Source organism: Nelumbo nucifera, chromosome 1, assembly GCF_055504915.1.
Source record: "Nelumbo nucifera cultivar China Antique chromosome 1, China Antique-T2T, whole genome shotgun sequence".
Taxonomy (NCBI): Eukaryota; Viridiplantae; Streptophyta; class Magnoliopsida; order Proteales; family Nelumbonaceae; genus Nelumbo; species Nelumbo nucifera.
The window spans coordinates 50,216,784-50,360,962 of record NC_142649.1 but is presented as its reverse complement, the minus strand read 5'-3'; the positions used below and the strand labels follow the sequence as shown (position 1 = coordinate 50,360,962).

The 144,179-nt window shown below is 40.1% G+C and overlaps 1 protein-coding gene and 1 pseudogene across 5 annotated transcripts; one reads left to right on the top strand and one right to left on the bottom strand.

Annotated features, from left to right (window-relative positions):
- Positions 1–68,855: 68,855 nt before the first annotated feature.
- Positions 68,856–124,299, bottom strand: LOC104587523 (disease resistance protein RPV1). Of its 4 annotated transcripts, none has more exons than XM_088896704.1 (5): positions 123,596–124,295; positions 111,259–112,357; positions 103,129–103,407; positions 102,086–103,033; positions 68,856–69,378 (listed from the first exon to the last, which is right to left on the bottom strand). In XM_088896704.1, exons 1-5 carry the CDS (start codon positions 124,132–124,134, stop codon positions 69,358–69,360), a joined length of 2,886 nt encoding a protein of 961 aa, XP_088752830.1. In that variant the 5' UTR covers positions 124,135–124,295; the 3' UTR covers positions 68,856–69,357. The 4 variants fall into 4 exon arrangements, with proteins under 4 accessions (XP_088752830.1, XP_010243470.1, XP_010243473.1 ...); XM_010245168.3 differs by having other exon boundaries at positions 68,856–69,677; positions 123,596–124,235; XM_010245171.3 differs by lacking the exon at positions 68,856–69,378 and adding an exon at positions 79,044–79,412 and having other exon boundaries at positions 123,596–124,296.
- Positions 124,300–127,334: 3,035 nt separating this feature from the next.
- LOC148803242 (granule-bound starch synthase 2, chloroplastic/amyloplastic pseudogene) lies at positions 127,335–136,481 on the top strand (annotated as a pseudogene). Its single transcript, XR_016081402.1, has one exon. The product of XR_016081402.1 is annotated as a granule-bound starch synthase 2, chloroplastic/amyloplastic pseudogene (transcript).
- The last annotated feature ends 7,698 nt before the right edge of the window (positions 136,482–144,179 follow it).

Below are 144,179 nucleotides of genomic sequence, written 5' to 3'. Positions count from 1 at the left end.
CAACTAATATGAGTGCATGTGATAGGGAGATTCGTATGATGAACTCTCTAAAGGCCTTCCATCATTAGCATGAGGATGGATCTTTCAGTAATGAGGAAACGCACCAAAAAATGGGCTATTCATTTGCTGTTGGGCTTGTCTGAATGTTTCATAAGATGATAGGGGCGTCATAGACCGATGTGGGAGGGGCTTCACCAGAAAATGGGAACTCTCTCACGGTACCTTGGCGTTCACGAACATGATGGGTAAGCACTCATTGGACAAAAATGTTTACCTGAAAATGGCTCTGAACCTTGTCTGACAGAGGCCAAAGGGAAAACTCATATGATGAGTGGATATGATCTTTCATAGAAAGGTGGTGGGGTTTTGCAGCTGAAACAGTTGGCTCCATGCACCCTATGTGATTTCCCACATTTCCAGAGACAACCCGTGGTCTCCGTCACTGAGAAAGGAGGGAAATCTCAGAGATGAATAAATGGAAATGGAACGTAGATTAACATCCATATCTATGTGATGAACATGAATCAAATTAGGTTGTGGACTGATGTTTTCTCTTTTATCACAAAATGGTAAACGGACAATTTGCAAAGCTACTTGATGACAACAAGCTAAAGGGCCCAAACTATGTCGACTGGTACAGGAGCCTTATGTTGGTCTTAACTGAAGGGATGAGAGATCCATCCTATGGACACCCAAAGATTGCGGAATAAGGGGCGAATTTCAAAAATTTTATCTCTCCCTTCAACTGGGAATCGTATTCCCTATTTAGAAAATCATATTTTCAATGATCAATCTTGAACCATAAACTGAACCAGATCTGAACCAAAAGGAGTGGGAGAGGATTATACCTGATACAGAGAAATACTATCTCCCAATGGAGGTGTTCACGCCCAAGGAAGGATCCAAAATCTGCTCCCACTGAAGATGGCGCAGTGCAGGGTGGAGCAGAATCAGCAACGTTCTTCAAAAGAACTTGATCCTTCGTAAGGATCAACTGGACGACTTGAGTACAGCTCCAACCAATCTTTTCACAAAAGATTGAAATCAAGATCCAATCTTGATTGCTCCCAAGAACTGGAGATTGAACTGAAGGAATGACAATGGTAGGAAGGTGGCGGCAGGACAGAATTCGCAATATGCAGGAAATCTCTCAATCTCTCTTTCTTTAAGAGAAGAATGCTGTTGATGTTGTTGTTGTAGTAGGCTGCCACCCCCTTCCCCTTTTATAATCTCAAAGGGATCAGCTCCTAATCAGATTAGGAGCTGCTAATCCAAATCATATTTGGGTTAGAAGTCCCTAAGTGATAAGGGATAATCCTTATGTTATCTGCAAATCAGATCAGCTGTCTCCTAATCTAATTAGGAGGTTTCCAGATCTAAATCTTATTTAGATCTTGGACTCTCTGAGTGGATAGGGTCTAAGCCCAATCCTTTTAGCTGACCCACTTCAGAATTCGCCCCTTTTAAATGACTGATCAAATCAGCCCAGTTCGAAATGGGCTTAAGGCCCATTTAAGGTTATGTACTCAAAAGGCTTCCAAATTGCTGCCCAGTTGGGCTTCCTTGTATGGCGTGGGACCCAAGCATTGATCTACACATCAGCCACATGGGTTCAGCCCAGCCTTGGTTACAAGGCCTGGCCGAATACACTGTTAATGACAGTGCACCCCCTGAAACCCATCAAATGGGCTCTATGGGCCCAACACTTACACTAAGTGGTCCCTGGGCCAAGCCACCTTGTAACACCCAGGGACTGTGGGCAGATGCAAGATTAGCCCATCAGGTATTATCCTCAATGGTCTTACACTTAACCTCTCAGCCCATAATGATCATACACTGCCCGACAAGAGAGGACCTCTCCCTCGGCTGCAAGGAACAGTGTTGCACTCTCCACTTATATGGATCCCGGGAATTAAAACCTTCTTGCAAACAATTTAGAAACCATACATATATACTTTTATATCTTATATAAAATATATTTTGCAAAACAAATCTCAACGGTTGAAATCGGCTACCGGTAGTCTTGGTTTCCATCAGTGAGAGTGCATCCCCGATCATTACCTTTGTCCGACAAAGGGGCTGATCCTATCACTATGATCACCCACTCAGATGAATTCTCGGACTGTCCCAACATACCCAGGTTTTGACCCCCGCTAAGGATCTCACTGATTGGTACATCAAAGATAGCCCAATCCGACACCTAATGTAGTATCATAATCGAGTCTAGGGGTCGGGTGTAACTTTCCAGTTTTGCCCATCAATCTCCAAGGTCCAGGGCAATACTGGAAATCTGGTCCAGTTCAAAGATTCAATTAATCCTACACTGTATGTGCCTAGGGTCTCACCCTGGCAGCTGAGACAAGCCACCCCAACCGACTTGGTGGCACTACAATGTCAGCCTTGTTAGGATAGGTCTCCCCAGACCGACCCACCGGCTGTGAACATTCTAAACTAACACGAGTCTCATTATGTGTCCAGTTTAAGGGTATTACACAGAAACATACCAAGGGAACATGAATCAAATATGCATCTTTATTCATTTACAATAAACTCATAAAGTACATCATTCTGATTGAAGCTAAGGGCATACAAAACTGTCTAACAGCTCCCACTTGCACTTAGGTCCAATCAGGTTCTAGCCGGAGTCCCATGCTTTCCACGTGTTTCTCAAATCAGGACGTCCCCTCTACCAACAATCTCCCGCAGTACGTGTTACTTCCTCTCGATGTGCTTCGACTTCGAGTGGGCTCGTGGCTCCTTAGCCTGAGCAATGGCTCCATTGTTGTCACACAACAATGGGATGGGTGATGTGCTGGACGGAACAACTCCCAACACGTGAACGAACTTCTTCATCCACACAGCTTCTTTGGCAGCCTCACTTGCGGCACTGTATTCGTCCTCGGTCGTGGAGTCTGTAGTGGACCCCTGTTTGCTGCTTTTCCAGCAAACAGCACACGATCCTATCGTGAAAACATATCCAGATGTAGACTTTCTATCATCTGGGTCTGACTGGAAATCGGCATCTGTAAACCCCTGGATCTGTAGTGAGCTACCGTCGAACTCCAGACAAAAATCTTTTGTCCTTCGAAGGTACTTAAGTATGTTTTTCACAGCAGTCCAATGCTCCTGCCCTGGGTTGGCCTGAAATCTGCTTACTACACTCACTGCTTGAGCTATGTCAGGACGAGTGCACAGCATGGCATACATGATGCTCCCTACGGCTGAGGCATAAGGAATGTCTTTCATGCCATCAATCTCCTCAGAAGTTTTGGGAGACAACTTCTTGGAGAGAGTGACTCCGTGCCTGAAAGAAACATTTCCTTTCTTGGAGTTTTCCATGCTGTATCTTTTGACTATTTTGTCAATGTAAGCAGATTGGGATAATCCTATTATCTGCTTCGATCTATCTCTATAGAGTCGAAGACCCAGTATATAGGAAGCTTCTCCAAGATCTTTCATGGAGAATTGCTGCGAAAGCCATACTTTCACCGTAGTTAACATTCCCACATCATTCCCAATGAGTAGAATGTCATCTACATACAGAACCAAAAAGGTAACCTTATCCCCACTGTACTTCCTGTAGACACAGGGTTCATCCGGATTCTGCTCGAAGTCAAACATTTTGACAGCAGAGTTAAAACGGATGTTCCAACTTCTAGAAGCTTGCTTAAGTCCATATATGGATCTGTTAAGTTTACATACCATGGTTTCCTGACCTGCAGCAACGAAGCCTTGCGGCTGCTGCATATAGATATCTTCAGCAAGATCTCCATTCAGGAATGCAGTTTTGACATCCATCTGCCAAATCTCATAATCATGGTATGCTGCTACAGCTAGCAGGATCCTAATGGATTTAAGCATGGCCACAGGCGAAAAGGTTTCGTCATAATCGTTGCCCCCTTTCTGAGTGTACCCTTTCGCCACCAAACGAGCCTTGAAGGTCTCAACTTTACCATCGGGGCCCTTCTTCCTCTTGTAAATCCATTTGCAACCGATTGCCTTTACCCCGGAGGGCGGATCTGCTAGAGTCCAGACTCCATTGGTCTCCATTGAGTCCATCTCTGCACTCATGGCCTCCACCCACTTCTGGGAATCTATGTCCAACATAGCTTCCGCGTAAGTCACGGGATCCTCCTCACTAGTCAAGGTTTCCACCAGGTAACTATCCTGGTCATAACCATAATGGACTGGTGGCCTGGATGCCCGAGTGGATCTTCTAAGTTGGTCACTACCTGGAACTTGTGGGACATCTCCCACTGCTCCTGAGCTCTCCTCATCAAGAACAACTTCCCGACGATGGGTGTCCAGGATATAGTCGGTTTCCAAGAATTGCGCATTTCGACTGCAGAACACTTTCTGCTCACTTGGGTCATAGAAAAGGTAACCTACAGGGCCTTTTGGGTAGCCTACAAATAGGCAACGGCTGGTCTTAGATTCCAACTTGTCTGCACTCGTTCTTTTAACGTGTGCTGGACAACCCCAAATCTTCAAGTGTCTGACACTTGGTTTCTTTCCGGTCCAAAGTTCATATGGAGTATTCGGAACCGATTTGGTTGGAACCCGATTCAACACGTAAATCGCAGTCTCTAATGCGTAACCCCAAAAGGATGTGGGTAACTCTGAGTGTATGAGAAGCGACCGGACCATATCTAATAAGGACCTATTCCTCCTCTCTGAAACACCGTTAAGTTGTGGTGTAGCAGGAGGAGCTAATTGTGATACTATCCCATTGTCCTTTAAGTAGTCCCTGAATTCGTCAGAGAGATATTCGCCACCTCGATCGGATCGAAGGGCTTTAATTTCTCTCCCTAACTGTTTCTCGACCTCTTGTCTAAACTCTTTGAACTTTTCAAAGGATTTAGACTTGTGTCTCATTAGGTACACGTAACCATATCGTGAAAAATCATCTGTGAAGGTGATGAAATACACGTGTTGATTTCGTGTCCTAAACTCAGGGGACCACATACATCAGTATGTATTAGGTCAAGTGTGCCTGTACATCTTTCAGGCTTACCACTAAATGGCCGTCTCGTCATCTTGCCTTGTAGGCAAGGCTCACAGGTGGGAAGATCTTCTACAGCTAGAAAATCCAAAGGACCATCCTTTACCAACCTTGTGATTCGGTCAACACCGATGTGGCCAAGTCGGTAATGCCACGGACACGTGGGATTAACTGTATCACGGGCTCTCTTCTTGGGGTTTTCAACCGACGTAGTTTCGGTTATATTAGTTTCTAGAGAAGGACGTAGAACATAGAGACCGTTCTCCAATTCCCCGTATGCGATGAATCTGTTATTTCTTTTAATAGTAATCGTATTACTAAAGAAGATAGAATAACCATCTGCACACAGTTTTGAGACAGAAATCAAATTTCTTCTTAAATTTTGTACGTAAAGACAATCTTTCAGTACAATTATTCCTTCTCTTAAAAATAGTTCCACGGTTCCTATGGCCGCGGCTGCAACAGTTGTAGTAGTCCCCAAGTAGAGTGTGACTTCTCCTTCACTCAGCCTTCTGCTTACCTTGAACCCCTGCAGTGAGTTACACGCATGAGTTGAAGCCCCGGAGTCAATACACCAGGACGCAGAAGCTACCAACAAATTGGTTTCTATAACACAAGTTTCGAAGTTACCTTTCATGGATTCCAGGTAGGCAGGACAATTCCTTTTCCAGTGGCCGGTCTTCTTACAAAAATGACAGGCATCTGATGCCTTGTCCTTCCTCTGTTTCTTGGGTTTGGCAGCCTTTTTCTAGGGCTTTCTCTTCGCCTTCCTTTTCTTGCCCGATTTGCCAGTTTCAACAAGCATGGCAATGGGCTCATCCTTTTTAATCAATTCTTTGGCCCTCTGCAACATATTGCTGAGTTCCTGCAAGCTGACGTTCAGCTTGTTCATGTTGTAGTTCATGATGAATGGATTAAAGGATGGAGGCAGAGAGTTGAGAATAGCATCGATCTGAGTCACCAGATCCAGCCCGGATCCAAGCGCCTCTAGTTCGTTGATATACCCCATCATCCGGAGACAATGGTCGTGAACTTGTTGGCCCTTGGTCATCTGCGCGGTCATGAACTGTTTCAAGACCTTCTGCCGAGTAGAATGATTCTGCTCTTCGTACATTGTCCTAAGACTGTCCAATACGTCTTTAGCAAGTTCGATCTGATCGAACTGCCTCTGAATGGGATTGTCCAAGGAGGCAATGATATAGCAACGGGCAAGGGAGTTTTTCTCCTCCCATTCTTGGTATTCTCTTCTTCGGGCCTCAGAAGCCCTATCTCCCGGACGGTCCGGGGCAGGATTCTTGGCTACCTTGTCCAATCTCTCAGAGGTCAAGACCAACATAAGGTTCCTGTACCAGTCAGCATAGTTTGGGCCTTTCAACTTGTTATCATCAAGTAGCTTTGCAAATGATCTGTTTGCCATTTTCTGATTAAAGATCAAACATCAGTCCACGACCTAATTTGATTCATGTTCATTTCATAGATATGGATTTTAATCTACGATCCATTTCCATTTATTCGTCTCTGAGATTTCCCTCCTTTCTCAGTGACGGAGACTACGGGTTGTCTCTGGAAATGTGGGAAATCACATAGGGTGCATGAGGCCAACTGTTTCAGCTGCATAACCCCACCACCTTTCTGTGAAGGATCATATCCACTCATCATATGAGTTTTCCCTTTGGCCTCTGTCAGACAAGGTTCAGAGCCGTTTTCAGGTAAACCTTTCTGTCCAGTGAGTGCTTACCCATCATATTCGTGAACGCCAAGGTACCGTGAGAGAGTTCCCATTTTCTGGTGAAGCCCCTCCCACATCGGTCTATGACGCCCCTATCATCTTATGAAACACTTAGACAAGCCCAACAGCAAATGGATAGCCCATTTTCTGGTGCGTTTCCTCATTACTGAAGGACCCATCCTCGTGCTAATGATGGAAGGCCTTTAGAGAGTTCATCATATGAATCTCCCTATCACATGCACTCATATTATCTGGGGGGAACAGATAATTACGCCCTAGTTTTATCTTTAGGTCAAATCAAAGTGGCTCCCACTGACTTTCATAAAGCCAGATTTTGGTGGGTCTAAATCGGCTAGGGTTCCGCACGAGACCTCATGATGAGGTGTGGGACGCACCACTGAGGGAGGTCATCCAATGACCAAAAGGGACACCATGGCAATGATGTGCATTCAGCCATGGTGTGCGAAAGAGCCACTATCGATTGAGCATGGGCCAAGTACTTATGGCCCATGTACGTAGCACATCACACATCCATACATCACATGCAGGGATAAATTGATCCAATCAATTAATTATCTATAAAGCCCATTTAAATCCATAATATTAATCATTAACATTATCTAGGTATATGGGCCGAACGGTTCAACCCATATAGCTTTAAGGGTTAAGTGGGCTTTTAGCAGTTTTAACTATTTAAAACTGGGCCTTTACAGGTTGGGCCGAATTAACCATTTAATTAAACATCAATCCTCAGGCCCATTAGTGGGAAAATTAGCGCTGACTTTCAGCCTTGATTAAACCCTAGATTTGGTCCAAACAGTTTGAACCAATCTTGGTTCGAATGGGTCTAGGGTTTGATTTTTAATTAAATCTTTAATTCAAGAAAATAATCTGAAATTAATTACTGATAAAAGAAAAACCACAATCAGTCAATCAGGGCTGTTCGTACAATCCATCCTGCAAAACAGAGGTTAGATCACAGAATGCAGTTTCACAAACTGCAAATCGCAGATAGCGATTCTCCCATCTGCGAAATCTTCTTCTCTGCGAAATCTCCCTTTCTGCGCCGCCATCTTCGATCCATAATTAAAATAAATAGAAATTCTATTTCTATTAATAATTACAACAGATCGAATACCTATACATTGAGTCTAGAAAATAAAAAATTATTTACAGACCAAATGTAATAAATAAATCAAGAAACTGCAAATCTTGCAGGTTCCCTGCGCAAACCAAGATTTCGATCTCCTCTTGTACGAACAGCCCATAAATCAAGAAAATCATAAAGAACAATTCTAAATAATAATCAGATTTATATAAAATTAATTTCAGATTATTCGCCCATTAATTTTGGGAACAAAATTTCCCAAAACCCATATCTGCGCAAATCGGGTAGAACACCTTCTGCCCATTTGCGCAGGTTCAGATCTGAAACAAACTGGTTCAAGATTTGAACCTGGCTCTGATACCACTGAAGGGATGAGAGATCCATCCTATGGACACCCAAAGATTGCGGAATAAGGGGCGAATTTCAAAAATTTTATCTCTCCCTTCAACTGGGAATCGTATTCCCTATTTAGAAAATCATATTTTCAAGGATCAATCTTGAACCATAAACTGAACCAGATCTGAACCAAAAGGAGTGGGAGAGGATTATACCTGATACGGAGAAATACTATCTCCCAATGGAGGTGTTCACGCCCAAGGAAGGATCCAAAATCTGCTCCCACTGAAGATGGCGCAGTGCAGGGTGGAGCAGAATCAGCAACGTTCTTCAAAAGAACTTGATCCTTCGTAAGGATCAACTGGACGACTTGAGTACGGCTCCAACCAATCTTTTCACAAAAGATTGAAATCAAGATCCAATCTTGATTGCTCCCAAGAACTGGAGATCGAACTGAAGGAATGGCAATGGTAGGAAGGTGGCGGCAGGAGAGAATTCGCAGTATGCAGGAAATCTCTCAATCTCTCTTTCTTTAAGAGAAGAATGCTGTTGATGTTGTTGTTGTAGTAGGCTGCCACCCCCTTCCCCTTTTATAATCTCAAAGGGATCAGCTCCTAATCAGATTAGGAGCTGCTAATCCAAATCATATTTGGGTTAGAAGTCCCTAAGTGATAAGGGATAATCCTTATCTTATCTGCAAATCAGATCAGCTGTCTCCTAATCTAATTAGGAGGTTTCCAGATCTAAATCTTATTTAGATCTTGGACTCTCTGAGTGGATAGGGTCTAAGCCCAATCCTTTTAGCTGACCCACTTCAGAATTCGCCCCTTTTAAATGACTGATCCAATCAGCCCAGTTCGAAATGGGCTTAAGGCCCATTTAAGGTTATGTACTCAAAAGGCTTCCAAATTGCTGCCCAGTTGGGCTTCCTTGTATGGCGTGGGACCTAAGCATTGATCTACACATCAGCCACATGGGTTCGGCCCAGCCTTTGTTACAAGGCCTGGCCGAATACACTGTTAATGACAGTGCACCCCCTGAAACCCATCAAATGGGCTCTATGGGCCCAACACTTACACTAAGTGGTCCTTGGGCCAAGCCACCTTGTAACACCCAGGGACTGTGGGCAGATGCAAGATTAGCCCATCAGGTATTATCCTCAATGGTCTTACACTTAACCTCTCAGCCCATAATGATCATACACTGCCCGACAAGAGAGGACCTCTCCCTCGGCTGCAAGGAACAGTGTTGCACTCTCCACTTATATGGATCTCGGGAATTAAAACCTTCTTGCAAACAATTTAGAAACCATACATATATACTTTTATATCTTATATAAAATATATTTTGCAAAACAAATCTCAACGGTTGAAATCGGCTGCCGGCAGTCTTGGTTTCCATCAGTGAGAGTGCATCCCCAATCATTACCTTTGTCCGACAAAGGGGCTGATCCTGTCACTATGATCACCCACTCAGATGAATTCTCGGACTGTCCCAACATACCCAAGTTTTGACCCCCGCTAAGGATCTCACTGATTGGTACATCAAAGACAGCCCAATCCGACACCTAGTGTAGTATCATAATCGAGTCTAGGGGTCGGGTGTAACTTTCCAGTTTTGCCCATCAATCTCCAAGGTCCAGGGCAATACTGGAAATCTGGTCCAGTTCAAAGATTCAATTAATCCTACACTGTATGTGCCTAGGGTCTCACCCTGGCAGCTGAGACAAGCCACCCCAACCGACTTGGTGGCACTATAGTGTCAGCCTTGTCAGGATAGGTCTCCCCAGACCGACCCACCGGCTGTGAACATTCTAAACTAACACGAGTCTCATTAAGTGTCCAGTTTAAGGGTATTACACAGAAACATACCAAGGGAACATGAATCAAATATGCATCTTTATTCATTTACAATAAACTCATAAAGTACATCATTCTGATTGAAGCTAAGGGCATACAAAACTGTCTAACATTAACCTCTGAAAAGTTGGATAAGGTAGCCAAGATCCTGCCCCAGATCGTCCGGGAGATAGGGCTTCTGAGGGCCGGAGAAGAGAATACCAAGAATGGGAGGAGAAAAACTCCCTTGCCCGCTGCTATATCATTGCCTCCTTGGACAACCCAATACAGAGGCAGTTCGATCAGATCGAACTTGCCGAGGACGTATTGGACAGTCTCAAGACAATGTACGAAGAGCAGAATCATTCTACTCGGTAGAAGGTCTTGAAACAGTTCATGATCGCGCAGATGTCCAAGGGCCAACAAGTTCACGACCATTGTCTTCGGATGATGGGTTATATCAACGAACTGGAGGCTCTTGGATCCGGGCTGGATCTGGTAACACAGATCGATGCTATTCTCAACTCTCTGCCTCCATCCTTTAATCCATTCATCATGAACTACAACATGAACAAGCTGAACGTCAGCTTGCAGGAACTCAGCAATATGTTGTAGAGGGCCGAAGAATTGATTAAAAAGGATGAGCCCATTGCCATGATTGTTGAAACTGGCAAATCGGGCAAGAAAAGGAAGGCAAAGAGAAAGCCTCAGAAGAAGGCTGCCAAACCCAAGAAACAGAGGAAGGACAAGGCATCAGATGCCTGTCAATTTTGCAAGAAAACCGGCCACTAGAAAAGGAACTGTCCTGCCTACCTGGAATCCAAGAAAGGTAATCTCGAAACTTGTGTTATAGAAACCAATTATTGATAGCTTCTGTGTCCTGGTGTACTGACTCCGAGGCTTCAACTCATGCGTGTAACTCACTACAAGGGTTCAAGGTAAGCAGAAGGCTGAGTGAAGGAGAAGTCATGCTCTACTTGGGGACTACTGCAATTGTTGCAGTCGCGGCCACTGGAACCGTGGAGTTACTCTTTAGAGAAGGAACAATTGTATTGAAAGATTGTCTTAATGTACAAAATTTAAGGAGAAATTTGATTTCTGTCTCAAAACTGTGTGCAGATGGTTATTCTATCTTCTTTAGTAATACAATTACTATTAAAAGAAATAACAGATTCATCACTACGTCGGCTGAAATCCCCAAGAAGAGAGCCCGAGATACAGTTAATCCCACGTGTCTGTGGCATTACTGACTTGGCCACATCGGTGTTGACCGAATCACAAGGTTGGTAAAGGATGGTCTTTTGGATTTTCTAACTGTAGAAGATCTTCCCACCTATGAGCCTTGCCTACAAGGCAAGATGATGAAACGACCATTTAACGGTATGCCTGAAAGATGTACAGGCACACTTGACCTTATACATACTGATGTATGTGGTCCCCTGAGTGGTAAGACGCAGAATCAACATGTGTACTTCATCACCTTCACCGATGATTTTTCATGATATGGTTACGTGTACCTAATGAGACACAAGTCTGAATCCTTTGAAAATTTCAAAGAGTTCAGACAAGAGGTTGAGAAACAGTTAGGGAGAGAAATTAAAGCCCTTCGATCAGATCGATATGGCGAGTATCTCTCTGACGAATTCAGGGACTACTTAAAGGACAATGGGATCGTATCACAGTTAGCTCCTCCTGCTACACCACAACATAACGGTGTTTCAGAGAGGAGGAATAGGACCTTATTGGATATGGTCTGGTCAATTCTCATACACTCAGAGTTACGCACATCCTTTTGGGCTTACGCATTAGAGACTACGATTTACGTGCTGAATCAGGTTCCAACCAAATCGGTTCCGAACACTCCATATGAACTTTGGACCGGAAAGAAACCAAGTGTCAGACACTTGAGGATTTGGGGTTGTCCAACACATGTTAAAAGAACAAGTGCTGACAAGTTGGAATCCAAGACCAGCCGTTGTCTATTTGTAGACTACCCGAAAGGCTCTGTGGGTTATCAATTTTATGACCCAAGGGAGCAGAAGGTGTTCTACTGCCGAAATGCACAGTTCTTGGAAACCGATTATATCCTGGACACCCATCGTCAGGAAATAGTCCTTGATGAGGAGAGTTCAGGAGCAGTGGGAGATGTCCCACCAGTTCCACGTAGTGACCAACCTAGAAGATCCACTCGGGTATCCAGGCCACCAGTCTATTATGGTTATGACCAGGATAGTTACCTGGTGGACTCCTTGACTAGTGAAGAGGATCCCGTGACTTACATGGAAGCTATGTTGGACATAGATTCCCAGAAGTGGGTGGAGGCCATGAGAGCAGAGATGGACTCAATGGAGACCAATGGAGTCTGAACTCTAGTAGATCCGCCCTCCGGGGTAAAACCAATCGGTTGCAAATGGATTTACAAGAGGAAGAAGGGCCCCGATGGAAGGGTTGAGACCTTTAAAGCTCGTCTAGTGGCGAAAGGGTACACTCAGAAAGAGGGCATCGATTATGAGGAAACCTTTTCGCCTGTGGCCATGCTTAAATCCATTAGAATCCTGCTAGCTATAGCAGTATACCATGATTATGAGATTTGGCAGCTGGATGTCAAAACTGCATTCCTGAATGGAGATCTTACTGAAGATATCTACATGTAGCAGCCGCAAGGCTTCATTGCTGTAGGTCAGGAAAACATAGTATGTAAACTTAATAGATCCATTTATGGATTTAAGCAAGATTCTAGAAGTTGGAATATCCATTTTGACTCTGCTGTCAAATCATTTGACTTCAAGTAGAATCCGGATGAACCCTGTGTCTATAGGAAGTACAGTGGAGATAAGGTTACCTTTTTGGTTCTGTATGTAGATGACATTCTACTCATTGGGAATGATGTAGGAATGTTAACTACGGTGAAAGTATGGCTTTCACAGCAATTCTCCATGAAAGATCTTAGAGAAGCCTCCTATATACTAGGTCTTCGACTCTATAGAGATAGATCGAAGCGGATAATAGGACTATCCCAATCTGCTTACATTGACAAATTAGTCAAAAGATACAACAAGGAGAACTCCAAGAAAGAAATGTTCCTTTCAGGCATGGAGTCACTCTCTCCAAGAAGATGTCTCCCAAGACTTCTGAGGAGATTGATGGCATGAAAGATGTTCCCTATGCCTCTGCCGTAGGGAGCATCATGTATGCCATGCTGTGCACTTGTCTTGACATTACTTAGGCAGTGAGTGTAGTAAGCAAATTTCAAGCCAACCCAGGGCAGGAACATTGGACTGTTGTGAAAAACATACTTAAATACCTTCAAAGGACAAAAGAGTTTTGTCTAGTATTCGACGGTAGCTCACTACAGATCCAAGGGTATACAGATGTCGATTTCCAGTCGGATCCAGATGATAGAAAGTCTACATCTACATATGTTTTCATGATAGGATCGTGTGTTGTTTGCTGGAAAAGCAGCAAACAGGAGTCCACTGCAGACACCACGACCGACCGAGTACATTGCCACAAGTGAGGCTGCCAAAGAAGCCGTGTGGATAAAGAACTTCGTTCACGAGTTGGGGGTAATTCCATCCAGCACATCACCCATCCCGTTGTTGTGTGTCAACAATGGAGCCATTGCTCAGGCTAAGGAGCCACGAGCCCACTTGAAGTCGAAGCACATCGAGAGGAAGTTCCACGTACTGCGGGAGATTGTTGGTAGAGGGGATGTCCTGATTCAGAAGGTAGCGTCAGTGGAAAATGTAGCAGACCCATTGACGAAGCCACTATCACAAAAAGTGTTTGAGAAACACGTGGAAAGCATGAAACTTGGGCTTGTACCTAATTGGACCTAAGTGCAAGTGGGAGCTGTTGAACAGTTTTGTATGCCCTTGGCATCAATCAGAATGATGTACTTTATGAGTTTATTGTAAATGAATAAAAGTGCATATTTGATTCATGTTCCCTTGGTATGTTTCTGCGTAATACCCTTAAACTGGACACTTAATGAGACTCGTGTTAGTTTAGAATGTTCACAGCCAGTGGGTCGGTCTGGGGAGACCTATCCTGATAAGGTTGACACTATTGTGCCACTAAGTCGGTTGGGGTGGCCTGTCTCAGCTGCTAGGGTGAGACCCTAGGCACATACAGTGTAGGATTAATTGAATCTTTGAACTGGACCGGATTTCCAATATTGCCCTGGACCTTAGAGATTAATGGGCAAAACTGGAAAGTTACACCCGACCCCTAGACTTGAATATGATACTGCACTAGGTGTCGGATTGGGCTGTCTTTGATGTATCAATCAGTGAGATCCTTAACGGGGGCCAAAACCTGGGTATGTTGGTACAGTCTGAGAATTCATCTGAGTGGGTGATCATAGTGACAGTGTCCATAACAGTGTATTCAGCCAGGCCTTGTAACAAAGGCTGGGCCGAACCCTTGTGGCTGATGTGTAGATCAATGCTTGGGTCCCACGCCATACAAGGAATCCAACTGGGCAGCAGTTAGGGAGGTTAAGTGAGCACATAAGCTTAATGGGCGTAAAGCGCATTTCAAACTGGACTTATTTAATAAGTTAAATATGGGTGAGTTTTGAGATGGATCAGCAGATAGGATAGGGTCTTAACCCTATCCACTCAAAGAGTCTAGATCTGAATATGATTCAGATCTAGAAACCTCCTGATGAGATTAGGAGAAGCCTGATCTAATCTACAGATAAGATAAGGGTTTATCCTTATCACCTAAAGAGAGGTCTGATCCAAATATGATTTGGATCAGCAGCTCCTAATTGGATTAGGAGCTGATCCTTTGGGTTTACAAAAGAAGGAGGGGGCGGCAGGCTTTAGAAACATCACATAATCAGATCCTCTTCAGAGCTGAAATCAGAGAAGAAAGATTTCTGCTATCCCTGCAAAGATCTTTCTTGCCGCCTCCTTCCTACAGCCGCCAGACATCCAGTTCGATCTCCAGTTATGGGAGAAGTCAAGATTCGATCTTGACATCAGTTCTTTGAGAAAGAATTGATAGGAAGCTGTGCTCACATGCCATCCTGCTGTTTCTTGCGAAGGACATAATTCTTGGAGAAGAATACTGCTGATTCTGCTCCATCCTGCATTGTGCCATCTTCAGTGGGAGCAGTCTTTGGATCCTTCCTTGGGTGTGAACACCTTAGTTGGGAGATACTTTTTCTCCGTATCTAGTATAATCCTCTCCTACTCCTTTTGGTTCAGATCTAGTTCAGTTTATGGTTCAAGATTGATCATTGAAAATATGATTTTCTAAATAGGGAATGTGATTCCCAGTTGAAAGGGAGAGAAAAAATTTTGAAATTCGCCCCTTTATTCCTCAAGATTTGGGCGTCCATATGATGGATCTCTCATCCCTTCACAAGCATAACAATCATTCAGTGCAAATAGATCAATCATAGATTCATCTCCATATTTGTCAGTTGATCATCTATATACCACCATCACTAATATTAGAGGCTTCATCTGATGGTAGGTCCTCTCTTCCCCATCCCCATCTATTAATGTGTGCATCTATGTGCTCCCTTTTTAATGAAATTGTATGTTATGAAACATGCCATGATTATAAACTATTGAAAATCTAAGTCATAACACGACATGCTCTTTAAAATTGGGGATTTGCCTTTGAGGATACCAAAACAATGTTTCATCACATTATTTAGGGAAGAGTGTGTGTAATTAAAATATTCCTCATGTGATTAAAACCTAACAACATGTCCCTTAAAATCATGTGTGATACTACTCTCCAGGGGGTAAGGAGCAAGAAATTTGGATGCATTCGCAAAATCAAAAGAAACAAGGTAACTTCCCTACATTGAATATTAATTATAAGGATATTATGGAATGAAGAATAATTTGTTTAAAAAGTTGTTATTTATATTTGTGTTGTACTTAGTAGAGGTATATGAAATCATACTTTTGCTATATCAATTACTTCTGCAAGGATTTTAGAGTCATTTGCCAAACCTTCCCATCCAATGTACACAAACGTAAAAAGCATATGACTAAAACATTAGATGTACACAACTTCATCCTAACTATAAGGAATTTGTTCACTAATTGTCAGCACCTAATTTTCATTCAATCCCTTCTCTAATCCACTTCTCACATTCTAGATTCCCAATTAGATCGCATCATTATTTCTAGAATATGTCAAAACCCTAAGAAACTAAATCTCAACTTAGATACTCTTAAATTCACCTATAAAACTACAAAATTCCCTTCCGATTATTATAATTGTGTCACATCACCACACATGTCATACAATTAGGCAACATCACATGTAACAAAACCTTTAAACAAAACAGTCACACCAAATTACAACCTTAAATTCCTTCAAATCCCTTTAAAACAAGCAAGATTCCATATTTAAGCATTTTCAAAACCTTGATCTAAACCAAATCATTTAATCCATACCTTTGATCAAAGATCCATTACTTCCATTCATTCCATAATGTTTACAAATACCTATCTACCAAATTTCATCTAAAAATTTTCATGTTTGACCCAGATTCTATTTCAATAAATCTTGTTAATTAGAGCTTATCATCCATAGATTTTCATCATCCAAGCCTTGTTCGACTAATCAAACATTACCACTGATATCAAAGACTGAGAAAAACCCAATTTGCCAATTTTTCCAACCTAAGTCACCCATTTGATCATTAAACAAAAAGACTATTTTGATGCACCAAATAAAATTACCCCTTTATGTGTCCTAACATAAGACCACAGTAGAATGTGTGCTAAAACCTTGGACACATGGTTAGATTAAGGTTTTAGGTTTTCTTGCATGGTTAAGCATGTCTGAAACCTTAAACATGTGGTAAGTTGCCTCAGACCTGTTCCAACCTTCCCTCTCTATAAAAAGTATGGGTTTAGAGCTCTAAAGGCAGATTTTTGAAGAGGACAAACTAGAGGAATAACACCCCCACTCGAATCCCTAACCATTTCAGCATGGAACTTAAGAAAGAATTTCAATATCAGCTTAAAACCCACCAAAAATGCCCTCATTTGTCCTAGTATTTACATCCTTGCATTTAGGGAAGACAAAGTCCTTCTCAAATATCCATTCTTTCACATCAAGTAGTAGTTGCAAGACCTTTCTTCATCTAAAAATCTCAAGAGATAACATTTCCAAGCTTTAGGATCGTTGCTTTAAATGTTTTGTCAAGGCTACATCAAATAAGTAAGCTTCTTAACCAGCATTGTTAGTTCTTCATTCTTCTTAACTAATTTTTGCATTAGTCTCTTTATAAAATCAATGAGGATTGATTAAGACTAGAGCTCTAGACCTGTGAAAGCTTTCCTTCTAGCTTCATATAATCTTAGAATTAGAGGAAGAGAGTTGAGGAATTTAGGGAAAATTAATACCTAATTCCTGATAACGTTTGCTTAAAACTAAGATTAAAAGATGCTAAAAGGGATTTCTGAAGGGATGAGAGATCCATCATATGGATGCTGAACCATGCATGAAGGTTGGGCGAAATTTAAAAAATTTCTCTTTCTCCCATCTGGGAATCACGTTCCTTGTTTTAGAAAACTACATTTTCTAGGATCAATCTTGAAACAAACCGGACCAGATCTAAAACAAAAAGGGAGGAGAGGGATATACCTGATACGGAATAACAATAACTCTCAACGAAGGTGTTCATGCCCAAGGAGAGAACCAAAGACTGCTTCCACTAAAAATGACATGGAATGAGGTGAAGCAGAATCAGTAGGATGATTCTTCAACAAGAACCAAATTCTTTAGCAAGAATATGATGGAGGGCAGGTGAGCACGACTTTAGATTGCCTTTTCTACCAAAAGGCAATATCAAGAACTCTTCTTGATCACTCCCACTGGTGGAGATCGAACTGCTAGGGTAGCAAGAGCAGGAGAGAAGAAGACAGTGCAATCAAACTGTGTTGTCTCTCTCTGTAATTCAGCAGACTATGAGATAATTTGGAGGTTTGCCCTGCTCTTCTATTTATAGCCTTAAAGAGATGATCTCATAATCCCATTAGGAGTTTTCTAATCCAAATCTTTTATTTGGATCTAAACTCTCTTTAGGAGAAAGGATAATCCCTTATCTTATCTACAGATAAAGGTTATCCTTCCTAATCTAATTAGGAGTTTCTTGATCCAAATCTTTATCTGGACTCTTTGAGTGGATAGGGATAATCCCTTATCCTTTCTACTGATCTAAATCCCAGAACCACCCTCTTTTAATTAATCTTAATATGCCAGATCGAATTAGGCTTTAGGCCCATTAAGTCTATGTGCTCACTAGCCCCTCAATCTTCTGCCCAGTTGGTTATCATTGTATGGAGTGGCACCCAAACATTGGTCTACACATCAGCCACATGGGTTCAGCCAAGCCTTTGTTACAAGGCCTGACCGAATTCACTATACGGGATAGTGAACCCTTGAGTCCATCATCATGGGCTCTTAATGGGCCTGACATTTACACTAAATGGTCTTTAGGTCAAGCCACCTTATAAAAACCCAAGGACTATGGATAGATGCAAGATTAGCCCATCAGGTATTACCCTCAATGGTCTTACACTTAACCTTTTAGCCCATAATGATCAAACACTGCCCGACAAGATAGAACCTCTCCCTCAGCTGCAAGTAGACTTGTTCATGGGCGGGTTGGGCCGGGCTTTCACTTGTCATTAAGGGAAAAATTCTAGGCCCGAGGCCGAGCCCGGCCCAACCAACGAGCCTATAACTTGGGCCCGAGCCTGGCCCTGATAAAAAGTCCCAAATCCCGAGCCCGAAGCCCAACCTAATATTAAAAAAAACAATTTTCCCTATTCAAATTAGAATTAAAAATTCAGATAGTTTTTTTTTCCTATTTAAATGAACAATGGGCCTACAAGATGGTTTTTTTCCCCTTTCTTTTATATTTTAAAACATAATTTTACATTCTTAAATCAAAAAATTATTCAAATAGACATAATCACATTACTCACTTTAAGTCTAATATTAAGTCGGGCCGGGCCGGGCTCGGGTCGGGCTATTTTGACAAAACCCGAGCCCAGCTCGAATTTATTGCGGGCCGAGCTTTTTGGCCCGAATTTAAGCCTGCGGGCCTATAACCACATTCAAGCGCATCCGGGGGCCGGACCGGCCCGTCGGGCCACTCGACCCATGAACAGGTCTAGCTGCAATGTATAGTGTTGCACTCTCTACTCACATGGATCCTGGGAATTAAAACCTTTTGCAAACATTTTGAAACAATAATATATATATATATATATATATATATATATATATGTATGTATATCTCTATATAAATATATTTTGCAAAGCAAATTTCAATGGTTAAAATCAACTACCGACACTTTAGGCTTCCATTAGAGAGTGCATCACCGATCATTCACATTGTCCGACAAAGGGGTTGATCCTATTATCATTATGATCACCCACTCAGATGAATTCTCGGACTGTCCCAACATATTGAGGTTTTGACCCCCTCTATGGATCTCACTGATTGGCATATCAAAGACAGTCCAATCCGACACCTAGTACAATATCATAATTAAGTCTAGGCGTCAAGTGTAACATTCCAGTTTTGTCCATCTATCTCCAAGGTCCAGGGCAATACTGGAATTCGGGTATTCTGGTCTGGTTCAGGGTTTCAAGAAAACCCACACTGCATGTACCTCAGGTCTCACCCTGGCAGCTGAGATAAGCCACTCCAACCAACTTTGTGGCACATCAGTGTCAGCCTTGGCAGGATAAATCTCCCCAGATCTATCTAACGGCTGTGAAGATTCTAAACTAACACGAGTCTCATAAGTGTCTAGTTTAAGGGTATTACACAGAAACACACCATAATAACATGAATCAAATTTGTACTTTATTCATTTACATTAAATGTCATAATGTGCATCATTCTGATTGGAGCTAAGGGCATATAGTATCTAACAGCTCCCACTTGCACTTTGGTCCAATCGGGTATAAACCAGAGTCCCATGCTTTTCATGTGTTTCTCAAACACATTATGTGTTAGTGGCTTAGTCAATGGGTTGGCTACATTCTCCACTGATGCTACCTTTTGAATTAGGATGTCCCCTCTTCCAACTATCTCCTACAATACATGGTACTTCCTCTTGATGTGCTTCGACTTCGAGTGGGCTCATGGCTCCTTAGCCTAAGCAATGGCTCCATTGTTGTCACACAACAATGTAATGGGTGATGTGCTGGATGGAACTACTCCTAATTCCTAAATGAACTTCTTCATCCATATGGTTTCTTTGGCAGCTCCACTTGTGGCAATGTATTCAGCTTTGGTTATGGAATCTGCCATAGACTCCTGTTTGCTGTTTTTCCAATAAATAGCACACGATCTTATCGTGGAGATACAACCAGATGTAGACTTTCTATCATCTGGATCTGATTGGAAATCGGCATCAGTATACCTCTAGATCTGTAGTGAAATACAATCGAATACTAGACAAAACTCTTTTGTCCTTCAAAGGTATTCACAGTGGTCCAATGCTCCTGCCCTAGGTTAGATTAGTATCTACTTACCATACTCACTTCTTGAGAAATGTTAGGACGAGTGCACAGCATGGCATACATGATGCTCCATATGGCTGAGGCATAGGGAATCTCTTTCATGCCTTCAATCTCTTCGGGAGTCTTGGGAGACATACCCCTGGAGAGAGTGACTCCATGCCTGAAAGGAACATTTTCTTTCTTGGAGTTCTCCATGTTGTATCTCTTGACTATTTTGTTACTGTAAGTATTCTGGGATTATTCTATTATCCTCTTCAATCTATCTCTATAGAGTCGAAAACCCAGTATGTAGGAGGCTTCTCCAAGATCTTTCATGGAGAATTGCTGTGAAAGCCACACTTTCACCATAGTCAACATTCCTACATCATTACCAATGAGTAGAATGTCATCTACATATAGAACCAAGAACATAACCTTATCCGTATTGATTTTCCTACAAAAATAGGGCACATCCAGATTTTGCTTAAAGTCAAACTATTTGATGGTAGAGTCAAACCGGATGTTCCAATTCCTAGAAGCTTGCTTAAGTCCATATATGGATCAATTGAGTTTACATACCATGTGTTCCGGACCTACAACTATGAAACCTTGCAATTGCTGCATATAGATATCTTCAGTAAGATCTCCATTCAGGAATGCGGTTTTGATATGCATTTGCCAAATCTCATAGTCATGGTATGCCGCTATAGCTAGCAGGATCCTAATGGATTTAAGCATGGGCACAAGAGAAAAAATTTCCTCATAATCGATTCCCTCTTTTTTAGTGTACCCTTTTGCCACAAGATGAGCCTTGTAGGTCTCAACTTTACCATCGGGGCCCTTCTACCTCTTATAGATCCATTTACAACCAATTTCTTTTACCCCAAGGGTGGATCTACTAGAGTCCAAACTCCATTGGTCTCCATCAAGTCCATCTTTGCTTCCGTATAAGTCATGGGGTCCTCACTAGTCGTGGCTTCCACAAAGTAACTTTCTTGGTCATTGTCGTAATGAACTGGAGGCTTGGAATCCCGGGTAGATTTCCTAGGTTGGTTATTAACTGGAGCTTGTGGGACATCTCCCACTACCCCTGAGCTCTCCTCGTCAAGAACAACTTCTTGATGATGATTGTTCAGGATGTAATCATCTTCCAAGAAATGGGCATTTCAACTACAGAACACCTTCTGTTCTCTTGGGTCATAGAATAAATACCCTATAGAGACATTTGGGTAAACCTTTAAATAGGCAATGATTGGTCTTGGAATCCAATTTGTCTGCACTCGTTCTTTTAACGTGTGCTGGACAACCCCAAATCTCCAAGTGTCTGACACTTGGTTTCTTTCCGGTCCAAAGTTCATATGGAGTATTCGGTACCGGTTTGGGTAACTCTGAGTGTATGAGAAGTGACCGAACCATATCCAATAAGGTCCTATTCCTCCTCTGTGAAACACCGTTAAGTTGTGGTGTAGCAGGAGGAGCTAACTGTGATACTATCCCATTGTCCTTTAAGTAGTTCCTGAATTCGTCAGAGAGATACTCGCCACCTCGATCTGATCAAAGGGCTTTAATTTCTCTCCCTAACTGTTTCTCGACCTCTTGTCTAAACTCTTTGAACTTTTCAAAGGATTTAGACTTGTGTCTCATTAGGTACACGTAACCATATCGTGAAAAATCATCTGTGAAGGTGATGAAATACACGTGTTGATTTCGTGTCCTAAACTCAGGGGACCACATACATCAGTATGTATTAGGTCAAGTGTGCCTGTACATCTTTCAGGCTTACCACTAAATGGCCGTCTCGTCATCTTGCCTTGTAGGCAAGGCTCACAGGTGGGAAGATCTTCTACAGCTAGAAAATCCAAAGGACCATCCTTTACCAACCTTGTGATTCGGTCAACACCGATGTGGCCAAGTCGGTAATGCCACGGACACGTGGGATTAACTGTATCACGGGCTCTCTTCTTGGGGATTTCAGCCGACGTAGTTTCGGTTATGTTAGTTTCTAGAGAAGGATGTAGAACATAGAGACCGTTCTCTAGTTCCCCGTATGCGATGAATCTATTATTTCTTTTAATAGTAATCGTATTACTAAAGAAGACAGAATAACCATCTGCACACAGTTTTGAAACAGAAATCAAATTTCTCCTTAAATTTTGTACATAAGGACAATCTTTCAGTACAATTGTTCCTTCTATAAAAAATAACTCCACGGTTCCTATGGCCGCGGCTGCAACAGTTGCATTAGTCCCCAAGTAGAGTGTGACTTCTCCTTCACTCAGCCTTCTGCTTACTTTGAACCTCTTTCTTGGATTCCAGGTAGGCAGGACAATTCCTTTTCCAGAGGCCGGTCTTCTTGCAGAAGTGACAGGCATCCGATGCTTTGTCTTTCTATTGCTTCTTGCCCTTAGTGGCTTTCTTCTGAGGCTTCTTTGCCTTCCTCTTTCTCTTGCCTGTCTTGCCAGCTTCAACAAGCATGGCTACAGGCTCATCCTTTCTAATCAGTTCTTCAGCTCTTTTTAACATATTGCTGAGCTCTTGCAAGTTGACAATCAGCTTGTTCATGTTATAGTTCATGATGAACGGATTAAAGGAAGGAAGCAAGGAATTAAGGATAGCATCTATCTATGTTGCAAGGTCCAGCCCGGATCCAAGAGCGTCCAGTTCGTTGATGTATCCCGTCATCCGAAGACAATGGTCGTGAACTTGTTGACCTTGGACATTTGTGCGGTCATGAACTGTTTCAAGACATTTTGTCGAGTAGAACGATTATGCTCTTCATACATTGTCCTGAGACTGTCCAATATGTCTTTGGCAAGTTCGATCTGATCGAACTGCCTCTGTATCGGATTGTCCAAGGAGGCAATGATGTAACATCGTGCAAGGGAGTTTTTCTCCTCCCATTCTTGATAGTCTCTCCTTCGGGCCTCAGAAGCCTTATCACCCGGACACTCCGGGGCAGGATTCTTTGCCACTTTGTCCAGCTTTTCAGAAGCTAGGACCAGCATAAGGTTCCTGTACCAGTCAGCATAGTTTGGGCCCTTCAACTTGTTGTCATCAAGCAGTTTTGCAAATGATCCGTTTGCCATTTTCTGATAAAAGATCAAACATCAGTCCACAACCTAATTTGATTCATGTTCATTTCATAGATATGGATTTTAATCTATGTACCATTTCCATTTATTCGTCTCTGAGATTTCCCTCCTTTCTCAGTGACGGAGACTACGGGTTGTCTCTGGAAATGTGGGAAATCACATAGGGTGCATGGAGCCAACTGTTTCAGCTGCATAACCCCACCACCTTTTTGTGAAGGATCATATCCACTCATCACATGAGCTTTCCCTTTGGCCTCTGTCAGACAAAGTTCAGAGCCATTTTCAGGTAAACCTTTCTGTCCAGTGAGTGCTTACCCATCATGTTCGTGAACACCAAGGTACCGTGAGAGAGTTCCCTATTTCTGGTGAAGCCCCTCCCACATCGGTCTATGATGCCCCTATCATCTTATGAAACACTCGGACAAGCCCAACAGCAAATGGATAGCCCATTTTCTGGTGCGTTTCCTCATTACTGAAGGACCCATCCTCATGCTAATGATGGAAGGCCTTTAGAGAGTTCATCATATGAATCTCCCTATCACATGCACTCATATTAGCCGGAGGGAACAGTTAATTACGCCCTAGTTCTTATTTTTGGTCAAACCAAAGTGGCTCCCACTGACTTTCATAAAGCCAGATTTCAGTGGGCCTAAATCGGCTGGGGTTCTGCACATAACCTCTTGATGAGGTGTGGGGCCCACCACTGAGGGAGGTCATCCAATGACCAAAAGGGACACAATGGCAATGATGTGCATTCAGCCATGGTGTGCGCAAGAGCCACTATCGATTGAGCATGGGCCAAGCCCTTATGGCTCATGTACATAGCACATCACACATCCAAACATCACATGCAGGGATAAATTGATCCATTCAATTAATCATTTGTAAGGCCCATTTGAAGCCCGTTTTAAATCCATGATATTAACCCTTAATATTATCTAGGTATATGGGTCAAAAGGTTCAGCCTATATAGCTTTATGTGTTAAGTGGGCTTTAAGCAGTTTTAACTATTTAAAACTAGGCCTTTATAGGTTGGGCCGAATTAACCATTTAATTAAATATCAATCCTCAGGCCCATTAGTGGGAAAATTAGGGCTGACTTTCAGCTTTGATTAAACCCTAGATTTGGTCCAAACAGTTTGAACCAATCTTGGATCGGATGGGTCTAGGGTTTGATCTTTAATTAAATCTTTAATTCAAGAAAATAATCTGAAAGTAAATACTGACAAAAGAAAATCAAGAATCAGTCAAACAGGGCTGTTCGCACAATCCACCCTGCAAAACAGAGGTTAGATCACAGTTTGCAGTTTCATAAACTACAAATCGCAGATTGTAATTCTCCCATCTGCGAAAACTCATTCTCTGCGAAATCTCCTTTTCTGCGTCGCCATCTTCGATCCAGGAATAAAATAAATAGAAATCCTATTTCTATTAATAATTACATCAGATCGAATACCTATACATTCAGTCTAAAAAATAAAAAAAATATTTTAGAGACCAAATGTAATAAAGCAATCGAAAAACTGCAAAATCGCAGGTTCCCTGTGCAAATCAAGATTTCGATCTTCTCTTGTACGAACAACCCATAAATCAAGAAAATCATAAAGAATAGTTCTAAATAATAATCAGATTTATATAAAATTAATTTCAGATTATTCGCCCCTTAATTTTGGGAACAGATTTCCCAAAACCCATATCTGCGCAAATCGAGTAAAACACCTTCTGCCCATTTGCGTAGGTTCAGATCTGAAACCTAATGGTTCAAGATTTGAACCTGGCTCTGATACCACTGAAAGGATGAGAGATCCATTCCATGGATACCCAAAGATTGCGGAATTAGGGGGCGAATTTCAAAAATTTTTCTCTCCCTTCAATTGGGAATCGCATTCCCTATTTACAAAATCATATTTTCAATGATCATTCTTGAACCTAAAACTGAACCAGATCAGAACCAAAAGGAGTAGGGGAGGATTATACCTGATACGGAGAAATAATATCCCCCAACGAAGGTGTTCTCACCCAAGGAAGGATCCAAAGACTGCTCCCACTGAAGATGGCCCAGTGTAGGATGGAGCAGAATCAGCAATGTTCTTCTCCAAGAACTCTATCCTTTGCAAGAAACAGCAAGATGGCACGTGAGCACAGCTTCCTATCAACTCTTCCTCCAAGAATTGATGTCAAGATCCAATCTTGACTTCTCCCACAACTGGAGATCGAAATGGCAAATAGGGCGGCAAGAACAGGGAGGCGGCAAGAGAGTATTCGCAGGGTGCAGAATTCTCTCTTCTTGTGATTTCAGCACAGAAGGAAAAACAGATTGGATCTGTCTGTAGGCTGCCACCCCTTTGTTCCTTTTGTTAACCTAAAAGATCAGCTACTAATCCAATTAGGAGCTGCTTATCCAAATTATATTTGGATAAGACTTCTCCTTAGATGATAGGGATAAACCCTTATCTTATTTGCATATTAGATTAGCTTTCTCCTAATCTCATTAGGAGGTTTCTAGATCTGAATCACATTCAGATCTGGACTCTCTGAGTGGATAGGATTAAGAACCTATCCTATCTGCTAATCTATCTCAGAATTTGCCACACAATTAACTAAATAAATAGCCCAGTTTGAAATGGGCTTTAGGCCCATTAGGCTTATGTGCTCACTTAACCTTCCTAACTGCTGTCCAGTTGGGCTTCCTTGTATGGTGTGGGACCCAAGCATTGATCTACACATCAGCCACATAGGTTCGGCCCAGCCTTTATTACAGGGCCTGGCCGAACACACTGTTAATGACAGTGCACCCCCTGAATCCCATCGAATGGGCTCTATGGGCCCAACACTTACCCTAAGTGGTCCCTGGGCCAACCCACCTTGTAACACCCAGGGACTGGGCAGATGCAAGATTAGCCCATCAGGTATTATCCTCAATGGTGTTACACTTAACCTCTCAGCCCATAATGATCACACACTGCCCGACAAGAGAGGATCTCTCCCTCGGCTGCAAGGAATAGTGTTGCACTCTCTGCTTATATGGATCCCGGGAATTAAAATTTTCTTGCAAACATTTTAGAAACCATAGTATATATACTTTTATATCTCATATAAAATATATTTTGCAAAAACAAATCTCAACGATTGAAATCGGCTGCCGGCAGTGTCAGCCTTGTCAGGATAGATCTCCCCAGACCGACCCACTGGCTGTGAACATTCTAAACTAACATGAGTATCATTAAGTGTCCAGTTTAAGGGTATTACACAGAAACATACCAAGGGAACATGAATAAAATATGCACTTTTATTCATTTACAATGAACTCATAAAGTACATCATTCTGATTGAAGCTAAGGGCATACAAAACTATCTAACATTGACAGCAGAGTTAAAATGGATGTTCCAACTTCTACAAACTTGCTTAAGTCCATAAATGGATTTGTTAAGTTTACATACCATGTTTTCCTGTCCTGCAGCAATGAAGCCTTGCGGCTGCTGCATATAGATATCTTCAGTAAGATCTCCATTCAGGAATGCAGTTTTGACATCCATTTGCCAAATCTCCTAATCATGGTATGCTGCTACAGCTAGCAGGATCCTAATGGATTTAAGCATGGCCACAGGCGAAAAGGTTTCCTCATAATCGATGCCCTCTTTCTGAGTGTACCCTTATGCCACCAGACGAGCTTTGAAGGTCTCAACCCTACCATCGGGGCCCTTCTTCCTCTTGTAAATCCATTTGCAACCGATTGATTTTACCACGGAGGGCGGATCTACTAGAGTCCAGACTCCATTGGTCTCCATTGAGTCCATCTCTGCTCTCATTGCCTCCACCCACTTCTGGGAATCTATGTTCCGCGTAAGTCACGCGATCCTCCTCACTAGTCAAGGTTTCCACCAGGTAACTATCCTGGTCATAACCATAACAGACTGGTGGCCTGGATACCCGAGTGGATCTTCTAGGTTGGTCACTACCTGGAACTTGTGGGACATCTCCCACTGCTCCTGAGCTCTCCTCATCAAGAACAATTTCCTGACGATGGGTGTCCAGGATGAAAACGGTTTCCAAGAATTACGCATTTCGACTGCATAACACTTTCTGCTCACTTGGGTCAGAGATTAGGTAACCTACAGAGCCTTTTGGGTAGCCTACAAATAGGCAACGACTGGTCTTGGATTCCAACTTGTCTGCACTCATTCTTTTAACGTGTGTTGGACAACCCCAAATCTTCAAGTGTTTGACACTTGGTTTCTTTCCGGTCCAAAGTTCATATGGAGTATTCGGAACCGATTTGGTTGGAACCCGATTTAGCACATAAATCGCAGTCTCTAATGCGTAACCCCAAAAGGATGTGGGTAACTCTGAGTGTATGAGAAGCGACCGGACCATATCCAATAAGGTCCTATTCCTCCTCTCTGAAACACCATTAAGTTATGGTGTAGCAGGAGGACCTAACTGTGATACTATCCCATTGTCCTTTAAGAAGTCCCTGAATTCGTCAGAGAGATACTCGCCACCTCGATCTGATCGAAGGGCTTTAATTTCTTTCCCTAACTATTTCTCGACGTTTTGTCTAAACTCTTTGATCTTTTCAAAGGATTCGGACTTGTGTCTCATCAGGTACACGTAACCATATCGTGAAAATTCATCTGTGAAGGTGATGAAATACACGTGTTGATTCCGTGTCCTAACACTTAGGGGACCACATACATCAGTATGTATTAGGTCAAGTGTGCCTATACATGTTTCAGGCTTACCGTTAAATGGCCATTTCGTCATCTTACCTTGTAGGCAAGGCTCACAGGTGGGAAGATCTTCTACAGTTAGAAAATCCAAAGGACCATCCTTTACAAACCTTGTGATTCGGTCAACACCGATGTGGCCAAGTCGGTAATGTCACAGACACGTGGGATTAACTGTATCACGGGCTCTCTTCTTGGGGATTTCAGCCGACGTAGTTTTGGTTATGTTAGTTTCTAGAGAAGGATGTAAAACATAGAGACCGTTCTCTAGTTCCCCGTATGCGATGAATCTGTTGTTTCTTTTAATAGTAATCGTATTTCTAAAGAAGACAAAATAACCATCTGCACACAGTTTTGAAACAGAAATCAAATTTCTCGTTAGATTTTGTACATAAAGACAATCTTTCAGTACAATTGCTCTTTTTCTAAAAAATAACTCCACAGTTCCTATGGCCACGGCTGCAATAGTTCCATTAGTCCCCAAGTAGAGTGTGACTTCTCCTTCACACAGCCTTCTGCTTACTTTGAACCCTGCAGTGAGTTACACGCATGAGTTGAAGCCCCGGAGTCAATACACCAGATCACAGAAGCTACCAATAAATTGGTTTCTATAATAGAATTTTCGAAGATACCTTTCTTGGATTCCAGGTAGGCAGGACAATTCCTTTTCCAATGGCCGGTCTTCTTGCAGAAGTGACAGGCATCCGATGCTTTGTCTTTCTTCTGCATATTGCCCTTAGTGGCTTTTTTTTGAGGTTTCTTTGCCTTCCTCTTTCTCTTGTCTGTCTTGCCAGCTTCAACAAGCATGGCTGCAGGCTCATCCTTTCTAATCAGTTCTTCAGCTCTTTGCAACATATTGCTGAGCTCTTGCAAGTTGACATTCAGATTGTTTATGTTATAGTTCATGATGAACGGATTAAAGGAAGGAGGCAAAGAATTAAGGATAGCATCTATCTATGTTGCAAGGTCCAGCCCGGATCCAAGAGCCTCCAGTTCGTTGATGTACCCCATCATCCGAAGACAATGGTCGTGAACTTGTTGACCCTTGGACATTTGTGTGGTCATGAACTGTTTGAAGACATTTTGTCGAGTAGAACAATTCTGCTCTTCATACATTGTCCTGAGACTGTCCAATATGTCTTTGGCAAGTTCGATCTGATCGAACTGCCTCTGTATCGGGTTGTCCAAAGAGGCAATGATGTAACACCGTGCAAGGGAGTTTTTCTCCTCCCATTCTTGATAGTCTCTCTTTCAGGCCTCAGAAGCCCTATCACCCGGACGCTCCGGGGCAGGATTTTTTGCCACTTTATCCAGCTTTTCAGAAGCTAGGACCAGCATAAGGTTCCTGTACCAGTCAGCATAGTTTGGGCCCTTCAACTTGTTGTCACCAAGCAGTTTTGCAAATGATCCGCTTGCCATTTTCTGATAAAAGAGCAAACATCAGTCCACAACCTAATTTAATTCATGTTCATTTCATAGATATGGATTTTAATCTATGTACCATTTCCATTTATTCGTCTCTGAGATTTCCCACCTTTCTCAGTGACGGAGACTACGGGTTGTCTCTGGAAATGTGGGAAATCACATAGGGTGCATGGAGCCAACTGTTTCAGCTGCATAACCCCACCACCTTTCTGTGAAGGATCATATCCACTCATCACATGAGCTTTCCCTTTGGCCTCTGTCAGACAAGGTTCATAACCATTTTCAGGTAAACCATTCTGTCCAGTGAGTGCTTATCCATCATGTTCGCGAACGCCAAGGTACCGTGAGAGAGTTCCCATTTTCTAGTGAAGCCCCTCCCACATCGGTCTATGACGTCCCTATCATCTTATGAAACACTCAGACAAGCCCAACAGCAAATGGATAACGCATTTTCTGGTGCGTTTCCTTATTACTGAAGGACCCATCCTCATGCTAACGATGGAAGGCCTTTAGAGATTTCATCATATGAATCTCCCTATCGCATGCACTCATATTAGCCGGAGGGAACAATTAATTACGCCCTAGTTCTTATTTTAGGTCAAACCAAAGTGACTCCCACTGACTTTCATAAAGCAGATTTCGGTGGGCCTAAATCGGCTAGGGTTCCGCACGTAACCTCTCGATGAGGTGTGGGGCCCACCACTGAGGGAGTTCATCCAATGACCAAAAGGGACACCATGGCAATGATGTGCATTCAACCATGGTGTGCGCAAGAGCCACTGTCGATGGAGCATGGGCCAAGCACTTATGGCTCATGTACGTAGCACATCACACATCCATACATCACATGCAGGTATAAATTGATCCAATCAATTAATCATCTGTAAGGCCCATTTGAAGCCCATTTTAAATCCATAATATTAACCATTAATATTATCTAGGTACATGGGCCGAATGGTTCAGCCCATATAGCTTTAAATGTTAAGTGGGCTTTTAGTAGTTTTAACCTTTTAAAACTAGGCCTTTACAAGTTGGGCCAAATTAACCATTTAATTAAATATCAATCCTTAGGCCCATTAGTGGGAAAATTAGGGCTGACTTTCAGCCTTGATTAAACCCTATATTCGGTCCAAACAATTTGAACCAATCTTGGTTCGAATGGGTCTAGGTTTGATCTTTAATTAAATCTTTAATTCAAGAAAATAATCTGAAATTAAATACTGATAAAATAAAATCAAGAATCAATCAAACAGGGCTGTTCGCATAATCCACCCTGCAAAACAGAGGTTAGATCACAGTTTGCAGTTTCACAAACTGCAAATCGCAGATTGCAGTTCTCCCATTTGCGAAATCTCCTTCTCTGCGAAATCTCCTTTTCTGCCCCACCATCTTTGATCCAAAATAAAATAAATAGAAATTCTATTTCTATTAACAATTACATCAGATCGAATACCTAATACATTGTGTCTAAAAATAAAAAAAAATTATTTACATACCAAATGTAACGAATAAATCAAGAAACTGCAAATCTTGCAGGTTCCCTACGCAAACCAAGAATTCGATCTCCTTTTGTACAAACAGCCCATAAATCAAGAAAATCATAAAGAACAGTTGTAAATAATAATCAGATTTATGTAAAATTAATTTCATATTATTCACCCATTAATTTTGGGAATAGATTTCCCAAAACCCATATCTGCGCAAATCGGGTAAAACACCTTCTGCCCATTTGCGCAGGTTCAGATCTGAAACAAAATGGTTCAAGATTTGAACCATGGCTCTGATACCACTAAAAGGATGAGAGATCCATCCCATGGACGCCCAAAGATTGTGGAATTAGGGGGCGAATTTCAAAAATTTTTCTCTCCCTTCAACTGGGAATTCATTCCCTATTTAGAAAATCATATTTTCAAGGATCAATCTTGAACCTTAAACTGAACCAGATCTGAACCAAAAGGAGTAGGGGAGGATTATACCTGATACGGAGAAATAATTTCCTTCAACGAATGTGTTCACGCCCAAGGAAGGATCCAAAGATTGCTCCCACTGAAGATGGCGCCGTGCAGGATGGAGCAGAATCAGTAGTGTTCTTCTCCAAGAACTCTGTCATTCGCAAGAAACAACAGAATGGCACGTGAGCACAACTTCCTATCCTTTCTTCCTCTAAGAACTGATGTCAAGATCCAATCTTGACTTCTCCCACAACTGGAGATCGAACTGGCAAACAGGGCAGCAAGAACAGGGAGGCGGCAAGAGATTATTCGCAAGGTGCAGAATTCTCTCTCCTTGTGATTTCAGCACTCAAGAAAATCTGAATGGTGTATGGGTGCTGCCGCCCCTTTTCTTCCTTTTGTTAACCTAAAAGATCAGCTCCTAATCTAATTAGGAGCTGCTTATCCAAATCATATTTGGATAAGACTTCTCCTTAGGTGATAGGGATAAACCCTTATCTTATTTGCAGATTAGATTAGCTTTCTCCTAATCTCATTAGGAGGTTTCTAGATCTGAATCACATTCAGATCTGGACTCTCTGAGTGGATAGGATTAAGACCCTATCCTATCTGCTAATCTATCTCAGAATTTGCCCCACAATTAACTAAATAAATAGCCCAGTTCGAAATGGGCTTTAGGCCCATTAAGCTTATGTGCTCACTTAACCTTTCTAACTGCTGCCCAATTAGGCTTCCTTGTATGGTGTGGGACCCAAGCATTGATCTACACATCAGCCACATGCGTTCGGCCCAGCCTTTGTTACAGGGCCTGGCCGAATACACTGTTAATGACAGTGCACCCCCTAAATCCCATCGAATGGGCTCTATGGGCCCAACACTTACCCTAAGTGGTCCCTGGGCCAACCCACCTTGTAACACCCAGGGACTGTGGGCAGATGCAAGATTAGCCCATCAGGTATTATCCTCAATGGTGTTACACTTAACCTCTCAGCCCATAATGATCATACACTGCCCGACAAGAGAGGACCTCTCCCTCAACTGCAAGGAACAGTGTTGCACTCTCTACTTATATGGATCCTGGGAATTAAAACTTTCTTGCAAACATTTTAGAAACCATAGTATATATACTTTTATATCTCATATAAAATATATTTTGCGAAAACAAATCTCAACGATTGAAATCGGCTGCCAGCAATCTTGGTTTCCATCAGTGAGAGTGCATCCCCGATCATTACCATTGTCCGACAAAGGGGCTGATCCTGTCTCTATGATCATCCACTCAGATGAATTCACAGACAGTCCCAACATACCCAGGTTTTGACCCCTGCTAAGGATCTCACTGAATGGTTTATCAAAGACAGCCCAATTCGACACCTAGTGCAGTATCATAATCGAGTCTAGGGGTCGGGTGCAACTTTTTAGTTTTGCCCATCAAATTCCAAGGTCCAGGGCAATACTGAAAATCTGGTCCAGTTCAAAGATTCAATTAATCCTACACTATATGTGCCTAGGGTCTCACCCTGGTATCTGAGACAGGCCACCCCAACCGACTTGGTGGCACCACAGTGTCAGCCTTGTCAGGATAGATCTCCCCAGACCGAGCCACTGGCTGTGAACATTATAAATTAACACGAGTCTCATTAAGTGTCTAGTTTAAGGGTATTACACAGAAACATACCAAGGGAACATGAATCAAATATGCACTTTTATTCATTTACAATAAACTCATAAAGTACATCATTCTGATTGAAGCTAAGGGCATACAAAACTGTCTAACAGCAAGAGCCACTATCGAATCAGCATGGGCCAAGTACTTATGACCCATGAATGCTGCACATCACACATCCATACATCACATGCATGTAAATTGATCCAATCAATTAAATAGCTATAAAACCCATAATTGAAGCCCGTATAATTTTATAATAGTTGTAAAACCCATAATTCTGCCCATATAGCTTTTATGCTGAAATGGGCTGAAGCAATTTTAACATATTAAAACTGGATTTTACAGATGTGGGATGAATTGCATCTTTCAATTAACCATCAACTCCTTGACCCATGATCGAAAAATTAGGGCTGAGAACAACCCCCATAAAACCATAGATTCAGTCCAATCAGTTTGGTCCAATCTGATTCAAATGGGTCTAGGGTTTGATTTTTAATTTAAAATTTAATTCAAGAAAGATGTTATGAAATTAAATAACTGATACAAGAAAATCAAGAATTAGTAGGAGGGCTATTCGTATGACTGATACCCTACAAAACAAAAATTAGATCGCAGCATGCAGTTTCCAAAACTACAAATCTTAGATGGCTGAACCCATATCTATGAAAATCTCTCATCTGCGCAATCTGCTTCATCATTGAATGGAATAAAATAGAAAAACCTATTTTCTATTAATATTACATTAGAATTGAATTCGTATACATTTCGTCTAAAAAATAAAAAAATTAATTTCAAACCAAGAATGAATAGAATAACAATTTTCTTGTGCCATTAAAGAATTCGATCTCCACTGTATGAACAACCCTAAAATCAAGAAAAATATGTAGAACAATTCTAAATACAAATCAGATTCATAAATATTTAATTTTAGATCAATCGCCCAAAAACTGGGAATAAATTTCCCAGAAAATGTTAACTGCGCAAATCGGGTAGAATGCCTTCTACCCATTTGGGCAGATCCAGATCTGGTTTAATTTGGTTCAAGATTTGAATCTGTCTCTGATACCATTGAAGGGATGAGAGAAACATCATAAAGATGGCTGACCCTATAGGAAGGTTCGGCAAATTTTCAAAAATTTCTCTCTCCCATTTGGGGATCACATTCCCTGTTTTAGAAAACTGCATTTTCAAGGATCAATCTTGAAACAAACTGGACCAGATCTAAAACAAAAAGGGAGGAGAGGGATATACCTGATATGGAGTAACAGTAATTCCAAACGAAAGTATTCACACCCAAGGAGAGAACCAAAGACTGCTTCCACTGAAGATGACACGGTGTGAGGTGAAGCAGAATCAGTAGAACGATTCTTCAGCATGAACCAAATTCTTCAGCAAGAATATGATTAAAGGCAGGTGGGCACGACTTCAGATTGCCTTTTCTACTGAAAGGCAATATCAAGAACTATTCTTGATCACTCTCACTAGTGGAGATTGAACTGGTAGGGTGGAAAGAGCAGGAGAAAAGAAGACAATACTGTCAAACTGTGTTGTCTCTCTCTATAATTCAATAGACAGTGAGATAATTTGGAGGTTTGCCCTACTCTTCTATTTATAGCCTTAAAGAAAGGATTTCCTAATCTCATTATGAGTTTCCTAATCCAAATCTTTTATTTGGATCTGGATTCCCTTTAGGAGATAAGAACAATCCCTTATCTTATTTGCAGATAAATATCAACCTTCTTAATCTAATTAGGAGTATCCTGATCCAAATCTTTATTTGGATCTGGACTCTTTGATTGGATAGGGATAATCTCTTATCCTATCTACTGACCTAAATCCCAGAACTATCATCTTTTAATTAATCTTAATAAACCAGTTCGAATTGGGCTTTAGGCCCATTAAGTCTATGTGCTCACCATCCCCTCAATCTTCTGCCCAGTTGGTTATCCTTGTATGGCGTGGGACCCAAATATTGATCTGCACATCAGCCACATGGGTTCAGCCCAACCTTTGTTACAAGGCCTAGCCAAATTCACTCTAGGAGACAATAAAACACTAAGTCCATCACCATGGGCTCTTAATGGGCCCAACATTTACACTAAATGGTCCTTGGGTCAAGGTACCTTATAAAAACCCAAGGACTGTGGGTATGAAAGATTAGCCCATCAGGTATTACCCTCAATGGTCTTACACTTAACCTCTCAGCCCATAATGATCAAACACTGCCCGACAAGAGAGGACCTCTCCCTCGACTACAAGGTATATGCATATCTCTATATAAATATATTTTGCAAAACAAATTTCAACGATTGAAATCAACTGCCAATAGTTTAGGTTTCCATCAGAGGGAGTGCATCCCCGATCATTCACTTTGTCTGACAAAGGGGCTGATCCCGTCACTATGATCACCTACTCAGATGAATTCTTGGACTGTCCCAACATACCTAGGTTTTGAACCCCTCTAAGGATCTCATTGATTGAAATATCAAAGACAACCCAATCCGACACCTAGTGCATTATCATAATAGAGTCTAGGGGTCAGGTGTAACATTCCAGTTCTACCCATCTATATCCAAGGTCTAGGGCAATACTAGAATTTTGGTCCAGTTCAGAGTTTCAAGAAAAGCCACACTGCATATACCTCAGGTCTCACCCTGGCAGCTGAGATAGGCCACCCCAACCAACGTGGCGACACATCAGTGTCAACCTTGGCAGGATAAATCTCCCCAAATCTATCCAATGGCTGTGAAGATTCTAAACTAGCATGAGTCTCATGTGTCCAGTTTAAGGGTATTACACAGAAACACACCATAATAACATGAATCAAATATGTACTTTATTCATTTACATTAAATGACATAATTTACATCATTTTGATTGGAGCTAAGGACATACATTGTCTAATAATTTCGTTCACAAGTTTTAGGATTCTGTCTTTATTAATTTGAATTTTTATGAAGTTGAGCCTAAACAACTCCCATAATGGGCTATCATTTGTAAGTACCTTCTAGGTAGAGAACAGAATCACTGTTCTAAAGAAAAATATCAAATTTTGTGTTTATAAAGGACACATTTCCTCTTAAGTTAAATGGGTGGTGACTCTTTTGTTTGAGCTGACCATGAGCTTCCTAGAGTTCACATTACTCAGAATACTAGTTGAGACATATGTGCCATCTATTGCCCCCGAATAATCATATTAAAATATACAAACAAAAAATATTCACATTTTGTTGGGTGTAAAAAATGTAAATGCGTACTAACAACTAGTATAGATGCCCCCACACAATCCTAATAAAGGGGTGGGTCTTTGTGAACACTAGTAGAGTATTAACTCATTCCCTAGCATGCCAATAGCCCACACATCTTAAAATGTGTATTAATAGTCCACAAAGAATGTTGGAATCATTCAACCATTTATCAATTCCTTTCATTTTGTCCTACAGTGTGAAAGAAAAATGCAAGAGATTCTTCAAAAGTAGTGTTTCGTGTATTCTTCAACAACCCTCTTCGTCTAATGAGATTTGCTAGGTTTTTGAATACATGATGTTCCTTCCTAAATGTGTCGTAACACCTATCTGCATGTTCAAGATCATCCAACACCTCTAACCAAACATAATCATGACCTTTGAGTTTATATGTCATGCATGGTTATATGCTTATCGAGGGTTTATATAATCCTAGAATAAATGGGAATATGGACACTAGTAGGGTTTATATAATCCTTCCTAATATGCTTATCGAGGGTTTATATTAAATCTATGTCAATCCTAAATCATGTACATCATGTTGAAGCCATTTGGTGTTGTAAATAGGAAAAAAAGATTTATAATTTCACACAATATGAATATGGACACTAGTTGTGGTAAACAATGGTAATTATGGTGATAATAATTATGCCACCAACACTATTAAACTAATATAAGAAAAATATCAACTAGTTAAATTTCATTAAAGTTGTCATTGAATTGGTATTAAGTCATCTACTAATGTCAAGAAAATACTAGAATCACTAACACATAGACAATGAAAACAAGAAAATATAGCCAATAACGTTCTAACAAGCAACCATGTTAAGCAGCATGATGCAACACCAACAACATTGCCAAAAACATCCAAAAAGCCAATAAGAAATGGTAAATATATTTTTCAAAACCATATTTTGAACACATTTGAAATCCATTGCCAGCACTTTAGGTTTCCATCAAAGAGAGTGCATTTCCCCAATCATTCACTTTGTCCGACAAAGGGGCTGATCCTATCACTATGATCACCCACTCAGGTGAATTATCGGACTATCCCAACATACACAAGTTTTGACCCTGTAAAGGATCTCACTGATTGGCATATCAAAGACATTCCAATTAAATACCTAGTGCAGTACCATAATCAAGTTTAAGGGTCAGGTGTAACATTTCAGTTTTGCCCATCTTTCTCCATGGTCCAAGGTAATACTGGAATTTGGTCCAGTTTAGGGTTTTAAGAAAACCCACACTACATGTACCTCAGGTCTCACCCTAGCAGCTGAGACAAGCCACCCTAACCAACTTGGCGGCACATCATTGTCAGACTTAGTAGGATAAATCTCTCCAGATCTATCCAACAGCTGTGAAGATTCTAAACTAACACAGGTTTCATAAGTGTCCAGTTTAAGGGTATTATACAAAAACATACTATAATAACATGAATTAATTATGCACTTTATTCATTTACAATAAATGACTATAAGTACATCAATCTGATTAGAGCTAAGGGCATACAATGTATAACAAAAGACTCTCCTATCATTGGAGTGCCATCATCAACAAAATTGACAACTGATGGAGTTTGTGCTTCAATAATATCATAATCTTGACAACTAGAAACACCACTACCTTTGTTAGCTTGTGTCCCATCAAAAATAAAGTCTAAGTCATCCCAATGGTCGTAGGCCCTCAGCCTATACTTATGTGCCCATCCATTATGTTTAGGCAATTTTTTTTTGTGTCAGGTGATTAATAAATAGTCATTAAAAATAGGTAAGAGAAATGTATTTAATGGAACACGTAATTTATAGATATTGTTTCATACTTCTTCATTGGCATGTGGTTTTCTTGTTAGAGGATCCACCGCCACTCCTATATGATTTGATAGTCTAAGGTACTCGATAAAGTGTTTCCTAAGTGCATATATTGTACTTGTTCTTAAACTATGCATGGGCATGGGTTTTGCTATGAATCCAATTGAAATTCTTTCTTATATATGTCCATCCTGCATTATTAAATGAACATGCGGGCATATTGTGAGCCTTTACTTGTTTAACTATTAGATTTATAAATGTTGCATCTTCTGACTCTATCCATCAAGCATTGTCATCAACCCTTAGTCTCATGATATCATTGGTATTCAGCTCAGATTCCATCTTGTCACATTTTTCACCATCAAATCAACAATAGTATATTGATCTCAAATCCTTTAATTAAAAGGAGTGACATAATCTCCACCATTAGCCATGCTTCCTCCAATTTGAAAATGTGGCTACCTATTTGCAAATGGTTTCAATTAGGTAGAGATAGAGAGGGGAAGAGATCATTTCTATTTGGTTGTGATTCGTATTTAGCATTATAGTTTCGCATAGATCAAAAAAATATTAATTATATTGTTTTTAATAATGGAGCTGCAATCATAAATTACATGGGAGTTTCTGTATATGTATAGTCATCTGATATAGTAAAGGTTAATATCAATGCATAACATACAAAAAAAAATCATCTGACTAAACACTGCTTTTTTAACACTATTTCCAAACATGCAAAAATCATTGATAACACTTTTTCCGTTTTGTCGCCATATCTATTGTCAAATTATGGTGCCATTTCATCCTGTGTGGCTTTTTTCCCTCTCTTATAGCTCAAAACTATGTTTGTGGCTAAAAATTAAATATGTTGATTTCATTTGCAATCAATCTCCTTGCCATGCATCCAAGGCTTCTAACTCATTTGTAGGATCATTTTAAATAAAAAATCATCCAAATATCATATATTATAATTAAAATGAACTAGCAATGGCTTCGAACCAAAGGTAGGTAATATAGTAAAAGAACTACATACACGAAACTTGAACCAAAGGTAGGTAATATAGTAAAAGAACAACATTCAACCCAGATTTCTAATAGATACAAGGGTCATTCACTTATTAAATATTGCTTATTATTATTATTATTATTATTATTATTATTATTATTATTATTATTATTATTATTATTATTTTGTTGAAAGTGTTCAAGTTTCAATTTTGTTGTCCTACTTTCATCTAAGGCTTCTATATATGAGTATTCTAGGTGTGGTGCATGGAGTTGTTAGGTGGGTTCTAGACTTTAAGGTTCCAAAAAGGTTACTAGCTTTCAAACCTCCACCCATGGACAAATGGGTTTCTCTGATTGGTGGCAAATTTGAAGGTTTTGGTAGAGCCTTTGAGGACTAAAATCCAGAGGCACACACCTACTATCCTCCACCTAATAGGCAAAATGAGATTCTAATTCTATTTACATGAGAGTGTGTGTGCCTGTGGAAGTTCAAGCATGCAAGCGATATGTGGCTAAACAAAAAATCAAGCATTTCCAGAGGCACACATTTCATCCTATGTGGCTTTTTCTCCCCTCTCTTATAGCTCAAAACTATGTTTGTGGCTAAAAATTAAATATGTTGATTTCATTTTCAATCAATCTCCTTGCCATGCATCCAAGGCTTCTAACTCATTTGTATGATCATTTTAAACAAAAAATCATCAAAATATTATATATTATTATTAAAATGAAGTAGCAATGGCTTTGATATTGTATTTCATGAGCAAAATGAATTGAAAACTACTTACATGAAATTTGAACCAAAGGCAATATAGTAAAAGAACAACATTCAAGCCAGATTTCTAATAGATACAAGGGTCATTTATTAAATATTGCTTATTATTGTTATTATTATTACTACTATTATTATTAGTAGTAGTAGTAGTAGTAGTAGTAGTAGTAATATTTTGTTTGTTCCTTTTTTCAATGGGTTGAAAGAGTTCAAGCTTCATTTTTTTTATCCTACTTTCATCTATGGCTTCTATATATGAGTATTCTAGGTGTGGTGCATGGAGTTGTTAGGTGGGTTCTAGAATTTAAGGTTCCAATAAGGTTACTAGCTTTCAAACCTCCACCCATGGACAAATGGGTTTCTCTGATTGGTGGCAAGTTTGAAGGTTTTGGTGGAGCCTTTGAGGACTAAAGTCTAGAGGTACACACCTACTATCCTCCCCCTAATAGGTAAAATGAGATTCTAATTCTATTTACATGAGAGTGTGTGTGACCGTGGGAGTTCAAGCATGCAAGAGATATGAATATAAAAGAAACGAAGAAGGGGAGAATGCAATTACATGTTCAAATTTAAAACAAATCCTACAAGTTTCTAAGTGGCCACATTTGGGGATCTATCCATGAAGCATTGTCATCAAGCCCTAGTCTCACGATATCATTGGTATTTAGCTCATTTTCCATCTTGTCACATTTTTCACTATCAAATCAATGATAGTATAATGATCTCAAATCCTTCAATTAAAAGGAGTGACATAATCTCCGCCATTAATCATGCTTCCTCCAATTTGCAAATGTGGCTACCTATTTGCAAATGGTTTCAATTAGGTAGAGATAGAGAGGGGAAGAGATCATGTCTATTTGGTTATGATTCGTATTTAGCATTATAGTTTCACATAGATAAAAAAATATTAATTATATTGTTTTTAATAATGGAGCTTCAATCTTACATTGCATGGGAGTTTCTATATATGTATAGTCATCCGATATGGTAAATGTTAATATCAATGACATAACATACAATAAAAAATCATCTAACTCAATACTACTTTTTTAACACTATTTCCAACACATGCAAAAATCATTTATAAAACATTTTCCGTTTTGTTGCCATATCCATTGTCAAATTATGGGTGCCATTTCCTCCTGTGTGGCTTTTTCTCCCTCTTTTATAGCTCAAAACTATGTTTGTGGCTAAAAATTAAATATGTTGATTTCATTTGCAATCAATCTCCTTGTCATGCATCTAAGGCTTCTAACTAATTTGTAGGATCATTTTAAACAAAAAATCATCAAAATATCACATATTATTATTAAAATGAACTAGCAATGGTTTTGATATCGTATTTCATGAACAAAATGAATTGAAAACTACTTACATGAAACTTGAACCAAAGGCAATATAGTAAAAGAACAACATTCAAACCAGATTTCTAATAGATACAAGGGTCATTTATTAAATATTACTTATTATTATTATTATTATTATTATTTTGTTTGTTCTTTTTTCTAATGGATTGAAAGAGTTCAAGCTTCATTTTTTTTATCCTATTTCTAAGGATGACAACCACATAATGCAACACTCATAGTGTCATAATCCTAATTACAGTATAGTTCCTTCATCCATTTTCATCTAAGGCTTCTATATATGGGTATTCTAGGTGCGATGCATGGAGTTGTTAGGTGGGTTTTAGACTCTAAGGTTCCAATAAGGTTACTAGCCTTCAAACCTCCACCCATGGACAAATGGGTTTCTCTAGTTGGTGGCTAGTTTGAAGGTTTTGGTGGAGCCTTTGAGGACTAAAGTCCAGAGGCACACACCTACTATCCTCGCCCTAATAGTTAAAATGGGATTCTAATTCTACTTACATGAGAGTGTGTGTGACTGTGAGAGTTCAAGCATGCAAGAGAAATGAATATAAAAGAAACAAGGAAGAAGGGGAGAATGCAATCACATGTTAAAATTTACAAGAAATCCTACGAGTCTCTATGTGGCCAAATTTGGGTATCTAATATAAGCTAAGTTCTCTTGATGTTTTTTAATTAAAACAAAGGAGAGGAAAAAGAAAAACAAGAAACAAATGCAATTTACTTCTACCTAGAAACTAGGCTAAACATACTCAATTATAAAGAAAGCAAAAACTACAAATTTTGAGAGATTACCAAATGAAAAGAAGGGGAGGGAGTGAAAAAAACCGGAAAAAGAACAAAAAAAGGAAAAAAAGCCCAAAAAGTAAAAAATGAAAAAACACTTAGGGGTTGTGATAAGATTGGGTTGAGTTGTGATGAGATTGGGCTGAGTTGCGATGTGCTTCTAGGTTGCGATGAGCTTCTGGGTTGCAATGAGCTTTTGAGTTGCATTGAACTTCTAGGTTTTGATGAGCTTTTGGGTTGCGATGAACTTTTGGGTTGCGATGAACTTTTGGGTTGCGATGAACTTCCTGGTTGCAATGAGCTTTCGGGTTGTGATGAGCTTCTAGGTTGCAATGAGATTGAAAGGATTTGTGATTTTAGGCTTCTAGGTTGCGATAAGCATGAATGATGGTGCGATTTTAGACTTTAAGGCTGCGATGATGCTCTAAGGAAGTGTGATTTTGGACTTCTAGGTTTCGATAAGGTTCTAAGGAAATGCTATTTTGGACTTCTGGGTTGCAATAAGGCTCTATGGAAGTGCAATTTCGGATTTTTGGGTTGCGATGAGGTTGAAAGAAATTGCAATTTTAGGCTTCTGGGTTGTGTGAGCATGAATGAGGGTGCGATTTTAGAATTTAAGGCTGCGATGGAGATGAAATTGGGCGTGATTTTGAAGAAGTGTTTTGGGTGAGACTCTAGTTGCGATTTTGACAAAGGTATAGTTCAAGGTGAAGCTTCAGGTGCAATTTGGCCCAATAATGGTTTTGGGCGTACAAGGAGGAGGTCACTTGCGCCAAAGAATGTTAAAACGTGGCTTTGAATTATGCTAGGAAGGTCTATCATGCCCAGCCTTCTTGAGGTACGATTTTTAATTGCAATCCAACAACTTTTAAACTTACCAACACAAAAGAAAAAGAATGAAACTAAGTCTAAACAACACCTAGTAAAGGTTCTAGTTTTCCCTAGTGGAGTCACCAACTGTGAGATTCGGGAAGCTCATGGCTGGGTTAAAGAGATGGAGTCGCCACCCATTTTTTAGAGGAAATAGGCCCTCATTTTCAGATTTGATAATGACTCCGTCATCCATGGGTAAGGCATTGAACCAAAAGGTCTTTGGGTCTAAAATATTGGGAGAGGAAAGGTGTTAGGCACCCTTCTATCCAAGCTGCTATAGCAGCCCACTATGGGATTAATTCAAGCTCAAATTCTAGCAAAACACAAACTAACAAGATTGCTCAAAGCTTCTAAAATCTGGTGAAAAGGTTCCCAACTTCGCCCAAAATTGATTTAAGGTGATGTTATCTGGTCTTAGGGGTCTTGCGTACTATTTTACCTAAGACCCTCACCTCTCTACCTCTTTTTCTCAATTTGGAGGAAGTTGGGAATGCAAGTTTCCCAGGATTTCAAGGCTTTAAGCAACCTAAAACTGAACTAAAAGAAAAGGGATGGTGGAATGAGAAGCTTACCTCTCGTGTATGACCTTGGAACAAATTTTCTAGCAATTAAAAGGACTTCAAATGAAACTTGAGCAAGGAAGGAGCTAGGCTGAGCATTTCTGGTGTTAAGTTTGGGAAACAAGGGGTGAGGTTTGAGCTTGGCTTCAGGGATTTCAAAATTTCAAGCAAAATTGGTGTGTTATAAAAGTTAAAAATCTACTCTCCCCTCCTCAAGCTCAAGTTGAGCCTCTATTTATAGAGAAGATGGGTCTGAAACTCATCTAGCTATAGTGTCTGGGTTTCAATAGAGGTTTTTCATCAAAATAGGTAAAGATTCTACAAAGAAATAGATGCCTAGTCAAGCTTACCTATTTGGTGAAATACTTTCTTCGATTTAGGAGTGGCTTACATGGGTTTTGTGCGTCTAATGGGAGCTTGGGGTGTACTAGACATTGCAGTCTCGTATTTGGGGTTGTTAGTGGTAGAAAATGTAAATTTGATGAACCTTTAAATGTTATTTTGTCTTTTCTTGGTCTCAAGTGGGGTCTATTTAGTATTTTGAGTTTTTTAAGCTAATTAGGCTATGTTTCATTGGTCCAAGTGTTCTAATGGGTCTGACATCAGCCATCACCCTTTTAAGGCTTTGCATTGCACCAAATGATGTGGCAATTAATCAGGTGTGTTGAAATGACATCTTTCTAGTTTAACGGTCAAACGAATGAATCTGGTCATGAAATTTGGCATGCTAGATTTTTTAGGTCTTTAAACACAGTGGTGAGGTCTGATAAAAAAAATAGGGTCGAGATGATTGAGATCTATGACTAACAAGTTTGGGTTAATGAGATTTATTGAAATAGAATCTTTGTTTAATGAAGGTTTAGACGGGAGAATTTTGGGATGAAATTTCATAGGTTGGCACTTTTGAATGACCTGCTTCTAATGGAAGTGATGGATATTTGGTCAAAGTTGTAGATTGATTGTTTTAGTTTAGATTATGGTCTTAGCTTATGGTTTTCCAATTTACGAGAGGGCCTAAAATGGAATCTTACTTTTCAATAGTCAAATGGAGGTGTTTTGGTTATAAAATTTGACATGTTGGAGTTTTTTTGGTCTTTGAATATAGTGGTAGGGTCTGATTGGTCATATGAGATTGGGATGATAGATGGTAAGCTCCAATTAATGAGATTTGCCAAAATAGGATCTAGGCTTGATAATGTGTCAAATGGAGGAATTTTGAGCTACAATTTAGTAACCGAGCATGGATTAGGGTGAGGAGTCTAGTGGCTGGTTTTGATCTGAGAAAGATATGGTGAATGTTTGTAATCATTCAGGGCCATCAGAATAGGAATGTTTTTATGGTTGATCATTGTAGATTTGTGTTGGGGTTCACTAGTTGATTGTTTCCTAATGATCTTGAGGTAATGGATATGTTAGATGAATATCGCATGGATCAAAGCCATTATAAAAGAAGTTAGCATGATGAATGGTGGATCTTTGTAGTTTAGTTATGAAAAGTGATGTATAATTAAGTTGTAGTTTTCTAGGTTTGGGGATGAATTTTTATCAACGCTGTTGTTTGTCCTATGGATTGCATCAAAAGGGGGATATTTTGGGTTTTATAGAGTGTCAAGTCAATCTGGTTGTGTTTCTAAGTTTTTGGCATTTAAGAGGGGGTAAAAAGAGGTAGGGTGAAGGGACCGAGCAAAAGTTGGGTGCTAACAAAGGTCATATGCTCAATATTTAAATTTAAGTAATTATTTAAATAAACAAATATAGATTTTAGCATAACCAGGTTGGGCTTTGCCTCTACACTAATAGAATATGCTCAGGCCCAAGCCCGAGCCCGACCCAACCACCAGGCCTAGGTCTTGAGCCCAAGTTCGGCCCTCATATAAAGCCCAAAGCCTAGGCTCGAACTCGAGCCTAACAAAAAATTTGAAAAGAAAAAGATTTTTCCTTTTTAATTTGATTAAAAGCTATTTTATTTATATTAAAAGTCCTCAAAACCTAAAAAAATGAAAAATCTCATTATTACTTAAAAAAGAGAAGAAAAATATTATATATATATGCTTTTTTTTATATAAAATATATTTTTATTAATATAATACATTATCAAGTTAGGCTCAAGCTTGAGCTAGGATTTTCTGAGAAAGCCCAAGCCCGACCCGAAAAAAGTCAGGCCTGGAATTTTAGGTCTGAGCTCAAGCCCGTGGGCCTAAAATCTTGTCCAAGCCCGACTTAGATCGAGTCGGCCCATCGGGCTACCCAGCCCATGAACAAGTCTAGATGGAGCAAACTATTAACTAGGATGGTTTTGGGTCTATGATTTTATTTCAATTAATAATCAGTTCAGTGTTAATTGCATGTATAGTATTAATTGTTGTATATATGTTATATTATATACTATATAGTATTAATTGCATGAATAAAATTTAAAGGTTATAAAAATTAAAATTTTTATACAATAAAAATACTTCTATAATTAATAATTAATAATAAAATAGAAAATATAAAGTAACAAAATATATCCACTTCCTCTATTTGGTGTTTGTGTAAAATTCCCAAACATGAATTTTGACCAAAAACCATTAACATGGTCAAAACCCATTCGACCTAGGCAATGGTTAAATTGTTGACCCACTTGATCCAGTCATCAATTCGTGTGTTGCAAATTACATGTATATGAAAGCTTCTAGATGGCATAACTAGTGGTGAGCATGGTTTATTTGGTTAAAAATCAAAATTCTAAGAAAGAAAATTAAACTAAACCAAATTTTTATACTATTATTTTGGTTAAAATTGAATTTCATTTTAGATTCCAAGTTTTAATAGGATACCAATGATGATACCCGATCAGTTTTATGAAATCGAGACTGGTTAAATGATTCTTTAGTTGGATTACCTAGAGGCCATAATTGGGTTTATTTGGTTACAAATTCAACAAAATTAATCAAGTTTCTAAGAGGGAAAGCTGAATTGGAATCAAAGTAATAAAATACCAAAATAACTGATCGAGTTTCTTATTTAATTATTTCGGTTAAAACTAATTTTCGTTATATATATATATATATATATATATTATCCCAGGCCAAATTCTAGCAAGGAATCAACAATGATACCTGGTTAGTTTGATGAAACTGGTACCAATTCAGCAATTCTTCTATTGGATTGGCCAGTCTGCTAGTTTTGGCCGATTTTTATCTTCTTTGGTTTTTGTGGTATGACCAAATTAACAAGTAAACCAGTTTGTGGTTTTTCGTTCAATTAACCATTTTGTATTATTAAATATGGAGTAGAGGAGGCACGCAACAAGGTGTCAAGACCTATTACATGCACAAGACACAAGTCTAATGAGTTATCATGCTTTTTATATTTGAAGAGCCTAGGATCATCCCGAGTTAGGACTTACTATTTGAAGAACATATTTGAAGAACACATGAACTTTTTCATGTTCAATCGTTAAACCCCCCAACAATTTTTACCTAGTTACAACCAGCTGATGAAATATAAGAGATATAAACAAATATAAAAATAAAGCTCAAGATAATTCCTTTACTAAGAAGATATGCAATTAAAATACAAACTACTCAAATGCAAGAATGAGCACAAACAATTATGGGCTTATGCACTTGAAAAGACTTATGATGCTTGGAAATAATCAATATAGCACAAATAGTTTTTTCAAGCTTTTCTCCAAGTATAAGGCTCTTTGAACCGGACCAGATTCTAGTATTGCCCTGGACCTTGGAGATTGATGAGCAAAACTGGAAAGTTATACCTGACCCCTAGACTCGATTATGACACTGCACTAGGTGTTGGATTGGGTTGTCTTTGATATGCCAATCACTGAGATCCTTAGCGGGGGTCAAAACCTAGGTATGATGGGACAGTCCGAGAATTCATCTGAGTGGATGATCATAGTGACAGGATGAACCCCTTTGTCGGACAAAGGTAATGATCGGGGATGCACTCTCTCTGATCGAAACCAAGACTGCTAGTAGCCGATTTCAATCGTTGAAATTTTGTTTTGCAAAATATATTTATATATTGATATATTTTATGGTTTCTAAACGTTTGCAAAATGTTTTAATTCCCAGGATCCATGTGAGCAGAGAGTGCAACACTGTTCCTTGCAGCCGAGGGAGAGGTCCTCTCTTGTCAGGCAGTGTTTGATCATTATGGGTTGAGAGGTTAAGTGTAAGACCTTTGAGGGTAATATCTGATGGGCTAATCTTGCATCTGCCCACAGTCCCTGGGTGTTACAAGGTGGCTTGGCCCAGGGACCACTTAGGGTAAGTGTTGGGCCCATAGAGTGTATTTGGTCAGGCCTTGTAACAAAGGCTGGGCTGAACCCATGTGGCTTATGTGTAGATCAATGTTTGGGTCCCACACCAAACAAGGAAGCCCAACTGGGTAGCAGTTTGGGAGGCTAAGTGAGCACATATCCTTTTTGGGCCTAAAGCCCATTTCAAACTGGGTTGATTTCATTAGTTAAATGAGGGGCGAATTCTGAGATTAGATTAGCATATTTAGAAACCTCCTAATGGGATTAGGAAAGGGCTGATCTAATCTGCAGATAAGATAAGGGTTTACCCTTATCACTTAAAGGGAATTCTAATCCAAATATGATTTGGATCAGCAACTCCTAATGGGATTAGGAGTTGATCCCTTTAAGCTTATGAAAGGAGGAGGGGGCAGCAGCCTTTTAGAGATTCATATTCACATTCTCTTCAGAGCTGAAATCATAGAAGAAAGAATTCAGCACCTTTGCGAAAATTCTTTTCTGCCGCATCCTTCCTGCTGCCGCCATATCTGCCAGTTCGATTTCCTATTCTCAGGGGGAGTGATCAAGATTGGATCTTGATATCAGTCCTTTGTAAAAAGGCTGATTGGAAGTACTGCTCACGTGTCGTCTAGCTAATTCTTGCGAAGGATCAAGTTCTTTTGAAGAACGTTGTTGATTCTACTCCATCCTGCACTGCGCCATCTTTAATGCGAGCAGTCTTTGGTTCCTTTCTTGGGTGTGAACACCTCCATTGGGAGATACTATTTCTCCGTATCAGGTATATCCCTCTCCTACTACTTTTTTTTAGATCTGGTTCGGTTCTTGGTTCAAGATTGATCCTTGAAAAATATGATTTTTCTAAAATAGGGAATACAATTCCTAGTAGGATGGAGAGAAATTTTTGAAATTCGTTCATTCTATTCCACAAGATTCGGGCATCCATACGATGGATCTCTCATCCCTTCGGTGGTATCAGAGCCATGGTTCAAGTCTTGAACCAAATTGAATCAAATCTGAACCTGCGCAAATCGGGTAGAATGCCTTCTAGAAAATTTGTTTCCAATTGATGGGCGATTGATCTGAAATTAAATTTTATGAATAAGATTATTATTTAGAATTGTTCTTTATAATTTTCTTGATTTATGGGTTGTTCGTACACATGGAGATCGAAATCTTGATTATTTTATTACATTTGGTCTATAAATTTTTTTTATTTTATTTTTTAGACTAAATGTATAGGCATTCGATTTGATGTAATATTAATAGAAATTAGGTTTTCTATTTATTTTATTTTTTTGGATCGAAGATGGCAGCATAAGGAAGGAGATTTCGCAGATGGGAACTCTCTCACAGTACCTTGGCGTTCACGAATATGATGGGTAAGCACTCACTAGACAAAAATGTTTACCCTAAAATCGTTGTGAACCTTGTCTGACAGAGGCCAAAGGGAAAGCTCATATGATGAGTGGATATGATCCTTCACTGAAAGGTGGTGGGGTTTTGCAGCTGAAACAGTTGGCTTCATGCACCCTATGTGGTTTCCCACATTTCTAGAGACAAGTCATTGCAGCTGAAACAGTTGGCTTCATGCACCCTTGTGATTGCTGCATATAGATATCTTCAGTAAGATCTCCATTCAGGAATGCAGTTTTGACATCCATTTTCCAAATCTCATAGTCATGGTATGCTACTACAGCTAGCAGAATCCTAATGGATTTAAGCATGGCCACGGGCGAAAAGGTTTCCTCATAATCGATGCCCTCTTTCTGAGTATACCCTTTCGCCACCAAATGAGCTTTGTAGGTCTCAACCTTACCATCGGGGCCCTTCTTATTCTTATAGATCCATTTGCAACCAATTGCTTTTACCCCAGGGGGCGGATCTACTAGAGTCCAGACTCCATTGGTCTCCATTCAGTCCATCTCAGCTCTCATGGCATCTACCTACTTCAAGGAATTTATGTCAAACATAGCTTCCATATAAGTCACGGGATCCTCCTCACAAGTCATAGCTTCCACCAGGTAACTATCCTGGTCATAGCCAAAATGGACTGGTGGCCTAGATACCCGGGTAGATCTTCTAGGTTGGTCACTACCTGGAACTTGTGGGACACCTCCCACTACATCCGAGCTCTCCTCATCAAGAACAATTTCTTGACGATGATTGTTTAGGATGAATTCATTTTCCAAGAATTGTGCATTTCGACTATAGAACACCTTGTGCTCATTTGGGTCATAGAATAGGTAACCCACAAAGCCTTTTGGGTACCCTACAAATAGGCAACGGCTGGTCTTGGATTCCAATTTGTCCGGACTCGTCCTTTTAATGTGTGTCGGACAACCCCAAATCTTCAAGTGTCATACACTTGGTTTCTTTCCTGTCCAAAGCTCATAAGGAGTCTTCAGAACTGATTTGGTTGGAACCCGGTTCAACACATATATTGCCGTCTCCAATGCGTATCCCCAAAAGAATGTGGGTAACTCTGAATGAACGAGAAGTGACCGGACCATATCCAATAAGGTCCTATTCCTCCTCTCTAAAACATCGTTAAGTTGTGGTGTAACAGGAGGAGCCAACTGTGATACTATCCCGTTGACCTTCAAGTAGTCCCTGAATTCGTCGGAGAGATACTCGCTACCTCGATCCGATTGAAGGGTCTTAATTTCTCTCCCTAACTGTTTCTCGACCTCTTGTTTGAACTCTTTGAATTTTTCAAAAAATTTAGACTTATGTCTCATTAGGTACACGTAACCATACCGAGAATAATCATTGGTAAATGTAATAAAGTACACGTAGTTTCGGCTATGTTAGTTTCTAGAGAAGGATGTAGAACATAGAGACCGTTCTCCAATTCCCCGTATGGGATGAATCTGTTGTTTCTTTTAATAGAAATCGTATTACTGAGAAAGACAGAATATCCATTCGCACACAGTTTTGAGACAAAAATCAAATTTCTTCTTAAATTTTGCACAAAAAGACAATCTTTAAGTACAATGGATCCTTCTCTAAAAATTAACTCTTCGGTTCCTATTGTCGTAGCTGCAACACTTGCAGAAGTCCCCAAGTAGAGTGTCACTTCACCTTCATTCAGCCTTCTACTTAACTTGAACCCCTGCAGTGAATTCACACAAGAGTTGAAGCCCCAGTGTCATTACACCATGACGCAGAAGCCACCAATAAATTGGTTTCTATGACACAAGATTCGAAATTACCTTTCTTGGATTTTAGGTATTGAGGACAATTCCTCTTCCAGTGGCTGGTCTGTTTGCAGAAGTGACACACATCTGATGCCCTGTCTTTCTTCTGCTTCTTGGGTTTGGCAGCTTTCTTTTGGGGCTTCTTTGTCTTCCTTCCGCTTTTTCTTGCCCGATTTGCTAGCTTCAGCAAGCATATCCACATGCTCATCCTTTTTAATCAAATCCTCGGCCCTCTGCAACATATTGTTGAGTTTCTGGATGCTGATATTCAGCTGGTTCATATTGTAGTTCATTATGAATGGATTAAAGGAAGGAGGCAAAGAATTAAGGATGGCATCCACTTGCATGCCAAGATATAGCCCAGATCCAAGGGCTTCAAGCTCGTTGATATAACCCATCATCCAAAGACAATGGTTGTGAACTTGTTGCCCCTTGAACATCTACGCGGTCATGAACTATTTCAAGATCTTCTGCTGAGTAGAATGATTCTGCTCTTCGTACATCATCTTTAAACTATCCAATATGTCCTTGGCTAGTTCGATCCGATCGAACTGCCTCTGTATTGGATTGTCCAGGGAGGCAATGACATAGCAGCTGGGTAGGGAGTTTTTATCCTCACAATCTTGGAATTCCTTCCTTCTAGCATCAGAAGCCCTGCCACCCGGACGCTCCGGGGCAGGATTTTTGACTACCTTATCCAACTTCTCGGAAGTTTGGACCAGCATGAGGTTATGGTACCAGTCGGCATAGTTCGGAACCTTAAGCTTGTTATGGTCAAGAAGCTTTGCAAATTGTCCGTTTGCCATTTTCGGATAAAACAACAAACATTAGTCCACAACCTAATTTAATTCATGTTCATTACATAGATATGGCTTTTAATCTATGTTCCATTCATATTTGTTCATCTCTGAGATTTCCCTCCTATCTCAGTGACGGAGACTATGGCTTGTCTCTAGAAATGTGGGAAACCACATAGTGCATGGAGCCAACTATTTCAGCTGCAAAACCCCACCACCTTTCAGTGAAGGATCAAATCCACTCATCATATGAGCTTTCCCTTTGGCCTCTGTCAGACAAGGTTCATAGCCATTTTAGGGTAAACACTTGTATAGTCCCCAAGTAGACCGTCACTTCACCTTCATTCAGCCTTCTGCTTACCTTGAACCCCTACAGTGAGTTACACGCATGAGTTGAAGCCCCGGAGTCAATACACCAGGGCGCAGAAGCTACCAATAAATTGGTTTCTATGACAAAATATTTGAAATTACCTTTCTTGGATTCCAGGTATTGAGAACAATTCCTCTTCCAGTGGTTGGTCTGTTTGCAGAAGTGACACGCATCTGATGCCCTATCTTTTCTTTTGTTTCTTGGGTTTGGCAACTTTCTTCTGAGGCTTCTTTGCCTTCCACTTTTTCTTGCCCGATTTGCTAGCTTCAGCAAGCATAGCCATAGGCTCATCCTTCTTTATCAAATCCTCGGCCCTCTGCAACATGTTGCTGAGTTCCTGGACGCTGACATTCAGCTTGTTCATATAGTAATTTATTATGAATGGGTTGAAGGAAGGAGGCAAAGAGTTAAGGATAGCCTGGATCCAAGGGCTTCAAGCTTGTTGATATAACCCATCATCCGAAGATAATGGTCGTGAACCTATTGCCCCTTGGACATTTGAGCGGTCATGAACTGTTTCAAGACCTTCTGCCGAGTAGAACAATTCTCCTCCTCGTACATTATCTTTAAACTATCCAATATGTCCTTGGCTAGTTTGATCTGATCGAACTGCCTCTATATCGGATTGTCTAGGGAGGCAATGACATAGCAACGGGCTAGGGAGTTTTTATCCTCCCAATCTTGGAATTCCCTCCTTCTGGCCTCAGAAGCCTGTCACTCGGACGCTCCGAGGCAGGATTTTTTACTACCTTATCCAAATTTTCAGATGTTAAGACCAGCATGAGGTTACGGTACAAATCGGCATAGTTCAGGCCCTAAGCTTGTTGTCATCAAGAAGCTTTGCAAATTCTCCGTTTTCCATTTTCTGGTAAAACAACAAACATTAGTCCAGAACCTAATTTGATTCATGTTCATTACATAGATATGGCTTTTAATCTATGTTCCATTCCCATTTGTTCATCTCTGAGATTTTCCACCCATCTCAGTGACAGAGATAGCGACTTGTCTCTGGAAATGTGGGAAACCACATAGGGTGCATGGAGCCAATTGTTTCAGCTGCAAAACCCCACCACCTTTCTGTGAAGGATCATATCCACTCATCATATGAGTTTTCCCTTTGGCCTCTGCCAGACAAGGTTCAGACCCGTTTTCAGGTAAACCTTTCTGTCCAATGAGTGCTTACCCATCATATTCGTGAACGCCAAGGTATCGTGAGAGAGTTCCCATTTTCTGGTGAAGCCCCTCCCACATTGGTCTATGACACCCCTATCTTCTTATGAAACACTCAGACAAGCCCAACAGCAAATGGATAACCCATTTTCTTGTGTGTTTCCTCATTATTGAAGGACCCATCCTCATGCTAATGATGGAAGGCCTTTAGAGAGTTCATCATATGAATCTCTCTATCACATGCACCCATATTTGCTGGAGGGAACGGAAGAATTACGCCCTAGCTTGATTTGGGTCAAACCAAAGTGGCTCCCTCTAACTTTCATAAAGCCAGATTTCGGTGGGCCCAAATCGGCTATGGTTCCACATGTATCCTCTTCAAGAGGTGTGGGGCCCACCACTGAGGGAGGTCATCCAATGACCAGCAGGGACACCATGGCAATGATGTGCATTCAGCCATGGTGTGCGCAAGAGCCACTATCGAATCAGCATGGGCCAAGCACTTATGGCCCATGAACATAGCACATCACACATCCATACATCACATGTAGGGAAGAATTGATCTAATCAATTAATATCTATAAAGCCCATTTTAAAGCCCATAATATTAACCATTAATATTATCTAGGTATATGGGCTGAATTAGGGTTGAACAGTTCGGCCCATACAACTTTTTCTGTGAAGTGGGCTTTTAGGAGTTTTAACAACTTAAAACTGGGCCTTTACAGGTTGGGCCGAATTAAACATTCAATTAATTATCAATCCTTAGGCCCATTAGTGGGAGAATTAGGGCTGACATTCAGCCTTGATCGAACCCTAGATTCGGTCCAACCAGTTTGGACCAATTTAGTTCGAATGGGTCTAGGGTTTGATCTTTAATTAAAGATTTAATTCAAGAAATTAATCTGAAAATAATACTGATAAAAGAAAATCAAGAATCAATCAGATAGGATTGTTCGCACAATCCATCCTGCAAAACAGAGGTTAAATCACAGTTTGCAGTTTCATAAACTACAAATCACAGATAGCGATTTTCCCATCTATGAAATCTCCTTCCTTGCACCGCCATCTTCGATCCAAAATAAAAATAAATAGAAAACCTAATTTCTATTATAATAACATCAGATCGAATGCCTAAACATTCAATCTAAAAATAAAAAAAAAATTATTTTACAAACCAAATGTAATAAAATAATCAAGAAACTGCAAATTTGCAGGTTCCCTACGCCAATCAAGATTTCAATCTCCATGTGTACGAACAGCCCATAAATCAAGAAAATTATAAAGAACAGTTCTAAATAATATTCAGATTTATAAAATTTAATTTCAGATTAATCGCCCATCAACTGGAAACAAATTTTTTAGAAAAACCTTATATCTGTGCAAATCGGGTAGAACGCCTTCTGCCCATTTGCGTAGGTTTAGATTTGATCCAATTCGGTTCAAGATTGGAACCTAGCTCTGATACCACTGAAGGGATGAGTTATCCATCATATGGATGCCCGAATCTTGCGGAATTGAATGGGCGAATTTCAAAATTTTCTCTCAATCCTACTGGGAATTGTATTCCTTATTTTAGAAAAATCATATTTTTTAAGGATCAATCTTGAACCAAGAACCGAACCAGATCTGAACAAAAGCAGTAGGAGAGGGATATACCTGATATGAAGAAATAGTATCTCCCAATGGAGGTGTTCACGCCCAAGGAAGGAACCAAAACCTGCTCCCACTAAAGATGGTGCAGTGTAGGATCGAACAGAATCAGCAGTGTTCTTCACACGAACCAGATCCTTCGAAGGAATCAGGTGGACAACACGTGAGCACTACTTCCAATCATTCCTTTCACAAAGGACTAATATCAAGATCCAATCTTGATCTCTTCCATTGGCAATAGGAGATCAAACTTGCAGATGTGGCGGCGGCAAGAAGGAGGCGGCAAGAGAGATTTAGCGCAATGATGCTAAATTCTCTCTTCTATGATTTCAGCTCTGAAAAGAATGTGAATATGAATCATCTAAAGGCTGCCACCCCCTCCTCCTTTTAAAAGCTCAAAGGGATCAGCTCCTAATCCCATTAGGAGTTGCTGATCCAAATCATATTTGGATCAGAATTCCCTTTAAGTGATAAGGGTAAACCCTTATCTTATCTGTAGATTAGATCAGCCCCTTCCTAATCCTATTAGGAGGTTTCCAGATCTGAATCACATTCAGATCTGGAGTCTCTAAGTGGATAGTGTTAAGACCTAATCCTATATGCTAATCTAATTTCAAAATTTGCCCCTTATTTAACTGATCAAATTAGCCCAGTTCGAAATGGGCATTAGGCCCAATAAGGTTATGTGCACACATAGCCTTCCAAACTGTTGCCCAGTTGGGCTTCCTTGTATGCCATGGAACTCAAACATTGATTGATATACACATCAGCCACATGGATTCAGCCCAGCCTTTGTTACAAGGCCTGGCCGAATATACTATTATGGACAGTGCACCCCTTGAAACCCATCACATGGACTCTATGGGCCAACACTTACCCTAAGTGGTCCCTGGGCCAAGCAACCTTGTAACACCCAGGGACTATGGGCAAATGCAAGATTAGCCCATCAGGTATTACCCTCAATGGTCTTACACTTAACCTCTCAGCCCATAATGATCAAACACTACCCATCAAGAGAGGATCTCTCCCTCGGCTGCAAGGAACAATGTTGCACTCTCTGCTCACATGGATCCCGGGAATTAAAACCTTTTGCAAACGTTTGCAAACCATAATATATATACTTTTATATCTCATATAAAATATGTTTTGCAAAACAAATCTCAACGATTGAAATTGGCTGCCGGCAATCTTGGTTTCCATCAGAGAGAGTGCATCCCCGATCATTACCGTTGTCCGACAAAGGGGCTGATCCTGTCACTATGATCACCCACTCAGATGAATTGTCAGACTGTCCCAATATACCCAGGTTTTGACCCCCGCTAAGGATCTCATTGATTGGCATATCAAAAGACAACCCAATCCGACATATAGTGCAGTATCATAATTGAGTCTAGGGGTCTGGTGTAACTTTACAGTTTTGCCCATCAATCTCCAAGGTCCAGGGCAATACTGGAAATCTGGTCTGGTTCAAAGATTCAATTAATCCTACACTGCTTGTGCCTTGGGTCTCACCTTGGCGGCTGAGACAGGCTACCCTAACATTTGGCAGCACACCAGTGTCAGCCTTGGTAGGATAAATCTCCCCAAACTTATCCAACGGTTGTGAACATTCTAAACTAACACGAGTCTCATAAGTGTCCAATTTAAGGGTATTACACAGAAACACACCACAGGAACATGAATCAAAAAAGTACATTATTCATTTACAATAAATTCATAATGTACATCATTCTGATTGGAGCTAAGGGCATACAACTGTCTAACAGTTCACCCTCCTCCTATATTTATAGCCTTAAAGAGAGGTTCTCCTAATCTCATTAGGAGTTTCTAATTAAAATCTTATTTGGATCTGGACTCTCTTTAAGAGATAAGGATAGACCCTTATCTTATCTATAGATAAAGACCAACCCTCCTAATTCAATTAGGAGTTTCCTAATCCAAATCTCAATTTGGATCTGGACTCTCTGAATGGATAGGGACAATCCCTTATCCTATTTGCTGATCTAAATCCTAGATCCTCCCTTGTTTAATTAGTCAAATTAAACTAGTTCGATTTGGGCTTTAGGCCCATTAAGTCCATGTGCTCACTTATCTTCCAAACTGCTGCCTAGTTAGGTATCCTTGTATGGCGTGAAACCCAAACATTGATCTACACATCAGCCACATGGGTTCAGCCTAGCCTCTGTTAAAAGGCCTAGCCGAATTCACTGTGGAAAACAGTGAACCCCTGAGTCCATCACCATGGGCTCTTATTGGGCCCAACATTTACACTAAATGGTCCCTGTGTCAAACCACCTTATAAAAAGCCAAGGACTGTGGGCATATGCAAGATTAGCCCATCAGGTATTACCATCAATGGTCTTACACTTAACCATAGTATATATATATATATATATATATATATATATCTTTATATAAATATATTTTGCAAAACAAATTTCAACGTTTGAAATTGACTACCGGCAACTTTGGTTTCCATCAAAGAGAGTGCATCCCTGATCATTCACTTTGTCCATCAAAGGGGCTGATCCTGTCACTATGATCACCCACTCAGATGAATTCTCGAACTGTCCCAACATACCCAGGTTTTGACCCCTCTAAGGATCTCATTGATTGGCATATCAAAGACAGCCCAATCCGACACCTAGTGCAGTATCATAATCGAGTCTAGGGGTCAGGTGTAACATTCCAGTTTTGCCCATTAATCTCTAAAGTACAGGGCATTACTGGTATTCTGGTTCGGTTCAAGGTTTCAAGACAACCCACACTGCTTGTACCTAAGGTATCACCCTGGCAACCGAGACAGGCCTCCCCAACTGACTTGGTGGCACATCAGTGTCAGCCTTGGCAGGATAAATCTCTCCAGATTTATCCAACGGCTATGAAGATTCTAAACTAACATGAGTCTCATAAGTGTCTAGTTTAAGGGTATTATACAGAAACACACCACAATAACATGAATCAAATAAGTACTTTATTTATTTACAATAAATGTCATAATGTACATCAATCTGATTGGAGCTATAGGCATACACTGTCTAACAACTCTCACATGCACTTAGGTCCAATTTGGTATAAGCCAAGTCCCATACTTTCCACGTGTTTCCAAACACTTTCTGTGTCAGTGGCTTAGTCAATGGGTTTGCTACATTTTCCGCTGATGCTACCTTCTGAATTAGGACGTCCCCCCTTCCAATTATCTCCCGCAATACATGGTACTTTCTCTCGATGTGCTGCCACACAACAATGGAATGGGTAATGTGCTAGATGAAACTACTCCCAATTCGTGGATGAACTTCTTCATCCAAACGGCTTCTTTGGCAGTTTCACTTACGGTAATGTATTCGGCTTCAGTTGTGGAATCCGCCGTGGACCCCTGTTTGTTGCTTTTCCAACAAATAGCCCACGATCCCATCGTGAAAACATACCCAGATGTAGACTTTTTATCATCTGGATCTGATTGGAAGTCAGCATCAGTATACCCCTGGATCTATAGTGAACTACAATCGAATACTAAACAAAACTCTTTTGTTCTTTAAAGGTACTTAAGTATATTTTTCACAGCAGTCCAATGCTCCTATCTTGGGTTGGCCTGGAATCTGCTTACTACACTCAATGCCTGGGCAATGTCAGGACAAGTGCACAGCATGGCATACATGATGCTTAAAGCTGAGGCATAGGGAACGTCATTCATGCCCTCAATCTCCTCGGGAGTCTTGGGACACATGCCCTTGGAGAGAGTGACTCCATGCCTGAAAGGAACATTTCCTTTCTTGGAGTTCTCCATACTGTATCTTTTGACTATCTTGTCAATATAAGCAGATTGGGATCCTCTTCGATCTATCTCTATAAAGTCGAAGACCTTGTATATAGGAGGCTTCTCCAAGATCTTTCATGGAGAATTGATGTGAAAGCCATACTTTCACCGTAGTCAACATTCCTACATCATTCCCAATGAGTAGAATGTCGTCTACATACAGAACCAGAAACGTAATCTTATCACCACTAGATTTCCTGTAAACCCAGGGCTCATCCGGGTTTTGCTCAAAGTCAAACCTTTTGACGGTAGAGTTAAACTAGATGTTCTAACTCCTAGAAGCTTTCTTAAGTCCATATATGGATCTATTCAACTTACATACCATGTGTTCTTGACCTACAACTATAAAAGATTGCGGTTGCTGCATGTAGATATCTTCAGTAAGATCTCCATTCAGGAACACAGTTTTGTCATCCATTTGCCAAATCTCGTAGTCATGGTATGCTGCTACAGCTAGCAGGATCCTAATGGATTTAAGCATGGCCATGGGCGAAAAGGTTTCCTCATAATCGATACCTTCTTTCTATGTATACCCTTTCGCCACCAGACGAGCCTTGTAGGTCTCAACCTTTCCATTGGGGCCTTTCTTCCTCTTATAGATCCATTTGCAACTAATTGCTTTTACCCTAGGGGGCGGATCTACCAGAGTCTAGACTCCATTGGTCTCCATTGAGTCCATCTCAGCTCTCATGGTATCTAGCTACATCAAGGAATTTATGTCCAACATAGCTTCCATATAAGTCACGGGGTCCTCCTCACTAGTCGTGGCTTCCACCTGGTAACTATCCTAGTCATAGCCAAAACGAACTAGAGGCCTAGAAACTTGGGTAGATGTTAGTCATTAGTTAGAACTTGTCGGACACCTCATCAAGAACAACTTTCTGACGATGATTATTCAGGATGTAATCATCCTCCAAGAAGTTGGCATTTCGACTACATAACACGTTCTGTTCTCCTATGTCATAGAATAAATAACCCACAGAGCCTTTGGGGTAGCCTACGAATAGGCAACGACTAGTCTTGGATTCCAATTTGTCTGCACTTGTTCTCTTAACATGTGCTGGACAACCCCAAATCTTCAAGTGTCTCACACTTGATTTCTTATCGGTCCAAAGCTCATATGGAGTCTTTGGAACTGATTTGGTTGGGACCCGGTTAAGCACGTATATCACAGTCTCTAATGCGTAACCCCAAAAGGATGTGGGTAACTCTGAGTGTACGAGAAGTGATCAGACCATATCTAATAAGGTTTAATTCCTCCTATTTGAAACACCGTTTAGTTGTGGCATAGCAGGAGGAGCCAGCTGTGATATTATCCCATTGACCTTCAAGTAGTCCATGAATTCGTCAGAGAGATACTCGCCACCTCGGTCTGATCGAAGGGTCTTAATTTCTCTCCCTAACTGCTTCTCAACCTCTTTTCTAAACTCTTTGAATTTTTTGAATTTTTCAAAGAATTCAAACTTATGTCTCATTAGGTACACGTAACCATACCGAGAGTATTCATCGGTGAATGTTATGAAATACACGTGCTGGTTATGTGTCCTAACATTCATGGGACCACATACATCAATATGTATAAGGTCAAGCGTGCTTGTACATCTTTCAGACTTACCGTTAAATGGCCGTTTCATCATCTTACCCTGAAGGCAAGGCTCACAGGTTGGAAGATCTTCTACAGTTAGAAAATCCAAAGGACCATCCTTTACCAATCTTGTGATACGATCTATGTTGATATGGCCAAGTCGGTAATGCCACAAGCACGTGAGATTAACTGTATCATGGGTTCTTTTCTTGGGGATATCATCCAACGTAGTTTCGATTATGTTAGTTTACAGAGAAGGATGGAGAACATAGAAACCATTCTCAAGTTCCCCGTATGCGATGAATTTGTTATTTTCTTTTGATAGTAATCACATTACTAAAGAGAACAGAATATCCATCCGCACACAATTTTGAAATAGAAATTAAATTTTTCTCAAATTCTGTACATAAAGACAATCTTTTAGTGCAATAATTCCTTTTCTGAAAATTAATTCTACGGTTCCTATAGTCATAGCTGCAACACTTGCAGAAGTCCCCAAGTAAAGAGTTACTTCTTCGTCACTTAATTTTCTGCTTATCCTGAACCCCTGCACTGAGTTACACGCATGAGTCGAAGCCCTAGAGTCAATACACCAGGAAGCAGAAGTTACCAACAAATTGGTTTCTATCACATAGGATTCAAAATTACCTTATCTCTTGGATTCCAAGTATTGAGGACAGTTCCTCTTCCAGTGGTCGGCCTGTTTGCAATAGTGGCAAGCATCCGATGCTTTGTCCTTCTTCTGCCTCTTGGACTTAGTATCTTTCTTCAGAGGCTTTCTCTTTGCCTTCCTCTTCTTCTTACCCGATTTGCCTGCTTCAACAAGCATGGCGATGGGTTAATCCTTCTTTATCAGTTCTTCGTCCCTCTTCAGCATATTGCTGAGTTCCTGGATGCTAACATTTAGCTTGTTCATGTTATAGTTCAATATGAACTGATTGAAGGAAGGAGGCAAAGAATTTAGGATGGCATCTACCTTCGGGACATGGTCAAGCCCAGATTCAAGAGCCTCAAGTTCATTAATATAACCCATCATCCGAAGACAATGATCATGAACCTGTTGGTTCTTGGACACTGCGCGGTCATGAACTGTTTCAAGACCTTCTGATGAGTAGAACGATTCTGCTCCTCATACATTGTCCTCAACTATCTAAGATATCCTTGGACAATTCGATCTGATCGAACTGTCGCTGTATCGGATTGTCCAGGGAGGCAATAATGTAGCAGCGGGCTAGGGAATTTTTCTCTTCCATTCCTGGTAGTCCCTCCAATGGGCCTCAAAAGCATTAGAGTACGGTACTAGTCGGCATAGTTTGGGCCCTTAAGTTTGTTGTCGCCCAACAATTTAGTGAATTGATCGTTTGCCATTTCTAATAAAGGGCAAAACAAAATATTAGTCCACAACCTAATTTGATTCATGTTATCTACATAGATATGGCTTTTAATCTATGTTTCATTTCCATTTATTCATCTTCGAGATTTTCCTCCTATCTGACTGACGGAGACTACGAATTATGTCTCTAGGAATGTGGGAAATCACATAGGGTGCAAGGAGCCAACTGTTTCAGTTGCATAACCCCACCACCTTTTAGTGAATGATCATATCCACTCATCTTATGAGCTTTCCCTTTGGCCTCTGTCAGACAAGGCTCATTGCCATTTTCAGTTAAACCTTTCTGTCCAGTGAGTGCTCACCCATCATATTCATGAATGCCAAGGTACCATAAGAGAGTCTTCCATTTTAGGATAGGCCCCTCCCACATTAGTCTATGACGCTCCTATCATCTTATGAAATAGTCCAACAGATCCAACAACAAATGGATAGCCCAATTTTATGGTGCATTTCCTCATTACTGAATGACCCATCTTAATGCTAATGATGGAAGGCCTTTACAAAGTTCATCATATGAATCTCCCTATCACATGCACTCATATTTTAGGAAGGAACAAAGTATTACGCCCTAGTTTACTTTAGGTCAAACCAAAGTGGCTCCCATTGACTTTCATAAAGTCAGATTTCGGTGGGCCCTAAACGGCTAGGGTTCCGCACGGTCTTTCTCAGGGAGGTGTGGAGCCCACCACGAAGGGAGATCATCCAATGATCTTTTGGGACATCATGGCAATGATGTGCATTCAGCCATAGTGTGCGCAAGAGCCACTGTCGAATTTACATGGGCCAAAAACTTATTAGCCATGAATGTTGCACATCACACATCCATACATCACATGCAGGGATAAAATTGATCCAATCAATTAATATCTGTAAAACCCATTATTAAAGCCCACAATCATCCATAATATTACTGATTAATATTATCTAGGTATATGGGCTGAATAGTAGTGAGCAGTTCGGCCCATATAGCTTTTGTGCAGTTAATGGGCTGAAGCAGTTTTAACACATTAAAACTGGGTTATATAGGTGTGGGCAGAATTAGGTCTTGCAATTAAATATCAACTCCTGGACCCAAGAGTGAAAAATTGGGGTTAAGAATAGCCCCCACCAAACCACAAATTCGGTCCAGCCAGTTTGGTCCAATCTGGTTCGAATGGGTTTAGGGTTTGATTTTTAATTCAAGAATTAATTCAAAATTATGATATGAAATTAAATTACTGATAATGGACAATCAAGAATTAGTGTAAGGGTTGTTCATAGATCTGCAACCCTACAAAACAAAGGTTAGTTAGCAGCCTACAATTTCTTAAACTACAAATCGTAGATGGGCGAACCCTAATTTGTGAAAATCCTTCCTTTTGTGCAATCAACTTCGATCTTGATTGAAATAAAATAGAAAAATCCTAATTTTCTATTAATATTACATCAAATCGAATTCCTATACATTCAATCTAGAAAATTAAAAAAAAATAATTATAGACCAAGAATGTAAAGAACTGGAAAGCGTAGATTTCTTGCGCCAATCAAAGATTTCGATCTCCACCATACGAACAACCCATAAATCAAGAAAAATATAAAGAACCATTCTAAATATAATTCAGATTTATAAAGATTTAATTTCAGATCAACAACCCCTAAACAAGGAACCGATTTCCCAAAAAATCAACAATCTGTACAAATTGGGTAGAATGCCTTCTACTCATTTGTGTAGTTTCAGATCTGGCTAATTTTGGTCCAAGATTTGAACCTGCTCCAATACCACTGAAGGGAAATGAGAGATCCATCACATGGATAGCCGAACCTTGCAGGAAGGTCGGGCAAAATTTCAAAAAAATCTCCCTCTCCCATGTGGGAATCACATTCTCTGTTTTAGAAAACTGCATTTTTAAGGATCGATCTTGAACCCTAAACCATACCAAATCTGGAACCAAAAGGTAGGAGAGGGATATACCTGATATGGAGTAACAACAATTCCCAACGAAGGTGTTCATGCCCAAGGAAAACGCCAAAAACTGCTCCCACTGAAGATGACACAGCGTAGGGTGGAACAGAATCAGTAGGTTCTTCAGCAAGAACCGAACTCTTCAGCAAGAATTTGATGGAGAGGGAGTGAGCACGACTTCAAATAAGTTTTTCACCAAAAACTGATATCAAGAACACTTCTTGATCGCTCCTACTAGTGAAGATCGAACTATTAGTGGCAGCAGCAAGAGGAGGAGACAAGAGCAGAAGATGGCGTCAGTCTCACTGTAGCTGTCTTCTCTATTATGTTCTTCTGTTGTCTCTAGAAGGGTTCACCCTCCTCCTCTATTTATAACCTTAAAAAGAGGTTCTCCTAACCTCATTAGGAGTTTCCTAATCCAAATCTTATTTGGATCTGGACTCTCTTTAAGAGATAAGGATAGACCCTTATCTTATCTGCAGATAAAGACCAGCCTCCTAATCCAATTAGGAGTTTCTTGATCCAAATCTCAATTTGGATCTGGACTCTCTGAGTGGATAGGGACAATCCCTTATCAAATCTACTGATCTAAATCCCAGATCCGCCCTTGTTTAATTGATCAAATTAAACCAGTTCAATTCGGGCTTTAGGCCCATTAAGTCCATGTGCTCACTTATCTTCCAAACTACTGTCCAGTTGGGTATCGTTGTACGGCATTGGACCAAAATATTGATCTACACATCAACTACATGGGTTTAGCTTAACCTCTGTTACAAGGCTTGGCCGAATTCACTGTAGAAATTAGTAAACCCCTGAGTCCATCACCATGGGCTCTTATTGGGCCCAACATTTACACTAAATGGTCCCTGGGTCAAGCCACCTTATAAAAACTCAATGACTGTAGGTAGATGTAAGATTAGTCCATCAGGTATTACCCTCAATGGTCTTACACTTAACCTCTCAATCCATAATGATCAAACACTGTCTGACAAGAGAGGACCTCTCCCTCGACTGCAAGGTACAGTGCTGCACTCTCTACTCACATGGATCCCGGGAATTAAAACCTTTTGCAAACATTTTGAAACCATAGTATATATATATATATATTATATAAATACATTTTGCAAAACAAATTTTGACGGTTGAAATTGACTGTCGGCAGTTTTGGTTTCCATCAGAGAGAGTGCATCCCTGATCATTCACTTGGTCCGACAAAGGGGCTGATCCTGTCACTATGATCACCCACTCAGATGAATTCTTGAACTGTCCCAACATACCCAGGTTTTGGCCCCCTCTAAGGATTTCACTGATTGGCATATCAAAGACAACCCAATCCGATACCTAGTGCAGTATCATAATCGAGTCTAGGGGTCAGGTGTAATATTCTAGTTTTGCCCATTAATCTCCAAGGTCCAGGGCAATACTAGAATTCTGGTCCGGTTCAGAGTTTCAAGGAAACCCACACTGCATGTACCTCAGGTCTCACCCTGGCAGCTGAGACAAGCCACCCCAACCAACTTGGCGGTACATTAGTGTCAGCCTTGCCAGGATAAATCTCCCCAGATCTATCCAACGACTGTGAAGATTCTAAACTAACACGAGTCTCATAAGTGTCCAGTTTAAGGGTATTACACAGAAATACACCACATTAACATGAATCAAATATGTACTTTATTCATTTACATTAAATGCCATAATGTACATCATTCTGATTGGAGCTAAGGACATACACTGTTTAACATTCCCAACATTACCAAAGGCTTAACAAAAGAGAATAGATCCATTAAGGCTTCAAATGGTTAAGAGAGAACATTATCTCTTTGGTAGTTGACTGCAACCTCTTGGTAGTTAACTACTTGGGTCTACATACTCTTCGCTGATAGACATGGGGCTTATTCGTTTTCTCTAATAGCTAAAAGTGCAATAATTAAGAGGTGTATTGGTGTTAGTAACTTTTCTTTCCTCTTAACTATGAATGCAAAGAAAATTGTTTGAATTTTAAATTCTAAATTTTGAATTCTGAAAATTATCAAATGCCCATTTTAACCCCATATATGAAAATTTTTGTTTGTCTATAATTTAATAAAACATAATATTAAAAGTTATTATAATGATTATTAATTAATTAATAACAATTAATAACAGACACATAGTCGAAAACCTTGATTTTATTATTCGATTACTGATCAAAGTCAATGTGACTTAGTCTCAACTGTCATAGGTAATCAACTACTACCTCAAGGGTAGTGAACTATTCGGTGACACCAGTCTCAACTTTCACATGTAGTTGACTATTACCTCATGGTCAAATAATGACCATGTCCAACCTTAGAATCTTTATGTAGCCGACTCCCAAGGTTTGGGAATTAACTTTCCATGGTTTCATGCTTAAAATTTTTACAATTAAAGCTTAGTTAAAATCTAGGGAAAGCCTAACCATTTAACTATTGGTCTCTAAGGTTTTGGTTATACAAAGGTAGGTCAATTAAGCTAATTGTTGTGCACTTGTGCATCTTGCAAATGATTACATCAAGTCATTGATATTCTTCAAATGAGTTTATCAAAATTTAAGTTCATTTGATAAAGTCATTTGGTATAGTTGCATACTTATCTTTTAACAAATGATAATACGCTCATTGAATTTGTTATCATTAAAACACATAGCATCAACAATCTCATATTTTTGTTTATAACAAACCATTAATGAAAAAAATGGTAATATTTATAAGCTCATATAAAAGGAAGGGCATTTTAGTCAAGAAAAAAACCATAAAGCTCATTTATTTAATGTAACTTAAATATAAGATTTAATAAAGAGTTGGAGTTGATACCTTAAATATAAGACTTAGTGAGTGAATATGTTGAATTTAAAAATAATAGTTCAAATTACATTTTTTGTTCTCACAATGAAAAGAGACAAAAAATTCAAAGGGTATTTTAGTCAAGAAAATCTACAACCTAAGACCTAATTTCCACTTTTAATAGTAGCATGGATATAAATACATTATTTTCAACCCATAGTTAAATTAGATAGTCAGACCAAATGACCCATCACCCAATAAGACTTGTAGGCAAAGGTTCAAAGTATCGACACATATCGGCCCGTATCGACCGATACGTATCATTCTGGGACCCCTCCGATACGCCCCTATAGTGGATGTATCGGGGGTCTGACTAGTTCAGGGGCTAGAGCCCTAAACCGGTTTCAGAAAAAAAAAATAGTATCAATCACCCAATACGCCCCTACTGGCATATCGATCGTATCGATATTTTGAACCTTGCTTGTAGGTCTATTTCACCTCAAACCACTTTTTGGTATAACCATACAAATTTGAGTGCAGGAAATCTACATTCGAAGGAATTCAAAGTTTTAACCTTATATGCTACCTTCATATATTACTTTCTTCTTTTAATAAATTGAAAGACTACCTTATCAAAATTAAGACAAACTAACTGAATAGAATCCAAAAGATGGTAACAACCCCAAAGGAGAGATACAATATCTCCTATAAAACCATAACCATCATGTTCAAATCAAGACTACAACCAATTGGTTTCAATCAGCAGGCATGCAAATTGGGCAGCAACCAAAATAGGCTTGAGTTCAATTTAAACACCAATAATTTAACAATGAATATGACTTTAAACATGACTGAATAGCAAAACAGGTTTAATGTAGCCAATCCTATATAGTTGAATAAGGCTTGGATGATGATGATTTAGAATTCTACCATCTTTGCATGGGGGGTGGGGGGTATCTCTCATCCCCTTAACCTTCCCCCCAACCACCATCAGTTGGTTGACCATTATCTGTTCTTATAACTATATAAATCCAAAGATGGATTGATCAAACCTCCATTTAAACTCAGTTTAACTAATTTGGTGGAGGCAAGGACCAACTACTACCATTCCTACCTCTGATTAACCTTAAAAAAGCTATAAACATTATTATTTGTTCTATCACTTAACCTACCCTGAAAAAACACCTGTCTAGACAATTAAGATTATTCCTTGAATTCCAATTAAAGCTGTAAAATTCCAAGAGAGAAAATTCAACTGCTCATCCTTTCTGGTGAATGGATTTACTTTTCATTGGTAATATCTAACAAGGAATTAGAAGTTCTATTCTGAGTTTGAATTGTCCAAGACTTGAAACCCAATCTAAAGTGAGTCGACATAGACTGCTTAGGCATCCAAATGGAAAAATACCAAACTATATAGTCTCAAGGGTCAAAAGCCATTTTTTACTGTCTTATATTGTTTGAGAAAATTTAGGAGGGGCAAAATTTGAGTACTGATAAATAAATAAATAAATAAAATCCTTTGACGCTAAATAATCCATACACTAAAGCCGAAGACCCAAAATCCAAATTGTATAGAATACCAAAATCCGTAATTGAGAACCCCAAATTCTCCAACATCATGGAAAAACTTAAATATCCACAAATATATTTATTAGCATCTTAAACTTGTTCTTTATCTTTGAAGAACAAGCCTAAAAACCAAAATAGTTCTTACACCCTTTTCTTTCTGAATGACTAAAAATGATTGATTTTCCTGTTGGGAATAAGTAAACATGGTTGTCAAAACCGTAACACAACATGTTGCTGGTGTTGGTTCCCAAAATCTAAACTACTCACAAACTTCCATGTGGTTTGGCTAGGAATTCAACCCACGTTCCAAGAGAAAGTTGACGTTTAATAACTATACAGAATTTAAGCTGTATTGTTGAGTATACAGGTGTTTAGGTAGCTATATCTAATCAGGTATACACAGGTATATACCCAGTCATCACGACACAATTTGGGTTTAAATTTTTACCATAGACAAGGTTTTCAATTAACACCTTGTACAGAAAGACCGTCCTTAACAAAGAAATTAGTCCAATAACTATTATAGTTGATAATATACCCTATGAAGAGGAGTTATCATGGAGATATAAAATCAGTAAACAGTAATATTTCATGAGGTTCAAAAGCGCATCAAACTAAAAATACAACATACAAATAACAACCCCAAAATAATTATCAACTTTTTACAATGAATCAATTGATTTGCATTAGGATTCATAGTTGTCAATCTTTCATCACATTGAATATCAGGATTCAGTGCAGGATTTGGCTGGAGTCTCAATCTTTCAGTATCTTGCAGGCCCACATTTGAATGATCATTGGGAAGTCTATCATCTAGCATATAAACCAGGTGGACGCCACATTTATTAACTTGGATTTCTTCTCCACTCGCCACTCTTCCTCTAATTTCACATACAATTGAAACCTGCACTTGGTCTCCGCCTTCCAACCAATTTCTAATCTCGCTTGTAGAATGAGGATAACCAGTAATCATAACATCACCATTTATCAGAATATCACCAATCATAATAAAAGTCCTGTAGATCACCCAAACATTCTTTCCACGTTTTAGTAAAGAATGGTTTGCATATGGCTGTACCGTCCACTCAACACCTTTTGTTTTATTAATGATTTCTGCTTTAAATAAAGTAAAATGATGCGAACTGTAATTTTTGTTTGCAACATAAGCAGCACATATGATCAGCCCTTGGATCTTGCGATTTACAAGTGGAGGCACCTCAAAAGATATAAGAGAACCATTGTTTTGATAGCTAAACCAGTCAGGGATATCACTTCCCAGGAGATGGATGTCAGATCGATCAGCTTTTCTTGCTCCCTGTTGTTTCATGATGATGAGTATGATCAGTTTGGTGATAACGTATTTAAATTACATAAATATCATTTTTATCTGAAACCTCCCTCGACTTTGTTCACATCTATTTTCTTAATGTGACACATGCTAATCATATTTCTATCTCCAAGATATGCTCTACAAATAATATGATAGGCACTCTATCTGTAGGGTCATTAACTAATACTGCTAATCTATTTTTTTTTTTATGGTTAGTTTGTTCAAACAAATTACAAAAAATGGCGGTCCCACATCAAAAAACTTCTGTTAGGGGTAGGCAAGTGTGGCTAACAATAATAACTGCCAAGGAAATCATTGCAAAATTGAGAAGGCAAAGGAAAGGAAATGATTGGTTTGCAATAAAAGTAGATATGTCAAACGTATATGACAGATTGAAACAAAAAACGGGGTTTCCAATGGATTGATGAAACCTTATAAAACAATGTAATGATACCCCAGCATTTTCAATAATAGTAAATGGTACTCAGAATTATTCAACTTAAATGAAGAAATTAGGCAAGCCAACCCACTGTTAGTTTACCCATTTATCCAGGGGATGCAAATTCTTTCAGGTCTGCTGGAAGGTAGGCTGAAGGGAATAATGTTGACTAAAAGTGACCTGTCAATGTCTTATTTACTATTTGGTGTTGATTGTATGCTGTTATGTAAGGCAAAACCAAAATATTTAGATTTAAAGGAGCTGCTCGTCTTTTATCAAAAAAATAAAGGAGCTGCTGGTGAGAGGAAAATGTAGGATCCCTATCTCCCTTGTTGATGACTCTCTTGTTTCTATCTCAGGTAATCATAAGATCCCATCGATGATTGACTTTGGTACCTCTAACATATGACTAATGTGTCTCTTTTATTTTTTATTTACCAGCTTTTATCTGGTAGAGACAAGATTTCTCTTGTTGATGGCTCTCTTGCTCCTATCTTTGGAAGGGAAATATCAGAGCTTTAGATACTAACTTGCTTTAAGTTAGTAATTTGACAAAATTCATGAACTATAGTTTAACCTTTTACTCTTCTTAATATGTTTTTCAGGGCATGAAATCTCGGAAGGCGATTAAGAGTGACCATGAGACGAATGGGATACAATTGTTGGATATGCTTGAACAAAGTCAACTATCACCTCCAAGAGCAACCTTTGGTTCTAATGTGCTCAAGTCTGTCAATCGCATTATGTTATGTCATTAACGTTTGAGTCATCTTTCTTTTTCTTCATTGAGTCTTTTGTTTCCAGCTTTGTTTAAAGATTAAGTCTACATTGTGAGTCATGCGAGTTGCCGAAGCATTGTATAAATTCTTATCCTACAAGTAATAAAAGATCTATAGTTCATTTTCATATCATTCACTTTGATGTGTGGGGGCCATATCATACCATTTTCCTTGCATGGATAGTTATAAATACTTTATTTTGTTTATTGATGATTTTTCTCATTATACATAATTTTGCCTTGTGCATTCTCGTGCTAAAGCACCTAAGCTTGTGAAGCAATTTCATGAATCTTTTCTTACCCAATTTGACATCCACATCATTTTATTTTTCTGATAAGTAACTTAAATTATATTAACAAACTTAATGTAACATCTTTATAAGCATCCCTTAGAAAGGCATGAGCTGCTACCTCTCAGACAATAAAGCAAATTACAATTGTGCCCAAAATAAAAATAACTTATTCACCCCTTGCTTAGCCAAAGGATCCACCACCCGGTTTGTTACTTTCCTCACCCATTGTATCCTCAAATTCATATTTCCTAGTTAGCCATTTAAATTTGTTTTTCATTTCACTCTTGTAGCACCAAATTATCGACTCTGGATTCTTTAACCACATCACCACCACTTTTTTAAATTTCCTCCAATCACCACATTTGCCAAATTTAGCTCACTAGCGGTTTGCACCTCTTTTTTTGCAGCAGGTAATTCCACTTTGAGAGATTTACACATACCTGCAAGGCCATAAAAGAATGCTACATGTTTACCTTCTGCATCTCTCAAAATCCCTCCTACTCCAGAAGGACTTGGATTACCTTGGCTACCCCCATCAAAGTTCAGTTTAACATAACTTTCAATTGGTAGTACCCAAACAACCTCCACACTATCCTTTCTATTAGAGCTTTTAGCAACTTCTTCCCAATTCCTCCAAATATCATCAAAAGAAAACTGGGAAAACAACTCCAAGGTCTTGATCCAATGGATCACCCTAACCATCAAACAAATCCTGATTTCTTCCTTCTCTCCTTCTCTGAGAAAATTCTTGCATTCCTCTCTAACTAAATAGTCCAAATCATGACTACTGACAAATCTCCACATTATCCTTCCTCTCCTCTTTGGCCAAGTAAACAAAGAAGGATCAAATAAAATATTAATCTCCGTTGGTAAAGTCCACATGCACCCAAATAAAGAAAAAAAACCAAAGCCAAATTTTGCGACAAAGGTAGGAAATCAGTAAATGAAGGCAACTCTCGTTATTGGATGCATAAGGCACAATAGTTAAGGAAGAGACAAGAATTAGGTCTTCTCTTTTGTAGCATGTTCATAGTATTTATCTTCTTGTGAACTACTTCCCAATAAAAAGCTCTTACTTTGGGTGGTACGGGTCTACACCAAAATTCTTTGAAGGGAAATGAAGAAGTTGAGGATTCAAAAAATGTCGTCAGAAAAGAAGCACAACAAAAAAACCCTTAGGGTGGGGGTCCCAAATACAGTTAGCAGGTTTATTGGGGTCCAAGCAAACATTTTGAAGGAGTTTTAGGAGCTATGTAGTACAAGCCAAAAGTTCATTATACCTGAAACCTTTGCAGAAACCAAAGTTCCAATTAAGACTCACAGGATGTAATGGAGGAACAATAAATTTGACACAAACTCACTTTTGTACAAGGAAACCAAGTATAATGAAGGGAAGAGATCCTTTACCGGACAAGATCCAACCCAAGTATCCTCCTAGTATTTAACAGAAACCCCAACACAAGCATCATGCCTAACAAAATAAAGAAAGTGAGGCAGAACAATGTGAATAGCTTTCCAAGGTGAGGCCAGAGTAGCTCTGGTAGATATACATCCCAACCATTTCCTGAACTTCTTCCATGTATGTTGGCTAATCTTCATGCCACAATCTATCCCTACCCATTGGCCACCACCAAAGCCATTTCCCTAGTAAAGCCCAGTTTTTTTTTTTTTTTTATCCATACCCAAACCTCCCTCTTGAAGATTCCTACACACAACCTCCCATTTAACCAAGTGATCGTTCCTTCCATTACCCAACTCCCACAAAAAATCCCACATAACCTCATATTTCTTGGCTTCCTTTTGAGTGATTCTAAAAATTCATAGGAAATAAATTATCAAATTAGCAAGCGTGGATTTAATCAAAGGAATTCTTCATCCAGAAGATACATAATTTCTCTTCACTATTGGGTTCCAGAATCTTTTCTCCTTAGGATTTGCTCCTAAAGGAAATTCTAGGTAGGCCAAAGGCCAGCTAGAAATAGGACACTCTAAAATATTTGCAGCAAAGTTCAGTTCCTCTTCCTCTAAGTTGATTCCTGCTATGCAGCTCTTGCCTAATTGATTTTCAGATTAGAGATGAGCTCAAACTTCTTCACCAACTCCCTCAAATTCCTTTTCAATTCTTGCTCTTTATCCTCACAGAAAATTAAAACATCACCAGCAAACTATAGATGAGTTATTGGGACCCTACTCCTAAATTTCAATCTTCCACTCTTTTATTAGATTCTCCCTATCAGCCTTTAAGATCATTCTACAAAATACATCCACTACTAGGGAGAAAGGGTGAGAGAGGACCACCTTGCCTCAATCCTCGACGAGCTGGAAAGAAATCTCTAACAATCCCATTAACGAAAATGAAATAGTGGCAAGACTTAACCAAAGATCCATTTGTAGCTTCTCTCCCTAAACCCACAATTTTTCATCACCTCAATAAGGAAGGTCTAGTTCACCAGATCATAAGCTTTCTATAGGTCCAACTTGCACATAAAGCCTTTCCTCTTCAATCTTTTCAAATCCTCTACACATTCTTGAACTAGAATTTGATTAACTATTTGCCTCCCCTGAATGAAAGCTCCTTGATTTTGACTGATTAAGTTGGGAAAACTAATTTGAAGCATAATGAGAGAACCTTGGCTAAGAACTTGTAAATGATAGTTACCAAATTGATTGGTCTAAAGTTCTTTGGATGACTGGCATCATTTTTTTTCAGAATAAGAGTTAGAAAGGTTGTGTTCACCCTTGGGTAACTCTATGCTTCTCTACAAATTCATTGAAGACCTTGAACAAATCATCTTCCACAATTTCCCAGCAACCCTAGTAGAAAGCCATTGTAAATCCATCTGGTCCGAGGGCTTTGGATCCATTTTCCTTCTAGAAGAGAGAGAAACGAGAGAGGAGAGGAGAGAAGAGAGAAGAGAAGAGAAGAAGAGAGAGGGAGAAAGGTTTGAGAGTCAAAAAGTATTGTTGGTGGCATACAGTTTCTTATTTATAACAACTTAACATAAAATAAGTAGAAGATTACATTTATACCCCTAGTAGCACACCCTAATAATAAACTAACTTAAAAGAAGAAAAGAACAAGCTGACAGCACACTAACAACAAATATAAAAAATAAGTGAATAACACTAACAACACTCCCCCTCAAGTTGGGCTGAATATGTCTATCATGCCCAACTTGTCATACAACTCATTGTATCACGAGTATGGAAAACCTTTTGTGAGGACTACAGCTAATTTCTCCTTGGAGTTGACATAAGTAGTACAAACTTCCCCCCTCCCCAATTTTTCCCTTATGAAGTGTTTGTTCACTTCAATGTGCTTGGTCCACTTGTGCAGAATAGGATTGCTGGCAATGTTTATAGCCACCTTATTGTCACAGTAAAGAGACATAGGATTGTGAACAGTAACTCCAAACTCCCCTAGAAGGTGTTCATGGAGTAGCAATAACTCCCAATAAAGGTGTTCACACCCAAGGAGAAATCAAAAAACTGTTTCCACTGAAGATGACACAGTGTGAGGTGAAGTAGGATTAGCAGGACGGCTCTTCAGTAAGAACCGAATTCTTTAGCAAGAATGGGGTAGAGAGCTGGTTAGTACAACTTCAAACTGCCCCTTCTGCCAGGAAGCAATATCAAGAACAATTCTTGATCATTCCTACAAGTCGAGATCGAACTGGGTAGGGGCGGCAAGAACAAGGGAGAACTTTGCAGACTACTGTAATGTTTGTTGTGTGTTTTGCATGTCCGCCTTGCTCTCTTATTTATAGTCTTAAAGAGACAACCTCCTAATCTGATTACGAGTTTCCTGATCCAAACCTTTATTTAGATCTGGACTCTTTAAGTGATAAGGATAATCCCTTATCTTATCTGCAGTTTAAGATCAGCTTAATCCTAATCAAATTAGGAGTTTCCTGATCCAAATCTTTATTTGGATCTGGACTATTTTAGTGGATAGGACTTATCCTTATCTACTGATCCAAACCCAGATTTACCCGTATGAAATTAATCTAATTAACCCAGTTCGAATTGGGCTTTAGGCCCATTAAGTTTATGTGCTCACTTAGCCTCCTAACCTGCTGCCCAGTTGGCTCTCTTTGTATGGCGTGGGACCCAAACATTGATCTACACATCAGCCAAATGGGTTCAGCCCAGCCTTTATTACAAAGCTTGGCCGAATTCACTATAGGAGACAGTGAACCCTTGAGTCCATAATGAGCCCAACATTTACACTAAATGGTCCTTGGGTCAAGCCATCTTATAAAAACCCAAAGACTATGGGCAGATGCAAGATTAGCCCATTAGGTATTAACCTCAATGGTCTTAACTTAACCTCTCATCCCATAATGATCAAACACTACCTGACTAGAGAGAACCTCTGCCTCGACTGCAAGGAACAGTATTGCACTCTCTACTCACATGGATCCCAAGAATTAAAACCTTTTGCAAACATTTTGAAACCATAATATATATGTATATCTCTATATAAATATATTTTGCAAAACAAATTTCAACGGTTGAAATCAGTTGCCGGTAGTTTAGGTTTCCATCAGAGAGAGTGCATTCCCCGATCATTGACTTTGTCCGACAAAGGGGCTGATCCTATCACTATGATCACCCACTCAGGTGAATTCTCAAACTGTCCCAACATACCCAGGTTTTGACCCCCTCTAAGGATCTCACTAAAAGATAACCCAATCCAACACCCAATGCAGTACCATAATCAAGTCTAGGGGTCAGGTGTAATATTCCAGTTTTTCCCATCTATCTCCAAGGTCCAGGGCAATACTGGAATTTTGGTCTGATTCAGGGTTTCAAGAAACCCACACTGCATGTACCTCAGGTCTCACCCTAGGAGTTGAGACAAGCCACCCCAACTAACTTGGCGGCACATCAGTGTTAGCCTTGGCAAGATAAATCTCCCTAGATCTATCCAACGGATGTGAAGATTCTAAACTAACACAAGTTTCATAAGTGTCCAGTTTAGGGGTATTACACAGAAACACACCATAATGACATGAATTAATTATGTACTCTATTCATTTACAATAAATGTCAAAAGGTACATCAATTTGATTGGAGCTAAGGGCATAACTGTCTAACAACAAGTATGCCCTTAAGTGGGCGGCCAACTAGGCAGTAACATAAAGAGATCAAACAAAAAGGAATAACAAGCCCATCAAGAGAGGCCCATTAGCTAACAAGAAAATAGAAAAAATATTACAAGAGAAGATACTAGGACCCATTCGACCCAGTCTCTTTACACTCCCCCTCAAGCTGAGCATAGATGTCAATCATGCCCAACTTGCTTATATAGTGTGTCGTTTTCTCTCTAGGAACTCCCTTGGTCAAGATATTAGCCAATTGTTTGTCTGATGTGATGAATGGCAAACAAACTTCCCTTGAGGAAACTCTTTCCCTTATAAAATGTCTATCAACCTCAATGTGCTTAGTTCTGTCATGTTGAACAGGATTATGTGCAATATTGATAGCTGCTTGGTTGTCACAGTAATTCTTCTAAAAGGGATCGTAACCACAGTAATTCTGACACACCATGTGCCATTGCCTTGTACTCTACTTCAACCGAGGATCTAGCAACTACAGACTATTTCTTATTCCTCCATGATACAATGTTCCCAGCGACCAGAGCACAATAACCTGAGGTGGATCTCCTAGAGATCCAGCTTCATACCCAATCAGCACCAGTGAAAACTTCCAGCTTCATGTGTCCATGTTTGGCAAATAGAATACCTTTCCCTAGAGTACCTTTCAAGTAACATAGAACCCTTTCTGTAGCAACTAAATGAGTATCTCTAGGAGGATGCATAAATTGACTAATAACACTTACTGCATAGGAAATGTCCGGCCGAGTCATGCAAAGATATAACAACTTCCCAAACAGTCTTTGAAACACCCCCTTATCAGATAAAAGGTCACCATCTGTAGCAGAAAGCTTATGATTGGGATCAATAGGAGTGGAGATTGGTTTAGCTCTAAGTTTATCAGTCTCAACAAGGAGGTCAATGACATATTTATGTTGAGAAATGAAAATACCATCCTTAGATCTAGCAACTTCAATGCCCAAAAAATACTGAAGATCTCCCAAATCCTTGATGTCAAATTCAAAGTTAAGAAATCTTTTAAGTTTACTACTGACCTCTTGAGTGTCATTAACTGTGACCACAATATCATCAACATAAACTATAAAAAGGTCACCAAAGAGTCATTTCTCTTCAAGAATAGGGTATGATCAGATTGAGTTTGTAACCAAAGGAGACAAGAGCAGACCTAAACCTCTCAAACCAAGCCCGGGGAGACTATTTGAGACCATAAATAGATTTCTGCAGTTTACACACCTTGCCTTGCATTTCCTTCCCATACACCCCTGAAGGCAAAGACATATAGACCATTTCATGTAGGTCTCCATTCAATATGGCAATTTTAATATCAAACTGGTGTAGGGGCCAATCAAAAGTAGCGTCTAGAGATAACAAAACCCAGATTGAGGTCATCTTAGCTACAGGAGCAAACGTCTCAAGATAGTCAATACCATACATTTGAGTGTAGCCTTTAGCAACCAAAGTAGCCTTAAACCTCTCAATAGATCCATTAGAGTTATATTTAATGGTAAACACCCATTTATAACCCACTAGTTCCTTCCCTTCAGGCAAGTCAAACAATATCCCAGGTATGGTTCTTATGCAAAGCATCCAGTTCAATCATCATAGCATCCCTTCATTCAGGTTTAGATAAGGCTACCAATATGGACCTAGGCACATGGGAAGAAACAAAAGCAAGAAAAGAGTAGTAGGAAGGAGAGAGAAGGTTGTAAGACAAGTGTTTGGAGATATAATGGGCTGTACACTTCCACTTGCCCTTGCGGAGAGCAATACAAAGGTCAAGATCTGGGAAAGATGTAGATGGGTCAGAGGAAGGCTGACCTGTTACCTCAGTAATGATGGGAGGAGCAAGAGGCTCTTCTGTAGGAGTGGAAACAACTTGCCCATGTCTGAATCTGTGCCTTTGGTACCACCTTTGGAGAATAGGATGAGGGGGAATTATAGGAGAATGAGGTGGAGGAGGAATAGGAATATTGGAAGTAGATCCAATGGGAGAAGTGGACACCTCATGAGAGGACTCAAGAGGAATGGGGAGAAGAACAGCTAGAGACATAGCAAAGGGTTCTTCAGATTTCTCCCCCTAGGAGAAATATTAAAGAAAGGAGTCAACTCAGCAAATGTGATATCCCGAGATACAAAGCGGGTGCCACTAACTATATCAAAACAACAATATCCCTTCTGTGTGGAGGCATATCCCAAAAAAACACATTTACGAGCCTTAGGTTCAAATTTGGGCCTCTGATGGCTGTGAACATGCACATAGAAAGTTCACCCAAAAACACGAAGAGGAAGAGAAAAAAGATCCTCATCCGGGAAGAGAAGGCTAAAGGGGGTTTTGAAGTTAAGAACCGGGAGGACATACGGTTGATAAAAAAGGTAGCAATAAGAACAACATCTCCCCAAAATTTTATAGGAACATGGGATGCAAACAGGAGGGATCTGGCAACTTCAACCACATGTCGATTCTTCCTTTCTGCCACTCCGTTCTATTGTGGAGTGTAGGAACAAAAACTTTGATGAATAACCCAAAAAGTTTCAAGATAGGCGGAGAGGATTTTTTCAAAATACTCCTTAGCATTATCAGAATGGAACATTTTGATTCGAGCGTTAAATTGGGTGAGGATGAGTTAATGAAATTTTTGCACAATAACTGGTACTTCATCCCTATATTTCATGAGATAAATCCAAGTGTAACAAGAGTAGTCATCAATAAAAAGGATAAAGTACCTATAACCCCCCATAGTTGGCAAATGATATGGCCCCCACAGATCAAAGTGAACAATATGAAAAGGAGAAAGAGATCTTTTATTGCTTACTGAATAAGAATGTCTACAATGCTTTGCCAATTCACATGACTCACAATGAAGACTCGATAAAGACACTAACTTAAACATATCGGGAAACAAATGACTCAAAGTAGAAAAAAACAAATGACCAAACTGAAAGTGACATAACAAGACTTTGTCAATAGACTTTGACAAGACTAACTCTAAGGCAATTCCATGTGGTGGTCCAAAAGCTCCATCCAGTGTGTCCAGCAAGTATATACCGTTCGCCTCATGGCCACTCCAAATCATCCTCACATTGCAGGTCCTGAAAAATACAATGAGTGGGAAAAAAGGTTATGCTACAATTCATGGATTTAGTTAAGTTGCTCACAAATAAAAGGTTTGTATTATGTTTAGGGACATGAAGAATAGAGGATAAATAAAGGGTGTCAGAGGTCTTTATATCCCCTTTACTAGAAATGGGAGCAAGAGACCCATCAGTAAGGGATATTTTCTCTTTACCAGAGAGAAGGTGGTATGAACAGAAGAGATTAGACAGGCTGGTCATATGGTCTTAAGCACCGAAAACAATAATCCAAGGGATTTTATGATTACCTAAAACTGAAGCATGATTTGCAAAAGTACGTATACCTGAGTGAGCAAATGCAGATGATGATGATGTGTTGCTGGAAGAGTGAGATGAAGAAATAGTAGCTTCCAAGTGATTTAGCAGCGTCCCATACTTTTCAAAATCCGCCTTCATTGCTGTCAGCTACTCAATGGTTGATTTTTCTTCACTCTCCTTATTTCCTCCTTTAGGTACTGTAGCAACATTAGCTATCTTAGGCTTTCCTGCCTGACTGCCCTTCTTAGAACTGTTGTTATTCTTAAACCTATCAGGAAGAATCTCAAGATGAAGCTTCTAGCAAGTGTCCTTTGTATGCCTCGGTTTCTTGCAATATTCACATATCTGCTCCTTTTTCTCAGTAGGACTCTTTGGCTTTATTCCATCATGTTCAAAGTGTTTTTTAGGTAGACTCTGTAACTGAACCAGCCACCTACTCTCCTCACTGCTTATCATAAAATATGCCTAGGAAAGAGTAACCTCATCTTTGGCTAGGATATTTTGCCTAATGATGTCAAATCCAGGTTTGAGTCCAATAAGAAATTCAAACACCCTATTTCTCTCCACCAACTTCCTATACATTTCAACATCATTCTTACTCTCCCATACAACTATCTCCATAACATCAATTTCTTGGCATAGGGATTTCAATATAGAATAGTAGATTGCTAGACTCTTCTCCCTCTGTCTTAGGTTCTTCACGTCACTTTTCAACTTGTAGACTTTAGCTACATTCAAATTTTGTGAATAGGTCTCAGTAACACTGTCCCATATCTCCTTAGCCGAAGACATTCAGAGATAATGCTGACTTATATGAGGTTGCATAGAGTTGACCAACCATCCAATGATTGTATAGTTCTCTTGCATCCATTTCTTTCCGTGTTTTCTTCCTATTGCTTGTCCTCGAGTAGAGATAAAGTATCTATTCTTGATGGTTCTCTTGTCCCTATCTCTGACAAGGGAGACATTAGAGTCTCTAATGCCATTTCTTTATCCTCAATTCCGAATGTTCCTTGGCTGTAGTAAGAGCTACATTGAGTCAATTGGAGAGTGATGTTGGTATTATCAGATAGCTCTAGTCAGTTATTGTTCCTCCTCCTATTCCCACTTTTTCTCACTCAGAAGGGCTACTGCCTATCATGCCTCCAGCCCTAGTAACACTAGTCTTTTTTGGATTGTAGATTTAGGTGCATCTGATCATATGACTAGTTTATGTTCCTTGTTTTCTTCCTATTGCTTGTCCTCTTGTAGAGATAAAGTTGAAAGGATGAGAGATCCATCCCATGGACGCACAAAGATTGCAGAATTAGGGGGCGAATTTCAAAAAATTTTTCTCTCCCTTCAATTGGGAATCGCATTCCCTATTTAGAAAATCATATTTTCGATGATCAACCTTGAACCTTAAACTGAACCAGATCTGAACCAAAAGGAGTAGGGGAGGATTATACCTGATACGGAGAAATAATGTCCCCCAACGAAGGTGTTCAAGCCCAAGGAAGGATCCAAAGACGGCTTCCACTGAAGATGGCGCAGTGCAGGATGGAGCAAAATCAACAGTGTTCTTCTCCAAGAACTCTGTCATTCGCAAGAAACAGCAGGATGGCACGCGAGCACAACTTCCTATCAATTCTTCCTCCAAGAACTAATGTCAAGATCCAATCTTGACTTCTCCCACAACTGGAGATCGAACTGGCAAACAGGGCGGCAAGAACAGGGAGGCGGCAAGAGAGTATTCGCAGGGCACAGAATTCTCTCTTCTTGTGATTTCAGCACTCAAGAAAATCTGATTGGATGTGTATGGGTGCTGCCGCCCCTTTCTTCCTTTTGTTAACCAAAAAGATCAGCTCCTAATCCAATTACGAGCTGCTTATCCCAATCATATTTGGATAAGACTTCTCCTTAGGTGATAGGGATAAACCATTATCTTATCTGCATATTAGATTAGCTTTCTCCTAATCTCATTAGGAGGTTTCTAGATCTGAATCACATTCAGATCTGGACTCTCTGAGTGGATAGGATTAAGACCCCATCCTATCTGCTAATCTATCTCAAAATTCGCCCCATAATTAACTAAATAAATAGCCCAGTTCGAAATGGGCTTTAGGCCCATTAAGTTTATGTGCTCACTTAACCTTCCTAACTGCTGCCCAGTTGGGCTTCCTTGTATGGCGTGGGACCCAAGCATTGATTTACACATCAGCCACATGGGTTCGGCCCAGCCTTTGTTACAAGGCCTGGCCAAATACACTATTAATGACAGTGCACCCCCTAAAACCCATCGAATGGGCTCTATGGGCCCAACACATACCCTAAGTGGTCCTTGGGCCAAGCCACCTTGTAACACCCAAGGACTGTGGGCAGATGCAAGATTAGCCCATCAGGTATTATCCTCAATGGTCTTACACTTAACCTCTCAGCCCATAATGATCATACACTGCCCGACAAGAGAGGACCTCTCCCTCGGCTGCAAGGAACAGTGTTGCACTCTCTACTTATTTGGATCCCGGGAATTAAAACTTTCTTGCAAACATTTTAGAAACTATAGTATATATACTTTTATATCTTATATAAAATATATTTTGCAAAAACAAATCTCAATGATTGAAATCGGCTGCCGACAGTCTTGGTTTCCATCAGTGAGAGTGCATCCCTGATCATTACCTTTGTTCGACAAAGAGGCTGATCCTGTCAGTATGATCACCCACTCAGATGAATTATCAGACAGTCCCAACATACCCAGGTTTTGACCCCCGCTAAGGATCTCACTGAATGGTATATCAAAGATAGCCCAATCCGACACCTAGTGCAGTATCATAATCAAGTCTAGGGGTTGGGTGTAACTTTCCAGTTTTGCACATCAATCTCCAAGGTCCAGGTCAATACTGAAAATCTGGTCCAGTTCAAAGATTCACTTAACCTACACTGTTAGGGTCTCACCCTGGTAGCTGAGATACGCCACCCTAACCGACTTGGTGCCACCAAAGTATCAGCCTTGTCAAGATAGATCTCCCCAAACTGACCCACTGGCTGTGAACATTATAAACTAACACGAGTCTCATTAAGTGTCCAGTTTAAGGGTATTACACAGAAACATACCAAGGGAACATGAATCAAATATGCACTTTTATTCATTTACAATAAACTCATAAAGTACATCATTCTGATTGAAGCTAAGGGCATACAAAACTGTCTAACAAAAGTATCTATTCTTGATGGTTCTCTTGTCCCTATCTCTAACAAGGGAGACATTAGAGTCTCTAATGCCATTTCTTTATCCTCAATTCTGCATGTTCCTAAGCTCAATACTAATATACATTTAGTCAACAGTATCACTAATTGTTCCTGACCTCTTGCCCTAGTCATTGTGTTTTCCAAGATTTGGTGACAAATAAGGTGATTAAGACTAGCCATGAAATGAATGGGATCTACTTGCTTTAACATTCAACTGTGAGAAATAAAGAAATCAAGAAGTCTTTTGTATCGTAGTCTATCAGTCAGGTTATTTTTTGGCAGAATCAATTGGGTCATTTATCTTTTGGGTCTTTAAGGAGTCATTTTCTACTTTGTTTGTCAGTCCAAGTGTCCAATTTCAAATGTGAGTTGTGAATTAGCAAAGCATTGTAGACTAATTTATTAAGTGAGTAATAAAAGAGGTATTATTCCTTTTGAAATTGTGCATACCAATGTTAGGAGACCATACCACATTACTATTATGGGAGGGTATAAATACTTTCTGTTATTTCTTGATGACTACTCTTAGTTTTCATGGGTTTACCTTATGCACTCTTGAGATGAAGTTGCTATTTTGACTTGTGCTTTTCATCAGATGTCTCTAACTCATTTTGGAATTAGAATGAAAAATCTCAGATCTGATAATGCCAAGGAGTATTTTGCAAAACCCTTGCTTTCATATCTTCTTGAGCATAGAGTTATCCATCAAAGCACATGTCCTCATACACCTCAACAAAATGGAGTAACTAAGAGAAAAAATAGACACATCCTAGAAGTTTCAAGAAGAATCATGTTGAACTCTAATGTTCCTATACGTTTCTAGGGGGATGCCATCCACACCGCTGCCTATCTCATTAACAAGATTCCTTCACCAATCTTAGACATGAAAGCTCCTGTTATCTTGTTGTATCCTGATAAGGAGTGTGATCATACAAGGAAGAAAAACAAGAGAGAAGAGAGAAGAGAGGAGAGGAGAAGAAAGAAGGAGAAAGATGTGAGGGTCGAAAAGAATTGAGCTGGCGGCACCCAACTTCTCTTTTATTTAAAATGTATTATAACAATTACAAGAAATTTCTAATAGGCCCCTAGCGGCACACCCTAAACAAAAGAAAAGAACATGCTGCCAATAGTCTCAGTTGACAACATTGTAACAACATGAATAAAGAGAAAATAGTTTAAAACTAACAACAAGGACCAATTTTCTATTCCTCTCCTTTGGATGCACTTGTTTTGTTCAAATACTTGGGCCTAACCATTCTAAATTTGATCCCAAGGAAACCAAGTGTATTTTTCTCGAGTATGCACAAAACCAAAAGGAATATTGTTGTTATGATCCTGTCTCAGGGACTCGTTGTGTTTATAGATGTTACATTCTTTGAAGATGGCCCCAATTATCCTAGGGTGGTGAGCGAGGTATTTTTGCTCAAGAAGTCCCATTGCCTCCTATAAATGAAGGAGTGTGTAATGAGGTGAGTTGTTAAAAGTGTAAAGAATTGAAGGTGTTTCACAAACAATAGTGGAGGCACGTTGGTTCTAGTAATGAGCAGTCCAAGGTAGTTCCAATCTCCTTTGCAGCACTAAATTTAGGTATTACACCCCCTTCACGGCTTCACCCACTCTTACTATAGATGGCATACCTACTGACTACTACCACCACTAAACTTCAACCTCCCTATGATGATCTTGGCCTCCCTATTGCACTACGCAAGGAGAAGCATCGTTGCACCTCATCTACTGCCCATTGCATCTCCCACTTCTTCTCTTATGGCCACCTTTCATCATCATATAATTCTTTTTTCTATTGTTGCAATTCCTATTCATAGAACTATGCAAAAGCCTTAGTAGTGCCAGAGTGGAAGTAAGCAATGAAGGTTGAGATGGATGTCCTTGTGATAAATGATACTTGGGAATTAGTATATCAGCCAAAAGGGTAGAGACCTATTGGGTGTAGACGAGTATTCACAGTAAAATATAAAGCCAATGGTACAATCGAAAGATAGACTGGTTGCTAAGGGATAAACACAAACTTATGGTATTGATTAATTGGAAACTTTTACACTAGTTGCCAAAATGAACACATCAGAGTTATGTTGTATCTTGCTACTAACTTCTCATCGCCATCATTTCAAATGAACGTTAAGAATGCTTTTCTACATGTTGAATTGCAAGAGGTGTATATGGAATGCTTTTCTACACTAAGAAAGTCTGTAGGATGAAAAAAGCTTTGTATGGTCTAAACCAAACTCCAAGAGCATGGTTTGATAGATTCAAACTTGCTTTAGAAAGATTTGGAAATGTACAAGCCCTGACCATTCACACTTTTCATTAAGAAGAAAGACTCTACTTTGACTCTCCTAGCCATATATGTTGGTGACATTGTGGTGACAAGGAGTGATATTAATGAAATTAATTCCCTTAAATGGTTGCTTAATCAAGAGTTTAAAGTCAAAGATCTAGGTAAGTTAAGATATTTCTTGGGGATTGAAGTGGCAAGGTTGGACCATGGCATTTTTATTTCCCAGAGAAAATATCTTCTTAATCAACTAGAAGAAACTAGAAAATTAGGGGCCAAACCTATTGACACACCTATTAAGTAAAATCATAAGATAAATGTAGAAGATGGTGAGAAGATAAAGGTATGTATTAGTGGCTTGTTGGAAATCTTTTCTATCTTTGCCTGACTCTCCCAAGACAACTCATCTTCTTGTTATTGAAATGATTCTAACCTACTTGAAGAAGTGTTCAGTTTGAGGTATACTTTTTAAAAATACTGACCATATGAAGATAGAAGTATACACTGATGCAATTGGGTAAGATGTATCGATGATAGATCTACCTCAGAATATTGTGCCCTTGTTAGAGGAAATCTTGTTTCTTGGAGTAAGAAACAAAATGTTGTTGCTCGCTCCAGTGCCGAAGCAGAGTATAGATTTATGGTTAATGGTGTAGCTAAAATGTCATGGCTGAAAGCACTTCTTGAAGAATTGGGAAATGAGCATGAAAAACCTTTCATGTTGTATTGTGATAACCAAGCTGCCATTAACATTGCTCATAACCCAATACAGCATGATAGGACAAAACATATTTAAGTGGACTGACATTTCATCCTGTTTCGACTGATGCTACAATAACTTGAACCAGCAAGGGGAAGAAGAAGAGGAAGAAGAAGAGAAGAAGAAGAAGGAAAAGAAGGGATTGTTGAATCTGATAGGTAAACCCTATCAGTCAACCCCTTAATAGTAATTACTCTCTAATAATTTCTACAAAGACTAAACTACCCTTACTTAAGTGTGGGGCAGATGTCTAATAAAACTTCCACATAAGCATACAACTTAACAAAGATAAGATGACTAAACTACCCTTATTCGGCTCACTTTAACACTCCCCCTCAAGCTGGAGAATATATGTCATATAATCCCAGCTTGTTACATAGATAGTTCACTTTCCTTGAGCTTAGAGCTTTTGTAAACAAATCTGCCCACTAATCATTCGAGCCCACATGTTCTGTGCTTATCTCTCCAGCAAAAACCTTCTCCCTCACAAAGTGGCAATCAACCTCTATGTGCTTCGCTCTCTCATGAAAAACAGGGTTGGATGAGATATGGAGTGCAGCTTGATTGTCACAGTACAATTTCATAGGTTTATCCATGTGGAACCCAATTTCTTGTAGGAGATTCCTCAACCACACTAATTCATAGGTAGTGTGTGCCATGGCCCTATACTTGGCTTCAGCACTGCTTCTAGCCACAACTGTCTGCTTTTTACTCTTCCACGTCACAAGATTTCATCCAAGAAATGTGCAATAGCCTGTACTAGATCTTCTATCATTCACTGAGCCTACCCAGTCTGCATCTGTGTACCCAACTACTTCAAGTTTTCCTCTTGGTTTATACAATAGTCCACGGCCTGGAACTCCTTCAGATATCTTACAATTCTAAGAACTGCATCCCAGTGAGGTATACGAGGGTTCTGCATGAATTGGCTCACCACACTGACTACAAAAGAGATGTCGGGTCTCATGATAGTCAGATAGTTCAGCTTCCTTACTAGTCGTTTATACCTTCTAGGATCTTCAAATACTTCCCCTGTATCACTACTCAACTTAACATTTGGTTCCATAGGGTTCTCGGCCGGTTTTGCACCTAACAGTCTTGTTTCATCTAGTAGATCAAGAACCTATTTTCTTTGGCACAGATTTACACCTTGTTTTGACCTGGCAACTTCTATGCCCAAGAAAAACTTCAATGTCCCAAGGTCTTTTGTTTGAAAATGATTTTGCAGAAATACCTTTAGTTTGTCAATCCCCAATTTGTCACTGCCAGTAATAACAATATCATCCACATAGACCACTAATAAAATCTTTTCAGCCTCTGAGTCATAGCTGAACACTGAGTGATCAACCTGGCATTGCTTCATTCCAAAACTCTTCATCACTTCACTAAACTTCCCGAACTAAGCACGCGGCGATTGTTTTAACCCACAAATTGCCTTCTTCAATCTGCACACCTTACCATCCTCCCCCTAAGCAACAAACCCAGGTGGTTGCTCCATATATACCTCCTCCACAAGGTCACCATGAAGGAAAGCATTTTTTATGTCAAGGTGAAACAGAGGTCAATCATACAACTGTGAGGGAGATTAGCACACGAACAGAGCCTATCTTAGCCACCGGAGAGAATGTCTCCATGTAGTCCACTCCATACAACTATGAGTAACCTTTAGCAACAAGTCTGACCTTCAGACGCTCTACACTACCATCTAGCAAGTATTTAACAGTATACACCCATTTACAGCCCACAACATGCTTATCAGGTGGGAGAGTAGTGAGCTCCCACGTTTGAGTATGTTGAAGAGTAGAGAGTTCCTCCTCCATTACCTGCCACCATCCAGGTGTACCAAGAGCTTCTTGGACATTGTTAGGTATGGAAATAGATGACAAAAGTGAAACAAACTAACGATGTGAGGTGGAAAAGCGAGATAATGAAACAAAATTAGAAATGGGATGGAGAGTAGAACTGCGTTTACCTTTCCGTAAGGCAATGGGTAGGTCAAGTTCTGAGGGTTCAGCAACATGAGCCATGATAGGATCCACAGATAAGGTAGAATTTGGAGGAGGGGCCGGTGTCATTTGATGTGTATACACTTGCCGGATCAGTGGTCGTTCAGTAGTGATCTGCACTGGATGAGGTGATGAGTCTACTCCAACAGGAACATCCGGAATTGGATCACTGACAGGAAGAGGAAGAGGAAGTAAGGGTGGAGACGAAGGTGCTTCAGGTCCTAAGAAGAAGGGGACAGACTCAAAAAAGATGACATCAGGACAGACATAGCACTTTCGAGTAATGGGATTATAACACTTGTACCCTTTTTGAGTCCAAGAGTAGCCAAGAAAGACATATTTAATGGAGCGTGCATCTAACTTGTCTATTTCAGGATTCAGATTGTGGACAAAGAACACACAGCCAAAGACACGAGGAGTTAATGGAAATGGAGATAAAGTAGGGAACAAGATAGAGAAGGGCGACCGACCATGAAGAATGAAGAAGGGCATCCGATTATTGAGGAAAACATGCAATGAGTACAGCATCACTCCAAAACCATTTAGGAACATTCATATGATGAAGAATAGACCGAGTAGTTTCAAGGAGATGACGGTTCTTTCGTTCAGCCACCCCATTTTGTTGAGGAGTGGATGCACATGAGGTTTGATGAATAATGCCATGCAGTTCTAAATACTGTTGAAATGAAGTAAGAAAGTATTCACAACCATTATTTGAACGAAGGACTTTGATTTGAACACCAAATTGTGTATGTATTTCAGCATGGAATTTTTGAAAAATGGAAAATAATTCACTTCTTCCTTTCATTAAGTAAATCCATGTCATCCTTGAACAATCATCAAGAAAAGAGACAAAATACTTGTACCCATTATAAGACTCTATTTTGATCGGGCCCCAAACATCAGAATGAACCAAAGAAAAAGCACTCAACATACGACTTTCAACTCTAGGACTGAAGGAAACACGACGATGTTTCCCAAACTGACATGACTCACTGTAAAACTGACAAATGACTCAAAGACGGAACTGAAGGGATGAGAGATCCATCGTATGGACGCCCAAATCTTGCGGAATAAAGGGGCGAATTTCAAAAATTTTTCTCTCCCTTTCAATTGGGAATCGCATTCCCTATTTAGAAAATCATATTTTCAAGGATCAATCTTGAACCATAAACTGAACCAGATTTGAACCAAAAGGAGTAGGAGAGGATTATACCTGATACGGAGAAATAATATCTCCCAACGAAGGTGTTCACGCCAAAGCAATGATCCAAAGACTGCTCCCATTGAAGATGGCGCAGTGTAGGATGGAGCAGAATCAGCAGTGTTCTCCAAGAACTCTGCCCTTCGCAAGAAACAACAGGATGGCACGTGATCACTGCTTCCTGTCAAATCTTTCTCAAAGAACTGATGTCAAGATCGAATCTTGACTTCTCCCACAACTGGAGATCGAACTGGATGACTGGCGGCTGCAGGACGGAAGCGGCAACAAAGATCTTTGCAAGGATTGCAGAAATCTTTCTTTTGTGATTTCAGCTTTGAAGAGAATGTGAATATCTGATTCTTCTTAAGGCTGTCGCCCCCTCCTTCTTTTGTAAACCCAAAGGATCAGCTCCTAATCCAATTACGAGCTGCTTATCCAAATCATATTTGGATCAGACCTCTCTTTAGGTGATAAGGATAAACCCTTATCTTATCAGTAGATTAGATCAGCCTTCTCCTAACCTCATTAGGAGGTTTCTAGATCTAAATCATATTCAGATCTAGACTCTCTTTGTGAATAGGGTTAAGACCCTATCCTATCTGCTGATCCATCTCAGAACTCGCCCATATTTAACTTGTTAAATAAGTCCAGTTCGAAATGGGCTTTAGGCTCATTAAGCTTATGTGCTCACTTAACCTTCCTAACTGCTGCCCAGTTGGGCTTCCTTGTATGGCATGGGACCCAAGCATTGATCTACACATCAGCTGAAGGGATGAGAGATCCATCCTATGGACGCCCAAAGATTGCGGAATAAGGGGCGAATTTCAAAAAATTTATCTCTCCCTTCAATTGGGAATCGTATTCCCTATTTAAAAAATCATATTTTCAATGATCAATCTTGAACCATAAACTGAACCAGATCTGAACCAAAAGGAGTGGGAGAGGATTATACCTGATACAGAGAAGTACTATCTCCCAATGGAGGTGTTCACGCCCAAGGAAGGATCCAAAATCTGCTCCCACTGAAGATGGCGCAGTGAAGGATGGAGCAGAATCAACAACGTTCTTCAAAAGAACTTGACCCTTCGCAAGAATCAACTGGACGGCTTGTGAGTACAGCTCCAACCAATCTTTTCCCAAAAGATTGAGATCAAGATCAAATCTTGATTGCTCCCAAGAACTGGAGATCGAACTGAAGGAATGGCAATGGCCGGAAGGTGGCGGCAAGAGAGAATTCGCAGTATGCAGGAAATCTCTCAATCTCTCTTTCTTTAAGAGAAGAATGTTGTTGATTATTTTAAAAGGCTGCCGCCCCCTTTCCCTTTTATAATCTCAAAGGGATCAGCTCCTAATCAGATTAGGAGTTGCTAATCCAAATCATATTTGGGTTAGAAGTCCCTTAGTGATAAGGGATAATCCTTATCTTATCTGCAGATCAGATCAGCTATCTCCTAATATAATTAGGAGGTTTCCAGATCTAAATCTCATTTAGATCTTGGACTCTTTGAGTGGATAGGGTCTAAGCCCAATCCTTTTAGCTGACCCACTTTAGAATTCGCCCACTTTAAATGACTGATCAAATCAGTCCAGTTCGAAATGGGCTTAAGGCCCATTTAAGGTTATGTACTCAAAAAGCCTTCCAAACTGCTGCCCAGTTGGGCTTCTTTGTATGGCGTGGGACCCAAGCATTGATCTACACATCAACCACATGGGTTCAGCCCAGCCTTTGTTACAAGGCCTGGCCGAATGCACTGCTGAAGACAGTGTACCCCCTGAAACCCATCAAATGGGCTCTATGGGCCCAACACTTACACTAAGTGGTCCCTAGGCCAAGCCACCTTGTAACACCCAGGGACTGTGGGCAGATGCAAGATTAGCCCATCAGGTGTTATCCTCAATGGTCTTACACTTAACCTCTTAGCCCATAATGATCATACACTGCCCGACAAGAGAGGACCTCTCCCTCGGCTGCAAGGAACAGTGTTGCACTCTCCACTCATATGGATCCCGGGAATTAAAACCTTCTTGCAAACATTTTAGAAACCATAATATATATACTTTTATATCTTATATAAAATATATTTTGCAAAACAAATCTCAACGATTGAAATCGGCTGCCGACAGTCTTGGTTTCCATCAGTGAGAGTGCATCCCCGATCATTATCTTTGTCCGACAAAGGGGCTGATCCTATCACTATGATCACCCACTCAGATGAATTCTCGGACTGTCCCAACATACCCAGGTTTTGACCCCCGCTAAGGATCTCACTGATTGGTACATCAAAGATAGCCCAATCCGACACCTAGTGCAGTATCATAATCGAGTCTAGGGGTCGGGTGTAACTTTCCAGTTTTGCCCATCAATCTCCAAGGTCCAGGGCAATACTAGAAATCTGGTCCAGTTCAAAGATTCAATTAATCCTACACTGTATGTGCCTAGGGTCTCACCCTGGCAACTGAGACAGGCCACCCCAACCGACTTGGTGGCACCATAGTGTCAGCCTTGTCAGGATAGGTCTCCCCAGACCGACCCACTGGCTGTGAACATTCTAAACTAACACGAGTCTCATTAAGTGTCCAGTTTAAGGGGTATTACACGGGAACATACCAAGGGAACATGAATCAAATATGTATCTTTATTCATTTACAATAAACTCATAAAGTACATCATTCTGATTGAAGCTAAGGGCATACAAAACTGTCTAACATTAGCCACATGGGTTCGGCCCAGCCTTTGTTACAAGGCCTGGCTGAATACACTGTTATGGACAGTGCACCCCCTGAAACCCATCAAATGGACTCTATGGGCCCAACACTTACCCTAAGTGGTCCCTGGGCCAAGCCACCTTGTAAACCCAGGGACTGTGGGCAGATGCAAGATTAGCACATCAGGTATTATCCTCAATGGTCTTACACTTAACCTCTCAGCCCATAATGATCATACACTGCCCGACCAGAGAGGACCTCTCCCTCGGCTGCAAGGAATAGTGTTGCACTCTTTGCTTATGTGGATCCCGGGAATTAAAACCTTCTTGCAAACATTTTAGAAACCATAATATATATACTTTTATATCTCATATAAAATATACTTTGCAAAACAAATCTCAACGATTGAAATCGGCTGCCGGCGGTCTTGGTTTCCATTAGTGAGTGCATCCCCGATCATTACCTTTGTCCAACAAAGGGGCTGATCCTATCACTATGATCACCCACTCAGATGAATTCTTAGACTGTCCCAACATACCCAGGTTTTGACCCCCGCTAAGGATCTCACTGATTGGTACAACAAAGACAGCCCAATCCGACACCTAGTGCAGTATCATAATCGAGTGTAGGGGTCGAGTGTAACTTTCCAGTTTTGCCCATCAATCTCCAAGGTCCAGGGCAATACTGGAAATCTGGTCCAGTTCATAGATTTAATTAATCCTACACTATATGTGCCTAGGGTCTCACCCTGGCAGTTGAGACACACCACCCCAACCGACTTGGTGGCACCACAGTGTCAGCCTTATCAAGATAGGTTTCCCCAGACCGACCCACTGGTTGTGAACATTCTAAACTAACACGAGTTTCATTAAGTGTCCTGTTTAAGGGTATTACACAGAAACATACCAAGGGAACATGAATCAAATATGCACTTTTATTCATTTACAATAAACTCATAAAGTACATCATTCTGATTGAAGCTAAGGGCATACAACTGTCTAATAGGAACTAATATCTTGAGTGCCTTGAGAGAAGGATGTCCCAGTCGGCAATGTCACTGTAGAGGAGTAAGTGAAGTCTGAAGAGCAATTAATGATCCACCACCATCAAGATAATACAATCCACCAACTTCATGCCCCCCACCAATCTTCTTCCCCGTCTTGAAATACTGAAAAACACAAGAGGAAGGAAGGAAGGTAACAAAACAGTTAAGAGTCTTGGTTAATTTACTAACAGATATAAGATTGAATGGAAACTTAGGTACATATAGAACAAATGATAAACAAAGAGAAGCCATGTCAACATTACCAACACCACAGATGGAAGATGAAGAGCCATTGGCAAGTGTAACAATTTGTGATGTGGATATTTCAAAAAGAGAAGAGAACACACCTAGAGTCCCGGTCATGTGATCAGAGGCTCCAGAGTCAATAATCCCGAGAGAGGTTTTAGATGACATGCAAGCAATACCTGAGTGGGCAAGAGTAGCAGTGGTATGCTGTGAAGTGGTTTGAAGGAACTATTCATACTCACCACGCAGTACACTCACCACCTCCCTCCCAAAAGCAGATGTAGATGTAGAAGGAGTTAGGTCTGCCTGTTTACTATCACTGATATCAACCTCACCAGCTACAGCATGATTAGCCCATTTAGAGGGAGGGCCATGTAGATCATAACAGAAATTCACCGTTTGTCCTTCCCTGCCACAGTGAGTACACTTCCTTGTAGAGTTACTCTTTCCTTTGCCACGGCCTCCCCCGGAGTCACGACCACCACCCCAGTCAAACATGGAACTTCCACGGCCTCCTCGGGAGGCATGTCCTCCCCCTCTTGTACCATGTCCACTTCCTCTAGTTGTCACAAGTGCTGATCTATCAGACTGTGTGGGATTCTCTGTCTGTTCCAAAGAAATCCTACGAAGCCGAGAAAATACTTCCTCAAGAGTAGGAAGGGTAGAGCCCCCTAATATTTGGGCTCTAACTGGTTCATACTCTGATTTCAACCCCACTAAGAATCTTGTAACATCTAGTTGTTCCCTCTGCTGTTGCTGAACTTTAACATCTGGAGTGAGGGGATGATAGACATTGAGTTCATTTCTTATAATCTTCATGTAAGCATAGTACTCCTCTAGGGTTTTATTTCCTTGTTGCAAATCAAAGTATTCCTGATAAAGTTGATATACTTTTGTAGTATTATCTTGTCCAGAATATAGCTTCTTAGCATGTTCCCATATATCCTTAGTCGTATCTAGGAACATGAAGTTGGCACTAATTTTGGGTTCCATAATATTCCATAGTTAGGTCATGATTTGAGCATCCTCTTGTTCCCAATCATCAAACCCTGGAGAGTCAACCGGTGGTTTATCTTCTTTTACATGCTTCACTTTCCTCTTTGCCTTGAGGAAAACTTCCACTGATTTGGCTCATGGAACATAGTTCTCCCCATTCAGTTTAATTGAAGTCATCTGTACACCTAGGTAGTCAGAGGAGACCACCACACTAGGTTTCTGATCATTATATCCATCTCCCATTGCTGCCATGGTACTCTTTCACCGTTGCCTCTAACCTGAATTCTCAGCTACAAACTGAGTGTTGTTATTAAGAGTTTGATGTTCCAGCACCTATAGCAGCCCTTAAACACAATAATAGGTACTCAAGCCTTGTTCTTGTTCACACTACTACTGATTTCACAACACCACGAACCACATAAACATCAATTCAACACTTACTAATCACATGCAAGCCCTCTTACAACCACTCAATAAAAAACTATGCATCACAAGCACCACCACATAGTCATATCTGTTACACTCAGTACAGACCTGTTTAACGCCTTTAAGAGGGCACTACACGACCACAAGGAACTCGGCTAGGTCACTGCATTACACTTTACACCACTCGGCCAATTACAGAAGTCCTTACACCACTATGCAACTTACAGCAGCCCCTACACCATTCGGCTACTGTACACACAACCCGTTCTTGGGATTTTCTCCAAGAACTAGGGCAACAATAAACCTAGTTCCCTAGGTTCTAATCAGTACTAGCAGGTTCTTGAAGATTTTCTACCCAGAAATACCAACAACACAAGGAGAAGAAATAACCAACCTTCTTTTGAGAGTCTCAACCAACCATTCACTGCTGAGGTCGTTTCATGAACTGAAGTAGGTCAGGAACATGGCTCTGATACCATGTTTCGACTGCTGCTACAGTAACCCGAACCACCAAGGGGAAGAGGAAGAAGAGGAAGAAGAAGAGAAGAAGAAGAAGGAAAAGAAGGGACTGTCAAATCTGACAGGTAAACCCTATCAGTCAACCCCTTAATAGTAATTAGTCTCTAATAATTTCTACAAAGACTAAACTGCCCTTACTTAAGTGTGGGGCAGAGTGTCTCTAATAAAACTGCCACATAAGCATACAACTTAACAAAGATAAGATGACTAAACTACCCTTATTCGGCTCACTTTAACACATCCAAAAGAGAGTTGCTTCTCAAGAAGTTTGTCATCCTTATATAGCCTGGGATATGCAGCTTGCTGATGTTATTAGCAATAGGAGTATTCCAGTCATTGAAACCTTTTATTTTTGTTTAGTATAAATATCTATATATGGGGCAGCATAACAAATTAGATTTATGCACCCTTTCTCAATAGCAGAGTTTGCTTATAGCAACTCAGTAAAAAGACCTACAAGAATGAGTCCATTTGAAGTGGTGACTAGTATTCAGCCTAAGCAGCCAATAGACTTAGTTATCTTACCACCAGATACACGTACTAGCATTGAAGCAGAAGCATTTTCTAGGAACATAAGAGAGATACATGATGATGTTAGGAGAAAAAATGAATTGAGTAGTGATTTATACAAAGCTAGAGCTGATATTCATCGATAGTTGGTAAATTATCAACAAGGAAACATGGTTATGGTACGTATACAACCAGAGCATCTTCCTAAAGGTGTGTACAAGAAGCTCCACTCAAAGAGTGCATGTCCTTACAAAATCACCAAGATAACAAGTTCTAATGTCAATGTTCTAGAGTTTCCAGATGACAATGGGAATTAGTCATACCTTCAATGTTGAGGACTTGATTCCTTACCATGGACAGGTGCATTCTTTTAAGCCTCCTTAACTATACTGCCAACCATTGCAGCTCCAAATGACATTCCATGGGATGTTTTAGATAAGGAAATAACATCTACTACTACAGGAGGGGTTCATTATGAAAGGTACCAAATCTTTATTGTCTCAACCCAAATCTTTATGAAAGGTACCCGAATCACTGCTGAAGACTTTCATTGTCTCAACCCAGATCTTTATGAAAGGTACCATGCTTTTAACTTGTCGGGGTCAAGTTCTTTCAAGTTGGGGAGAGACAATAGGAATCGGTCAGCACCCTTGAAGACTTATTCTAGAAAGAAGGCCTTACAACAGGTCTTGATATGAAATAGTGATTGTACTTGGGATTTGGATTGAATTGAACACCATGGGTATTTTTGTCATTTTACAATTTGTTTTGTAGTGTCCAATAATAGGATTGTGTTGTCTATTTATAGTTTGTTTATGATTAAAATATCAAAGTCATTGCAAAAGTAGGATTAGAGTTATTGAGTTTTCTTTGATTTGAAATAGGATATGATAGCTTAGTTTGAGTCCTACTAGGATTATTGAGTCTAACAGTTTGACTCCTAGGACTATTATGAGTTTAACAGTTTTGAAGTTTATTGAGTTTTCTTTAGCTTATGCTAACTATGGTGAGTGATTCCCATGTCCTAGAATGATTCTAGGCACCCTCTTAGTGTTCCCAGGTATTCTTTATCTTCTTTCTCTCCCCATTTTCTCTTTTATTCCTTCAAAAAACCATTACAGCTATCAATTGCCATAAAATTCTGATCAAAGAAGATTGTTCAACATTCTCTAAGGACTAGAATTGAACTGGTCATACATCACTCCCTCTTTTGAAAATTGATCATCACACACCACGTTGTTATTAATTATGCCATTTTTCAGGGCCTGCATAAATGACATACCATCTGTCTTCCCTCCTATTCCCAAACTACTATAATGGCCATTAGACTCTAATCCATTTTGAGTCTTAGGCTTTTGTTTTTCCAAAACTGTATAAGTCTCCTTGCCTTGCGCCCCACGTAAGGTTGCCAATTTTGTCTCTTTGTCTTCCTCCCTTCTCTCCTCCCTCCACAATTGCACTTCAATGGAAGTCGCCAACCACACTGGATAGGAGTAACCATTGATTACTACCTCCACTCTTGTTTGGATCTCCTCAGATTTTACCCCACTAAATGGAGATCAAACCCAAACCAACCATCTAAAGGGGCATTGCAGATGGAGGCTATTGACTGAAACAAATCTTCCTTCCAAAGACCAAAGATGAAAGGGCAGACCCAACATTCTAACAACAATATCCCCAACTCCAAGATTTATTGTATTTGATAAAGGACACCACTTCAAGACTGTAGAAACATCTCCATTCAACTGAAAGTTCAAAACATTCACTGTGTCTTTGTCTACATTCAACTGAAAGGCATCATCAGTTTAAGTTCCCAGAGGATTATTTCAGCAAGTCTTCTCCAGCTAGTGGAGAAGAGGTCTTGACCCACATACTTTCTTCCCCACTTTTCCCTGCCGCTAGAGGTTATCAACTTGCTCTTTCCACTTGCCTTTCCAACTATCAGAAACTCCTGTTCAATAGGCTCCTAACTGCAAACTGTTAGTTTTGTTGAATTCTTAGTCTATGCAACTTTTGCCCGAACCAAGAATTCACCAAGTAATCTTGCAACCTTTGCCATCCTTTATCCTTCCTACCATGTCGGAAGCACAATAGCTGCATCTTTTTCTGCCCAAAATGTTCATAGAGTGCAATGAAGGACACTTTGGTATTCTTTTTGCATTCTATCACATACCTTTTCCCTCCTATACCAAGCTCTTTCTAGTTGGGTTGATTACCTTTTGAGCTCACTTCAAACACAAAGTCCCTAATCAATTCAATAGCTTCAAATCCTTCAATCAGTACCACAGCCTTCTTTGCTTCTCTAACTTCAAGCTCATCAGCCTTTTGATTCTAATTTCTTCAAACAAGAATTCTTTTGCTTCAAACTCTACCACTCACTTCCACTTTGCTTCTTCCACAAAACTCTCATCTTCTATTTCTTGAAGATCCCCACATCAAAATATTTCGATCAAACAATGCTGAGGAATATTTTAAGGACCTTCATATTTTGAGAGATTTGGGGTTGTGCATCAGAGTTATTCTGCTTGTACTCCAGAGCAAAATGGAAAGGCAGAGAGAAAGAATCGACATGTTGTTGAAGTACCCGGGATCATTCTTTTTGCCTCCCATGTTCTAGTGACATTTTGGGGTGGCGTAGTCATGACAACTACCTATCTTATTAACCGCATGCCTTTTCAAGTCTTGGGGTTCAAATCCCCCTTTGTTGTTCTGTTCCCTAAGGGTAAAGTATTTTCTATTCCTTTGTGTCTTTGGTTTAACATGATATGACCATGTTCCCATATCTCATAGACATAAATTTGAAGCCAAGGTTCATAAGTGTATTTTTCTAGGGTATGCCTCCACATGGAAGGATTAATGCAACTTTAATCCCACCAGTGGCACCTGCTTTTTTTCCATGGATGTCACCTTTGTAAGTCACTTCCTTTTTATGGTCATTCTCCTAAGGGGGAGCGTTTTATTGAGTTTACTTCACAACTTCCTCTTCCATCTCCTGTTAACCTTGGGATTGAATCCCCTATAGTTCCTTTTATCCCATTGGCAAAATCCTCCTCATCTCCCAGTTCTCCCATTCCTGCTCCTCCACCTATTAGTCCTCTAGTTTTCACTACTCATCCTATTGTTTAGAGGTGGTACCAAAGACAAAGGTTACAGCATGAACACATTGTTGCCCCATCTAAAATTGAGCCTCAAACACTCCTAACTCTTGAAGAGAGGACAAGTCCTTTACCACCTGCTCCAACTTCCTTCCCAGACTTGGACCTATCTAAAGCTATGACAAAGGGTAAGAGAAAATGTATAACAAATTGTGTCTCCAAACTCCTTTCTTATAGGATGTTGTCACCATCTTATTATTCTTTCCTAGCCTCTATTTCCTCTCAACCTATAATCAAGTTAGTTACAAAGGCCTTTTTTAAGCCAAAATGAAGGGAGGCTATGTGAATAGAAATAGAAGCACTTAGCAAAAATAATACCTAGGATATTATAGATTTGCCTAGGAAGGAACCAGTGGGATATAAGTGTGTGTTCACCATCAAGTATCATGTTAGCGGTAACATTGAGATGTATAAGGATTGGCTAGTAGGCAAGGGTTATACCAAGGTATATGGAGTTGATTATATGGAGACCTTCTCACTAGTTGCCAAATATGTGAGTTCTGACCAGCCATTATATCAGTTTGACGGTAAGAAGGCCTTCTTAAATAGGAACTTGACTGAAGAGGTTTATACGTCACTTCCTCTAGGCATGTATGGTAAGGAAATGCAGGGCAAGGTGTGCAAATTGAAAAAATCCCTTTATGACCTCAAGCAATCCCCATGAGCTTGGTTGGACATATTCAAAGCTGCACATATTGAGTTTGGCTATATACAAACACAACCTGACCATACCTTGTTTGTTAAGAGAAGTACTTCCTTATCATTTATGATGATGATATTGTGGTTACAGGCAAAATGATACAAAGGATGTTTAGGCATTCAAGAACTTTCTTAAATCAGAATTTAAAATTATAGATTTAGGGAAGTTAAGATATTTCTTGTGAATTGAAGTTGCCAAGTCTAAAGATGGCATCTTTATCTCCCAATGGAAGTATGTGTTAGATCTTCTTATAGAGACTAAGAAACTTGGTGCCAAACCTATCTCTACACCTATTGATGCCAACCATAAGCTCTCAGCTAATGAAGGTAAGCACTTGGTAGAAAAGGGAGTGTTTGAGAGACTTTTGGAGAAGTTACTATATCTTTGTAGAACATGACTAGACATCTCATATGTTGTCAGTGTGATTAGTCATGCATGCCCCAAAAGACACACATATGGCTATTGCAAAACAGGTTGTGTTACTTGAATGGAACTCCAAGAAAGGGTATTCTCTTCTCTAGGCAAGGACACAAGAAGCTAAAGGCTTATACAAATGCCAATTGGGCTGGTAGTATTGATGATAGAAGATTTACATCTGATTATTGTGCTCTGATAGCGAGGGACATTGTCTCTTAGAGAAGGAAGAAGCATTTAGTAGCAGTCAGATCTTCAATTAAGGCAAAGTATAGGACCATTGCACATGGAATTTCACAGTTGTTATGGCTTAGGTCACTTCTAGAGGAGATGGGTACTGCATATGATGAGCCTTTAATGTAGTACTGTGATATCCTGGTTGCAATTAATATAACTCACAATCCATATCAGCATAATAGGACAAAACACAGTGAAGTAGACCAGCATTTTATAAGAGAAAGAGTGGCTATTGTAGAATTTGTCTTCCTTCTATTGCCTCAGAGCAACAATTAGCAAATGTTTTAACCAAGTCTGTCCCTAAGGCAAAGTTACAATACCATGTAAGCAAGTTGGGCATGATTAATATCCATGCTTACCTTGAGGGGAATGTAGAGATGATGGGCCAAACAGGCAATAATTCATTATTTTTTATTTGTTTCTGTCTATGTTTATTTCTATGACTAGTGGGCCTTAGTTATTGACATGTTCTATTTCCTTTTATTATTGCTTCTAGTGCTGGCTGCCCTCCTAAGGGTATTCATGTAATTGTGTTCCTTTTACAATCAAAGAATAAAGTACAATTGTGGGGGACTGGAGAGAGGTTCTATTAAATCTCTTCCTTCTCTTCCCTTCCATCTTCTTTCTCCATTGTTTCTCTCTTTCATCTTCTTCAATCTTCTTCTTTTCTATTTTATTTCAAATTATTTGTTGTAAGGCTTACTTAATTGTTACTTTATAGCTGCTGTTAGTAGGTTGTCGGTCAGTTACTTGTTTTTTCTTTTCCTTATTATTTTGATTCTGGGATGTGCCGCCAGGGGCATACTTGTAATTTCTGATTCTTTTATGAAGTTAATATAAATAGAAAACTGGCAGCAGCCAGAAGATGACTGTTTCCTCTCAACCATACCTCTCTCTCTCTCTCTCTCTCTCTCTCTCCCCCGATCTCCATGAATCATCACATTATTCAAGTGGGATTTACATCTGTATGTACTCCTTATGTTAGCTTCAATGAGCAATTAGCTAATGTATTCACAAAGGGTGTAAATTTTTCCATAATGTTTTGTGTAGCAAATTTTGAATGATTAAAAACTATGAATCAACTTGAGGGGGAATGTGACAATTTGTACAATTAGAGGTGCAAGGATATTATAATCTATTTATCCTTTAATTAGTCACCCTAATAAAATAATAGAGTGGGTCCACTATCCCTTATGTGGTTCCATTCTATTTCATTTTGTCTCTTCTCTTCTCTATCCTTTTTGCTCTTTCATCCATTCCACCATCATTGCAGGTCTGGTTGATGTAAATATTTTTAAGAATCTAATGAATAGTTGGTCTGTAGTAGTTTTCTTGCCAATAAATAAATAAAAAGTTGACAATAAAAATAAGAAAGCAATGAAGGACAGATCTTGACTGTCCACTGGGAATGCCAAATCCAAAACAAATTTCCATATCAGAAAAAGAATTGTTTCTTTTTATGTGGCAGGTCCGCTTGTTTAAAGAAACAAAATCATGCATATGGGCAAAGGCCCCTAACTTTGCTTTTTTTTTCATTTGATATTGAGTATGTAGTTCCGTACCACCAAATTCTTCACAAAAAGGAACAACTACAACAAAACTATAGCAGGAGGAGCAATACCAAGTAAAAACGAAGAATGAAACAGAGACAATATGTTTTTGTATTGGTACCATAACAACACACCAGTGTAAGTTTGTAAGCCTTGTACATCCAAACTAAAATGTTGTATCCTAGGTCCATTATACATGGGATGTTAATACTCTCAAGGTGCAACATTACAAAATGGGTGCAATAATAACAATAACAACAACAATAATAATAGTAAGAGTACTATTACTACTACTACTATTGTTCAATTTCCCTAACAATGATGAAAATGATAATTATAATAATAATGATGAGAGAGAGAGACAGACAGACAGACCTGAAGGATATTATTCAAGAGAAAATTCCAACTTGTATTTTCCAAACTACTGCAACCATTCATGCTAATATCGCTTATGAATACCAAGCTCTCTGGGAACTGAACATCAACCAACTTCCTGCAGTCTTTGAGCTGTAGGGAACTTAAGCGCTGCAAGTTTGATAAATCTAATCTTTCAATCAATGTGCAATTATTCATGTTCAATATCTTTAAACATGATGGAAGCACTGGTAGTGATTGAAGCCTTGAACATTCTTCTAATTTTAGCCAATCAAGTCTAAGAAGTTGATTGATAGCAACAGGTAGGCTGACAAAATTGGTATTTTGAAGATTTAAATACCTTAATTTTGTTAAACTTCCAAGGTTTGATATACTTTCCAATGACGTGCAACCACTTGCCTCTAAGAACTGTAAACTTGATGGAAGCCCGGGGATTGATTGAAGCCTTGTGCAGTTGTTTAATTCAAGCCAATGGAGTTGAGAAAGGCGATTCATGCTGGATGGTAGGTTGCTGAAATTGTTGAAGCTTAGATACAACTTCTTCAGCGAGGATAAGCACCTAAGATCACTTGGTAGTGCACCTTCTGACAAATTGCAGTGCCTGAGATCTAATCTCTCTAACGAGTATGAATATGAGGATGAAATTGACAAAAATGATGAAAGCAATGACTGAGATGGAAATTTTCCAATATGTTTGCAACCGTGGAGATTAAAATATTTAAGAGATGTCAGGTTGCAAATGCTGCTGGGAAGAGTCATAAGGTTTTTGCAATCTTTTAGATTCAGGATAACAAGTTTGTTAAGATTTCCAATAGATTCATGAATCTCAACCAAGCTTGAACAACCTTCAAGGATCAATATCTCTAAACTAGGGCATCCTAAGAAGTTTGGTGTTTGCATTAGGAATTGGGAATAGCTAAGGTTAAGGTATTTCAACTTTTCAAGAACCTGCAAAAAATAAAATAAATAGAATTCTAACATGAGTAGAAATTATTTTCAAAAAAAGAACCATAGCTGAGAAAATCATAGAGATTCAGTCAAACCTTGATTCCCTCCCATACTCGTTCAACTTTGCTGTGTTGCATTTCAAGTATGACAAGATACTTCAAGTGAAAATCAGCTGGTATAAATTTCAAAGCAAATCCATTCCAGCAAAGCCATGTTAGCTCCTTAGGAAGATGTTCAAAGTCCCCTGTTAGGTGTACATTATTAAGTTGGAGCAGTCTCACTTCCGTCATCTTCACAAATGCTTCAGTACCAAAATCTACATCAGTCAAACTACAATAATTTTCTAGGATGAGACCTCTAATTACTTCGGATCCCTGCATGAAAAAAACATAAGATAAAGCATAGCTAAAAATTTGTACACACCTAAACATTTAATATACATATATACATGCACACACATGTATATACAAGCATAGTAACAAACTATAAACAACTTAAGGTATGTTTGGTTCGCAGGAATAGGGGTCTGGAATCTGAATTGGAATGTCCAATTCCAGTTGTTTGGTTGGGTGGAATCAGAACTCAATTGCCATTCCTGGCAAAATGGCATTCCTGCTCCCTAAGATTAAGAATCCCATTCCAACCAACCAAAAAGGAAAAGAAAAAGAAAAAGAAAAAGAAAAAGGACAAAGACAAGCCCACGAATAATATTAAATAATAAAATAATATTAAAATAACATTTTAAGAACAAAGTAATAAAATAAAATCAACAATAAAACATTAATAGAAAAATATTATTACTAATATAATAATAATAAAAAATTAGCAAAATAATATTAATAAGATAATAAAAATAAAATAATAAAACAATAAAGAGTAAAAAATAAAATTCCCAATTATGAACCAAACAACATCAATTGGAATCCAATTCCAATTCTCATCTAAACCAAACAGGTGGGGGGAATAGGCCATAATAATTCCAATTCCAGCTGCGAACTAAACAGACCCTTAAATAGGGGTCTAGATTTTTACGCACCAGTCAAACCATAAGTCCAAAGAATCCAATCAAATCCAACCTAAAATTGTGTTTGGTTGGTTGGGTTCAGCTCACCAATGAAAGTTGTAAACCCAAGGTTCAAAATATTGCAATGTATCATACCATAACAAATGATATGCGTCAGTTTTTGAACCCACCAAAATGCCATACAAAGGGATTTAGGGGTTCTTCATGTTTAAAAAACCCCTCCCTAACATGTTTATCATTAAAATATCAAATTGAAAAATAAAAAAGTAAAGGAGTATTGGCCCTTTGAATTGTGATATGCAATTTTTGGGTATCGTTAATGTTGATACTTTGAACCATGTGTACACCTATTGGGTTTGGGCATAGAATTTTCATTGATTAGGACCATTCATTGGTTGAGAACTATGGACTTCTTTCATACCTGGTCCTTTGATGATATTTGGAGAAATTGGATAGCGGTGGCTAATAGCCATACAAGGAAGGACAGGAATCTGCAGTGCAGATCTTCTCGCCCGAAGGATGGATAAAGTTGAACTTTGATGGCAGCAGCCAAGGAAACCTAGGCCCTTAAGGGATTGGAGGGGTGCTAAGGGATACGGAGAGCAATATCTTAGCCTTGTTTTCAGGCCCCGTGGGAATAGGAGACTCTAATAGAACTGAAATTTTAGCGGTGGTACAAGGTATACAGATTGCAGAACAATTAGGAGTTCAGCACTTAGTAGTGGAAGGAGACCCTCAAATTGTTGTGGGATGGCTGACAGACCCAGTTTCAGCTATGTGGCAACACAGAGATTTATTGAGGAAAGTCAACTGGCTTACAAGAGACATGACTGTTACCTCTCATTGGGTGGGAAGATCAGAAAACACCTTAGCAGACAGGTTAGCTAAGCAGGGGGGCCACAAGGGAAAATTTATTTTGGCTGCTCTATAATTTTACTTCAGGCTATTTGTTTTAATTTGGTGTAATAGTTTTTGAAGAGGTAACAGCTCGTGTCTCTTCTTGGGTTGCCTTTTTCTGAATTAATAAATTATCTTTATTCATCAAAAAAAAAACCCTCCTATCCAAACCACACATCTGAACATAGACCATGAAACTACTGTAGCAGCCCTCTTCCGTCCATTGATTAGAGGATTTCCTACCAGCCACCTAAAACCACCACACCACAATCAATCGGAGGCATTAAAACCTCCAGAAAGAAAAAAACAACCACTCCTTTTCAGCCTTTTCGCCAAACTCCAAGAAACCTAAGAGAAATCTGCAAAATACTAAACTAGGGTGCACAGAAGACTATATAAATCCGAACTAATTTAACCTAGCTCTGATACCATGATAAAGTTCATATCTGTATATCTGTTAGTTTCATAATAAGAGAGATAGAAAGAGAAGGAGAGAAGAGAGAGGAAGAGAGGAGAAGAGTGAAGAGAAGGAGAGAAGAAAGAAAGACTGGTTCGAACTAGAGAGAGAAATCTCACCTCTCTAGTCGGCCAGGTTATATTTATAGTTTTCTATATTAAACACAAATTGATTCTTGTGCCCCTACTTAAGTATGGGACACAACACTTAACTCAACATTACACCTCACCTCATACAAAACATAAACAAAAAGACTAATCTACCCCTATATAGTCGACACTAACATGTTATAATCCTACTCTTTGTCATTCCTTTATACTTCCAAATGTGTCATTCTTTGAAAATGTCCCTTATTCATCTATAGTTGGGCCTTCCTCTGCATGTGATTTGTGCCCTTTCCCTTCCTCTTCTTGTGGCAAAGTTCCTTACTAGCTCCATTGGTTGAGGTGTCTACACAACCATCGATTCATAGGATACACTCATGGTCCTCATGGAATTTTTTGCCCACTCCGACTTCTTCACCATTAGTAGATGCCTCAAATTTAGACTTGTGCATTGCTTTTCAAAAAGGTAAATGTGCTTGTATTGAACATCCCATTTCACTTTATGTTTCCTTTGCTCATTTATATCCTTCCTATAAGAATTTTTTTGTGTCTTCTTTCTTCTATGGTTGTCCCTAGGTGGGTGCATGAAACCTTTCTCTCATCAAACTTGAAAAAGGCAAATTTCATGCTCTTTAGTTTAATCAAGCATGGGACCTCACTTCTCTTCCTTTTGGAAAGAAAACAACTGGTTGTCAATGGGTGTATATGTTAGACAGTGTATGCCCTTAGCTCCAATAAGAATGATGTACATTATGACATTTAATGTAAATGAATAAAGTACATATTTGATTCATGTTATTATGGTGTGTTTCTGTGTAATACCCTTAAACTGGACACTTATGAGACTCGTGTTAGTTTAGAATCTTCACAGTCGTTGGATAGATCTAGGGAGATTTATCCTGCCAAGGCTGACACTAATGTACCGCCAAGTTGGCTTGGGGTGGCTTGTCTCAACTGCCAAGGTGAGACCTGAGGTACATGCAGTGTGGGTTTTCTTGAAACCCTAAACCGGACCAGAATTCCAGTATTGCCCTAGACCTTGGAGATAGATGGGCAAAACTGGAATGTTACACCTGACTCCTAGACTCGATTATTATACTGCACTAGGTGTCGGATTGGGCTGTCTTTGATATACCAATCAGTGAGATCCTTAAAGGGGGTCAAAACCTGGGTATGTTGGGATAGTCCAAGAATTCATCTGTGTGGGTGATCATAGTGACAGATCAGCCCCTTTGTCAGACAAAGTGAATGATCGAGGATGCACTCTCTCTGATGAAAACCAAAACTGCTGGCAGTCGATTTCAACCGTTGAAATTTGTTTTTGCAACATATATTTATATAGAGATATACTTATATCTATTATGGTTTCAAAATGTTTGCAAAAGGTTTAAATTTGTTTTTGCAACATATATTTATATATATTATGGTTTCAAAATGTTTGCAAAAGGTTTTAATTCCCGGGATCCATATGAGTAGAGAGTGTAGCACTGTACCTTGCAGTTGAGGGAGAGGTCCTCTCTTGTCGGGCAGTGTTTGATCATTATGGGCTGAGAGGTTAAGTGTAAGACCATTGAGGGTAATACCTGATGGGCTAGTCTTGCATCTACCCACAGTCCTTGAGTTTTTATAAGGTGGCTTGACCCAAGGACCATTTAGTGTAAATGTTGGGCCTAATAAGAGCCCATGGTGATGGACTCAGGGGTTCACTGTTTTATACAGTGAATTCGGCCAGGCCTTGTAATAGAGGCTAGGCTGAACCCATGTGGTTGATGTGTAGATCAATGTTTGGGTCCCACACCATACAAGGATATCCAACTGGGCAACAATTTGGAGGACTAATGAACACATAGACTTAATGGGCCTAAAGCCCAATTTGAACTGGCTTAATCTGATTAATTAAAGAGGGGTGGATCTGGGATTTAAATCAGTAGATAGGATAAGGGATTGTCCCTATCCACTCAGAGAATCAAGATCCAAATAGAGATTTGGATTAAGAAACTCCTAATTAGATTAGGAGGGCTGATCTTTATCTACAGATAAGATAAGGGATTATTCTTATCTCTTAAAGAGAGTCCTGATCTAAATAAAGATTTGGATTAGGAAACTCCTAATAGGATTAGGAGATGCTCTCCTTAAGGCTATAAATAAAGGAGGAGGCAAAACCTCCAGAAAATCCTTTAGTCTGCTGATACAAGAGAGAAGATAGAATACAGTTGGACTGCCTTTGTCTTTTGCTCTTGCTTCCTCCTACTACTACTGCCATACCAGTTCGATCTCCACCTATAGGAGCGATCAAGAAAGGTTCTTAATATCACCTTTTGGCAGAAAAGGTGATCTGAAGTCGTGCTCATTACCCTCCATCGAATTCTTGTTGAAGAATTTGGTTCTTACTGAAGAACCACCTGCTGATTCTGCTCCACCCTACACTGTGACATCTTTAGTGAGAGCAGTCTTTGGCATTCTCCTTGGGCGTGAACACCTTCGTTGGGGATTACTACTACTCCGTATCAGGTATATCCCTCTCCTACTCTTTTGGTTTCAGATCTGGTTTGGTTTGGGTTCAAGATTGATCCTTGAAAATGCAGTTATCTAAAATAGGGTATGCGATTCCCACGTGGGAGAGAGAAAAATTTTTGAAATTTCGCCCTACCTTCTTGTAGGGTTCGGCTATCCATATGATGGATCTCTCATCCCTTCAGTATACAGTGAAACATTGGGTTGAAGATAGTGCAGAGCGGTATAAGGCACATCTAGTGATGAAAGGATATCTAAAAAAACCTATGACATTGACTATTCTAATATACCTCCTCACCAATTGCTAAAATGGGCTCTATTTGTGTAATTATTTCTCTAGCTGTCCACTTTGGTTGGCCATTGTTTTAATTGGATGTCAAAATGCCTTCCTCTATGGTTCCCTCAAAGAGGTATATATGGAGCAACCTCTGGGGTGTGTTGCTTAGGAGGAAGCAAGGGGCTGAAACAGTCTCTAAGAGCTTTCTTTGGGAGGTGTAGTAATGCGATACAACAGTTTGAGATGAAGAAGTGCAGTGTTGATCACTCAATGTTTAGTAGGGATACCTCTTCCAAAACGATTGTCTTGGCCATATATCTTGATGTCATTACTATTACAAGGAATGGTATACAAGGGATTAAAGAATTGAAACAGTTTTTGCAAAAACAGTTCTAGACTAAGGGCTTGGGGCACTTGAAGCACTTCTTGGGTGTTGAAATTTCAAGGTCAAAGTGGGGAACCTCCGTTTCACAAGAGAAAGTACATGCTTGATTTGTTGGATGAAACAGGTTTATTAGGAGTAAAACCAATGGTACTCCTATAATATGAAGATGTCTAATTGTGAGGGAGACCTTCTAGATGACCTAGGAAGATACAATAGACTAGGGAAAACTCATCATCTATTTAACCATTGAAAGGCCAACTGTTTCCCTTAGTGTGGGGTTGTTAAGTCATTTCATGCAAAACACAACGGCAGTTCACTGGGAAGGCATTGTTAGAGTTCTACACTATTTGAAGGCAGTTCATTGAGAACTATCATTGGAAGGATATACAGATTTTGATTGGAAGGATCAATCACCAAAAGGAAATCCACAACTAGGTATTACACTTCCCTAGGAGGAAATTTGCTCACTTGGAAGAGTAAGAAGCAAAATGTAGTTGCTAAAAGTAGTGCAGAGGCTTTGTATAGAGCCATGGCTCATGCTACATGTGAATTGATGTGGTTCAAGCAGTTTCTAAAGAAAATAGGAATAAAAATTCCATCTCCCATTAAATTGTTTTGTGACAACCAAGCAGCAATGCATATTTCCTAATAATCCAATGTTTCATGAGAAAACAAAGCATATAGAAATAGACTACCACTTTGTAAGGGAGAAAGCTGTCAATGGAGAGATTGTTACCCCTTATGTAAAGTCAAAAGATCAGCTAGCCAACCTCTTCACCAAATGCTTGAATCATGCATGATGAAGTATATTTGTATCAAGTTGGAGTTTTATGATATATATACTCAAACTTGAGGGGAGTGTTTAATTATAGTTATTACGTTAGAAGGGTCAGTTTAGTCTTTACTTCTTATTATCCTTTTGCCAGTTCTTTTATTATTAAGTGAGGGCACTCTTGTAAATTCAATATTTATTAAAATAAAATAAAAGGTTGGGCGGCAGTTGAGATTAGTTACAACAATCTCCTCTGCCCTCCCAGACATGGTTCTTTTCTTTCTTCTCTTCTATCCTCTCCTGTTCTTCCTTCTTCTCTACTATTTCAGAACCATTTCGTATTATTTTTCACATTATTTAAGAACTGTTTAGGTCTGTTCACAGTTTTAAATGATTTTCTGATGGAGCTGTTGATAAAGACAGAACTGTGAATGGCCCATTTAGGCCCATTAAACAAGTGTATACCAGGGGACCTCACAAGATGGCCCATTATGGCTGATAAGGCGGGTACCGACATCTATAAATAGCCCATGGCATAATGAGAAGGTTATTGAGCCATTTCCAGGATTTCTCTCTCTCTCTCTCTTTTCTGATTTCAGGAGGCAGAGTCTCCCTCGAAGAAGACTCCTGTGGTGAGCAGGTTCTCATCATTTTCATTGCAGAAAATAATTATAATGGATGCATTAATGATGTTTTAAACTCATTGTTTTGATAAATATGTTTTAAACTCATTGATAATAATAATTTTTGTCAAAATTAATTTTTCTTAATTTTTAGAAAAAATGAAAATTAAAACAATCATTTATTTTATATATTTTAAATGATTTTCATGTTAATGAAGAACCATAAGATGGATCCATCAATGACCTTTCAAACTCATTGATCCAACAAAAATTTAAGTTGTCTTATAGAGAGCTTTTAGTAGATTGGAAGCTCAATCATTGTTTGATGTATTATTAGTAAAGTTATTTATGATATTTATGTGTTTTAGACTCCTGTTATTGTTGATTATAATCTATCTCTTCATACAAACTATCAAAGTATGCATTTCTTATATTTTTAGACCTTAATCATAGTTATTTCTTTTACAAATGAAAGAAATTGATATTAATAGTGAAACAGTGAGCATACAAATAGTGATACCCTGTGTATCATAATGAAATTGAAATAACTATGACCTTAATCACATGGCCCGTTTGGCATGTCTTTCCGTGTGGTCTTTTGGCTGTTTACAAGCTAGGAAGACTGATTTTCGGTCTATTTCCGTTTGGCACGCGAAAGATCTAACCACCAAAAGACGCGAGAAGCCCATTTTGGGCTGATTTTGGGAAGCTCCAAATGAAGCTTCTCGTATCTTTCGCATTTTTATCTTGTGCGCATAGACACACGTCTGCCAAATGTGCTTCGGGCTGCTCAGATCTTCATGCAAAAGCTCAATGTGTCTTTTACATATCAGAGCTACCAGAAGATCTTCCCAAAAAAATGCACCAAACGGGCCCATAGTTATTTCAACTTTAGATTTATTGTTATCAATATATTTGTAGGATTTTTAAGAGTTTCGCCAATGTATCCAAGGACATCCATATCTTTCCATCCATGTGTATCCAAAGTGCATAATGATACATATCCTATCAACGCATACCAATACAACATGTGATACCAATATTTTGAACCTTGATTGAAATTGTCAAGAGTCATCTTTGAATTATTGTTTGCATAGTAAATGTATTAAAGTCTAATTTTGGGGGGAACTTTAAATAGGAAAAAAAAAGAGGGATTGTATATTGGCTCTCACCTTGTGCTTTCCTAGCACATGAACAATGTCTTCACTAGACCACAATCTGGTACGCCTTCCAGGATTTCTTGGTGATTCTTGCCGAACAATTTCCCTCCCCATGTCTCGAATCTGATCATGCATCTTCATCTTGTTTCTGTTCTGTTTTAAGAGAGACCTCTGAATAAGATCAGTTATTCTTCCCTCTGGATTGGAATAATGACCTTCTAATATTCTAATTACATGGTGTTTGTCCATTCCAATAAAAAAGCATGCAATATCAAGGAATACTTCCTTGTTGTCATAATCTAATGCATCGAAACTTGTTCTAAGTTTTCCTTGAACGTCACCATGAGGAATTTTTTTTAATTTATCTAATTCATTTTCCCATAAACGTGTGCTTGTTATGTCACATAGATGAGAACCCCAAACCTTGAGAGCTAAAGGAAGCCCTTCAACATAACGCACAACATCAGTTGATAGATCAGAGTATCCTTCTATGGGGTGCTTCTTGTTGAAGGCATGCCAACTAAAAAGTTCAATAGATTCATCATCATTTAATGCTTTAACCTTGTATTTTCCATCAACTTGAAGGACATTCAACAAATGATCATCCCTAGTTGTTATGATTATTCTACTTCCCTTACCAAACCACTCATGATCTCCAGCTAATTTCTTTAGTTGATCTATCCCATCCACATCATCAAGAACTAGAAGAACCTTTTTAAAACGAAGCCTTCCTTTGATTATACTAGTTCCAATAGCACAACTTCCAATATTTAGATCTTTTATCATCAAGATATCCGAAAGAAGTTGTTCTTGTAGCTCAACCCGACTAACCCAGCTCCTTGAACGTTCTCTAACATCTTCAAGAAAGCTGCTACCTTCAAAATTGTTGAAGATTTGGTTGTAGACTGCCTTGGCTATGGTTGTCTTGCCTATTCCACCCATACCCCAGATCCCTACTATGCGAACATCATTTGATCCAAGATTTAAAAGAGAGCACACATCATTTACACGTGAATGTATTCCAACCGGGTGATCAACAACATCCAGCGTTGTTTTGTTTAATTTCATCCAAACTTCATTAACAATTTTTTCTATAAACTTTGACTCATGCCTGCCAAAAGTAATAAAAGGAGGAACATAAAGATGTGGTTAGTTGGAACAAGCAAAGAAACCACAAAATAAAAAAAAAAAACACATGAAGTAAATCTGATGAACTGAAACTTTGGTTACCAATACGAAACATGCAAGTAGAATCCTGAACAGAAATGAGGAAAATTTTGGTGGTCATGAGGGTTCATAGGGTTTCTTACCTAGAATTTTTGAGATAAATGACTGTAAATCTACATATTGACATGCCATGGTCATGAAATTGGTTGGACAAGAAATACATGGAAATTTTATGAACTAACATATTGTAGGATATCATAGCAAGAAGTTTAGGAGCATAGATTGTATTGTCCAGAAGAGAGGAGAAGAGAGAAGAGAGATTTGAAAGCCAAAAATCTAAGCTGGTGGCGCCAGTTTTAGTATTTATATTAGGGTGATCATAAACATATAAAAAGAGAGAAAATTACAATAGTACCCTTGTAGTACTAAACTGAATATAATAAACAGCCTTTTAACACTCCCCCTCAAGTTGGAACATAGATGTCAATCATGCCCAACTTGTCACATAGATCATTATGCCACAAGTTATGTAACCCTTTTGTGAAGGTGCCCATGAATTGGTCTTCGGAACTGACATAGGGGGTATACACTTTCCCTTTGACAACTTTTTCAATGATAAAATGTTTGTCTACCTCAATGTATTTGGTTCTATCATGCAACACTGAGTTAGCAGCAATGGTTATGGTTGCCTTGTTATCACAATATAAAGTCATAGGCCCATCAACTATAATTCCCAACTCATTCAACAAATTCTTTAGCTACATAATTTCAACCACTCCATGAGACATTGCCCTATATTCAGCTTCAAAACTAGACCTAACCACCACATTCTGCTTTTCACTTCTCCATGTGACTAGGTTCCCTCCCGCAAAGGTACAATAGTCATTGGTAGACTTCCTATCATTCAATGGTCCTACCCAATCTGCATCGATATACACTTCAACATTCAAATGCCCGTGCTTTTGGAACAATAAACCTGCACCTGGAAATTTCTTAAGATATCTTAGAATTCTTTCAACTACTTCAAGGTGGGTGGTCTTACGTGCATGCACGAATTGACTAAGAATACCCACTACATAAGCAATGTTTGGTCAAGTCATAGATAGATATAGCAATCTTCCTACAAGCCACTAAAATTGCTTTCATCCTTAATGAATTTACCTTGACAATCACCTAATTTGTGATTAGGATCAAGAGGAGAATCAACAGGTTTCACTCTCAATTTCCCTATATCCTATAACAGATCTAAGACATACTTTCTTTAGGAAATGAAGATACATTTTTGTGAGCAAGCAACTTCAACTCCAAGAATGTACCTTAAAGGACCTAAATCTTTTACCTCAAATTGAGTAGCGAGAAATCCTTTCAACTTTTGAATTTCATCTTTCCAATCACCAGTAATAATTATATCATCAATATACACTATCAAGGCTGCAATTTTTCCTTCCCCTCTTTTCACAAACAATGTGTGATCAGATTGACACTACTTGTAGCCTTTTTGTTGTACAACTACATGAAGTCTGCTGAACCAGGGTCTTGGTGGTTGTTTCAGGCCATATAATGACTTTTTCAACCTACACACATTTTGTTCATCGCCTTGAACCCGAAAACCAGGGGGTTGTACCATGTACACCTCTTCTTCAAGATCACCATTTAGAAATACATTCTTGATATCGAGTTAATGAAGGTCTGAATCAAGGTTAGAGCTGTTGCCATCTTCTAACATCATGCCCTTTTGTTGTGAAAATTTGGGAAAAGATCTTTAGTCTTTTGGGGTACAAGTGGAGGAGGCCTTTGCAAATCGGGGGAGCTTTTCGACCTTAATACTTTCAAGCAGCCTAAGAAAAGAGAGAGTCTTATGGAGGTGTGTGAGGGAGGCTTTAGTTTGGATAGTTTGGGAGGAAAGGAATAACATAATTTTTAATGACAAAGAAAGGGATAAGGATTCTATGTGGGAATGTCTATTTTTTATAGCTATTAACTGGGCTAAAGCTATGGACCTATTCTCACTTTTCTCCTTTGATGACATATGGAGAAACTGGGAACTAGTTGTTAAAGCTTCTTCGGTTAAGGACAAACCTGTTGTAGCCTAGAAGCCTCCGGAAGCAAGTTTTACAAAACTAAACTTTGATGGAAGCAGCCTTGGTAATCCTGGGCCCTATGGGATTGGGGGAGTTTGTAGGAATGCAGAGGAACAGATAGTGGCTTTTATTCTCTGGTCCAATTGGAGTGGGGGATGCAGTTAGTGCAGAGGTCCAAGCTATTTTACAAGGGGCTCAAATTTCTAAAGAGTTGAACCTCAAAAATCTGGTCATAGAAGGAAAGCCGAAAGTGGTAGTTGGGTGGCTAAAAGAACAGGAGACAGCGGCTTGGCCTTTTGGGGGCGATGAGAAGATTCGAATGACTAACTTCTAATATAACAGTCAGAATTCAGTGGGAGAGAAGATTGGAAAATGGGTTGGCAGACCTACCATTAAGCAAGGGGTGAATAGGAGTCAACTTTTCTAGGCTATACTGTAATTTATTTTGACTTTTGAGGCAGCACCTCATGCCTCTTGAGGAAACTAAATGATGTATCATTTGTAAACCATTCTTAAAAATTTTTAATGAAATGCTTTCTTATTCGTCAAAAAAAAGATTGGCTAATGGTTTGGTAGACACTTTAGCCAAACAAGGGATACTAGGGTTCATTTGTTGTGGGTTGTTGAAATTTTTATGTTACATGTGAGAGTTTGAATCTCACTGCTCTCCTTTCCTATATTTCTTCTGGATTTTAATAAAATTCTTCTTTTATCCATCACAAAAATTATTTCTAATTAGAGGAGGTAAATCAAAGTTATGGCTTTATAATCCCCAAGGTGAAGAATCCAGAAGAATCCTCACAGTACAGACTTATTTGCCTATGCAACACTATATTTGAAGTAATTGACAAAACTTTAGCAAATAGGTTGAAAGGAATTTTGGGAAATTTGATAGGGCCAAACCAAAGTGATGTTATTCCCAAGATAGGGGATATATATATATCAGGGGTTGTTAGATAATGTATACCCTCAACTCCAACCAATACCAGACTGAAATAATCTAATGTTTATTATTGAATGAAATCAGAAAATTGTTATTTCATGTGTATTTTGGTATGTTTATGTGGTTTACCCCTTAAATTGAACAATTATGATACTCATATTAGCTTAAAATGTTCTCAGCCATTTGACAAACTTAGAAAATTTATCATGTTAAGGTTGACACTATTGTACTACCGAATTGGTGGAATAGTTTGCCACAACTATTAGGGTTAGATCTAAGGTATAATGAGTGGGTGTTTAGTGAAACACTGAACAAGGACAATTTCTAGCTATTACTTGGATGGGAAAAATTAGGATATTGCACTCAACCCCAAACTTGATAACGATACTTCACTAAGTGTTGGATTGAGCTGTTTTTGATATGCCAACCAATGAAATCCACTTAGGGTCAAATATTTGGATATGCTGGAGCTGTTTGAAATAACACTCAAGTGGGTGATCATTGTGATAGGATCAACCACTTTGTCAAGCAAAGTGAATATCTTAGTTTACACTCTCTCTAATGGAAGCCTAAAACTATCAGTAATGGATTTCAAATTGTTTTGATATCAATTTGCAAAATGTATTTATATCTATAAATAGTTTAGTCTATAAAAGGGCTTGCAAAAGGTTTTAATCCTAGGATCCATCTAAGTAGAAGGTGCGACACTGCATCTTCCAATTAGAGAAGAGGTCCTTTGTGGGCATTGTACTGATGTTATTGATTGAGAGGTTAAGAGCAAGTGTTTGGTTAGGCTAAAACCTAATGGGCACTTTTCTTAGGTTAAACCATTGGGTTTGGGCTCATAGGATGTTTTTAAGTGTTAGACCAGTTCTAAGCCCAATAAGATTAGGTTGGCAGTTCACTAGGTCTTACTAGTGAATTCGGGCCATGTGTTTTAATGCATGAGCCAAACCCATATTGTTTGATTTTGGGAGCTTAGTGGGTCCTCCATACAAGGTTCAGGCCAAATTGACCAATCAAATAAATGAGAAAATAAGATTGCTTAATAGGTTGAAATAAACTCCAGCAAGACTAATTTGATGAGACGCTTACCTAATTTCACAATGAAGTTATTTAGTTGGAGTATATAGGTAGAATTAGGAAACTACCTTTTTCTCTCACACACCTAATTTGATTAGAATAATTTTCTAATTCAGTTATAAATCAATTGGGAAACTCCTTTTAGGACACTAAAAGTGAAGCTCTATTTAAGATAGTGTAGGAGATTAGAGAGAGAAAATTATCACAAGATTATCTACCCAAAACCTAGTTTGACCAAGACTGAAAGGAGGCTCTTTTTTTCTCTTTCCTTTTGTGTTTTTCCAGAAAAAACATCAACCTTTGAGTGATAAAAAGCTGCACAAATTTGGATATTGGATCCGTCCAAAGCAGTACAAAAGATCAACATCGAGTTCTCACTATTGTGATTGGATCGAACTCCAATATTGAGCTGCACCATCTTCAGCTTTGGAGGGCGATTTCAGCAGAATCCTTGGGCATGTTTCACCACTTTGGAGCTGCATTTGTGGCATCTGGATCAGGTAACATTCTACCCAATCTCTAAAACAAAATTTTATAGTTATGCTAGACCGGTCCTAGGAGAGAACACTGTTCTCTCATGGAAATTTGATTTCCTCTATGTTGGGCTGATTCAGGATTTAAAAATTGAACCTTTCCACCCAGAAAGGTTCGACCTTTTTGAGTTAGGAACAGCCCATTCTTCAGGGTTAAGGCTGCATACATCTGTCCCTCCCCAGACCCTGCATTAGCAGGAGCCTCATGCATTACACTGCCCTATAGGGGTAACAATAGAAGCTTTAATGTAGGAGAGAGCTATACTTCAATGCAATTCTAGCACGAAAATATTTATACTATTGAAGAATTTGTTGGCTGAGGAATTGAAATGGAATGAAATATTTTCGTCTCAAAAAACAAGGATAAATTAACTCAAGTGAGGTGAACGAAACATTACCTTCAATTAGGAGAGATAAAAATACAAATCGGTAGAGATAAAAAAGATAATGTGGACTATTTTCAAGAACATAGCTTAGTGGCAAAGAAGTTTAAAGATTCCTCTAAAAATATTTCACTCCCACAAACCTTGGTGGTAGTTAGGAAGTAGGAAACATTCTTCATGCCTCTAAATTTGAGAGTTAAAGAGAATGGTTTATAAGAGAGTGTTATGGACACACCGCCCGGCAGTGCACTGCAGCGTAGTCATAGGCAGCAGCACACACAGAGGGCCGCACAACAGCACGCACAGCCCGACAGCGCCGCACAGCAGCCCGGCAGCGCACCGCACGCACCGCCTGGCAGCGCACCGCACGCACCGCCTGGCAGCGCGCAGCACGCACCACACAGCAACAGCACTAGGCAGCAGCACGCACCGCACGGCAGCAGCACTAGACAGCAGCACGCACTACACGGCAGCAACACGCACCTCACGGCAGCAGCACTGCGAGACACACGAACCGCCGGCAGCAGCAGTAGGGTGGGGCCCACACGACAGCTCATCAGGGTGGGTCCACACTTATCTTACCACATCAGCTCTGCTCACCAACTCGCTGCTAGCTTCACCATTCCTTATCCCTTATCCCTTATCGCTTATCCTTATCTTATCTTATCTTCTTAAGTAAGAGTTGTGTTACTATTAGGAGTAGGTAATTATGAGTTTGAGTTTAAGTTGGATTACCCTAGCCTAGCCAAATCCAACAAGGAATTTCCTTCTGTAATCTCCTATTTAAGGAGCCACGAATTGAAATAAAGGCATTCAGTTTTCCAGTCAAGAAAAGAGTGAGGAGAGTTCGGGTGGTCTCTTGGACAAATCACCCATTCGGAGAGTTCGGGTGGTCTCTTGGACAAATCACCCATTTGGTTTCCACAATAGGTTCTGCACGCAAGGGAAGGTGCAAGGGAAAGCAGGGCTTTCTCCCCGTGGATCGACCCGTGACGAGATCCTACGCGCGGGCCCATACCATTCTGGTATCAGAGCCAAACATCATGGGCGATATGGAGCAGCTATCATCCAAAGTCCACGAACTGGAACATAGTCTAGCAGAAACCAGCATGGTGGTTCGTGAAGTCAAGGAAGATGTCCGGGAGCGGCGACGCCTGCTGGAAGCATTCCTCTCCAACAAAGAAAGGAGTTCTGAGGGAATCGCCAATACAAATAGTCATCGTCCAAACTGGGCAGAGGCATCCAGCGAACAGCAGATCGCTGCCCCGACAGCCGCAGTTATTCCCAAGTATAGCCGTTTGGAGTTTCCCTCATACAGCGGCAGGGGCGACCCACTGGGATGGTTGTACCGCTGTGAGCAATTCTTCCGTAATTAGCGCACGGAGGAGAAGGACAAGGTCAGCTTGACCGCGTTCCACCTGACCGAAGAAGCGCAGCTCTGGTTCTACCGAGTGGAGCAGGAGGAACCAGGTCTTAGTAGGGATCAATTCAAGTCATACTGCCTCCTTCGGTTCGGACCCCCATTAACAAACAACTCCTTGGGGGAACTCATTAACCTCAAGCAGACCGGTACCGTAGCAGAGTATCAGCGGCAGTTCCAGACCCTTCTCGTCAGGGCCTCTTCATTACGCCTAGACCAGCAGGTGGATATGTTCACAGCTGGTCTAGCCAAACCCCTGAGAGTTGATGTAGAGATGTAGAGCCCACCTAACCTGATCACGGCAATGAATTTAGCCCAAGCCTTTGAGCGCAAACTGCAGTTTAGCGGAGGGCCGTCCAGCATGGGATACCCAGCAGCGGCTTGGACAACAGGGAACCACTCGGAATTTAGCCCAAGCCTTCACTGGCAGCCAACAGGGAACCACTCAGAATGGCTCCATATCTAGCAGCCAGCCCAGAACGGAAGCTAGAGACAAAAACCAATTCCAGATCAGCATCCAGTGTGGAGAGCAACATCGGCACACCCCCTATTAAGCACTTGTCCAGGGCTGAGATGGCAGAACGCAGGGCGAGGGGGCAATGTTTTAATTGCGATGAACTCTACTCAGCAGGGCACAAGTGCAAGAGACTTTTCTGCCTCCTGGTGAAACAAGAAGAAGATGAGGATGAACCCCTCCATGGGAACCCGATCCAGGAGGGCAAAGCCATTCTACCTATCCAGGATTCCTTTGACGGTGTTTTCGGCACCCAATTCGAGCTTGAGGGTAAGCTCGTAGTCCAGGAGGGGTGTGATGTTATGGACAGACCACTCGGCAGCACACTGCGGCGTAGTCATAAGCAGCAACACGTACAGCAGGCCGCACAGCAACACGCACCGCCTGACAGTGCGCAACACCCACCACCCGGCAGCAGCACTAGGCAGTAGCACGCACCGCACGGCAGCAGCACTAGACAACAGCACGCACCGCATGGCAGTAGCACTGCGAGATGCGCGCACCACCCGGCAGCGCACTGTGGCGCAGTCAAAGGCAGCAGCACGCACCGCCCAGCAGCAGCACTAGGCAGCAGCACGCACCGCATGGCAGCAGCACTAGACAGCAGCACGCATCGCACGGCAGCAGCACGCACCTCACGGCAGCAATACTGCGAGACGCGCGCACCGCCGGGAAGTAACAGTAGGGCGGGACCCACACGATAGCTCATCAGGGTGGGTCCACATTTATCTTTACTGAAGGGGATGAGAGATCCATCCCATGGACGCCCAAAGATTGCGGAATAAGGGGCGAATTTCAAAAAATTTCTCTCCCTTCAACTGGGAATCACATTCCCTATTTAGAAAATCATATTTTCAATGATCATTCTTGAACCTTAAACTGAACCAGATCTGAACCAAAAGGAATAGGAGAGAATTATACCTGATACGGAGAAGTAGTATCTCCCAATGGAGATGTTCACGCCCAAGGAATGATCCAAAGACTGCTCCCACTGAAGATGGCGCAGTGCAGGATGGAGCAGAATCAGCAGTGTTCTTCTCCAAGAACTCTGTCCTTCGCAAGAATCAGCAGGATGGCACGTGAGCACAGTTTCCTATCAATTCTTTCTCAAAGAACTGATGTCAAGATCGAATCTTGACTTCTCCCACAACTGGAGATCGAACTGGCAAACAGGGTGACAAGAACAGGGAGGCGGCAAGAGAGTATTCGCAAGGTGCAGAATTCTCTCTTCTTGATTTCAGCACTAAAGGAAATCTGATGTGTGTCTCCTAAAGGCTGCCGCCCCCTTCTTCTTTTGTTAACCTAAAAGGATCAGCTCCTAATCTCATTAGGAGCTGCTTATCCAAATCATATTTGGATCAGCCTTCTCTTCAGGTGATAATGATAAACCCTTATCTTATCTGCAGATTAGATTAGCTTTCTCCTAATCTCATTAGGAGGTTTCTAGATCTGAATCACATTCAGATCTGGACTCTCTGAGTGGATAGGGTCAAGACCCTATCCTATTTGCTAATCCATCTCAGAATTTACCCCATTATTAACTAAATAAATAGCCCAGTTTGAAATGGGCTTTAGGCCCATTAAGCTTATGTACTCACTTAACCTTCCTAACTGCTGCCCAGTTGGGCTTCCTTGTATGGCGTGGAACCCAAGCATTGATCTACACATCAGCCACATGGGTTCGGCCCAGCCTTTGTTGCAAGGCCTGGCCGAATACACTGTTAAGGACAGTGCACCCCCTGAAACCCATCAAATGGGCTCTATGGGCCCAACACTTACCTTAAATGGTCCCTGGGCCAAGCCACCTTTTAACACCCAGGGACTGTGGGTAGATGCAAGATTAGCCCATCAGGTATTATCCTCAATGGTCTTACACTTAACCTCTCAGTCCTTAATGATCATACACTGCCCGACAAGAGAGGACCTCTCCCTCGGCTGCAAGGAACAGTGTTGTACTCTCTGCTTCCATGGATCCCGGGAATTAAAACCTTTTGCAAACATTTTAGAAACCATAATATATACTTTTATATCTCATATAAAATATACTTTGCAAAACAAATCTCAACGGTTGAAATCGGCTGCCGGTAGTCTTGGTTTCCATCAGTGAGAGTGCAGCCCCGATCATTACGTTTGTCCGACAAAGGAGCTGATCCTGTCAATATGATCACCCACTCAGATGAATTCTCGGACTGTCCCAACATACCCAGGTTTTGACCCCCACTAAGGATCTCACTGATTGGTACATCAAAGACAGCCCAATCCGACACCTAGTGCAGTATCATAATCGAGTATACGGGTGTAACTTTCCAGTTTTGCCCATCAATCTCCAAGGTCCAGGGCAATACTGGAAATCTGGTCCAGTTCATAGATTCAATTAATCCTACACTGTATGTGCCTAGGGTCTCACCCTGGTAGCTGAGACACGCCACCCCAACCAACTTGGTGGCACTACAGTGTCAGCCTTGTGAGGATAGGTCTCCCCAGACCGATCCACTGGCTGTGAACATTCTAAACTAACACGAGTCTCATTAAGTGTCCAGTTTAAGCGTATTACACAGAAACATACCAAGGGAACATGAATCAAATATGCACTTTTATTCAATTACAATAAACTCATAAAGTACATCATTTTGATTGAAGCTAAGGGCATACAAAACTGTCTAACACTTACCACATCAGCTCTGCTCACCAACTCGCCGCCAGTTTCACCATTCCTTATCCCTTATCCCTTATCCCCTATCCCTTATCCTTATCTTATCTTATCTTCTTAAGTAAGAGTTGTGCTACTATTAGGAGTAGGTAATTAGGAGTTTGAGTTTAAGTTGGATTACCCTAGCCTAGCCGAATCTAACAAGGAATTTCCTTCTGTAATATCCTATTTAAGTAGCCACGAATTGAAATAGAGGCATTCAGTTTTCTAGTCAAGAAAAGAGTGAGGAGAGTTCGGGTGGTCTCTTGGACAAATCACCCATTCGGTTTCCACAATAGGTTCTGCACGTAGGGAAGGCGCAAGGGAAAGCAGGGCTTTCTCCCCATGGACCGACCCGTGACAAGATCCTACGCGCGGACCTATAACAGAGAAATTAATGAAGATGAAAGTAGAGATACGGTCTTCCAATATAGCTCTAAGGAAATCTCTAGGACCTTATGGTTTTCCAAATCTTTTCCAAGTTGATAAGGATATTATGGATGATATTCCTCATTTCTTCAAATTGGTTGTTATGCTTAATGAGGCAAATCAAACTTAAATTGTTCTAATCCCCAAAGTGATGAATCTGAAAGAGTATAGACTTATTAGCCTATAAATATATATATATATATATATATATATATATATTACTTCAATTATCAAAAAAAATATTAAATATAAAATAATTGTCATATTTTAACACATAGGTTAAAAGGGGTTCAAAGAAAAATGACAGGGCTAAACCAAATTGCTTTTTTCCTTGAAGGCTTGTATTAAATAACTTCTTAGTAGCTCATGAAATCTTGCACTACATGAGAAAGTCAAAGAATAGGAAGGGAACTATAGCTATTAAGTTGGACATGATTAAAGCTTATAACTAAGTAAAATCGACTTTTCTAGAGAAAGCTATGGTTAAATTAGGGTTTGTACCTAGATGGATAGGTTGGATCAATCATTGTATCTTAATTAGTGTTGCATGGACTCAAATACAGAAGCCGGAAGTTGACACATGTCCAGGAGTCAGAATTTGACTCAAATACCACCATTGCAAGTTTGCAACCCTCATCTCCACTGCCTCCACTAAGCCCCACACAATGACTTGTTTTATCTCCTTGTTCACCTCAACACTCTCTACCACATTTCTCATCTGCACCTTCTCCAACACAGCTAGCCCATTGACCACCACTAGAAATGAAAGTCAGATACCTGACTTGAAGAATTTACAATTTTACACTGCATAAAGCCGACCCCAGGCCCATGGAACCCCATAAATTGTCTTTTGACTCGGAGATTCGGCAGAGTCAAATCCAAGTTTTCCATGAATACTGAAAATCAATTGCACAACAATCGGTGAAGAGGATAGTTCTTGAAACAAGTCAACTTCTTGAAGCCTACACTCATCTCCTTTTAAATGATTATTTTTCCTCTTTTTTCTTTTTTTCTTTTTTTTCTGGTAATTTTCATATATCTACTAAAAGAAGCGGAAAGAAAACATAATGTGCTACAATTAAATAAAAGGAAGCTGAGAGGGATTACCCATTGGCAACATTTTCTTGGTTCCATCCTGACAAATCTGCAGCTGCTCGGAGGGCTCTCTCCCACATATGTACCTTCGTTACCTCTGATTTGAATCGCTTTTTAAGTTGGGAAAATTCTTTTCCAAAGCTCCCGGTTTGTTTCCGGACATCCGATGGATCAACCTTATAGAAAATTGGGAGAACTATCCATTTTAGCTCTTGGAGATCCGATGGATCTCCCACATCTGTACCTTCGCACTCCATGATTTTGACAAGTTCATCGAGGCACCATCTGGACGAAGCGTAGCTCTCGGAGAAAACGATGATACAAATTCTTGATTCCTCGATTGCTTTTAATAATGCTGAAGAGATTTCTCGTCCTCTCTGGAGCTCCTCGTCGTCTCGAAACGTGTAAATCCCTCTAATAGACAAGGCTGTGTAGAGGTGATCGGTGAAGTTCCTCCGGGTTTCTTCGCCTCTGAAACTTAAGAAGACGTCGTACTTCCAAGGATGAGTTGAGGAAACCGGTGGAAATGCTTCTGGGCTGTCGATCGCCATGGAAACCAAAAGTTCCAGCTGTCTGGTCTCTGGGTTTGTCGGAGACTCGGAGATAGATCAAGTGTAAAAAGTAAAGGCTGTGGGGGTTGGTCAATGATTGACGCTCTTCGTCGGAATCTAATATGGGATAAAATTACATTTACACCCCCCCGAGTTTTCTAATAATTAGCTGATTTTTGTCCGTACTGACCAAAACGGACACCGTTGTCGGGAGGAAAGGCTGTGTCTACCGATCTACGAATGAGCCCCGTAAAATTAGGCCCCGTTTGGTGTGTCATTTCGTGCGGGCTGTCGGCACTGCCCTGAAAAGATGTGGTAAGCTCATCTCGAGTTATTTTGGGGAAGTTTCAAGTGGAGTTTTTTGTCCTTTTTTCAATTTGTCTCTCCGGTGGCACCCAGGCTGCTTGGCTTCTTAATGGTTTTCTCATTGACGCTGCCTTCACTCTCCTCCTCGGAGTCAGGGTCCTCCTCAGATTGAAGTACCATCTCCGTGGTGACCCCAACAGTGGTGACAACTCCAAGGTCGAGCTGAGGGAAAGCATGCCTGACCAACCAGAAGCAGAACTTGAAGCCCTTTTGGAAGGCCAATGTAGTGACGTCATGGCAAAATTTATTGAACTCCGGAGAATCCTTATAAAACTAAACTACCAGGACCTTGTTATCCTTGATACCTTGAATCAGAGTCTCCTCGCGATAAGCAAAATCTTTCTAGGCCTCCTCATGCTGCTTCTTTGCCTCCTCGGCCACACTCTCCAGCTTATCTATGCGCCTTTTCTCCACCGCCATGTTGTCATCGAGCTTCTTGACCTAACCGATTGCCTTCACAAGCTTACTCTCAACAACCAACGCCTTGGCATCGGAGGCGGCTACCTTAGCCTCAGCAACATATACGCTAGCAAAATGCAACTCAGACTGCTTGAGGAATGAATGAATCATAGAGTTTATCTGCGGGGAGAAAAAAATGATACGTTTAGAAGGGAAAGCAGAATACAAGTATAAGTGCAGCATGGGGGTCGGGAGAAACATACCACCATGAGATAACCTAAGGCTTTCGTGGCAAGCTAGTGACATAATAGTTCAGCATGCTTCAGGACTTCCTCAGGGAAGATGACCTCCTTGCTCCTAGCAACGGCCACCCGGGCATTGAAGACACTTTGGCTCTCCTTGGAGTTTGGTGGGGAAGTACCGACCTCGAGATGACTAGGCCAAGGCTCGGGTGTCCTGGCCTCCTCGAGCTTGTGAGGCATGGATTTTTCTCCCTAGTCCTCTTCGACTAGGTCGACAACAAGGATCCCTTCCTTGACTGGAGCAACAAGAACAGTGAGCTTGGCCACCACCTCCTGAAGGACATCATGAGCTGTCTTCCTCTTCTTCCTCCTCTTTATGTTAGTGAATAGTCTGATAATTGGAACGTCCGTCATGATACCTATGACAAACGAGTAGAAAGTTAGCTGAAGTGATGAAAAAGGAAAGTATGTGTATGTACCGAGGTGGTGACCTACCCGGAGGACTCAGCCTAGGCTTGACAATTTCCTCCTCGATAAAAAAATCCTCCAACTATAGACTAAGCTTCACCAAGGAGTGGATTTCTTTCTTCAACTTCCTATCAAGCTTATTCTCAAGGTCACTAATACCCATCCTCCAGTGTGTCGGGAAAGGCCACCCCAAGCGATGGTAATGGTGAAATATCTCCTCTTCCAGGATGGGACCTTGTTAAGATAATCATGCAAGATCTTGGTGTCATATATCAAACTAAAGATGTCTAAGTATAAGGGCATGTTGTAGTCATGAAAAAGGGAGGTGGTCCTGATAATTTTGCGAACTAAGTTAGGATGAAGCTGGTCTACAATGATGTCAAAAAACTTGATGACCTCGATGATGAAGGAATGAAGTGGGAAGCATAGCCTAACGACTAGTTGCTTTTCGAAGACCGTAATCTCGTCGTAATCATGATCCCAAGGAAATCCTTCCAAAGGAATGCTATAACCATGGTCATTAGGGATTTTAAAGTGGGCAGCTAGTGCATTGACCCTCTCCACCATCATGGTAGAAAGACCCAAATGATCTAGCCCCCGAGCAGGAAGAGCGCAGTGGGAGGTAGAAGCCTTCTTTCCAGAAGCCTTATGCTCTAGTGCCAAGGCATCCACTTCGGATGGGCTGGACTCCGAGCTGGGTGTTGACATGGCCATCTCAGCTAGACTGGACTCTATGTTCTGGATCGAGGTGCTGTTATGGACACACCGCTCGGCAGTGCACTGCAGCGCAGTCATAGGCAGCAACACGCACCGCCCGGTAGCATGCAGCACACAGCACGCACCGCCCGGCAGCACGTGGCACGCACCGCACGACAGCAGCACTAGGCAGGAGCACACACCGCACGGCAGCAGCACTAGATAGCAGCACGCACCGCACGATAGCAGCACGCACCGCACGGCAGCAGCACTAGGCAGTAGCATTCACCGCACGGCAGCAGCACTATATAGCAGCACGCACCGCACGGCAGCAGCACTAGGCAGTAGCACGCACCGCACGGTAGCAGCACGCACCTCACGGCAGCAGCACTGTGAGACACGCGCACCACCCGGCTGCAGCAGTAGGGCGGAGCCCACATGACAGCTCATCAGGGTGGGCCCACACTCATCTCACCACATCAGCTTGGCCCGCCAACTCGCCGCCAGCTTCACCATCCCTTATCCCTTATCCTTATCTTATCTTATCTTCTTAAGTAAGAGTTATGTTACCATTAGGAGTAGGTAATTAGGAGTTTGAGTTTGAGTTGGATTACCCTAGCCTAGCCAAATCCAACAAGGAATTTCCTTTTCTAATCTCCTATTTAAGGAGCTACGAGTTGAAGTAAAGGATTTAGTTTTCCAGTCAATAAAAGAGTGATGAGAGTTTGGGTGGTTTCTTGGACAAATCACCCATTCGGAGAGTTCGGGTGGTCTCTTTGACAAATCACCCATTCGGTTTCCGCAATAGGTTCTGCACGCAAGGGAAGGCGCAAGAGAAAGCATGGCTTTCTCCCCGTTGACCGACCTGTGACAAGATCCTACGCGCGGGCCCATAACATTCTGGTATCAGAGCCATACGTCATGGGCGATATGGAGCAGCTATCATCCAAGGTCCATGAACTGGAACATAGTCTAGCAGAAACCAGCATGGAGGTTCGTGAAGTTAAGGAAGATGTCCGGGAGCTGTGACGCCTACTGGAAGCATTCCTCTCCAACAAAGAAAGAAGTTCTGAGGAAATCGCCAACACAAACAGTCGCCGTCCGGACTGGGCAGAGGCATCCAGCAAACAGCAGATCGCTGCCCCGACACCCGTAGTTATTCCCAAGTATAGCTGTTTGGAGTTTTCCTCATACAACAGCAGCGGCGACCCACTGGGAGGGTTGTACCGCTGCGAGCAATTCTTTCGTAATCTGCACACGGAGGATGAAACTGTAAAGTCTCCTCCTTTGGCCGGGGATGGTAACTATGCAGAAGCCCAAGAAACAGGAGTGCACGAGAGATATAAGGTGGATGGGCCGGATATGGAGGTAACTTTCTTTCAAGCTTATATTGATGGCATGGATTTTGTGTTCATAAACAGCCCTATGTTCCGTAATATTGAGAAAAATATATACGGGGGAGGCCGAGGGGATATTTTAAAATGCATGGTTCGCTTCTGTAAGGCTGCTCTTGAGGTTCTCTTTTGTAAGTATACCCGGTGCGTTCCTGTGATCCACAACATAGCACACCGGGATCGTGGTCCAGTACGCGATTTTCGTTATGTGGATCTTCCACAAAACTACTTCAAACTACATGACCTAGGAGGTGGGGAACACTTCAATGTCCTTGCAGCTGGCCTGAAAGCAGCAGATCGTGTAGTCACTGTAAGCCATGGTTATGCCTGGGAGCTGAAAACTAAAGAAGGTGGCTGGGGTCTGCATCAAATAATAAATGAGTGATGCAAACGAAGCTGAAGGGCACCGTGAATGGGATTGATGCAAACGAAGGGAACCCACAGTTAGATGTTTACCTGGCATCGGATGGCTACACCAATTACTCTGTGGAGACTCTTCAGACTGGCAAGCCTCAATGCAAAGCAGCTCTACAAAGGGAGCTTGGTCTTCCTCTTCAGGAGAATGTTCCTCTGATTGGGTTCATTGGCAGGCTTGACCATCAGAAAGGTGTTGACCTCGTTGCTGAGTCCATTCCTTGGATGGTGGACCAGGATGTCCAACTAGTCATGTTGGGCACTGGGAGACCTGACCGAGAACAGCTTCTCAAACATTTTGAGAGTCAACACCATGACAAAGTCAGGGGTTGGGTTGGTTTCTCTATGAAAATAGCTCGTCGAATAACTACTGGTGCAGACATCCTACTCACGCCTTCTAGATTTGAGAGCCATGTGGACTGAACCAGCTTTATGCACTGAGCTACGGGACAGTCCCTGTTGTTCACGCTGTTGGTGGACTGAGAGATAGTGTGCAGCCATCTGATCCATTGGCAGAATTCCAAGCCACGTATTCGGAATTCAAGCTTGAGGACAAGCTCGTTGTCCAGGAGGGGTGTGATGTTATGGACACACTGCCCGGTAGCGCACTACGGCGCAGTCATAGGCAGCAACACACACAGTAGGCTGCATAGTAGCACGCACCGCCAGGTAGCACCGCACAGCAGCACGCACCGCCCGGTAGCGTGCAGCACGCACCGCCGGGCAGCATGCAACACGCACCGCCTGGCAGCGCACGGCACACACCGCATGGCAGCAGCACTAGGCAGCAGCACGCACCGCACGGCAACAGCACTAGACAGTAGCATGCACCTCACAGCAGCAGCACTACGAGACGCGCGCACCGCCCGGCAGCAGCAGTAGGGCGGGGCCCACATGACAGCTCATCAGGGTGGGCCCACACTCATCTTACCACATCAGCTCGGCCTGGCAACTCGCTGCCAGCTTCCCAATCCCTTATCCCTTATCCTTATCTTATCTTAGTGATGTGTGGTTCATTGTGACACTAGCAGGGGCATTAGCCGTTCAAGTAATAAAGTAGTGAGTGAAGTATCGTTCCCACGAAGATTTAGGAAACAAGTATCAATACTAAATTGAGTACTTCTTCTCTGATTAACAAATAAATCAAAACTATAATGAAAGCTAAAAATCCTAAATTAAAATCTATGTAAATCATTGGCCCAATTGCCTTCAAATCAGGTTAGAAGAGTAAGCAGTAAAAGTCTATCTCATAATTCAGCAATCTATCAATTTGGATCATTCGAATAAATCATGATTGAGCCTTGGTTTGGTCAGACCTCAAGCTCATGAACAGCCTCTTTTGAGTGTATGTTCAATCTATGCATGAGTGATGATCCCCATATCTCTATCAAGGATCTAATCCTCATGCATGCATTTCTTCAAACACATCTAAGGCATCAATTCAAAACTGAATTGATCACCAACGGAATTATGCAAGTTATCTCTAATCTTGCATCCAATTCAGTTCTTGAATAGTATATCTGAATTCCTAGAGTCTCTCTCAAGCACTCTAGGAATTCCAAGCTTTAGATCCATTCAGCCAATCTGAAAATTACAGATCTGAAATCTCTTTCAAGTAATTCAGATCTTGCAATCTCAGATCTGAGAATTCAGATCTGAGTTTTGAAGGTTAATTGGCCGAATTAATCTACAAAAACACCCTTATTCAAGAAACTTCAAGTACAATTCATAACCATTCGAATGAATAAAAAAGAATTAGATTGCTGAACTGAAATTTTACAAGCTGAAATACATCAAGGAAGAATGGAAGAATGAGAAAGAAGAAAGAAAATATAACAAAGAAACAGAATTCAAATTAAAGGAGAATGAAACTACAATTGAGTTATTACAAAGGATCTTTGAATCACAAACCCCCAATTTTGAACTCACCTTCTCTTCTAGCTTGCTTGTCTTGAACTTCCTTCAGCCCTTCTTCTTCTTCTTCTTGGTGCCTAGCCTTCTTCTCTTCTCTTCTCTCAAGGTGGCCGAACCTCTAAGAGTGGGAGAGCCTTCCTCTCAAGCAATTGAACACCTCTCCCCCCTCCTAGAGGCCTCCTTATATAGTTTTTCAAAGGGGCTCTTGCCCCTTCTTGAAGCCTCTAGAATGGGGTGTATTATACCCCTTTCTTGAACTTTCTAGAGCTCTCTTGAAAGCCTCCTAAGGGCTGCTATTTGGTCTGCACTTAGGCTCTCTCTTAGCACATGATAGCTATACATTGAGCTGCTCTTTTGGGCTAAGAATGGACCTTCCTTGCTGGGCCGAATTCTACTCTTAGCTAGGCTTTCTTTTCTTGGGTTTTCTCAAGGAATCCACTTACTCTTCTTGGGCCGAAGTGCTCTCTCTTGCTTCCACAACCGGGCTGGGCTGAATTTGGTCTTTTTGAACATTCTTTTCTTGCCTTTTTCCTTCATTTTCTTGGATTAATTACCCCTGAAACTTATTCTTAGCATTAAGCTAAATTAAGGCAAAAATTAATAAAACCGGCATAAAAATCCATGCTAAAGTCCTCAAAAATTATAGATAAATTGTAGGTTCATTAAATACCCCCACACTTAAGCTTTTGCTTGTCCTCAAACAAAGACATGAGCCATAAACTAAACATTCCCCCCTTCTGTTCTCATCATTTACCTGGTGAACTTTTTAAGATAGAAATGCATTGAGTAGTCGGGGAACTTTTGTAAGTGCTCAACTCTTATTCTTGTAAATTACCATTTAAGATATGTTTAAGATCCAAGGAAAGGAGAATATGAATTTCATCATAGAGCCTTCATTCCTAATTCATATATAAATCAGCTCCTTAATTGTCAAGGTTAATAATCAAATTTCACTAAGTTTCACATCTGTAACTAAATCTTAATGAGAGTTCAACTTTAGAGTGCTCGTTTGAACCTCAGCTATCACCACAATTTCTTAATTCTAGGGGTGAGTGCATCTTATGCTCTATCTCACCCTTTTCTTCTATTTTTTTTCGGTGTGAGTGCATTTTATGCTCCATCTCACACACTTTTCTCTCTCTTTTTCTCTTCATTTTTTTTTTTGCTGTGAGTGCATCTTATGCTCCATCTCACACTGGTCACTTGCTTGAGGTAGGTAAATAGGACTCATGTTCTGAGCTGCTAGTTTTACTATTCAGCTCAAAATAGCGGAGTCAATTTGGGCTTTTGTCCTTTGCAATTATTGAACCTCAAGAATCAGCACTTCAGATGTGCACTAGCTTTCTTGACCATTAACAATGAAATCAAGGGCTTCCATACCCATGAAGGTAGTTAGGGTTAGTCATGCTAAAAGGCATATTCAGCTCCCCTTTACTCATGCATATATCAAACTGGGTTATTCACAAGAATAAAAACTTAACAAGTACATCAGTCTCCCTCAACTTATTGAATTCCTTCTTAAAAATCATCAAATAAATAGTAATGAACTTGAGGAGTTCCAGTCTTTTTTTGGTTATGTCATTGCCTGCATATGTGTGTTGGGGTGAATGAGGTGCATGGTTTCAGCCCCCATACCCTAGCCTCGGGCTCACTCCCCTACACTTAAGATGAACATTGTCCTCAATGTTCCTAGTGTTAGGGGATCACAATAAAACCAAGAAGAGAAATACCAAGTAAAGAGAAGGGTAAAGAGGATTTCCTGAAGATTAATTTCCAGATATGCAAGAGTTCTTTTGGTGGGAGCCTCTTCTGCTAGAATTTACTTGCAACAGAGATCAGAAGCTTTGTTCTAACTAAAAATAATTTAAACCAAATAATAAAAAAAGACTACTATTCACAATTCAAAAGAATGTAAGTAATCCTAATGTACCAGCTATACAAGAAAAATTTACAAAGCCAAGTAATTAATAAGACAAACCAAAGTCATTTGCTTCACTCTTTCTCTCTCTCTCTCTCTCTCTCTCTCTCTCTCTCTCTCTTTTTTTATATAAACAAGAATAACAGAGCTCCATTACTGAAAATCAGCATTCAAGTGTGAAGTAGATCATTAATGAAAAAAAATGCTAGCTAAATTAGCAATAGATATTATTACACACTATTCTAGACTAAATAGAAGTAAACATATCTAACATCTACTGTAATCAGATCTAAAATCAATTGCTGAATTTAGTATCTTTAGGCTGCTCTTCAGGCTCTTAATAGAATTAGACTTGAAGTCTTAGCTTTTGAGAACAGTCTTACAAAAAAAACCTAACATCAATAAGTCTGAATTATGATGCAATTAGGTCTGAAATAAGTCCGAACTCAAGAATTTAAGACTTCTTATTTCAAGTCCCAACTTATATGTCTTGTATGCCTCAATAAATTGCAGAGACTTGAAATTAGATCTGCAAACTTACCTACTGAGAACCACCTTTGGATCTGAGTTCAGAACTGAAATTATAATACTACTCATTTATACTGAAATCAATGGTTATTAGCATTCAAATAACCACTGATTTTAGATCATAAATGATTTTGATTATTAAAAAGGGAATCCAAACCAACAATCTTATTTACATTCCTTAATTATAGCATCTGAATTCAGATACAATTTATCTGAGTTCAAATATGCGATTAACAAACCATAAAAATTGGAGTCTGAATTGAATATACTTATTGGAACTATTGCACATCACCATTTACATCTGCTATACTGTGGGCTGCTATTCAGAGCTGAATTGTCAATGTGCCTTCAGAGGACTTAAATTGGGCTACAACCAGACCTGAGCCAGGTTTGGATTCAGGTTTGTAGGCTATGCAAGTGTATGGCTTCATAATCTTGAAGACTTCTGTGACCTGAAATCAGGTCTGCAATGCATACAACCTGTAAATTTAGCCCACAGTTAGTTCAGCCCATGTTTTGTTTCAGATCTCATATCAGCCCCTATCAGTCCATATCAGCCTAAATCTGTCTAGCTCAAATATATTAAGCTGTTCAGTCCACAAATTTACTGAAACCTGAAATCAGGTCTGCACTGTTTGGCATTGTTACTGCTGCAATTTAGCAGTGTTGCAGAACAGAACTGAGTCCAATTTTAGATCAGATCTCAAAGCAATCAGAGCTGGCCATCTAAAACTTTGATTTTACTAATGGACATCCAAGACTATGTGCAAGAGGTTTAAAGCAGAAACCTGAAATCATGATGGCTCAAATTAAGTAGTTGCAGAAACCTGAAATCAGGTCTGCTAACTTTATACTGTAAGCAGCCCTGAATGCCAGTATATTACAATCTAAAATATGAAGCTCTTTTTGGACCTTTCAGGCCTTACAAACATCAATCCTAATCTAGTCAATTCAGATCGGGTGCAAGAGATTTAAAAAGATAACAAAACATCAAGTTCAAAGAAATTTCAGATCATGTACTCATACTACCTCAGATTCTCATGCACTTCAGATCTTATTTTACCATTCATGGCTTATATTTTCATCAATGAGGCAAGTCTGATGCATCAAATTGTGAATTGGGTGCTGTTACTACCTGAATTCACATCAGAATTGAGTGGGTTCAGGTCTGAGTTCAGATGAACTCAAATCTGAACCTAGCAGAATGCAGTCCTGCGACCGGCTGAACTCAGATCTGAACTTCAAATCTGAGTTTCAGATCTGAAAGCTCACATGCTATTCTTTCATTGTTTTCTTTTTCTTTTCTTTTTCTATTTTTCTTTTCTTTTTTTTAAAGGAAGAAAATTAAAACAAAATACAGCAATGCAACCAAAATCTTTTTGGATGAGTGCAGGTCTAATTGATGAATGCAATTCAGATCTGAACTCCTCATTTTGAGATTTAATTTTTTTGTTTTTTTTTTTTTAGAACCAAAAGAAGAAGAGAAATTTGATTTGCATAAGCTACATTAAAACTGAAACTAAGGATGGAACAATCAAGTATCAAGAGAAGAAACATGGCTCCATCAATGTAGCCCTTGATGGAGTACACTTATTGAAATGTAGTACACACGGCTACACACACCCATTCAGATCTGCTAGACTTTCTATTCATGCACAACTGAAATCAGAGCTATCTAACTTGAAAAAAATTTCAAAGATCAGCCCAGGACAATTCACAATGCCAATTTAGTAATGTTAATTGTAATACAAACCTGTTCAAAACCTGCCTTGATTCAGTCTTGCTGTAGCAGGTCTGCTATAGTAGCCCTGCTATAGGTCTGAACTCTAATAGAAAAATGGTGTGGAAGTGCCACTTTGCATGAAATCTCTTGAGGCATAAAAAATTCTCAGATTAAATATACTTTTCTTCAACCAAATCAGCTCAGATAGATCAGAGTACAAGTTATCTAACACAGCAAAGTCTGCCCTGTATCCTGCTCTGTTCACAACCCCAGTTCAGATCTAGGTGATTGCAGATCCGAATTTCTTCAACCATGGCTATCCACTTGTTCTTGGGGAATAGCAGATTTGTTCTAGGGTGTATTGGGGTGATGATAACCCCCAATTACCCTTGAAAGTTACATCAGTTCAGGTCTGAGTTCAAGGGAACTCAGATCTGAACTGTTGCAGATCTGCTACAACAAAACTCAGATCTGAACTCAGGTCTGAGTTCTGATCCGAATCCTTGGTTTCCATTCTTTTGGTTATATGGTTCTCTCTCTCTCTTTTTTTTATCAATTTCTATATATATTTTTTTTCTTTTTTTTGTGATGAAAGAAAAAGAAGATAAAGGGCTGGAACATAAACAGATTTTCTCAGCTGAGTGCTGCAGTTCTGCTATAGCAGATTTGAGTGCCGAATGCAACTCAGATCTGCAACATTCAGCTTTTTTAATTTTTTTTTTATTTATTTATTTTTCTTTTAGAAGACAATAACTTCCAGATAGAAAGGAAAACAGGTATCCCTTTATTAAAATTAAACTGAAACAAGGAAGAGAAAGTAATCTACTAAAGCACAACTACAGTAGTACAGCAATTGCAATCCAAGCTGAATGAGATCAGATTAAGAATGCCCAATGTTTCCTAATATTGTTTGCCTAAATCCCCGGCAACGGCGCCAAAAACTTGATGTGTGGCTCATTGTGACACTAGCAAGGGCACTAGCCGTTCAAGTAATAAAGTAGTGAGTGAAGTATCATTCCCACGAAGATTTAGGAAACAAGTATCAATACTAAATTGAGTACTTCTTATCTGAATAACAAATAAATCAAAACTTTAATGAAAACTAAAAATCCTAAATTAAAATCTATCTAAATCATTGGCCCAATTGCCTTCAAATCAGGTTAGAAGAGTAAGCAGTAAAAGTCTAACTCAGAATTCAGCAATCTATCAATTTGGATCATTCGAATAAATCATGATTGAGCCTTGGTTTGGTCAGATCTCAAGCTCATGAACAACCTCTTTCGAGTGCATGTTCAATCTATGCATGAGTGATGATCCCCATATCTCTATCAAGGATCTAATCCTAATGCATGCATTTCTTCAAACACATCTAAGGCATCAATTCAAAACTGAATTGATCACCAACTGAATTATGCAACTTATCTCTAATATTGCATCTAATTCAGTTCTTGAATAGTATATCTGAATTCCTAGAGTCTCTCTCAAGCACTCTAGGAATTCCAAGCTTTAGATATCCATTCAGCCAATCTGAAAATTGCAGATCTGAAAATCTCTTTCAAGCAATTCAGATCTTGCAATCTCAGATCTGAGAATTCAGATCTGAGTTTTGAAGGTTAATTGGACGAATTAATCTACAAAAACACCCTTATTCAAGAAACTTCAAGTACAATTCATAACCATTCGAATGAATAAAAAAGAATTAGATTGTTGAACTGAAATTTTACAAGCTGAAATACATCAAGGAAGAATGGAAGAAGGAGAAAGAAGAAAGAAAATATAACAAAGAAATAGAATTCAAATTAAAGGAGAATAACTACAATTGAGTTATTACAAAGGATCTTTGAATCACAAACCCCCAATTTCGAACTCACCTTCTCTTCTAGCTTGCTTGTCTTGAACTTCCTTAAGCCCTTCTTCTTCTTCTTCCTTGCGCTTAGCCTTCTTCTCTTCTCTTCTCTCAAGGTGGCCGAACCTCTAAGAGTGGGAGAGCCTTCCTCTCAAGCAATTGAACACCTCTCCCCCCTCCTAGAGGCCTCCTTATATAGTTTTTCAAGGGGGCTCTTGCCCCTTCTTGAAGCCTCTAGAATGGGGTGTATTACACCCCTTTCTTGAACTTTCTAGAGCTCTCTTGAAAGCCTCCTAAGGGCTGCTATTTGGGCTGCACTTAGGCTCTCTCTTAGCACATGATAGCTATACATTGAGCTGCTCTTTTGGGCTAAGAATGGGCCTTCCTTGTTGGGCCGAGTTCTACTCTTAGCTAGGCTTTATTTTCTTGGGTTTTCTCAAGGAATCCACTTGCTCTTCTTGGGCCGAAGTGCTCTCTCTTGCTTCCACAATTGGGCTGGGCTGAATTTGGTTTTTTGAACATTATTTTCTTGCCTTTTTCCTTCATTTTCTTGGATTAATTACCCCTGAAACTTATTCTTAGCATTAAGCTAAATTAAGGCAAAAATTAATAAAACCAGCATAAAAATCCATGCTAAAGTCCTCAAAAATTATAGATAAATTGTAGGTTCATCACTTATCTTCTTAAGTAAGAGTTGTGTTACCATTAGGAGTTTGAGTTTGAGTTGGATTACCCTAGCCTAGCCGAATCCAATAAGGAATTTCCTTCTATAATCTCCTATTTAAGGAGCTACGAGTTGAAGTAAAGGATTCAGTTTTCCAGTAAGAAAAGAGTGAGGAGAGTTTGGGTCATCTCTTGGACAAATCACCCATTCGGAGAGTTCGGGTGGTCTCTTGGACATTCCTTGCAGCCAAGGGAGGGGTCCTCTCTTGTCGGGCAGTGTATGATCATTATGGGCTGAGAGGTTAAGTGTAAGACCATTGAGGATAATACCTGATGGGCTAATCTTGCATCTGCCCACAGTCCCTACAAGGTGGCTTGGCCTAGGGACCACTTAGGGTAAGTGTTGGGCCCATAGAGCCCATTTGATGGGTTTCAGGGGTGCACTGTCCATAACAGTGTATTCGGCCAGGCCTTGTAACAAACGCTAGGCCGAACCCATGTGGCTGATGTGTAGATCAATGCTTGGGTCCCACGCCATACAAGGAAGCCCAACTGGGCAGCAGTTAGGAAGGTTTAGTGAGTATAAGCTTAATGGGCCTGAAGCCCACTTCGAACTGGGCTATTTATTTAGATAAAAATGGGGCGAATTCTGAGATGGATTAGCAGATAGTATAGGGTCAACTCAGAGAGTCTAGATCTGAATGTGATTTAGATCTAGAAACCTCCTAATGAGATTAGGAGAAAGCTAATCTAATCTGCAGATAAGATAAGGGTTTATCCTTATCACCTGGAGAGAAGGGGGTGGCAGCCTTTAGAAGAAGAAGACATTCAGATCCTCTTTAGTGCTGAAATCAAGAAGGAAGAATTAAGCATCCCTGCAGAATTCTTTCTTGTCACCTCCCTGTTTTGCTAGTTCGATCTCCACTTGTGGGAGAAGTCAAGATTTCATCTTGACATCAGTTCTTGAAGGAAGAATTGATAGGAAGCTGTGCTCACGTGCCATTCTGCTATTTCTTGCGAAGGACAGAGTTCTTGGAGAAGAACACCGCTGATTCTACTCCATCCTGCATTGCGCCATCTTCAGTGGGAGCAATCTTTGGATCCTTCCTTGGGCGTGAACACCTTCGTTGGGGGATATTATTTCTCCGTATTAGGTATAATCTTCCCCTACTCCTTTTGGTTCAGATCTGGTTCAGTTTATGGTTCAAGAATGATCCTTGAAAAATATGTTTTTCTAAATAGGGAATGCGATTCCCAGTTGAAGGGAGAGAAAAATTTTTGAAATTTGCCCCCTTATTCCGCAATCTTTGGGTGTCCATACGATGGATCTTTCATCCCTTTAGTGGTATCAGAGCCATGGTTCAAATCTTGAACCAATTTGTTTCAGATCTGAACCTGCGCAAATGGGCAGAAGGTGTTCTACCCGATTTGCGCAGATATGGGTTTTGGGAAATTTATTCCCAAAATTAATGGGCGAATAATCTGAAATTAATTTTACATAAATCTGATTATTATTTAGAACTGTTCTTTATGATTTTCTTGATTTATGGGTTGTTCGTACATGAGAAGATCGAATTCTTGGTTTGCACAGGGAACCTGCGATTTTGCAGTTCTTGAATTATTTTGTTACATTTGGTCTGTAAATAATTTTTTTTTTATTTTTAGACTAAACGTATAGGTATTCGGTCTGATGTAATTATTAATAATAATACGATTTCTATTTATTTTTTTGGATCGAAAATGGCGGCACCGAAAAGGAGATTTCGCGGAGAAGGAGATTTCGCAGATGGAAGAACTACAATCTGCGATTTGCAGTTTATGAAACTACAAACTGTGATCTAACCTCCGTTTTGCATGATGGATTGTGCGAACAGCCCTGATTGACTGATTCTTGATTTTCTTTTATCAGTATTTAATTTCAGATTATTTTTTTGAATTAAGGATTTAATTAAAGATCAAACCCTAGACCCATTCAAACCAAGATTGGTTCAAACTATTTGGACCGGATCCAGGGTTTAATCAAGGATGAAAGTCAGCCCTAATTTTCCCACTAATGGGCCTGAGGATTGATGTTTAATTAAATGGTTAATTCGGCCCAACCTGTAAAGGACCAGTTTTAAAAGGTTAAAACTGCTAAAAGCCCACTTAACATTTAAAGCTATATGGGCTGAACCATTCGGCCCATATACCTAGATAATATTAATGGTTAATATTATGGATTTAAAATGGGCTTCAAATGGGCCTTACAGATGATTAATTGATTGGATCAATTTATCCCTGCATGTGATGTATAGATGTGCGATGTGCTACGTACAAGGGCCATAAGCACTTGGCCCATGCTCAATCGACAGTGGCTCTTGCGCACACCATGGCTGAATGCACATCATTGCCATGGTGTCCCTTTTGGTCATTGGATGACCTCCCTCAGTGGTGGGCCCCACACCTCATGAAGAGGTTACGTGCGGAACCCTAGCCGATTTAGGCCCACCGAAATCTGGCTTTATGAAAGTTAGTGGGAGCCACTTTGGTTTGACCTAAAATTAGAACTAGGGCGTAACTAACTGTTCCCTCCAAGCTAATATGAGTGCATGTGATAGGGAGATTCATATGATGAACTCTCTAAAGGCCTTCCATCATTAGCATGAGGATGGGTCCTTCAGTAATGAGGAAACGGACCAGAAAATAGGCTATCCATTTGCTGTTGGGCTTGTCTAAGTGTTTCATAAGATGATAGGGGTGTCATAGACTGATGTGGGAGGGGCTTCACCAAAAAATGGGAACTGTCTCACGGTACCTTGGCGTTCACGAATATGGTGGGGTTATGCAGCTGAAATAGTGGGCTCCATGCACCCTATGTGATTTCCCACATTTCCAGAGACGACCTGTAGTCTCCGTCACAGAGAAAGGAGGGAAATCTCAGAGATGAATAAATGGAAATGGAACGTAGATTAAAATCCATATCTATGAAATGAACATGAATCAAATTAGGTTGTGGACTGATATTTGCTCTTTTATCAGAAAATGGCAAATGGATCATTTGCAAAATTGCTTGATGACAACAAGTTGAAGGGCCCAAACTATGCCGACTGGTATAGGAACCTTATGCTGGTCCTAGCTTCTGAAAAGTTAGACAAAGTGGCAAAGAATCCTATCCCGGAGCGTCTGGGTGATAGGGCTTCTGAGGCCCGAAGGAGAGACTATCTGGAATGGGAGGAGAAAAACTACCTTGCACGGTGTTACATCATTGCCTCCTTGGACAACCCAATACAGAGGTAGTTCGATCAGATCGAACTTGCCAAAGACATATTGGATAGTCTCATGATAATGTATGAAGAGCAGAATCGTTTTACTCGACAAATGGTCTTGAAACAGTTCATGACCGCACAAATGTCCAAGGGCCAACAAGTTCACAACCATTGTCTTCGGATAATGGGTTACATCAACGATCAGGAAGCCCTTGGATCCTGGCTGGACCTTGCGACCCAGATAGATGCTATCCTTAACTCTTTGCCTCCTTCCTTCAATCCATTCATCATGAACTATAACATGAACAAGCTGAATGTCAGCTTGCAAGAGCTCAGCAATATGTTGCAAAGAGCTAAAGAACTGATTAGAAAGGATGGGCCTGTAGCTATGCTTGTTGAAGCTAACAAGACAAGCAAGAGAAAGAGGAAGGCAAAGAAGCCTCAGAAGAAAGCCACTAAGGTCAAGAAGCAGAAGAAAGACAAAGCATCGGATGCCTGTCACTTCTGCAAAAAGACCGGCCACTGGAAAAGGAACTGTCCTGCCTACCTGGAATCCAAGAAAGGTAATTTTGAAACTTGTGTTATAGAAACAAATTCATTGGTAGCTTCTGCGTCCTAGTGTATTGACTTCGGGGCTTCAACTCATGCGTGTAACTCACTGCAGGGGTTCAAGGTAAGCAAAAGGCTGAGTGAAGGAGAAGTCACACTCTACTTGGGGACTAATGCAACTGTTGCAGCCGCGGCCATAGGAACCGTGGAGTTATTTTTTAGAGAAGGAACAATTGTACTGAAAGATTGTCTTTATGTACAAAATTTAAGGAGAAATTTGGTTTCTGTTTCAAAGCTGTGTGCATATGGTTATTCTGTCTTCTTTAGTAATACGATTACTATTAAAAGAAATAATAGATTCATCGCATACGGGGAACTGGAGAACAGTCTCTATGTTCTACATCCTTCTCTAGAAACTAACATAACCGAAACTACGTCGGCTGAAATCCCCAAGAAGAGAGCCTGTGATACAGTTAATCCCACTTGTCTGTGGCATTACCGACTTGGCCAAATCGGTGTTGACCGAATCACAAGGTTGGTAAAGGATGGTCCTTTGGATTTTTTAACTGTAGAAGATCTTCCCACATGTGAGCCTTGCCTACAAGGCAAGATGACGAAACGGCCATTTAACGGTAAGCCTGAAATATGTACAGGCACACTTGACCTAATACATACTGATGTATGCGGCCCCCTGAGTGTTAGAACATGGAATCAACACGTGTATTTCATCACCTTCACAGATGATTTTTCACGATATGGTTACGTATACCTGATGAGATACAAGTCTGAATCCTTTGAAAAGTTCAAAGAGTTTAGACAAGAGGTCGAGAAACAATTAGGGAGAGAAATTAATGCCCTTCGATCAGATTGAGGTGGCGAGTATCTCTCTGACGAATTCAGGGACTACTTAAAGGACAATGGGATAGTATCGCAGTTAGCTCCTCCTTCTACACTACAACTTAACGGTGTTTCAGAGAGGAGGAATAGGACCTTATTGGATATGGACCTAAGTGCAAATGGGAGTTGTTAGACAGTTTTGTTTGCCCTTAGCTTCAATCAGAGTGATGTACTTTATGAGTTTATTGTAAATGAATAAAAGTGCATATTTGATTCATGTTCCCTTGGTAGGTTTCTGTGTAATACCCTTAAACTGGACACTTAATGTGACTCGTGTTAGTTTAGAATGTTCACAGCCAGTGGGTCAGTCTGGGGAGACCTATCCTAACAAGGCTGACATTGTGGTGCCACCAAGTCAGTTAGGGTGGTCTATCTCAGCTGCCAGGGTGAGACCCTAGGCACATACAGTGTAGGATTAATTGAATCTATGAACTGTACCAGATTTCTAGTATTGCCCTGGACCTTGGAGATTCATGGGCAAAACTGGAAAGTTACACCTGACCCCTGGACTCGATTATGATACTGCACTAGGTGTCGGATTGGGCTGTCTTTGATGTACCATTCAGTGAGATCCTTAGCAGGGGTCAAAACTTGGGTATATTGGGACAGTTTGAGAATTCATCTGAGTGGGTGATCGTAGTGACAGGATCAGCCCCTTTGTCGGACAAAGGTATTGATCGGGGATGCACTCTCACTGATGGAAACCAAGATTGCCGGCAGCTAATTTCAACCATTGAGATTTGTTTTGCAAAGTATATTTTATATGAGATATAAAAGTATATATATTATGGTTTCTAAAATGTTTGCAAGAAGGTTTTAATTCCCGGGATCCATATAAGTAGAGAGTGCAACATTGTTCCTTGCAGCCGAGGGAGAGGTCGTCTCTTGTCGGGCAGTGTATGATCATTATGGTCTGAGAGGTTATGTGTAAGACCATTGAGGATAATACCTGATGGGCTAATTTTGCATTTGCCCACAATCCTTGGGAGTTAGATGGTGGCTTGGCCCAAGGACCATTTAGGGTAAGTGTTGGGCCCATAGAGCCCATTTGATGGGTTTCAGGGGTGCACTGTCCATAACAGTGTATTCGGCCAGGCCTTGTAACAAAGGCTGGGCCGAACCCATGTGGCTGATGTGTAGATCAATGCTTAGGTCCCACGCCATACAAGGAAGCCCAACTGGGCAGCAGTTAGGAAGGTTAAGTTAGGAAGCTTAACGGGCTTAAAGCTCACTTCGAACTGGGCTATTTATTTAGTTAATAATGGGGCGAATTCTGGGATGGATTAGCAGATAGGATAGGGTCAACTCAGAGAGTCCAGATCTGAATGTGATTCAGATCTAGAAACCTCCTAATGAGATTAGGAGAAAGCTAATCTAATCTGCAGATAAGATGAGGGTTTATCCTTATCACCTGGAGAGAAGGCTGATCCAAATATGATTTGGATAAGCAGCTCCTAATGGGATTAAGAGCTGATCTTTTAGGTTAACAAAAGAAGAGGGGGCGGAAGCCTTTAGAAGAAAAAGACATTCAGATCCTCTTTAGTGCTGAAATTAAGAAGGAAGAATTAAGCATCCTTGTAGAATTCTTTCTTGCCGCCTCTGTTTTGCCAGTTCGATCTCCACTTGTGGGAGAAGTGAAGATTTGATCTTGACATCAGTTCTTGGAGGAAGAATTGATAGGAAGCTGTGCTCACGTGCCATCCTACTGTTTCTTGCGAAGGACAGAGTTCTTGGAGAAGAACACTACTGATTCTGCTCCATCCTACACTGCGCCATCTTCAGTGGGAGCAGTCTTTGGATCCTTTTTTGGGCGTGAACACTTTCGTTGGGGGATAATATTTGTCCATATCAGGTATAATCTTCCCCTACTCCTTTTGGTTCGGATCTGGTTCAGTTTATGGTTCAAAAATGATCTTTGAAAAATATGTTTTTCTAAATAGGGAATGCGATTCCCAGTTGAAGGGAGAGAAAAATTTTTGAAATTCACCCCCTTATTCCACAATCTTTGGGCGTCCATACGATGGATCTCTCATCCCTTCACTTACATGGATCCCGGTAATTAAAACCTTTTGCAAACATTTTTAAACCATAATACATATATGCATATCTTTATAAAAAAATATTTTGTAAAATAAAATTCAACAATTGAAATCAACATTTTGGAACCATAATCCCTCAGGCACGTGGGACTAACTGTATCCTCTTCCAGTGGCTGACCTATTTGCAGAAGTCACAATCATCTGATGCTTTGTCCTTCTCCTACCATTTGGACTTAATAGCTTTTTTCTAAGGCTTTTTCTTTGCCTTCCTCTTCTTCTTGCCCAATTACCAACTTCAACAAGCATGGCAATGGGCTCATCCTACTTAATCAGTTCCTCTGCCCTCTTCAACATATTGTTGAGTTCCCGAACGATAATAATTAGCTTATTCATATTATAGTTCACTATGAATTGATTGAATGAAGGAGGCAATGAATTTAGGATGGCATCAATCTTAGTGACATGGTCAAGCCCAAATCCAAGAGCCTCAAATTCATTGATATATCCCATCATCTAAAGACAATGGTCATTACTTGTTGGTTCTTGGACATCTGCGCGGTCATGAACTGCTTCAAGACCTTCTATCAAGTAGAACGATAATGCTCTTCATACATCATCCTCAGACTATCCAAGATCTCCTTGGACAATTTGGTCTTATTGAACTATTGCTGTATCGGGTTGTCTAAGGATGCTATGATGTAGCAACGAGCATGGGAATTTTTCTCTATCCATTCCTGGTATTCC

Bases quoted from the DNA above. Each gene is read 5' to 3' on its own strand.
- LOC104587523 (XM_010245168.3), bottom strand. From the start codon at position 124,134: ATGGCGATCGACAGCCCAGAAGCATTTCCACCGGTTTCCTCAACTCAT. The intron at 103,408-111,258 runs GTGAGAGCCAAT...TTTTTCATGCAG, and splicing joins ATGTGCTAGGAAAGCACAAG to GGATCCGAAGTAATTAGAGG. The intron at 103,034-103,128 runs GTTTGACTGAAT...TATTTTTTGCAG, and splicing joins GAGTATGGGAGGGAATCAAG to GTTCTTGAAAAGTTGAAATA.